This window comes from Rhinolophus hipposideros, assembly GCF_964194185.1.
Source record: "Rhinolophus hipposideros genome assembly, chromosome: 1".
Taxonomy (NCBI): Eukaryota; Metazoa; Chordata; class Mammalia; order Chiroptera; family Rhinolophidae; genus Rhinolophus; species Rhinolophus hipposideros.
Genome location: NC_138047.1, coordinates 12,679,294 through 12,823,472, shown reverse-complemented (window position 1 = coordinate 12,823,472; position 144,179 = coordinate 12,679,294). Strand labels below are relative to the sequence as shown.

The window sequence follows — 144,179 nt, the reverse complement described above, 5'->3', positions numbered from 1 at the left end:
ACAAGAGCACTTTCGAGGAGAGAATCCCAGGCCCTGCCAGAGCTCTTGGCCATCCAATTCCAGAGCCACCTCAGAGACAAAGGCTCACCCTGGTAGCCAGGAGGCAAGGGCATCACCGGCTTCTACTCCCACCACGTCCTGCAATGGCTCCCTCCTCCACGAATGCCTCCATTGCTAACACACACTGCACATTTTTCAGTCCCCACCTTTGGCTCTCTTTAAAGGCTTTATCTACTAAGATTTTATATTAAACAAATGAGATTGAGTCCCCTTTCTATTGACAAAGGGCAGTAGGGACCAATCTTGCACCTTTACCAGTCAACACACCTCTGCAGGGGGTAGGAACACAGATAATCCCAAACGTTGGTGAGGGCAGTCCTGCCATTCTTTCTGGCAAAGGCAGTAGTAGACAGATCAGACCAAAAATTATAGACATATTAGAGATCTAAGTGTCACGCAGGGTCTCTGGTCCTGCTCCCCACACAAGAACGCAGGATATGGTGAGGCCAAAAAGGAACACCCACGGAGTCATAGATAGGGGAGTCATACCACTATATTCTCGCTGGCAGCTGGGTTGGAGATAAAGGAAGCAGAAGACACGCAATCCGCCATCCGCTTCTCTGCCAACCAACCCACCTGCTGGTGTAGCCACGGCAGTTATGTCAGTGGCTAATGGCTAACTGGTAATCGCTGATGGCCAACAAGTTATAGCTAATAACCGAGCCAGCACCGTTCCATGTGAGGCCGAGAGCGTGGAAACCGCTCTCCTGGCTCTGTCCCCACACTATGCTTCTTTAGATTTACAAGCAAGGCAAAGGGTTGTCTCTGACCTGTCCTGTGTCCTTTCTGGGTGTCTCCCCCTTTCTGAGTTTGTTCTCTGCACTATGAGCACAGCGTGTGAGTCTGCGGCCTCAGTGCCTCTTTCCTCCACATCCCTGGTCTCCACTCAGCCAGGAAAGTGTCTTGCAGGCATGGTTCCTCCTCTTTCTGAAGCACAGGGCCATGTCCACCACCTGTACCTTGAAAAGTGCTTTTTGTCCTGACATCAGCTCCCGTAACCAAGACACGAGGGTGTATGTTACTCACAAGAAAGAGTTCACTCACCTGGAAATGGAATCAGGGAAGGAAACTTTCAGGAATAAATAGATCATTGTATGGTGATTATAATCAACATTCTTCATTTCCCCAAATGAACAGAGTCACACACCTTACATAACCCGGACAAAGAATGTCCTTTCACTGAGTGACCCCAGAGAGATCATGACCTCCTGCCTTTCTGCCCTTTCTGTCTAAAATTCCTCAAAAGAGGAGCTCCTGAGGCAAAACAGGCGTCCCGTCCTGCGGGATCTGGCTGCTACCTGCCCGTGGTCTTAACTCAGACCACCTGCCCATGGCTCCTTCTGCCCATCCGAAGCCACAAGTTGCTCCTTCTGCCTGGAATAGTCTCTCCAAAAAGCCTGGACCGGGACCTTTGCTATGAGCACCATCTCCATAGCACTTAGGGGAGTCTGAAGTATACGGTGGGATGAGGTGGCCAATAAAAATAAATACAGGAATTAATGTCTGTACATACACCCAGAGGGACCCATGGCAGGATCTGCTAAAAACCATGGACAGTACTCTTCTGTGCAGACACAGGCTGTTGGAGGGTGGATGTGGGGCTCATACTGTTCCTAATATGTCATCCAGAGCTAAAAAAATTGACTCCCTGAATTAGGACTACAGCATTTTAGGAACAACTGTTCACTTGCTGCCACCTGGTGGTCATTTCTGAAACTTCCTCTAGGAGACTTGCAAACCCAGCGCCTCACCAAATCTTTCAACTTCCGTATCTCCGTTTTGCTACAGCTGTAAAAATGTACAACCCACCAGCAGCATGCAGCCGTGGCCCTGGATGAAAGTGTGAGGAAAGTGGCATTTGTTCTCAGGTCAAGGCTTCCTTTTCAGAATTACTACCTCCCATCATTTATTTTTTTTTTCTTTTTAAATTGGGGAAGGGGTACAGGACTTTATTGGGGAACAACAGTGTGTACTTCCAGGCTTTTTCCAAGTCAAGTTGTTGTTCTTTCAATTTTAGTTGTGGAGGGTGTCGTTCAGCTTCAAGTTGTCCTTTCAGTCTTAGTTGTGGAGGGCGCAGCTCAGCTCCAGGTCCAGTTGCTAAGTTGCAAGGGGCGCAGCCCACCATCCCTTGTAGGAGTCGAACAGACAACCTTGTGGTTGAGAGGATGCGCTCCAACCGAGTCATCCGGGAGCTCAGCGGTAGCTCAGCTCAAGGTGCTGTGTTCAATCTTAGTTGCAGGGGGCGGAGCCCACCATCCCTTCCGGGAGTCGAGGAGTTGAATTGGCAACCTTGTGGTTGAGAGCCCGCGCTCCAACCAACTGAGCCATCGGGGAGGCAGCTCCCCTCAAGGTGCCATGTTCAATTTTAATTGCAGGGGGCGGAGCCCACCATCCCTTGCGGGACTTGAGGAGTTGAACCAGCAACCTTGTGGTTGAGAGCCCACTGGCCCATTTGAGAATCGAACCGGCAGCCTTCGGAGTTAGGAGCATAGAGCTCTAACTGCCTGAGCCACCGGGCCGGCCCCATCATTTCTATTTGGGGGGGAAGTGATGATACACTAAGGCACTAGAAAATTAATGTTTACTTCCAAGCAAGCACTTTAGAGCCCTAAGAAGAGAGCAACGCTTAATCAGCGGGTTGAGCATCCAGTGATAGAATTCCAAGTGTCAGAGGGCAGAACTGTATGGACTGAATGCTCGTGTCCACTTTCCATGTTAACACCCTTCTCCCAATGTGATGGTATTTGGAAGTGGGGCCTTTGGGAGATAAAGAAGATAAGAGGAGACCGTGACATTGAGGCCCTCATGCTAAGAGGAGACAGACACCTGAGAATGTGGTGCTTGCAAGCCCGGAAGAGAGTGCTCACCAGAACCTGATCTCAGACTTATAGCCCCGTAATGCAGGGTTTCAGCTCCCGCTCCCCACACAAGAATGCAGGATATGGTGAGGCCAAAAAGGAACAACAACGGAACCATGGATAGGGGAGTCATAGCACTATATTCTCAATGGCAGCTGGTTGAGACACAAAAGCAAACATCCACCAGTACCCCAACAAGGGATCTTCCTGCACCCCAGTCTCACTGGCTGCCGGGCAAGACACAGGAAGTAGGATCAACATGATCTTCAATCCACAATCTGCTTGCTAACCACACTTGCTAGCCATAAGTTGTGCTTGCTAACGTAGCCACAGCAGTTATATTAGTGGCCAATGGTTCACTGGTTACAGCTGATGGCCATCGATTACCTGAGCCAGCACCTTTCTATGTGAGGTCGAGAGCCTGGAAACTGCTCTCTGGGACTCCGTCCCTACAAGCCCCCAGAACTGTGAGAAATAAATGTCTGTTGTGCAAGCCCCCAGTGTGTGGTATTTATTATGGCAGTCCGAGCTGGTAAGAACTGAGGTGGAATCCCGTGGGTACTAAATCCCTATGGGTATGAATTCAAGTCCCTTTGAGGCAGCCCTCTCTCTGGTCACCATGAATTTCCCATTGTTCCATGTCTACTTGGCATTTCTGGAGAGCGTATAGCCATCCACAGCAGGGATGAAGGAGCTAGAAGCTGTAAACATGTAGGTAGACAGGAAGCCACGAGGGGCCCTGACTCAGCCAAGCTCACCAAAGCAACGGTTCAAGTGCCAAGCCACACGACCCCTGCTCTACACCTGTGCACTTCACTCAACGAGGAATTTATATGTATCCTGGTTACAGTTTCACCTGTTAGAGTCAACAGATCATTCCAGGTGCATTGAATTAAAATCCAAATCCTTTACTAGGGCCTGCAGGGCTCTGCCATGTGGCTCCTTTCAATACCTCCCAAGTGGCCTTCTCATACTCTGCAGAAACTTTTTGCCTGTGAGTGAATGCAAAGACATTACCTGTGTGCATCAATAACTCTCAGCTTGTGGGTAACCCTGAAATGTCCCCCAACGTCATATTAGAATGTGGGAGAGGTATATGGAATTTTCATCTGCAACAAAGGGCCGTGTGTTACCAAAAAAGGTGGAGAGATTCTGTTCTGGCATCTTTTTGAAGTGCTGCTATCAGTACTTCCATGTCCAGACTCAGCTGCCGGCACTGCGTGAGACACGGGGCCGTTCAGAATCTGAACTGTTCTCTGTTCTTCTCCATCGACTTCCCCGATGGAGGAGCTGATCCATCTCCTGGCGACTATTAGCTTTATCTCAGTGGTTCTCAACCAGAAGTGATTCTGCCCCCAACGTGTATTTAGTAATATCTGGAGACACTTTTGGCTCTCACAACTGGGAGGAGTGGGGGTGCTACTGATGCAGTGGGTAGGGTGCTGTTAAACACCCTACATTTCACAGGACAGTCCCTACAACAGAGAATGACCCAGCCCACGTGTCAGCAGTGCCCAGAGGCCCTGGGGTTGTATCACATTTCCTATGCAAAAGCCATTCCCTGTGACAGAGAATGGCCTCCAGGGCGAAGGAAGCAAAAGGTGCTCCTGGACCCCACACACCAGGAACCTCCTCGAGCTCTAGCTCCTCTGCTCCCTCTTTTTGCCACCACAAACTTTTGCCCTTTTCAAACTTTTGCCCTTTCATGTTTATTTTCACATAAGTTTCCCTGTTACAAATAAGGATTTGAAGGGAGAGAGAAGGCCACGTAAATTCCCTCGGATATCTATCGCAGGGTAAAAGTCCTGTCCTCTCACAGCCGCTCAGAATGGGAACAATGATGAGAACCTGTGGTCTCAAGCGTGACTACCCCTGAACATCAGCTGTGGAGCTCGGAAAAACTCACAGGCTGGGGAGCGGGCGGGCCATTTGTGTGCTGGAAAAGCTCACCAGGTCTCAGCCAGGTGAGCTGAGGTAACGAGGACAGCGCTACCTCAAAGGTTCACCATGTGGCACCGCACCTTCTCCCTGACTCTCAGCAGCTACGTGGGGACAAAGAGGGAGTTAACCGGAACCTCTGTGGCTCCCTCACCAACCCAGGGCATTACCTGACTTGTTCTTCTGAGTCTGCGGCTGGGGTCTCGGGGTTAACCTGAGAACATTCCTGTAGCAGCAGGGCACTGAGCAATGGGTGAGTGGCCTCCCGGTGGTGCTGGAGCTGCAGATAGGAGGGAGCCAGGAGGAGGGGAGGGAGGAAAGAAGCAGACATGCCTGGAGAAGCGGATAAGTCTGGTTAGAGAAGCCCTGGAGCCCCCGGAGAAGAGGCGGCTATGCGTGGGCCTGAGTCCCAGGTGCTGCCTCCATTCCAGGCGGCTTTCCAGTCCCGGGGCCAGCTCTGAGACACCACCACCTCTTTTTTCTGGGGGTGGCCAAGGGGTTCCTGCTTGTGAGTAGAACATGCTGTATCCCGACATGCTCTAAGGGGCCTCACATAGGGAGTCCTGCCAGACGGGTCCACAATGAAAAATCACACGTGTAAGCTCCTGGGTGTGATTTCCAGAGGCCCTGTTCCCTGAAAAGTGAGGGTGTCATCCTTTCCCACAGTGACTTGAGATCGTGAGATCTTTCAGCCCTCGAAAAATAAAGTACCCCCCAAATGTGGTCAGAAACCCAAAATAAAAAAACTGTACTCTGGGGACAGGGGCAGTTAGGAAAACCTCCCAGAGAGGCTGTCATCTGAGGCTTGATGGCTTATTTGAACCTGCCTGTCATTTGAACCTTAATGTGCAAGCAGGAAGTAATGAGGCAAAGAGGTTGTCGTGCGGGGTCTCAGCTCCCGCTCCCCACATAAGAACGCAGGACATGCTGAGGCCAAAAAGGAACACCCACGGAGGCATAGGTAGGGGAGCCAAACCACTATATTCTCACTGGCTGCTGGGCTGGAGACACAGGAAGCAGGAGCCACATGATCCGCAACGTACAGTCTGCTTCTCTACCAACCAACCAATCCCACTTGCTAACTGCAATCTGCTGCTAGCTCAGCCACGGCAGTTATATTAGTGGCCAATGGCTCACTGGTTATAGCTGACGGCCAACTAGCCACAGCTGTTGGCCATCTGATCACACTTGATGGCCATTTACTACCCGAGCCAGCACCTTTCTATGTGAGGCCGAGAGCCTGGAAACTGCACCCCTGGCTCTGTCCCCAGAGGTGGATAAAGCATCAAGCGCAAATGATGCTACGTGTGTGGCTACAAGGTACCAAGCAGCCCCCGCCTTGGGAGCTAACCTGGAGAGGACTGTGTGGGAGCACAGGGAGCGGCCTGTGGGCTGCAAGGGGAGATGGCTCCTGAACCCTGGGTTCAAGGGTTTTGTCTAAGGGGTTTGGACCACTTTAACCAGCCCCTCGTTATCCTGGCCCTCGGTCCTCAAGGAGGCCACAGCCACCTTAAATCACCTTGAGGATTTGAAAGTGTGACTTGCCTGAAGTGCCACCACATCTACTGTGTGCCTCGTTATGGGGCAATTGTATGAGGCCCCAGCAAAACTCAATCCCTTTCCTCAAAGAACTCAAAATCCAGCAGAAAGGAGGGACAGCAGAAAGGTGGTGTTGGTAGAGGTGCTGGGGCAGGTGGGAGCCCAGCACAGGATGGCCTGGTCCTCACCCACCCACAGGGGAAGAGGACAAATGACGTTTCACACAGAGAAGTGAGGCCAGGACAAACGGCATTTGGCTGGGCAAGTGGCTTAGGGAAGCAGCAGAGGCGACCGTAAAGCAGGTTGGAAAGCAAAATGAGAAGGGCTTTGCCCACTAAGAAGCAAAGATAGTAATTTTCTTTGTAGGCAAAAGGAATGTATTTATGGATTTTAGGCAGAAAGGTGACACGATTTGCGTCTTGAAAACCATTTTAGAAGGGGGTAGGGAATGGGGAAAGGGAGGTAGAGGCTCAGAGTTGAGAGGGCTCATGAGCAGGAGCTTCGCAGAAGCTGAAGGACAGATCACCGAGGCTGGCAACTCACTCCATCTGGTGCCTAATTGGATGTGTGGGACTGTGTTTCCACCTGGCCCAGAGTCTCACTTCTCCTGCCCCTTCATTCCCACTCTGCCTTCTGCAAAATTAAAATACCCTGCTTGCCCACGGATGACTTTCAGAAGAAGAAAATCTCTGAGTTCCATAGACATTGGCTGCCGCGTATGAAGCCAAGCACATTGTCTTCATTCTGTTGCCATAGCAATACCAGATGCTTCTGGCAAGACGGTGGCCCTGTGAAAAACTGATATTAAAAAACCAAAAATTGGTTTTTTAACTGGAGACCAAATTTTTAAAAATTAACTCAATTATTGTCTCTAGTTCAGTCACACCAAAGCCAGAGGGAGGACGGACCTCCCGGAGAACGTCTTGACACTCCCAGCTTTCTCAAGGAACCGCTATTGTGAGTTCAGCCACACCAGCTACCACCTCTGGGCTCTAACTGCCCCCTGTCAGTCAGGGCCAGAACTGTCTGGCCTTATTTGCTTCCAAAGAGAATGCCACCCCATTGTGCCCCCCCCACCCCCATGCGGTTGTTGTGGCAAGAAGAGCTCAGTTTCCATAGATCAAGAGGGGATGGCATGCAGCCCAGGTGACAAGCTGCATTCACAGGAGGTCAGCCCCAGGCCAACCTCAGGCTCAGGCTGCCCTCCCTCACTCGGAGATGGCCATTGAAGCATCAGGGAATGGAAGTGGCTTTCTGTCAGGCTATGTTCCTGCCACAAATTAGGAAAGACCAGGCCTTGCTTTGAGTGACCCCATCAGCTTATTTCTCCCCAAAGTTTTCCTCATATCCTTCCAGTGGGAACCAGGTCAGGAAAGTGGTGCCTGAGGGGAGATTGTCATTCCAGGGATAAGGTGAGGGGGACAGACACACAGGGTGATGTGATGAGGGTGAGTATTGTTCTGAATTCAGGAAGAGCAGCAGCAACGTCAGTGATGGCTACCAGAAGCTGAGAAGCACCAGACTCAAGAGACGTTGCGTTAAGAAAGAAGCAAGGCAACATCTGCAGAGCCAGAGCGTCATCAATGAGAAAGCTTCGAGGAAACAGAGAAACTGTCCTAGAATGTGGCGACTGAACAAGAGCTCTGGGCTCACTTCCAATCTTTGCAGAGCTGGTATATTCCGTTTTGATTTTAAGAAAAGAAATTGTGTGCACCAAACTATCGTGTGGATTTCAAATAGGAATTGAGCTTGGCAGTGTTGTTTAGTTTGAAAATTTCAAATAGGTATTTTATCTCCCTAGGCAATGATTTTTGTTAGCAGAAAGTAGAACAAATCAATTATTTTTCTGAAGGGAGTTTTATTTCTCAGAGCCGAATTTACTTTCCTATGAAAACTGAGACTGCTTATGAAAATGGCCTAGAGTTGGTAATTAAAATCATGTTGAAATTACATACGTAACAGAGATTAAAAGTGTCTAAACAATCAAAAGTTGTGTTCTGTGGTTCCTCTATATTTTCTTCTTGATACACTTCACCCAGTAAATTCTCACTTTAGAAAATCCTCATATGTAGAGAAAAACCTCTGATATACCACAATCAAAATTCTCATATGACTTGATTTTATTAGGATACATAACATTGACCTGTGTTTTCCTTTAGTTTTGTGCTCTTTTTATAAAGGGGCAGAAATCTCTATATTCTGTAAGTCCTAAAATTCTGTTACTAAAACGAAAACTGGAACCACTGGAGTCAGTCTGATGGTCTGACCTGGTGGGAAACCATTTGTCATTCTTGGCTCCATAATCGTGGATGGATGACTGAATCTCTCTGCCTCAGTTTCCTCATCTGCAAGAAAGGGATATAATACTTCTGTCTCATCTAGAACTAGGTTCAGCTGCATGTGGCAGAAAACCCAAAATAATAATGGCTTAAACCAGAGAGAAGTCTACCCCTCTCCCCTGTCCAGGCCCCGACGGGAGGGCCCACAGCTGTTGTGGCAATCTACTGTGTCACGTACACAGGCTCCACTGTGCAAGGCTCCCATTTCCAGGTGACCTCATGGCTCAGGAGGGCTTCTGGAGCTCCAGGCTCCATCAGGAAAAAGAGGAAAGCACATAAAAATCCATGTCCCTCCCTTTGAGGACAGCTGCTGGAAGTTGCATAAACGACTTCTAGACGGTGGGCAAGAACTTAGTCACATGGCCCCCCCTCGCTGGGAGATGTGCACTCTGTATGAGGAGATACTGGGCAATAAGCAGGACTCTGTGCCACAATCCATCTCACTGGGCAACTGGGAGAATTCAGTGTGTGGATTCATGGCAGACACTAAGAACAGGGCCTGCCTGGCACATCGTCTCTGCCCACTTCACGTGAGCTGTTATCACCACACAGGGAGTGGTGGGGAGAGGCAGTTTGGCAGTGAGGAAACATACTTCTCAAAAGAACTTCCTCTTCAACTGTCCTTTTCTATTTTTTCTTATCCCTGATAAGATCCTGGGATTGGGGCTGGGGAGAGGAGCCAAAGGTTTGTACCTTCTTCATTCAAGAACATCTAATTCACTGTAGCAGTGAGCGTGGTCCCTTGAGGCTTAAAGCAAAGACTGCAGTAGCCACGTGCAGTGGGCCCAGGCAGGTGCGGGACGCAGGCCTGTGGGGCCCGGGAGAGCCGGAAGCACACGCCGTCCCATGAAGGGTGGCCGTGATCCTACCACTGCTCTGCGGGAATGTGGGACTTGTGGGATAAGTGATGCCAGACCTTCGTTTAAAAAAAAAATCTGGATTTTTATGTGACAGCTCTTTCTGCACACCTTGAACACTCATCTTATGGCCACAGGCAAGTTGTCTAAGAGTCCTTGAGATGAACAAAATTAGGTAAGGGACAGGCTGGAAAACGCAACAAATGTGCTCCTGAAATGTTACAAGGCAAGGTTACGTAGGGAGGGACACAGAGGGCAGAGCTGACCAAGGGTGCCTGGCGTGGTCCTGCTTCTGCAGCCCCTTGTTAGCAGGATAAGGAGCCCAAGGAAGTTTGAATGCTTCATCTACAACTTTACGATTCAAGAGTTTAGTTTGGGCGGCCGGGTGGCTCAGTTGGTTAGAGCGCAGTGCTCACAACACCCAGGTCTCTGGTTTGAGTCCCACATGGGCCAGTGAGCTGCGCCCTCCACAACTAGACTGAAAACAATGTCTTGACTTGGAACTGAGCTGCGCTCCCCACAACTAGATTGAATGACTTGACATCCTGGAAAAACACACTGTTCCCCAATATCCCCCAATAATATTAATAAAAAAGAATGCAAACAAAAACATTTCTAAGCAAACATAAACCAAGTGACTTCATTAGCCAACCCACACTAAAAGACATTATTAGAGTTCTTCGGGAAGCAGGAAAAAGACCCCAGATAAGAGAATGAAGAGCAGTAGAAATACTGTGTTTCCCCGAAAATAAGACCTAGCCAAACCATCAGCAATTTGACTTGGAGCTGATGGGTCCTAGAAAAACACACTGTTCCCCAATATCCCCCAATAAAAAATTTTAAGATATTAAAAAAAAAAATCTGTTAGAAGTAAAAAATTGGAATGTTAAAAAAATCAACACAGGCTAAGGGAAATTTCAATAGGTTTCTTCAAGTCAGTCACTTTGGCCAAAATGAATAGAGATAATGAACAAGTTAAAAAACTTAAGCTCTCTGTCTGCTTAAAAAATGAAACGAGGGAGACTGACTTGTGTGTGTGTGAACAACATAGTCTGAAAAATGTAAATGCTTGTTGCCCAGGTTAACAGGTTTTGATTTCTTGGTGTCTGAGATTAACCACAGAAGAGTAAAATATTATAAAGTCACCTGGCTTCACAGGGGCCCTAGCTGGTTTTAATTATTGAGAGATTTTTATTCTATGATTCTTTTTTTTTTTTAATCATTTATACTCTATTTTTTTTTTATTAGTTTCAGGTGTACAAGACAAGGTAATACTTAGACGTTCATCATTTATATCCCTCACACTGTGAACCCCCCTCCCCCCATCCACTATCCCTCCAACCTCACACTGAACCATCACATTATATATATAAAATTATAGTTGGCATTCATTAATGTTTAGCTTCTGGTGTACAATGCCATGATCAGGTATCCACAGTATCCCTGAGGTGGTCTCCCAAATAGAACGCATGTCCATCGGATACCCAACAAAATCTTTACAACATTATTGAATACCTTCCCCAAATTAATTTTCAAAAAAACCCTGAGGCCATCTTGTGGTTACCAGCTGCTTCCAAATCCCTTCACCTTTCCCCTTATCCCCAACCCCCCCCCCCCACCCATCTAACAACTCTTGGTTTTTCCTTTGTGTCCCCAAAACTGTTTCTGATTAGTTCATTCACATAGTCTTTTCTTTAGATTCCATATATAAGTGAGATCATATGGTACTTGTCTTTCTCTTTCTGACTTATTTCACTCAACATAATGTTCTCTAGATCCATCCATGTTGCTGCAAATGATAAGATTTCTTTCTTCTTTATGGCTGCGTAATACTCCATTGTATAAATGTACCACAGCTTCTTAATCCAGTCATCTACCGATGGGCATTTCGGTTGTTTCCATATCTTGGCTATTGTGTAAACATTCTATGATTCTTAAAATAAGGGCTCCTCTAAGAAAACTCCCCAGAGGCTCCTGTGTGACTTTATGAGCTACCAGGAATCAAATATTGACTTTCAAAGCCAGAGACTGAGTGGGCAACATAATGCCTGATTCCTCCTCCCCGAACTCTTTGAAAAGCAACCTTTGTGCAGTCTCAAAAAGAAAACAAAGAATATCATTTTGGTATACTGAACTATGTACACCATGACAATTGTTTATGTTTTTGGCACAAAGATAATACAGATGAAATTTCAAATCTATTATTCTGATTTGTATGAAGAAAAACTGTAACATGAAAAAAACATCATAAGCAAGAGTCAGTAGAATACCGATGAAAGAATCAGACCTGATAAAATTGAAGCCATGGCAATTATAGGATCCAAAATACAATGACAGCAAACAAATGTAACAATACCTATGAGATACGGATTATTATCTCCTTCATGCTACATATGAAGAAACTGAGACACAGTTTGTAAATGGCAGAGCCTAAATTTGGCACCAGGCAGTTTGGTTCTAGAATTCATACCCAAATAAATGTTTAGTACCTTATAGAAATAAAAGAAGGCATAAACAAAAAAGATCTCAAAACACTCGCTGCACAGATGAGCCCACAGATTAGACACAGCTGAAAGTAAAATTATGGGCTAGAAAGTAGCCCCCAAACAACTGACCCAGATGCAGCACAGGGGGAAAGGGAGACAAAAAATATGAACAGAAGGTGAGGAACATGGAGGGAAGAGTGAGTTTATTCAACACAAATGTAATAGGCGCTCCTGATGGAGATAATAGAGCAAAAGCAGAGAGTGAACATTGAGAAGTGACTGAAAAATGATACAGAACTGATAAAAAATGCCAAGTCTCAGTTTTAGAAAACCAAAGAAATTCTAAGCAGGATAATAAAAAGAAATCCATGCCTAGACACATTGTAGCAAAGCTTCAAAACACCAAAGACCGAAAGACTACCCTCAGTTCGTCCCAGAGTGAAGATAACAGGTCATCTTCACAGACCTAGGCAGACTCCCGGTTCACAGCAGCACCGAAAGCCGAGAGAGGATGGATCAGTCATCTCCATGATGTTGAGGGAAAACGTTGCTGTCAACCTCTGTGTGTCCAGTAAAATAATCTTTCCAGAGTGAAGGGAAAATAATGACATTTAAAGATAAATAAATGCTAGGAATGTTTTTCTCCAACTGACTCACTAAAGGATTTCAGGTAGCATGATTCCAGAAGGTCAGCCCGGAGTGCAAGAAGGAACAGTGATATGAAAACAGTGAGTGAGCAAATCTAACATTGACATTGTCTAAAACTACAATAATAATGTCCACTTCATGGAGTAAAATAAGAATTCTGGAAAACAATGGTAGATAAGTTGGGAGAGGACAACTCGAATTAAAGTATGCTTAGATCTTTGTATGTCTTCAGAGGAAGGTACTGAAGCTACTGATTAACTTTAAATTATTTCATATGCATATCACAGTTTCCGGGGTATATAGTAAAAGGATGTAAATTAGAGGAAAATCAAAAGAGAAAAATATCCATTACTCCAAATTAAGGTAAGGATGAAAAAGAAAAATAAAACACGAAAAAGGCAACTCAAAAGATGACAGAACAGCAATCAATAAGCACTGTCAATGTAAAAAGACTAATCATGAAAGTTAAATGACATAGTTGTCAGACTAATGTATAAACAAGAAAAAGGAAAGGAAATGCAGCTATATGCTATTTATAAGAACAACCTTAATATGGAGAGAGATGTAGGTTAAATATAAAAAAATAGAAAAACATAGCAAGCAAATACAAACCAAAACTCATGTAGCTATATTAACATAAGACAAGAATACAAAGTAGGCTTTAAATAAAAGATGAAAAGAATCACAGAATATGATGAAAGTTTAAGCATTGTGTAATCATAAGTGTCTCATAAGGGAGAAGTAGGAGCTACAGAAATTCTAAACTTGTAAGACAGATTCAAAAATTCTCCAAAAGCAAAACAAGAACGATAAAACAACAAGAAAATGACAAATCCATCATCCCACTGGAAACCATCCTTAGTAACTGATAGACTCCCCCAAATCAGGAGGGTGTAGATTTGAAAATCTCAGTGGACAAAGAGTGGCGTGTACCTTGCAGCTGCAGAGTACTTACTTATCTTTTCCAAACACACATACACCATTCATCAAAGAACTAGGATCATAGAAACACATACATACTCTACCACAATGCAATTAAGTTTAGGAAAATTTACAAAAACCTAGAAAAAAACCTGTATCTTTGGGAAATTTAAAACATAGTTTTAAACAACCCAGGTGTCAAAAAGAAATTATAATGGAAATTTTAAAATACTTAGCAATGAAACTTGTTTGATATAGCTGTACCATTTAGGGAGAAATGTACACCCTTCAATGAAGACTGAAAATGAGTTAAGCTCCTTAGCCTAAGCATTCAACCTGAGAAATTTAAAAAAATAGAATCCCCGAATTGAAAGAAAAAAATCTAAAGATATTGTGTTGAATTACAAAATTCATGTGGTATCCCATAGGACCTAGAACAGCCTGGATAAGAAGAATCAGGAAGGGAAATTTTCCTACCAAGCTTTATAAAGCATCCGTCAGTCAGGGCCAACAGACTACGTGGGCCAACGGACTAGAATAGTGAGCTCCACAGACCCACACACAAACGGGAGTGTGAGATACGGGCGAGCGGGCCTTGCATATCAGCAGGGAAACAGGGCACCAGTCAATACGTGGTATTGGGGCCACGGGATTGAAAAATATAGGTCTTCACCTCACAGCATGCAGAAAACTTAAGGCCACATGGATCGTCACCCTTTACTTTCAAAAATGTACATTTTTGGACCAAAAATTATACAATGACCCTATGTATAACCATATGTTTCCTAAATCTAGGCTTTCAGTAAGATCCTTTATTCAACATGTTCCTGCCATGCTCCTTCCACTGTTATTTGGAATACATGGGTGGTAAACCAAACACAACCTTGGCTCTTGTAGGGTTTACAGTCTTGTAGATAATTAACATACGAGGTGTGACAATTAAGTTCACAAACTTGTTGCAACAATGCTGCTAACCTTTTTTGATTACCAGAGGGACTACTCATTACGAATTTGTACTAACTGGACAGTTAACCAAGTGTACCATTTGGAAGTGCTAAAAAGGCTACGTGAAAAAGATGAAAACAACCTAAACTTTTCGCCAATTCATGGCTCTTGCATCACGACAATGCACCAGCTCACACGGCACTGTCTGTGAGGGAGTTTTTAGCCAGTAAACAAATAACTGTATTGGAACACCCTCCCTATTCAGTTGATGTGGCTCCCAGTGACTTCTTTCTTTACCCGAAGATAAAGGAAATATTGAAAGGAAGATATTTTGATGACACTCAGGACATCAAGGGTAATACGATGACAGCTCTGATGTCCATTCCAGAAAGAGTTCCAGAATTGCTTTGAAGGGTGGACTAGGTGCTGGCGTCGGTGCATAGCTTCCCAAGGGGAGCACTTCAAAGGAGACCATAGTGATATTCAGCAGTGAGGTAGGCAGCACTTTTTCTAAGATGAGTTTGCGAACTTAATTATCTGACCTCGTATTTGGCACTTCCTAGATATCATGTACTTCTCAGCCGTAACATTAATCCATTCAGTCCTTGATACATGCTAGTTATTATTTGTAAGTAGCAGAGCTATGACTTGATTTCAGTCTGTCGGCCCTCGGAACCCCTGCTACTACTCTATCGCCCCTTCATCCCTAATGTCTTGGTGAAGAGTGTGCTGTGCAATGTTTCTCCTTAAATGAACAAGTGTAATGATGCTAAGACATCCATTGTGTGTGATGAATTAACTTCTTCCCATGACTTTATAATGGACATGCACATCCAACCTTGGGAGAATTGAGTAGAGCTACTCAAATCACTTTTCTGTGTTGTGCAATTCAGATGAGAAATCCTGGTGGAGAAAGGCTGCTCAGATGATCTTTAAGGGGCCAGAGTGCTGAAGAAAAGTACTACTCAGTTGAAACCCTATTCTCATGCTGCCCATTAAGTTATTGTAATACCTGTTGCCGTAGCAGTAATAGCGGTCAGAAATCAAGCTTCTTAAGCACGGAGCACATAAGACCTAGTCAAGTTCTTGGGCCCTGCCTCCTCATGCGTGGTGCATTTAAGGTTAATGTATACTAGAAACAAGCATGTCATTAGAATATAGTATTTTAAATACCTCTGGTCGCCCACAGCTGTGGTAGGTTGAATGGCCTCTGAAGATCCAGTCCTAATCCCTAAACGCTACAACCTGGGAATGTCAACTCAGTTCATTTCTGAAGAGCTAAAGTGGGTTAGAATTCTCTTCCTCATATGGAGATAAAGCCCACCTCCCTGCTAACTCTTGTCCACTCTTTCATGTTAAGCAATTTGAATGCTTAAAGTGGAAAATATAAGATTTGGGATACACGGTAAATATCTTCAAATATCTGTTGGGTAGTTTGGTAGAAAAAGTAGGTTGGTTTCACTAACCATTGATTTCAATATATAAATTTAAAAATCCATTATGAAATTATGAACATGATTATAAGATTACCCAAATCTCTGTATTTACATAGTACACTCAAGAACTGAGGCATCGTGGGCGGCCGGATGGTGCAGTTGGTTAGAGCGCGAGCTCTCAACAAGGTTGCTGTTTCAACTCCCACATGGGATGGTGGGCTGTGCCCGCTGCAACTAAAGAATGAAAATGGCAATTGGGCTTGGAGCTGAGCTGGCCCTCCACAACTAGATTGAAGGACAACTACTTGGAGCTGATGGGCCCTGGAGAAACACACTGTTCCCCCATATTCCCCAATAAAAAATAAAATAACTGAGGCATTGTAATTTTACCTACTGGGAAAATTTATCCACACACCCCCAAACCTTATGCTAACTAATCAATGTGAAATGCAGCACATAGCACTTGTGCACCCTGGTTTTTGGTTTAATTCTGCTGGATTTTCGTAACCATCATCTCTATTCTATTCTTAAAAAGGTTTCAGGGCATCTTGTTTTCTGTCTTTAAGAAAGCATCTTTAGAAACTTCACAATTTGACCATTAATGTATCTCTATCTCCATCTCCCCATATTTTCCGATTGGAAGGTTTGAGCTCGTTTTACAAAGTCTACATCCTCTCCTTGGCTGGAGAGAACTAAGCTTTCCCGTTTCCGTATGTCCTTTTACTTTTCTAAGTTACTGTTTTAGCTCTTGTTCTATCATTCATAGCAGGGATGCTGGGAGGCCCCGGCAGCGGTTTTCCCCCTGGGTGCAGCCCGACTCCCTGCTTCCGTTCTGAGCCACAGCTAGACAGCCTGTAGGACAAGCAGCTCCCATTGTTCCTTCTGGCATGACCCAGACTGCCAAGGCATTCCTGCTGGGCCTATCGTTTCTTCACCTTGCAACCAAGTGGCAAGTAGGGACATTTTGCTTGTTGTCTTACTCAAGAATTCCTGGATCTGCAGTTTCGTAGCCAAAACCTCAGCAGTAACTACCAGGGAGGAGAGGGAAGCTGTCATCCTACCACACATCACTCACAAAATAAATCCCAGATTCATAAACCCCTAAAAGTGAAAACCACCTGTTAAAGGTCTTAGAAAACAAATACAGCTTATACCTGTGGATATGGAAGTATTTAAGGGGGACTCAAAATGCACATATAAAAGCTGGTAACTGATTAAATTAAAAAACCCACACCCTTAAAACCTATACGATGAAATACTTTAAACAGTTTAAAGACCACCCAATGAAGGAAGGTATTTGAAATCCACACTATAGGCAAAAAATTAGTAGGGATCTCTGAGAGAAAGTCAACAGAAAACAAAATTCTTGACTAATAATGTTAAGAAATGAAAAACAGTGAGGTGCCATCTCATACTCATTAGTTTTGTTGTAAAAACAAAATTTAAAACCCCCAAAATATCTAGTGTTCAAGAGGATACAAAGAAATGAAAAAATTCATACACTGCTGATGGAGTCTAAATGGGTACAACTTCGGGAATTAATCTGACATAACCTAGTCAGATTGAAAATGTGTATGTGTGAGGAACTATATGCAAAGAAACCACTCCAATAACCATGACCATCCCCAAGAAAATGGAAAAAAGAGAAAAATGAGAAAATAAAATAAACATGAGAGACAAAAGTGAGAAAATATTGCTACATGTATCAATATAGATCCCAAAGAGAAACATGGAGTGAAAAAAAGCAAGTTCGATAGATAGTATACATATGTAAATAAAAAATATAACACTGTAATAATTATGGCTATACATATAATAAAAGTAAAATGTGGACTGGATGGATATACTGTGATGTCTATGGGGAGAGAGGGAAGGGAATAGGAGTAAAAAGGGTAACAAAGTGGAGTAGAAACTTAACCAGAAATATTTATTTTGTTAAATAACATCTGATGTAAATATGACAAAATGCTAATGTTTGCAAACCTTGGGTGATGTAAACAGTGTCATATTATTCCTGTTTTCAATTTTTACTACATTTTTTAAAAGAAAGAAATGTTACCACAGTAAGAGGGTTCTAACAGAAGAATTGGAATGGTGAGCTGAAATTACTTTAGGATCATCTGTTCTAACGCACTTGTTTTTACAGATGGGGAAACTGAGGCCCAGAGAAGTAAAGTCGCTTGCGCAAAGTCCCACAACGGGTTAGTGGCCAGATCATGGCTATAGCCTGGTCCTTTGAACACCTAGTGCAACATGCCAAGCAGATCTGAAGTGAGGCTTAAAGAATATGACCTTGTGAAAAAATCAAGAAGTAGCGACTTTAAACATCTCATGTAATATTTTCATCTGCCACCTTTCTCAGGAACAGGACCTGCATCTCAGCAAGCACTTCACAAGTGTGTCACTGAGTGAACCCAACACAAATGCTGGTTCCTTCTTTCAACAAGAAGCAGTATAAGCTACTTTTAAAATGCGACTAAACAAACCTTAAAATATTTTAATTGAGAAGTAGGAACAAAACTGAGACACAACTGCTGCGGGATAGGCTATTATATTTTTACTAAAGTGAGACCAGAAAAACAGACTCAAGCAGTTTGAATGACTGTAAATTGCTGAATTATGCCCGTGACAACAGATTACTTAAGCAGTGCTATGTGGCTATCTGGGTGCTTTTAGAAAACACATTGCTCCTACAATTTATTAGAAAACGAGTTGTTTTAATATTTACGTATATCAGTACATATTTCTCTTTTGTTAGAACAAACATTTTCCTGGAATCTCCAGTGACAAGTGTCAAAATTCCCCGTCTTAGACATTTTTAAATCTGTCTGACATTCTTGTAGGTGAAAAAGCCTATTTATAATGATCCGAATTTAGGGGACATTTCCAACATAAATGGAATAGCTCATAGCAAACGATCACTCCTACAGAGAATAATTAGAAAAGCTGGATAAAATACATACAATCAACCAATCAAGAAACAAACAAACTGGAGAGCCCTTAAGGCAGCTAAGACAAGGAGCCAAAATTACAGTCATGCATCAGGAGAGGGGGTCTACTAAGAAGCAGGCTTTTATCAGTTCTGGGCTGGGGAGTGGGACGTAAATAAATAAACAAGCACAGGGGTGCAGGATGCCAAGTCAGCTGAGACTTGTGGAAACAAATCCCTGAAAACTCTAGTAAGAAAACACAATAGTGTGTGGTTTTCCCTTTGAGGTATCTGCCAAATTCTTACATCATTCAGGGCAGAAGGCTAAGCTGAAAGCTGGTTGAAATACAGATTGGTGCTTCTGGTAGTCCCCAAGGACTGAGGCGACAGGCAATGGAGATCAGGACACGCCAAGGAGAGGCCTTAAAAAATACTGTAGACTGTCAGTTCCGATCTCTGGCAAGTCACGCCTTAGGAGAGGGGCGGAACCAGAGACAGACCTAGCCTGACAAAGACTGCGGTTCTGACTCAACCAGCTCTGACTTTGCCTGCAAATACAGAGTGACCCAGACAGACGTCTTCACAGTAGCAATAATACCTGCAGCTAACTTTTCAATAGTAACATGGAAACCAGAAGAAAACAGTGACATTTTCAATGAAAGAAAACCCTAGCTTTCTATAGGAAGTAAACATATTCTTCGAAAAAAGAATGCAGGGGCGGCCAGATGGCTCATTTGTTTAGAACATGAGCTCTTAGCAATAAGGTTGCTGGTTCGATTCCCACACGAGCCAGTGAATTGCGTCCTGCAAAACTAGATTAAAAACAACAGCTTGAGCTTGGAGCTGAGCCACCGATGGGCAACCGGTTGACTCAGTGGTTAGAGTACGGTGCTCATAACACCAAAGTCGCCGGTTCAAGTCCCACATGGGCCAGTGGGAGACAACGACTTGAGCTTGGAGATGAGCTGCCAGTGGGAGGCCGGTTGTTCAGTGGTTGGAGCGTGGTGCTCATAACACCAAGGTTACTGGTTCGAGTCCCACGTGGGCCAGTGAGCTGTGCCCTCCACAACTAGACTGAAAACAACAACCTGACTTGGAGCTGAGCTGTGCTCCCCACAACTAGATTGAAAAACAACAACTTGACATCCTGGAAAAACACACTGTTCCCCAATATCCCCCAATAATAATTAAAAAAAAAAAAAAAGAATGCAAAACAAAAACATTTCCAAGCAAACATAAACCAAGTGAATTCATTAGCCAACCCACACTGAAAGACATAATTAGAGTTCTTCAGGAAGCAGGAAAAAGACCCCAGATAAAAGAATGAAGAGCAGTAAAAATACCGTGTTTCCCCGAAAATAAGACCTACCCAAACCATCAGCTCTACTGAATCTTTTGGAGCAAAATTTAATGTAGGACCTGGTATTGTATTATATTATACCTGGTCTTATATAAGACCCACTCATGTTTTAATATAATAGTTTATTTTTAAAAATATATTTAATTTTTGCTCCAAAAGATGTATTAGAGCTGATGGTCTGGCTAGGTCTTATTTTTGGAAAACATGGTAGTAACTGTTGGTAAATGCAGGTGAATATTCAACTGTATAAAACAAAAACAATGCCTTACAAGGTGTATATATATATATATATATAAACAACGATAAACATGTTGAAAGTAGTAAATGTCCGAATTTAAATTAGAGTCAATTAGAGTCTATTAAGTGAAGGACATCACTAAAAGAATAAAATAAATAAATAGCATGCTCATAGGAAGGGAAAGTAGTATAACGAAAATAATTGATTAATCCAAGAGGTAAGAGGAAAAGGTATATAAATCTAGTGGGACAAATGAAAAAACAAACATTAAGAGATGGCAGAGGTGAATCCAAACATATCAGTAACACATTAAATGTAACTGGATTACATATTCCAATTAGAAGACAACGATTACCAGACTACATTTTTAAAAACCATATGCTGCTACAAGAGCTAAAACCTGAAAAATAGAAACACAAAAGCTTGAAAGTAGAAGGGTGAAAAGGATTTATTATGCTAACACTTACCAAAAGTAACTAACACAGCTACACTGATATCATATAAAACAAACTTAGCTAGTGATAACGAAAATCATTTCATAATGATAAAAGTGTCAATCCACCAAGAAGGTAAAACAATTCTAAGTTTATGTCCACCTAAGAAACTAACTTCAAAATACGTAAGAAAAATTGACAGAAATAACAGATCTATAAATCTACAATCATAACACAAGACTTTATCACTGCTCAGGAACCAGTTAAGAGCCAAGTAAGAAACCAGTAAGAACAAAGATCTGAAAAACATGATTAGGAAACCTGACCTAATCAATGTAATAAAGCACCCAATAATGACAAAATACAGGTTCTCTTATGCTGGTTTATGATGAACATCTCAATTAATTTCAAACAACTGAAATCTATCAAGTATGTTTAATGATCATGGGGAATTATGATAGAAATCAATTTTTTAACAAGATAACTAGAAAGCATCCAAATGTTTGGAAATTAAGCAACATACACCTAAATAACTCATAGGTTAAAGAAAAAAATCGCAGTGGAAATTAGAAAACAAGAAAGGCTGAAAATCAATGATCTAAGCAAATAGAAATGATCAAAGGAAATAGAAAATAATAAATATAAGAGCAGAAATGAATAAAATCTTGAGCCTTGAATCTAATTTTATTTTTATATGTAAGTATTTTTGATACTTTCAGTAATACACTGACTTTTCCAGGAACACATCTACCATGTAAACTAAGAAAAGAATGTACTTTATTTTGTACAGAATTTTACCACGAATCATACATCATTTAAAAAAATCACATCACCAACAAAACAATTTATGGTACATGAGGTAATTGCATTGTTAGTGACTATATATTGGTGCAAACATCTACTTCACATATTGAAATATTTATTCTATTATAATTTTCCTTTAATTTCTTTTCTATTATAAGAATTATATTCTATATTACATATTGAATATACAGCAAGTTACATATGTAGATATACAGATATATTATCTATGAATTTCATTTCAAAATAGAAAGAAATTACAAAGTAATTTTTATAGAAAGAGAATATGGGGTCTGACAGGGTTGACAACCAGTGGATTTGATGATTTTTTTAAGGCCCTCCGAGTCTCAACATTCTGAGATTTTAAGTACCCATTGTTTTAAACAATAGCTGTTGACATATTTTGTAAGTAGGCACTATGTTTGGAACAGTACCTTATTTAAATCTAATAACCCCTACAAATAGTTACTATTGTCAGTGTTTATGAGGGAATAAATTCAGAGAAGTTAAATAATTTGTCTAAGTTTACATATCTAGAATGTATCGAGTTGGTGTGATTTCCAAATTCAGGTTCTTTTCACTCAGCCATCTCCAAGAAAAGGTATAAACATACACTGCACATTAGCCTTGCCCCCAACTCTTGGTTTCAGTTATTGTAGCCAACTGAGGTCTGAAACTATTAAATAGAAAATTCCAAAAATAGACAATGCATAAGTTTTGCACTGCTCACCATTGTGAGTATGGGGATGAAATCTTGTGCCATTCTCTGTTCCACCGGGATGTGAATCATGCCTTTGTCCAGTGTCCCCACCCTATAGCCGCTCCCGCCCGTTGGTCACTTAGTAGCCCTTTCGGTTATCAGATCGACTATATCAGTATCACAGTGCTGGTGGTCAAGTCGCCCTTATTTGACTTAATAATGGCCCCAAAGCACAAGAGTAGTGATGCTGGATATTCAGATATACCACAGAGAAGCCGTAAAGTGCTTCCTTTAAGGAAACAGTAAACATTCTCGACCTAGTAAGGAACGAAAAAAATCATATGCTGATATTGCTAAGATCTGTTAAGAACGAATCTTCCATCCATGAACTTGTGAAGAAGGAAAAAGAAATTCACGCTAGTTTTGCTGTTGCACCTCAAACTGCAAAAGTGACGGCCACACTGTGATTAAATGCTTAGTTGAGATGGAAAAGGCATTAAATTTGTGGGTGGAAGACGTGCACAGAAAAGGTGTTCCGACTGATGGCAACGTGTTCAGCCAGAAGGCACTGAGACTATACGAAGACTTCAGCAAGGGACCCCCTGAAACAGAGACACCAAGCCGTTTACTGCATGGAAGAGATGGTTACAGATGCAGGAGTAGGTTTGTACCGAGATATAAAAATTACTGGAGAGGCTGCGTCTGCCGATGAAGGAGCTGCTGCCAATTTTGCGACAGTTGAGGAAGTTGATTAGGGTTTGTTCTCCACTGCAGGTCTTGGAACGTTTCCTCCTCGGAAAAGGGGAGACTACTGTATCCCTTTAGCTAGAAAAGTTAAATATTATCTGTGTACAGGAGTATGGGTAGGCCAATGTAAACATGTGCAAGAGATCCCCGTCAGCCAAAGCAAAAGAGAGGAGATAGAATATATAGAGTAGGTAAGTTTTGAAAGTCAGGACCAATTAAGGCAGTTATAAACGGATGACATTTAAAAATATATTAGAATAAGTTTGAAGCCATGCAAATTTCACCAAAACAATTTTTATTTCCAGTGTTTAATTGGGTATGCGCACAGGCATGACATGGGTTTGGATTCATTAAGTCCTCATGCAGAATTATATTCTTCTTGATAAAGAAGCCAGTTTCATCCAGGTCACTATCTATACACCTATGTTACAACATTTATATCAAATCTGGTATCTGAAGAAAAGATACACATGTAATAGGTTCATTTATTTAAGTTACGTATTTTACAGAAAGATTAAAAATTCAAGTCACACAAAACTCAAAAACTGTATTAAAAGTTTGAATATAAAACTCAGAGATCCACCTGGAATGACTAAAGAATGGAAATTCCATATCCACCTGTGTTAAAACTGGTAAATGTAATGAAATTTGTTACCAATAAAACACATTCATTTATTCAATGCAAGTTATCTAATTTTAACAATATGGCACCCTAAAAACCAAATGGATTTTTATGATGAGGCACTTTTGTTAGTGATGAAACCAAAAGAACACATTTGCTGTACACTAATGCCAGCTATTTTCTTCAGTAATCTTGGGTATACACTATGTAGTAAGTTGCAACAAATACCTTACTCATTTGTATACAACTATCCAATATATTTTTAAATATATATATATGTATATATATATATGTATATACATATATACACACACACACACACACACACACATATATATACATATATATATGTATATATATGTTCTTCTGGCTGTAGTAATGCACTGTAAAGCTATTTCACAGTGCAAAATGATGAAACCAGCCCAAATGAAGGCTGCATAATAACAATTCTGGTACAAGAAAATATTTACAGAGTTACCGGAACGTGTAACAGTAGCCTTTTATTTGCTATAGTGGACATACCTCCAGTTTAAAGACAGGGTTGAAGCTGTGCTTTACTGCCTGGGGATTCAGGCAGTTTATGAGGTTGCAGAACTCGCATTTTGGCTCATGTTCTGGAAGCTTTCTCCATTTATTTGGTCAGGTGACTGTGGTGGTTTGGAAAGAAGAGGCCTGTTACCTGAAGCCAAGGTACTGGGAGAACTGCCTGCATCCGACTGAAAAGACCCAGGTGTGTCCATCGTGGAAATTTCTAATGTGCTAGTACTCTGTGGTTGGGTGTCTCCCATTTCTCCTCGAAGGTCAGATGTACTGGTGCGGAAGCGTTCCCTTGCAAGCCAGTCTAAGATTGACAGGTCCTGGGCTGAGCATTTTGGCTTTAACCGGTTCACAGCTGAAAGTTCAGATTCTCTCTCCCCACTCTGCTCGTGCGCTTTCCAAAAATTCAAAACACTGATTTCAGTAGCATCTCTATGCCCTCCGAGTGTATGCCGACGTTTGATGTTTTTCCTTTTAGCAGTCTCAGCATTCGTTTTTTGATTTCCTACTCCAAACATGTCATCTGCCGGAGCTCTGGGTCTCAGTTTTAACCGATCTGCTATTTTCATTTTCCAAGTGGGTTCCTGTTTTTCTGCTTCACTTCTGGTTGGTGTTAGTAAACTCCCTGTTGATTTTCCTTTTTTCATAACATCAAACACTTTAGTTATTGAAGGTGTTTCTTTCTCATTCTTGGCATCTCCTAGACTTCCACTGTCTGACTTGAATCTGGCAGATTTTTTCCTGGATAGTGTATCACATTCAATCAGTTTATGTGAACTGAAGAGCTGTCTACGGCTATCTAAACTGGGGGTTAAACTTCCCTCAGTGCAACTTACTTCACTCCCTTCTGAATTTCTCCGGCTCGTCTTAGTAACTTCTTGTAGTTTTCCGCGGAAAAGCCTCTCTGAAGTCAAAGCGGTGGGAAACACAGGGAAATCACTCTCGCTGTCTGTTTCCACAGGCCGTCCCTCACTGATCAGTTCGCTTCTCTCATCATCAGCTTCGTCTCCCTTACTTTCTGCGACGGACTGCACCTCAGGGCTGAGTCGGCTGGAGTCGAGGCTGGTCACGTATGTAGCAGATGAGGTGGTTGAATAATCTGAGGTGATGGTGCTGACAGTGGCCAGAAACTCACCGTGTTTCGTTTCTGGACTAGTGCTTTTCTTAGTGGAAAACCTTGCCAGAGAAGCCTGTGAAGAAGTGCTGAGCAAAGTGCCGGAGTCCGACCCTGTCTCCTCCAAATGGGAGGGCTTCTGTGTCACCAGGGACCGGGGGCTCTCTCTCAGGATGGAGAAGCGGCCGCTCAGAGTTGGTGACTTGTTATGTTTTGAACTGTGTGGGGGTGAAGGCTCTTCAGATGGCATTCTCTCCTTTCGTAGCAATGTCTTTTCATCTTTTGCTGTACTACTGTCTTTCTTAGCATTGTTTTCTTTGGAAATGATGATCCTTTGTTTTCGGCTCAATGTCTCACTCTCTGTTTTGGATTCTTCTTTAGTATCACTGTGACATTGTTCTGCATTTTCTTTCTTAAAAAACACAGTGTCCAATTCGTCTTCTGAGCTGCTAGGTTGTGCTTTTTCTTTTGGCTTCTTCCTCTTGCGACTAGCGGCTGCAAAGATGGAGGACACAAGCAGTTCCCTGCTATACTGATCTTTTCCAGATCCCCAAGAACCCTGAGAAGCAATCAGAAATGAGACTTTGAATGTAAGATTATTGAGTACGTTTTCTGAAAAGGTTTTCCCCCAAATATTTCTTACTGAATTACATTTACTAAAGCTCTAGAAGCACCAACAGAATGTAGTTCTTTTTTTTTATATCTCCTTTTAAGATAAATTTTGATCTATCTATACATAAAGATAATTTAAGATAAATTTTACTTTTTGTTTAATTAGTCCCATTTCTTTCCTGGTGGTATGTATCGTCAAGTCATACAGCGGTTATGTATCTGCCAAGTCACAGCTCATATACATCTATCTTTGAAAGAAATATTTTGTGCTTCATGCCATCTAGCTCTCCTATTAACTTCCCCGTATGCGCTGACTTTCCCTCTTTCTGTAATGCTCAGACATTCTTCATTCTTCAGGATATGGAACACAGGTTAATATTCCAACATAGTTGGATATAGTATTCTGACACAGGTTACTAAAATCTTACGAGTGACTTCAATTTTCTAATTATAGGCACCATATGATACAGCTACTGTGCCCAATCAGCTCATTAAGGTCTGCCATTCAGCCAGGCTGAATTCAGGGACTTGCCTGAGGTAAATCAGGTTGGTAATGTCTTCGGTTATCGCAAGGGAACAACACAATCAGAAAACTCGAATAACATAGGGTCAGTTACAGATCTTTTCGTCCTTACCATAGGATCACGGTGCATTGCTATTGGGAAAGCTGTGGTGCAGGCTACTGGCTTTGTTGGCTATGCACAATAGGCTCTTTTTTTAAAAAAACATTTTTTTTTTATTAATTTCAGGTGCACAAAACAATGTAATAGTTAGACATTTTCATAATTACGTATGTAATGGTTAGTCACATTTAAACACATTCTGTACGGGTAAATGATTGTGACAGGGCTCTGAATTTAGAGACCTGACGCTTCTTCCTCTAGTGTTCCTTCCTCTGGGTTGCTGTGTTCGACACAGAGCAAGTGATTCACTTTTAAATATCTCAATTTCATTAAATGTGATGAAATTATATTATCATTACGACACCTTAGGGTTCTTTCTAAAATTCTATGATTCTGTGATCATATATGTGTTAGGGCAAATGACTGACTAATTATTTTACAACTGAGAAATTGTTACAAAGAGTTATACCATTTGGATATCCATTATATTACAGGCATGGGATAAACTCCACCATAATTAAGATGAAGAGATGGCTATAACAAACAACAGGTTTAGAAATATGCATCTAGGAAAAGAGAAGGAGGGAACTTCAAACAGATCAGAAATCGAAATCTAAAATCTTATCTTCTGGAAAAAAAAAAGATGGAAAACTGTTCTACAGAAATCTAACGAGACATGAAAACTAAATGCAAGGAGTGATCCTTGACTGCATCCTGTATAGAAAATAAAAACAAACAGAAAACATTATTGGGACAATTGGGGAAATTTGTATAAAAATTGTACATTAGAAATAATAATGTATTATACTCACATTCGCTACATATGCTAATTATACTGTGATTCTGTGATTCTATAGAATGCCCTTGTTCTTAGGAGACATGTGCTGAAGTATTTAGAGATAAAGTGTTACCATGTCTAAATGTAACTGTCAAATGACTCAGAAAAAAAAATCTGTATCAAGATTTACCAACTGAGGAATCTAGGGTAAAAGTTTTGGGTGCTATTATTCCAGTAACATTTTTGTAGGTTTAAAATTATTCAAAATAAACAGGGCAAAAAAAAAAGATAAAGGTAAAAATCACAGTATAAGTGATAGTGAATGATATTGTATGAGGACATAATATGATTAAAATATTTTGTAACATTTCTTCAAGAATTATAATTTAATCATATATCATCCCATTATGACATTTAAACACGACATGTATTCATGTCTCATTTCCAAATAGAACTTGTTTTAAGAAATGTATTAACGATTCTAGTTGCTACTGTCTCAACAGAACAAAGCTGGGACAAATTGAATTAATAAAAACCTTTCTAAGAACTGTAAGAACTTCCTAAAACCTATTCAACAAATTGTGTAATTTGATGGTGTTGTCAGTAGAACACAAATTACGCTAAAAATTCTTGATTATAAAAACAAAACTAGCATTTTTCTGAAATAATATGTATTTTCTATAAAAATATATAATAATAACAAGTCTGTTACTACTGAAATATTTACAGAAATAATGATGTGATGTTTGGGATTTGCCTCAAAATCGTCCCAGAAGGAAAGTGGGTGGAGTGCAGATGAAACAAGCTTGGCCATGTGTTAATTGTAGAGAATGGATAGAGGAGGCATGGGGGCTCATTATACTCTTCTCTCTACTTTTGTACATATTAGAAATTTTTCACATTAAAGAATGAGGAAAGGAAGCCTACTTTGCATTATGCTAAATTATGCGGAGAGAAACCCAACATTCCAATTCATAATCCAGTATTCTTCTCTCATATTCTATTTTAAGAATTAATGTTTCCCTTGAGAAGACTTTGGTCTTCCCTTAGTTCAGCCCAGTTGGACTTCAGGGACTTGCCTGAGGTAAATCAGGGTGGTAATGTCTTCGGTTATCTCAAGGGAACAACAAAATCAGAACATTCAAATAAGTTAAGGTCAGTGAAAGATCATTGTATATTGATGTAAAAGAAGTCATGTGCATACCAATCATAATAATTAGCCCAAAAGCAATATCCGTCCTAAAATATTTCAGAATTGTATGAAACAATTTACCTTAGATTTCGTTGAGTCGCTAGTAGCTGAATCTGTGAGAAGTTAAATAAAACATGGTCAGTATTAGTCAATCTTTACCTCTTTCAACAAATATTGCAAAACTTATGAAAAAGACAGGCACAGAACAAAATGGGAAAGCAAAACTCAAACAAAACAATAGAACACAGTGGATAGTCAGAGCTCACAAAGATGCAAGCTGCACCACAGAAAGCCACCGCCATGAAAGGATGCTGTGAATTGTAGGCAGAATCAGCTCAATGATAGGAATGGCAAAGGAGCCCTGTACTAAACAAAACAGAAATACTAATGTTTATTCAATTTTCTAAATATGAAATCTAGCAATAAAGAAGCTTGAAGACCCTTTTAAGAATTGTGCTATGTACCACATCCTGTATCTGAAACTGATACACAATGTAGGACTTTTAAGACTATTGGCTGCCTTAGCTACAAATTGAGACACTCAGTGTATTGATGTTGATTTTTGTCAGACTGTCAAACTTAAATTTTATAAGCATATACTGTATGTATACGGATGCGTTAGGATAACCCTGTTTCCAGGTCACCTTGGCTTTATATTAAACAATGCTGATCTTTGTGCTTTAGACCCCAGTTTCATATCTGTGCAGTCAGGGATCCTTTTGACTAGTTTGGTTAAACTGCCACCAGTTTTGTAATTCTCTATTAACAAAAGCTATTATGGAAATGGAGAAATGGAGACCATCATTTTACTGTCTGGCAAAAACTCAGATTATACAATTACAAAGAGGGTAGGAAGGGGCTAGCACTATTCCAGATAATCCCAATTTTGAAATTTTCTCTTTCAACTTGAGGGAAATTGATTTTCAAAATGGATGAGCTGAGCCCCGTGCCACGCCCCTTTTTAACACATGGCTAAATGCTTTATGACTTTAAGAACTCGTAGACCGTACCATGCTATTTCTCCTCACGGTCTGCTTCAGAAATAACAAGAAACAGCAGAAAAACTTTTAAGAAAGTAGTATTGATCTGTTTACAATAATCTTACGAGAAAATTTACACCACAGATCAACAACGTTTGCATTTACAAGAATCGGGGACTCCTGCAGACCAGGCAGCTACAGTGTGGGCAACAATCCTCCTTCTTCCTACAGTTCCAGCTGTCCATCAGGGACACCACAGAATCCACTAGCGACATTACCGTGTGATAGACTCCTCCCACTTCGCCTGTTCAACATCAGTATAGATTTGCCTGTGTCAGTTAGTGCTGAAAAAACCCTTTAGGACTAGAACAAGAACTAGAGACAAAGGGAGAACATTGTGTAAAACAACATGCTAGATCAGTGCAAAAGTTTGGCAGGAGAAAATTTTCATTCAAAGAGCCTACAAGAACTAAAACTTCACCGAACATCAGGGTGGCAAGAGGAAACAGAAGAAAACGTCAGAGATTGACTTTTACTGTGACATCTATAGTGACAAATAATATACTGTATTTATGAAAACGGTGCCCATTAGCAGTTCAACATAGTTTTAACTTGCCGCTTTTAAACAGAACATCTAGCTCAAGAAGAACTACTTATACAGTTTAGATCATACTTTCTGCCATCACAGCAACCACATATTCAGTAGCATATATCTGTTTTACCTTGTGATGACTATTACATGGAAACTGTGAATTTAAAAAAAAGAAAAAGAAAAAGAACAAAACAGTGGTTCGCATGCTCATTTCCCTCATATTTCCATTCTGACAAGCATTACAACTCCATGCACTGTCCAGGGCATTATAGTCACTGGAAGATAGTAAGATCAATCAGAAAAGGAAGATTACATTTTTTATTCGTAGAAAGGAAAAAAAGAAGAAAAGGAACAAAATCATAGCGAACTTTTACTTATGATTGATTTGCTTTTTCCTGTTATTACCAATTTAGCTCTTAGCCTATAGACCAGTACTGCCCAGGCAAGAGTTACCTGATACGTCTCCCGGGGACGCGCCTGTCCTTCCAATGTTGGTGAGTAAATGATCTATGTTTGGCACTGGCTGTGAGTCCACTGTGTGTTCCTCCTGCACTGTTGTCTATGGTTAACAAACAAAGATCTCTTCATCATCTCTTCAAAGATACCTTCTTTAAAATTCAAACAACACTTAATAAAAGACACATTACTGAGTGGAACACATGGGCTTAATTTTTTACCTTTACATGTAATTAACTACAAAACGACCATCATACTTGTATTTTCATTAGATCAGAAACCGAGGCGCTATAGACCTGCTCCCAGGGTGCAAAGCAGATAAGAGCATACAAAGCAGGAAGGTGATATTGTTGTAGCATCAGGATCTCACGTCCCAAATGAAAATAACAGAGTACAAATGCTGACGGACAATACTTACAAGAGGTTCTTCAGCACCTTCTTCTGTGAAAAACCAGTCATGCTAAAATTTGAAATAAAAAAGGTGAAAGGAGAAATTAAATAACCTCTTAAGCACAACAATATTTTGGAACAGAGCATTTTCTTAGGAAAAAATATGATAACCATATTCTGCCCTACCAAATATCAACCGCTCAAGAAAGTTTTCTTGATGAGGCGAAGCCTGGACTTACATGCTGGATAAGCGTCTCTACGATCTTGTACTGGTCTGGCATGTGCGTGACCATGTGAGTCATATTATCTTCAGATGTTCTTACAAGAGTTGGGCCAAACACTATTGCTAGGTTTCTTGGTTCCATCTGAAATAAAGGATGATATGGGAAAATATCAGAATTTTTCTTACGAATGTAGACTTAAATGTTCATTGTATGTTTGGCATTTTATTTCTGAAAGGTTCTTTTGATGAACCTTGTTCAAAGAATAATGTTTGATGTGTGTGAAAAAAATAATGCTTCCTGGTTAGGATTTCCATAAACTAATCTACACATAATGTCTTTTTCCTGCTTTAATGACAAGGTACAATGCTAAATTGGCATTCATTTTTTCCAAGTCTTTGATCGCTACATAAAAATTTCCAAATTTGCCCCAGTAGTATATGAAAATCCCTAATATGGAAAAACCTAATGTCTGGAAATATTCCTTTTGACCAATTATTACTTCAACTGAAACATCTGAAGCTCTTCGCTTATCCTGTGCCAATCTGAATGCCTCAGTGTTACATGCTTATATTCATAACCATGTTATCTGTATTCCTTGTTCAATAATACAATTATCAAAGGTGTGGATCTTTTGTTTTCCTTTTATATTTCTTATAGTGTCTGGTGTAATGTTTTGAACTTAAGATTTGATTAAAATGTTAAATAACTTTAACCAACCATGAAAATATACCAGGGGGTTAAAAATGACCACAGGACTCAAAAGGCCAAACAAGGGCGGCCAGATGGCTCAGTTAGTTAGAGCTCAAGCTCTTAACAACAGGGTTGCTGATTCTATTCCCACATGGGCCAGTGAGCTGCGCCCTCCACAACTAGATTGAAGACAACAAGCTTTAATTAGATAGAAGCCACTGAGGGCTGAGCTGCTGGAGGGGTAGCCGGATGGCTCAGTTGGTTACAGAGCAAGCTCTGAACAACAGGGTTGCCAGTTCAATTCCCGAATGGGATGGTGGGCTGTGCGCCCTGCAACTAAGATTGAAAACGGTGAATGGACTTAAAGCTGAGCTGCGCCCTCCACAACTAGATTGAAGGACAATGACTTGGAGCTGATGGGCATTGGAAAAACACACTGTTCCTCAACATTTAAAAAAAAAAAAAAAAAAGGTCATACTGAAAAAAAAAATACTATTCAGGGACCCACACTAGTGTTCTATTCTGTGAGAGGTATGACACACACACACACACCTTTCAGATATTGCGCAAAGTGGAAAACCCAAAGATCTCCAATTCTGAAGCAATTGTTACGCAACCAATATGTTAGCTACCATAATACATACATTATTAGGCTACACTGACCACAGAGAAATAAGGAGAAATCTGTGAATGAAGTCAGTATTTTCATAGAAAGTTCACTCAGTGGAAAAAAATATGACTGCAGGAAGGGTTTACTTAAACTGGGCATAAAAGACATGTTTCTCATTTTGCGTCTAGAAGGTGTAGTCGTCTCATTCTCTGTTCTGTTAAAAGTAGTTGGAAAAATAGAAGTCTAGCATCTCAAAGGTCTTATGTAAAATTTTAAAGAGATTATTGTCTCTGATTTCATTTAAGTTTTTAAACTAATGATAACATGATTATTTTATATATAGTAATATTTATTATGTGAGTATACAGTTTAACTGGCGCCTCTATAAAACTAGTTACATAAGAGTCCACAGTTTATTCATTAATTACTTAAAACAAATTCTGTATTCTTTAAAGGATGTTCCACGAAGTGTAGTCAAATAAGTTGGGGAATGAAATGCCTCAGCTCCTACCTAGTCAAGACTCATAGTGTTAAGTAATATATTAAAGATTCTAAAAAATTCTGCAATTAAGAAATCTGTTAAATCTTGTTAAATTCAGTGCTTTCTAAACTAATTAGATCATCAAACACTATTTTCCCAGTAACTCCTACTAACATCCAGCTAAACTAGTGAATATTTTGGGAAATGATGGAATAATTAGAAAATATTTCAGTTTTAATTATATTAAGAACGTTTTGGCTCCTACTGCATGAACTGAAAACAGTACATTCAACATTCAACTAATATACGTTTCTCTCTCTCTCTCTCTCTCTCTCTCTCTCTCTCTCTCTCTCTCCCTCCCTCCCTCCCTCCCTCCCTCCCTCTCTCCCTCCCTCTCTTCTCATCACTATTGAGGAAACTGAGCATCTGAAGGAAATTATAACACAGCTTATAATCTTTGTAATCTTCTCAATTGCCAGGTAACGGGTTGACACTGATCTCACAATCCAGCCTTACTACAACTGTGAGCAACAGTCTTCCAGAACATGCACAGCCACTAAACTGACCTAAATGAATACATTTTTCTCTACCTGAAGCAAACATCACCCTTGGAAAAAGAAATGACAGCAGTATTCCTGAGCTTGAAGTATTGTTTTTTTTTTTTTCTCCAGAAACCAAAATGATTCTAAGTATTTTTAAGAAGTAATGCCTGAGAGTCAATAAATCATTACTTGCAACCTCTAATGACATAATGGATTTCGACAACAATCACCGATCACTGACGAAAATCATGAAAAGTTAAGATTACAACGTGTGGACCTTCTTTGGATACTGCTTTAAACAAACTATAAAGACAAGGTCCACACATTATTCAGAAAAACCTGAACATGATCTGAGCATTAGAAAATATTAAGGAATAAAAATTTTGGTGTTTTTGATAAAAGTAATGTGATAGTATTAAAACAAACAAACAAAAAAGGTCTATCTGCTCAATAGAAAACAAGAAATTGTTACTTTTCACTGTATACTGTTTGGTACATTTTGACTGTTGTATTGTGCAAACGTTGTGTATTCAAAATGTTGATATACAGCTGAAAAATAAGTCAAATACCTGGCCTTTTCATTTTTCTTGCTGGATACATATGAAAGGAAATGTCTGTTTAAAATGGTGACAATTGATATTTTGGGATCCTTTACTTGCAAGACTGATCTTTAGAGGGACTGATCAGCAGACACGATGTCTGGTAGAGCTTTTGTTGAATTTTAACCCTATTTTTGGCTACTTGGCAGGAAGCAATCCACTGGAAGTACATCTCTCTGGTATTCACTTCACATACCTTATTTTTTTCTGAATTTTCTGCCACTGTCTTCAGATGAGCCGAAAGAAACTTCAGTGTTTCATAATGATGCTCGGGCAAATCATGAATCTGAAACATATTATTTTCATGATGGATTAAGATGCTGAATCTTAGGTGTATTTCCAACAATATAAAATAATACCTACTAGTCTTTTTAACGTTTTCAGACGATCTAAAGGATCTTCTTTACGATTGGCTTCAATAAAGTCGGCATATTTATCTGACAACAGTAAGAACAACAAAACAAATTCAGCTTAAATTGCTTAGATGAGTGGGAATCTAGTTTTCTTTTAAGGTTCAATTTCAAACCACAATAAAAAAAAAATGTAGTTAAGACCACAAATAGTCTTTGACATGTAAGTCTCTAAAATTCCTATGGTTTTTAATGATTCTCCAAGCATTATCACCAAATAAAATTCCCTAAAATGTGAGTTCTCTGAGGGTACCAAACTATATTTATACACTGTCCATTTTTCTCCTCCCCACCCCCAACATATAGTATGGTGTTATATGAGTCAAATATTTGGCTTGACTGAAAAACTGTTTTTCTACTTATTGTACCTTATTAGGTCTGAAGACTTCTGACTGAGAACAATAATAATGTATTTTTAACTTGACTGCAAAAGTGAATTAACTGGATAATATATATTTTACTGAGCCTAAACAATTTTTTATAAACTCTATATTTCATTAATATTTACCAGGAGTAAAAAAATCCAAATGACAAAAAATAGCACATAATTATGCCTTACATATAAATAAGAACTAAACAAAATCTCCTGTTTCCTTTGACAAAAATATTTTCTCCTGGTTCAATTTCATATTCTATGGTTTTTCCAACAACGTAATTTTAAACTGTTCTATCTAGTATCTTTTGTGGGAGTTAACTCACCATTTGTGAAGAGAGGTTCAGGGAGTTTTCTGAAGAAGGATTTTAGTAAACTGCTTATCACATTCAAATCTCGCCATTTCTAGGTGTGCAAAATAGAAATACAGTAGTTTCGTAGTCAATATCGCCAAGAAAAAAACAACACAGATCAGTTACCCAAATGGAAAGAAACGACTTACATCGTCTTGTATGTCAATGTCAGCCATCCCCTTGTTGAGCTCCTCTTGCATACTTGAGATGGCGGCATTATTTCCAGGAACTCTATAAATACCTGTATACTCAAGACCTCTTTCTTCAACTAATTTGCAACATATGTCAACTATTAGTGGAATATACTGCAAAACAAGAAATAAACATTTTATTTAATACAGCGCCAATGTTTATACTTAGTAGATGTACACCGTAGCTAAAAGGCCCTTTTCTCCAAAACGAAATATATAAATTGCTGTTATTTGATACAGAGAAAATAAAGAATATAGACAGTGCAGAACTGAGAACTGATAAAACCAGCAAGAGATATATGAGACAGTGGGGAGAGAAAAATAGGTCGAGACAGAAAGGGAAGGGTCCACAGGGAGATAACAGTCAGTCTGAAGAGGAAACAAGAGCAAGTAAGGAGAATGTGAGAACAGTTCAGTTAAATAAAGGGGAATAAAGTCAAAAAAAGAAGAGGGGGCAAAAATAACATCAATAAACTCATGATAGGAATCCTAACATAGTTGTTGTATACACACACACACACACACACACACACAAAAGCACATTTATTATATTTTCTTAATCAGGTCTTCGTTCTCATTCTCATTTAAAATGCTAAAAGCAGAAACACACATGATTTGAAAATAAATTCTTACTGACCATTTCAGATAAATACATAATGGCTGAATATTTATTCTATTTCAGGGTCAACAGATTAGAATAAAAAACATTATAGATAAAATTACTCAACACATCCTTACAGGTCAGAAATGCTTAGGGAAACTAAGGTCAAGAGGAAAACGCTCAATAAATTGACAGATACTCTCTGCTACCTGAAAAGCTGCGTAAGTAGGTCCTATTATGACTACAACTGAATTAACATCTAGGAAATCCGGCCGGCTGGTATCTCCTACCCGATTCGTATGAGCTGGTGGGCAATCATCCAGTCTGACCCCGAATGTCCCTGTAGCAGTAGGTTTTTTCTCAAATGTCTTTCTCATAATACTTGGAATGCCTTTTCTCCATGTGCCTTTGTCTTTGGGGGGACTGGTATCATCTTTTGATTGTTATTCAAAATGAAATGATGTAAGAAAGAAAATGGAAACAAGAGAGTTTAAATCATGACTTTAAAAATCCTTTATCAAACATTTTTATAAATCAGAGTGCTATACTATAAATAATGGATCCTATTATTTATCAAAAATATTGTATTACTTTCTCTTCCCAATATAACGCTCCTTTTAACCTTCCATATAATTTAGTGAGTATCAATTATGCTTCTTTACCCTTTTAAAATCTGTACCAGGATTTTCTCTAAAACAGTCAAGAAAATAGAATCAATGTGACAGCTTCATAGTGAGACTTTTGCAAAAAAGGAAACAATTTATCTCCAAATGACAGTACCTGGATCGTCTGCATTAATCCAATTTCTAGTGTCTTTAGTATAGGTATATGAGCTGTACTTTCCTTCACTTTGTGTCTTGGACCCCACCTTAAAAGAGAAGGCCCCATTGGCCTAGACCAGGCCCACGGTGGTCTTTGAGCTGGCTCACACTGGGCTGAGGTCAGCAAAAATGGTACAGAAAAATGTGAAAATACCTTTCAAATCCCAATTTCAAGTCATTTTATTTGTCCAATTTATCTGAGAACACCACATCAGTACCTTTACTGAGAAGCCTCCTTTCTGACTCTTCCTTCGGAGAGTGTGGACTTTGCGTCTTTGGCTCGGATTTAGCACCAAGCAAAGTCTGCCGGATGCTGAGACTCTGACGAGGTGTTTTTGGCAACTGTTCTGCTTTGCTGCTGAAAGAAATGAGTGTTTCTTAACAATTTGTATTTTACATCCAAATTAACTTATAGACATGATGGGATTCTCACCTCATCAGACTGTTATACTCTTTTATTCTTCGACTAATTAGATCCCTGTTAGTAACTCCAGTGTCCTAGAGAATAAATAGAAGGTTAAATCAGAAAGTCAATTCTAAGAAAAAAGTGGTATCCCTCCTTGTTTGGGCTCTCTATTGTCTTATTTTGCTTATTCAATACAGACACTATACTCTCAGTGGAGTTGTTCTAAACCTCTGTTCAACATCACCACCCACCATCACTACATGACAAATGTTCTAAGTGCCTCCCTCACTGCTGAGAGTTTTCTATTTATTTTCTGTACCACTACATCTAGAATAGTACCAGTGAACAGCAAGTGTTCAAACTTATTGACCTGTCATTTTTAATCAATGACTGGGAAGTAGAGAGCCAGTTTTTTTCTCTCACTAATACCAGAAAGAATGATCATTTCAAAATAATACCATTGGATAAAAGGTGAAAAAATATTGCCAGAATTTGTTAATAATTAACTTGTAGAAATAGAGAGTTAAGGGTCAATTAGTGTCGAAATTGACAGGTCATTAGAAGAGAAAAGCTCAAAATTGTTTTTTTTTTAACCTCAACAGGCTAACTTTTATAATATGCGATTTGGTAAACTCAGTGTTCACCATGGACTGATGATTTTTTTCTGTTGATTCCAATTGTACGTTGACATGTGTCTTCAACATTTTTTTTTCACTTGTCTCATTTTGATTATAATGAGCATTACAATTTACAAAAAAATACAGGCTTTAGAATCACAATCTTGAATTCAAATAAACTCTTCCCACTACCAGCAGAGAAATCATATGGTTAAGATATAGAATAAGATTGCCTGGTTTAATTCTAGTCCTGACGCTTATCAGCTATGTGATCTTAGGGAAATTACTTAACCTCTCTTAGTCACATAGTTTCCTCGTTAGTGAAATGGAGATGATGATAATAATAGGACACATTCATATGGTTGCTGAGATTAATTCATGTAAAATGCTTAAAAGCATGTCTGCCATATGTTACAGACTCAGTGAATTATTACTTTCTTATCTATAAAACAAGGGAAAAAATACCTGTGTCTTTACATTAGATGATAATGGCTGACATTAAGTAAATGTTTATTATCTACCAGGCAGTATGCTGCATTCTTCATATGTACTATCTCATTCAGTCCTTAAAACAGTCCTATGTTTCAAGGATGAAATCATCTGAAGGAATTTTAACAAGGACACTACAGCTGAACAGAATGCCTAGCACAGAGCAGGTGCTTCTTAAATAAGAGCTCCCAGGAACTGTTACTTAAAGCTGCAATCTACATTCAAGTTCTTATTCTCCCTGTTTCTTTGAGAAAATTCAGGTCTGATGCTCTCTTTATAACGGTAGTTGTAGAACAAAGATGGCATTGGTAAGATCTGGTGTTAATTTTTAACCACAAACAAGGTAGGGTGTAAACTACCAGAGGAAAAAAACAGACATTTTTCCTATGACATAAGTTTTCATAATTTGAATTGGATACAGTAAACTAAATTAGAGAAGATAATTAGCATAACCTTACAGCTAACATAGGTGTTCCTGCATACTGCAGGAAAACTAAGAAAAAAGAAAGTTATGCTTTTTTTGTCCTAACAATGGGCACAAAAAATGAAAACAATGTGTAAGAAAAACTGTGTTAATAACATGAGAAAAGGTACTCTCGAGTAAAAGCTAGACTTAATCATTGCTGAATTCTTGCCCTAAAATTTATAGTTACATATACTTAAAAAAAACCACCTTTACTTCTGAAATTCCTCCTGTAAAAATGTCTTGATGGTTGTGAATCAGAAACTCTCTAAGTCCCTAAACATTACTCCCTATTAAAAACAGGCTTATATGATCATGGCATTGTACATCAGAAGCTAAACATTAATGAATGCCAACTATAATTTTATATATATAATGTGATGGTTCAGTGTGAGGTCGGAGGGATAGTGGATGGGGGGAGGGGGGTTCACAGTATGAGGGATATAAATGATGAACGTCTAAGTATTACCTTGTTTTGTACACCTGAAACTAATAAATAAATTGATTAATTAAAAAAAAATAATAATAAAAATAAAAAATAAAAAATAAAAAATAAAAAAAAATAAAAATAAAAACAGGCTTATAATATGATTTCTCATAATGCCAGTTTTCTTAGAAACCACTTACCGTATTACAATAGGTTGTATTATATTCTTACCTGCATAATTCCATTAACAAAAATGATCATATCAGTATCTCTTTGCATTTACATAGTAATTTGTTTTGATAAGTATTTCACTATAACTTAAGCCATACAACAGTCCTCTCGTTGTGATAAGGAGTCACACCTGGAATTATTTAGTCATAAAGGAAATGACCTGGACTAGGAACCTAGTTCTCCCGACTTGTTATTCATTGCTTCCAAAAAGGTATGCAGAATACATCAATAATCTATTTTTCTAGTTCAGTAATGGTGATTTTTCAATAAATAAAAATAATATAAAATGGGTAAAGTTGAGCTTTCTTTTCAATCAACTACTTTTAAGTGAAAATAGCATACTATAATTTTTCAAAATGTGTTCAATCCTTTCGGTCTTCTGAAAGAAAAGAAGAAAATTGCTGTGAACCTGTCCGATTCTATCAACATCATTCTGAACACACACCTCCTCATTGAGGGTGCTACTCTCCTGGATGGTCTTGATCCATGCTAACATATCGTCTCTGTCTTCTGCCTGAAAGAGGCATTCACAGTCTGATGTGGTAAGTCGGAACACATTTTTCCTCTTGGTCTCACTGTACGAGATGTCTATTAAGCAAGCATTAACACTGATGGGTTGTTCTTCTTCAGATGGAGTCATCTGTTCTCGTTTATCTTTGTACAAGTAAAGAGAATGGCCCCGAAGTACCACATACATCTGCTTCCAAGGCCGAATGCTTCCGCCAACTCGCTAGAAAACAAGAAACAGTTCAGGAATACTTAATATTTGGCTAAGTCTTAGTGACAGAGTAAACACATTAATTAAGCAACACTGCTAATATGCATAAATGTATACGAAATGTAGCAGGTGTCTGATTTACATCACTGTATACTTATTAGGAGCGGAAACCAGGTTAGGCAATGTATTCATACCAAAATCAAGGGTAGTGAAATCTTTAATTTGGTTGGGAAAATAAAATAAACAAAGTAATTTAGATAAAACAAGTATAGCAAAATGTATTTTAACAATTGGTAAAGGAAAAGAAAGGAAAGAAAAAAGTTAGCCAGAAAAATATTTTGAGTGAAAGTCAGGCTTAACACAAGTCATAGATCATGCAAATGACAAACACTGCGTAAGGAAATCCCAAAACAATCTGTACGAGTAATGAATTAAGTTAACAAAACTGATTAACTTTACATGAAATCAAGCAACAATTGCCACATCCAAGACGAGTTTTCTTAAAAAATTTAAACTCTTTGACTGTATTAAATTTTACTTCTAAGTAAGCCACCTAAAATATTGTAGGAAATTTTATGGCAAAATTTTCATTGTATTGGTCTCCTTTAATGAAGCATATATTGATATTGTGACATTCATTTATAGAAATCAATACTTACAAAATAAAGGGAAACAAAGAAATGATAAATGCAACTTGAAAAAATAAACTGGAAAAAGTTAAATAAATTTTTTTTAATTATTAATATGGATAAGTGCCACTCCTTAAAAGATTACTCTGTGTTAATCTATGGCTAATAAGCTACTTAATAATAAAAGCAGTTTCTTCTTAAATACTTCCATTTCTCATTTACATTAACAAAATATAAGCCAATATATTCCATATGTAGTTGATGCACACAATGAAAAAAGTATAAAATTTAATCAGTGATTAGAATTTTTTTTAAAAATAACTTTATTCACGGAGAAAAAGGTATTTATCAGTGAGGTTTTCCACTCTTTATTCTGGATCTTTTGCCATTTTATGTATATAGACTTTATGCTTTATTTTTTAGGGCCTGCATTTCATTCGCTCCCAGTAGCGCAGAAAACATACTACCTTGCCCTTATCAGTGACAAGTGGTCGGAAATGGAGCCACCCCTCCTTGGCAGCATCACTGAAAACCTCTGAGGAAGAATCTTTTCTGGATCCAGAGTCTTCTGATGACTTTTGGCTGTCTGTGATCTACAAAAAAGGCCAAGAAAACACAGTAAAACATCAGCTTTTTCCTTTATAAATATTTGCATGTTGAAATTGCTTTGCTGAAAACAGTTTTTTATTTAATATTCCAATGAGGGGCTTTTTAAAAAAAATCCTAACTTTATCAATTACATTAGAAAAGTTTCTGGTCTTGTTAAAAAAATATGTGAACTAACCAACACCATTTTTCTTAAAAGTCATCTGAAGGAATTTTTAATCATTAAAAAAACAATAAAAATAGTATAATTTTCCTGCTCTCAAGAGATCGCATTTTAATGCAAAAAAGACAAAGAAGAACAAAAAATAAAAAACAAGGAAATGATAAGATTGTGATTAGTGTCATTTCAAGAATGAAAACAGTGAGATGCAATAATGAATGACTGAGCAGTAGCTATAAATTGGTGGTGTTGAGGCAAGATCTCTCTCAGGAAGGAACATTTAAGTTTAAAACTGGAGGAAAATTTTTAAAAAGAGCCAACCATGAAAGGCGAGGGGAAGAAAAGTTCAGGGAGCACATATAGCTAATGAATGTATATTCATCATCTGCATTTTAAATGTTAACTATTCAATTTGAGTAAGAGAAATAGCTAATTACCGATTGTTTAGGTCACGTAGGAAGTATAAAGGAAGACATTACATGATGAATCAGGGAGTGACATGATCTAATTCCTCAGGTCAAAGGTCACTCTGCTTGCTACATGGAAAATGGATTTTAAAGGAACAACCATGGAAAGAGGTGTTACTGACGGGATTCAGGTGGGGATGGATAACAGCTTGGACTAAGGTAACATAAGTGAATTCAGGGAGGAATGTAAAGATTCAGGAGGTAGAGGTGACAGAATTTAATATGGGGGAGGGTGATAAAGAAGAAACAAGGCTAATTCCTAGATTTATGGCTTGAACAACAGGGTGGATAGAAATGGACTTAGTGAGACGGAAAAAACTGAGGGATAAACAAGTTTGGAGGTGACTGAGACCTTTTTGGCACGTGAACCTTGATTGCTCACTAAAAATCCAAATGGAGATGACATATAGGCAGTAGTCTACTGAACTGAGGTTTGGAGAATAGGTCAAGGCCAGCAATGTAAACTACGGGAGGCCTCTGTGTAAGCATCAAAGAAATCAAGCTAGAGAGAAAACAGAGGTCAGAACCAGCTCTAGACATTCCATCATTTTAAATATTAGACAGAGAAACCAGCAGAAGAAAAGGTTTCAGGAAAGGAGTAGGAAATTGTGTTGGATACTACTGGAAGGACAAATAAGTTAAAAATCTAAGTAACCAGTAGTTTGGGAACCTGGATATCCCTGGTAACCCTGGCAGGAGCAGGGTCACTTTTGATATGTGTGGGTTAAGAAAGAGATGATGTGAGCAAGTGGAAACTGTGGACTTTTTCTGTTCAGGGAGTTTTGCTGTAAAAAGTGGAAAGTAAGAGTAACAATAGGGGAAATATGGATTCAGAGAAGGTCTTTAGAACATGCTTATACAGTAGAATGTTCTTATGTATGATGGTGAATGAGTGAGCCACTAGAAAGAGTGATTTTGCAGAAGAGAGGGGTCTTGAGAAAGTGAGAAATAACTGAACCCAAAGAAGAAATGTGGGTGTTGGTTTTTAGTAAGATACTGCTCCAAGTACAAAGATATTTAAGACAAGCGTAAAGAAGGCAAAAAGTGTGGGTATAATTGAAGGTATCTAATATTTTTGGAGAAGGTAAAATAAGGAAATTCCTGGCTAACAGTTTTTTTATTTTTCCAATGAGGTCTGAGGGAAGGGTAGATAGGAAAGGATAGAGTAGGCTGTAGGAGGGAGGGCAATTATTATAAATAATAATGTTGAGGATAGAAAACCAAACCTACAATAAAATATAGAAGGATTACTGACGGAGCAGTTCCATTTTTGGCCATAAACTGATAAAGTGGGAAAAACCAGCATAATGTGTGTACAGTAATATATACTTGATGAATATGTTTAGAAATTAGGAAAGAACACTTTATATATAACATTTTCGAAAATGTCTTCGAAACTTACAAAATAAAAGATTATGACATTTATAAAATGTCTCTAATGGATAAAAGAAATAATTCTCTATGAAGAGCTAAAGGAAACTAAAGTAAATAGAAACGTTTATCATTTGCTGATATTTTAAAAATACTGAATACCAACCTTGATTCCCTTCAGGCTAGATATGTGTTGAAAGGACCTGTTGAAAAAGGAGTACAGAAATATTTTCAGTGGTGCATAAAATACCTCAAAAGACTGAATATTACAACTAACTTTCATTAATGAGCTGACATTTCATCATTACATGTTAAATGTTCACCGTTCAATGCAAATGAGAAAAACAGCTAATTTTATAAGTACTTTCTTTAACTTTTGATACAATGATAGAAGCTTTCTTAGCTGATCTGGTACATTAAAACTGTTTCTGCATAATGTGTGAGATTTTTCTTATCCTTTTTTTTTTTTTTTTTAAGATCTAGGAAAAGCTATTCAACTCAGGCTAACCATTAGGCTTTCTATCATTAGGTAACCATAGTTGCAATGGAGGATTTCCACAGTGTTAATAATGATTGATAAGTAGGTGCCATCAACACTCAGATGCAGAGAGAACAGCATGGCTACACTCATTCAGCTGTAGACACTTGAAAGGGTAAATGCAGCAGAGGAGTCGAGGCTACTCATGGCCGACCACCCTACCCTCCAACCACTTTCTGGGTAGTTACAATAAGAACAACAGTTGGCACTGAAAAGACTTAGGGCTCCACAAGTCAGGTTCACATTAGTTATTCAAAATCGTTTAACTTTAGAGAACAAAGTTGTTTTTTGTTGTTTTTTTTTAAATACCCAATTCATTTAAGGAACTTGAGATTTTAATACGTGACTGAAGATGACACTGTCCTCTCCTTTCAGAAACGACCCCAAACAACAATGAAACCAGAAACAAACATATGAACTAAATCTCCAATAATATCAGGAGACATCTATAATTCTGAACTACAATATATGAAAAAAGGTGGATAAATGCAGTGAAGTAAAAAATGGATAAAGGAAGAGAGGACACCACTGGTGGCATCTCTACCAAAACTGCAGTGCACTGTTCTCTGAGAGATCAAACCGACCTTTCCTGGTTTGGAACAATGGCAAATAAGGTGTTTTTGCTGGTGACAGGAGCCTCATTTATCACCATGTATAGGAGAGGTGAAAACGAAAGAGAAAACATACTGTCCTGCCATCTTTGCAGTAAGCAATGTGTAGAGCGAAATAGACTCTGAAATATGGCAACTACTTATATCTTTCAGTGAGGGAGAAGTAAATGTTAAAAGAGCTCACAAATCCATTCCTGCCTGCCTCATTAGAAAAATTCCTACTAGCCTGGACCTCTGCCCAGGCCACACTCACACAAATTTCCCTCAAATAGCTGGTCTAGGAAGAACTAATTTGATTGGAACACAGGTAACCATCATATGGAAGCCTCAGAGAATCTATACAATACCCTAATAAAAAAGACACTGGTCTTTGACATATGGTTCAATATCATAAAGATGTCCACATTCTCTAAATTAAACATTATGTCAATGAAAATATCCACAGGAATTTAAGAACTAAAAAATTGATTTTAAAGTTCAAATAGTAAAACAAACAAAAATAGCCAGAATTTGGAACAAAGTAATGAGGTATACTATCCCAAACATATAGTAATAAAAACATTATAAAACCACCACAGGGCTGGCCCGGTGGCTCAGGGGGTTGGAGCTCCATGCTCCTAGCTCCGAGGGCTGCCGGTTCGATTCCCACATGGGCCAGAGGGCTCTCGACCACAAGGTTGCCAGTTCAGCACCTCGAGTCCCGTGAGGGATGGTGGGCAGCACCCCCTGTAACTAAAATTGAGCACAGCACCTTGGGCTGAGCTGCCACTGAGCTCCCGGATGGCTCAGTTGGTTAGAGCACATCCTCTCAACCACAAGGTTGCCAGTTTTGACTCCTGCGGGGGATGGTGGGCTGCGCCCCCTGCAACTAGCAACGGCAACTGGACCTGGAGCTGAGCTGCGCCCTCCACAACTAAGACTGAAAGGAGAACAACTTGAAGCTGAATGGCACCCCCCACAACTAAGATTGAAAGGACAACAACTTGACTTGGAAAGAAGTCCTGGAAGTACACACTGTTCCCCAATAAAGTCCTGTTTCCCTACCCCAATAAAATCTTAACACAAAAACAAACAAAAAACACACCATAATTAACAGAATCTGGTATACATGAATAAACAGATAAATAAATGGAACAGAATCTTAAAACAAAACTAAATACATATAATAATTTAGTATATAATAAAGATAAAATATCAGTTGGAAAGTATAATATTCAACAGATGCCTTTGTGACAACTGAGAGACACCAGAAAACATAAAGTTGGCTCTTTAGAATAAAATAAATCCTAGATGAAGCAAAGCTGTAAATATACAAAAAAGAAAAGAAAAGAAAAGAAAAGAAAAGAAAAGAAAAGAAAAGAAAAGAAAAGAAAAGAAAAGAAAAGAAAAAAGGAATAACATATAAACTTGAGAAGTAAACATGGGAGAATTTTGTTATAATTCTGGAGGAAAAACTTTTTCAAACTCAAAATCCAAAGACCATTTAAAAAATTCCTACATTTGACACAAAAATTAAATGTTTACAATTTTTGCATGGTTAAAAAAAATTAAGAAAACCAAATGAAAAATATCGGACTGTTATAAGACTTGCAACATTTATTTCAGAAAAGGCTAGTTTCCTTTATATAAAGAACCGCCAGAAGTCAATAAGAAAAACAAGTAGGAAAATGGGCAAGAATATGAAAAAGCAGTTCACAGAAAAAGAAATATAAATATCTCTTAAACATATATGAAGTGATGTTCAATTAATAAGAAAATTTTCAAATTAAAACTACAGTAAGGTACCATTAGATTTACAAAGTAATCAAAAGGTGAATAACATGCTGTGTTGGTGAGGGAACAGTAGAGACTTCTGAATACTATTGGGGGGGATATGATTTGGTATAATCTTTGTGGAGAGCAACTGACAATGGATATTAAAACACAACATACACATAACTCCTTGATGTAACAATCCTTTGCCCAACCATATTCACTCACTTACATGCCAAATGAACTATGTACAACTATAGTCACTGAAATATTGTTTGTGGTAGCATAAGATTTGACCAATCTAAATGTCTATTAATAGAATATAGAACACTAGTTAAATATATTACGGTGCAATTATTCAATGGAAAATTAAATAACCATGAAAAAGAATGAGACAAGAATATATGCATGTAATGATCTTCCAGATCAGAGTGTACAGCATCTATCATGAGTTTATAAAAATAATTAGAACACATACACATAAGCACATGTAAACTGTGTATGTGGTTATATACTTACAATAACTCTGGAAATAAACAACAGAAAACAGTAACATAGTTGTGTCTAAAAGTATAATAGAACTGGGTGGCTGGAGGCCTAGAGGGGGAGCGATTATTTCATTCATATATATATATAGATATAAATATAGCCCAAAAAATGTATACACATTTTAAGAAAGGAAAAAATTTTATTATTTTAATACTCAATATATACCAATAACAAGTCACGACTGACTTCTGCAATTACAAGAGATGCTCAAAGTAGTTACCATCAGCGTTCAGATACTTCTGATGACGGCAAACTACTGCTGAGCATATATAACATCTCTTAAAATGTGTATACATTTTTTTGGCACCGCCGGTGTGTGTGTGTGTGTGTGTGTGTGTGTGTGTGTGTGTGTGTGTACATATATATACATATATTTGTATTATGTTTTTCCGCATTACTCATTTTTAAGTATTACTTTAAAAATTCAATTAATATATTATCAAGTAACAATTTTGACTTTATTTGCATTTCGAATGTCACAAAGTTATAATATATAAAATATGTCATTAAACTCATTATATTCAAAGCCATACTGAACACCCACCAATAAATGTTTAAAATAACACACTTGAGACATACAATTTTGCATCTTCTCTGTAATCATCCAGGCCCTCATCATACGATTTTGATCTTTCTGTCTTTGAGGTGGGCTGGGCATCCAGGCTGGGGGGTCCAACCGATTCTGGAATTAAAATCCAACACTTAAACATTTGTGAGTAGTTTACAGATTCTTTTAATGGTGAAAAGATCATAGTGTTCTAAATGGAAAATGGAGAATGAGAGGTGATTTACACAACCACTCACTGAAACGTACCCTGGTCGTGGGAGAGCTGACGCCGAATTAAAGGAGCTGAAGTTGTGAGGCTGAGAGGGACGGTTGCTATGGAGGGTGCCTGAGAGGTAGAGGCTGAGATGACAGCAGAAGCTGGGATATGCGAAATATCATGATCAATGCTAGGGCTGGTTGGTTCATCTATTAGATAAAATAAAAATATTGAAATGTTGAATGACCTAATTGTTATTAATAATAACAACAGCAGAACAAATAATCAATCATCATTATTAAAAGAACCAGAAAAAGATTTTAACACTTAACCACTATAGTACTAATACATGACGTATTCAGCCTGTTAAAAATCTACTTACACAGTTATTACACTAGTAAGTCTAAGAATATGATATAAGAAACGAGATGAGTTGCCTTTTTCGCTTCTTCTACCAATACCTTCACTGATACTCAACATAGCAAAGTTTATCGGTATTCAGAATCTAAACCTACAAAACCAGAACAATCATACATCATCCTAAAATAATTATTTTCCAAATTTTAAATGTATTGCACATCATCATTTCAGGCAGCTAAGCAAGGTGATTGGTTGAGGCTCAACATTCAAAGTATCAATTCCTAAAACCTCACCTCTTTCCCTCACCCCCACACTCAAGTGTAACTTCAATTTTTGTACAAAAAAAAGAAAGTACAGTTTATAGCTGCCAGAAGAAGTTACACATTATCAAGGCCACTGCTGTGGATGGAATGTTTCTGCCCCCCGCAATCTTATATGTTAAAACCTAATCCCTAATGTGATGGTGTTTGTGATGGGAAAGGTGAGATCTTTGAGACATAATTAGGCTCCACACCCATGAATGGGATTAGTGCCCTTAAAGAGTGCACGGGAAACTCCCTTGTTCCCTCCACCATGTGAAGACACAAAGTCTACGAACCAGGAAGCAGGTCCTCCCCAGATACTGAGTCTGCTGGGGCATTGATCTTAAACTTCCAAACGCCCAGAACTGTGAGAAATAAGTTTCTATTGTTTAAGCCACCCAGTCTGTGGTATTTTTGTTACATAGTCTGATATCAGAGTTCTCGCTCTATAAGTATAAATTATATTTGTTTTCTAAATTGGTGAACAATAGCTCTGTTCAAAATTCTTACTCTTGTAAAAACATCAGTGGTTTAAATTCTAATATTTTAGGCCAAGAGAATGTAATTTAATAGGACACTAGAACCATAAACCTTAATATTAAATGCCCTGAGCCTTAGAAAGTCATAATGAAACCCTTTAAAGAATACAATATAATGATGAAATACAGGGTTTTGCTTCCTTGCTTTAAAAGGTCAAATATTTTAATTCTGACCAAATTCTAAGAATGCTCTATCATCTTAATGATCAGCATTTTAATCAAGAAAACTAATAATGGTACAAAACTATAACATTTCCATTTTATGGCTAAAATCAGTAAATTCTGACTACCTTAATGTTTTTACAATATTCTTTAAAAGCAGCTTTGTACAATTTAGCAATAGAAAACATTTTGAAAATTTCTGTATGAATCAATTTTACTAAGTCCATGACAATTTAATATCAGATGTCAATAAGAATGCAATCCTTCTTTTTCCAAAAGCAAGGAGGTGACTGATGTTTTTAAAATAATTAAGGATAAAAATTTAATTTTACTGCAGATTGTAGTATTCTTTAAAACTGCAATTACTATTTAAATTACCACAATCAACAAAGTTTTTTTTTTTTCAAATGATACGTTTGTATAAAGTAAGTTGGTCTATGGAAACTGTTAGTCCACAATTCTGATACGGATTCGTGAATATCGATATGCATGGAAAGATATTGTATTCTTTAGGGATTACCTCGCTTACGTAGTATTGTAATTGTTTAAAAGAGATTTCTGTAGTGAAAACATTCACTGGAGTGGTCAGCTGAGATCGATCGCATAAATCCATATAGGTGAAAAATGCAGAAAGGCATTTTGAAAACCCAGGATGATGCTCCTGTACAACAATGTTTCTCAAAACAGAGCAACCATCCCTCTAAGCATATGTGCTTATCACGTGTCAAAGAATGTCCACAAGGGGCTGTGAGAAAATCTTTCAAGAGAATCAATTTTATGCTTTGCAAAGTAATGTAAAACATTTTTATATTTATTTACACAAAATCAAATATCAAAGAATGAAATGCAAATGGTACATGGATCGAGCATTAAACAAAACTTCAAAAACAATTATTTTTATGACTCTGGACTTCCTGGAGGTATGCATTCAATCTCTTTTGACTCACTATGAGGTGTGATCACAAAATATGGTGAATGTTTAAATAAAAAAATTATTACAGTAAAAGACACACTGCCATTAATCACCCTCAAAATACTCCCCTCGTTTCGAATGCTCTTATCCCATTGTTCTTGCCACTTTCTGAAGCAGTTCTGCAAGTCCTCTTTTGTGTCTTTAGTTGCGCTGTTGTGGCTGCCATGATGTCCTGAATCATTTCGACTTTGGGGAAGAGCCAGAAGTCACATGGTGCCAGATCTGGTGAATAAGGTGAATGTGGACACACCATAATGCTTTTATTTGACAGAAATTGTCATATGTCAGAAGAGATGTGTGACACGGAGCATTATCATGATGGAGGATGATTTATGGCACACTTTACAACACACCTTCTCTCACCCATGGCTCACACCAGACTGACTGCACTGAACAAGCTGAAACTTGTCTCACACTGTTACTCAAGATTGACGCACCACTTCTCGTGTTGAAGATCCCTGCCTTTCCATTGGATGGCACTCGGCAGCAGCTTTCACTGTATTTTGTGATCACAATGGTAAGGCTCCATGTCACACATCACTTCTGGTATATGGCAATTTCTGTCAAATAAAAACATTATGGTGTGTCCTCATCAACCTTATTCACCTGTGCGTGCAACTTCTGGCTCTTTCCCAAAGTCAAAATGACCATGAAAGGTAAATGTTTTGAATCAATTCAGGACTTTGACGTAGCAACAACAGCACAATTAAAGACACTCACGAAAGAGGACTTCCAGAACTGCCTCCACAAGTGGCAAGAACGATGAGTAAGTGTGTGATAAGCAAGGGAAAGAATTTTGAGGGGGGTTAATGGCAATGTGTCTTTTACTATGATAATTTATTTTGAAATTAAACATTAACCGTATTTTTTATATCACACCTCATCATATATTTAATGAAATGCTGAAAATTCCTTTATCGATTGGTTATTTATATACTTAACAACAATCACTAGAGCAGACTAATACATATTTTTTGGACTTCAAGGTTACAGAATAGGATTTTTAATCAAAGAGCTGAAAAAGCTTTTCACAGTAAAAAGGCAAATAGTATTATGCAAAAGTATACTTTTCATATTATGTTCTAAAAATTAATACTAAAACTAATTTTTTTTCCATGTCTTTATTTTAAACAGCATTCAATTTTATAAAAGCTATGAAAGTGCTGTAAAAATCTAGGAAGCACTGCTGTTGTTCAACCTCAGGGCCTAGACATTTTTAAGAATGCTTATATCCATGCACAACATTCACATATAGAAACACAGCGAAATAAATCCTATGTTCCTATTTCAGTTTTTTTATTCTACCCTATTCCACTGGTGCTGTAAAATTGCCATATCACAGTAATTGTATGCTATATATTAAGATTCTAGGAGGCACACGGGAAATCAATGGACTATATAAACATTTCTATGCTGGGTGACTTTTAAAAGTCATGGCTCATAAAACAGAAGATATTCACTAGGAACTATGAAGGAAACTCTAATCAGTACCTAAAGTAGAATCTGATCAGAACTAATCAGTGAGCATTTTAATTTTTAATGAAGAAAATGGTTTATTTTAATCATTTTTCTAACTCTATGTGTATATAGAACTATACAGATTTTTATTTTATATTTAAGACAAAGCACTCTTTAATAATATAATTGACATTTTTTACTTATTCCTGTATTTATTAGTAAGAAATATTAATAGATATAACTAGCACATTTTTTATTACTCCAATATAATCTGAGTATATTATTCTTTAAAAAAATTTTTTTTTTAATAATTTTATTTATTTTTTTAAGGAGGTTGCAGCTCACAGTGGCCCATGTGGGAATCGAACCGGCAACCTTGGTGTTATTAGCACCATATTCTAACCAGCTGAGCTAACCGGCCACCCCTATCATTCTTATTAAGTAGGAAGAAAATATTATGCCATTATTCTGGTAAGATGTCACAGGCCTATGAAATATAGCCATAGGCTATTGGGCTTTTTATGTTTTTTTTTTTTAAATCATAAAGTAATCATTAGTCCTCAGTTACTTTCTATGAAATATTTAGATGATGTATAAAGTTCTACCTACAGTAAAGTTCTATTATTCTCTGAGCTTGGCTTTAAGGGAATAGATATGAATATAAGTATAGTTTAGGCTGAGATTCCCCACAATGTGTACAACTTGAATATATAATATTTATAAAAAATGTAAGTTATGTAGAACTTTTTTTTAAAGCTGATTCTGGTAGTATCACCTGACAGTCCAATAACTCAACAGCTTTAAAAAGTTCCTCGAGAAAAGAAAAACTCCTACTAAATATTACTCAAAGAGAAGAACATTATATTGTAAAATAATGGAGAACTTTTCAAGAACCTGTGGGGCAACAGAGTAAGCATACGGGCCTTGGCCTCAAAGAAAGGTCCCTACATCACACACCACCAGGGGGTACTCTTCACAATGCATTCTATATAAATGGTGCCCTCTGGAGTTTTGCTCTGTAATGTGGCTGAATCAGGGAAGCCCAGAGTTCGTGCCTCTACCGCTTATTAACTGTGTGACTTTAGTGAAGTTATTTACCGTGTTTCCCCAAAAATAAGACCTTAAAATTCTCATTTATTAAAAGAAGATAACACTAAGGACATATGTGATAATCCTGTTAGCAGATTACGTTGTAGAGCTGCATTGTAATATGATAACTTCTTTTTCCATTCATTTGCTATACATTTAATCATATCTCAAAATTATCATTAACCTATTGTTTCAACACATATTTCTGGAGCGCCTTCTATATTAAGAACACAGAAGTGAACAAAAGATCTAAAATCCTGGTCGTCTTGTAGCTTATGTTTCAGTTCTGCAGAGAAACGTGTAACAAACAAAAACCACAAAACATGTCAAGTGGAAACAAGTGATATGAAGATCAAGTAGCTTAAGGGGATAGACACTGTCAGGTTCTGTGTAAGTGTGGGGAGTAACTATTTTAGATAGGCAGAGACCCATGCTGTGAGAGAGTCTTGTGAATATCTGTGGCATGTGTTCCAGGGCCAGGAACAGGCAGTGCCAGGGCCCCGAGGCTGCACATGTTTGCCGCGTCCCAGGACTGCAAGGCTGGTGTGGCTGAAGCAGGGAAGGCAGGAGATGGGGGTCACAGAGGTGGAGTGGTGTTGGAAGGCAGACCACAGAGGGCCTTGCAGGCCACCAAAGGACTTGGGATTCTATTCTGGGTAACACAGAAAGTAAACAGAGGCTTCTGGGCAGAGGAGTGACAGGATCTGATGGACATTTTAAAATATCACACTGGCTGCTTAGTGGAGAATATACCTGGGGTGTGTGGGAACAGACTAAAGACTCGGTAAACCCGACAGATGTTCTAGATCAGCAAACACCCTTGTAACACAGGTAATTTTTCCAAATCCATGCCAGGAGCTATTCTAAGACAAAGTAATTTGACAATGAAGAGGTCCTTTCTTTCAGCCCAAGTTAAATTTACAAAGAAATAAGCTTTTGAAAGTAAAAAGCATTGTTTAAATAAAAGGTTGATTGCTAATTATCAAAATAGTTCCGCCTGGCTTTTGATTCAGTTACATCATCAACTAGGTACAATTTGGTTTGCTGAATCCTTTGGCCCCAGATGGTGGGAATTTGTCTCATTGAAATAAAAATAAAAAGTAGATACTGAATACATAAAGTCTTAAACAGAAAAAAAGGAAAAGGAGGTTAAAAGCTTATGGCTCTGGTTTTAGCACAACTTAGGAAATTCAGAAGAAATGGTTTAAAAATCACAGAGTAAAATTTCTGTGCCTGTTGAACTAGAAATAATACTTGGCAAAAAAGATGTATGAGATATTTGACATATCAGCCAATGACTGTACACGAGCTCACCTATGAATGGGATGGAAGCCAGGGAGTCCCCGGGTGGACTGGTACTGGAGGCCTTCCTTTCCTCAATCCTTTTTATATGGACCTCTCGGCGCGCGTCGTTGGGCAGCCAGCAGGTCGTGTCTGACCCAGTCTCGTGGTCATTTACTGCCAAGATGTAAGACTGATGCCTTAAAGGCTGTGGTGTCTGGCGACCAGACGGAGGTTTTTCTCTTAGGACGACAGTTTCTTTATTATCTAAAGCATCTGATGGCTGAATTTCAGCCTCTTGTAAATTTAATTCTTGATTCCTTTGAGTGACAGGTAAATCTACATCTGACATGCCAGAGTTCTCACTCATCGGAGGCACAGACTTAGCAGAAGCTCCCGGCAAACAGGGGGTTTTCCCAGTCTCCACTTGGTGATCGGGGGTACTTTCAGTTCTTAACCAGGTCTGCTGATTCAACAGACTGTTCTGATGCAAGTGATTTACTGGTCTTTGGTCTTTGATAGAAACAAATGAGTTCTGGCTAAATGGTGGTTTTGTGATATGCGTAGAAGGCGCTTTCAGAGAATTACTTCTGACTTTCACAAGAGGTGACCTGTCTTGTGAAATTCCTTGAGGCGGTGACATTCCACAGGTAGTTTGAAAATTTCTGTTTGGTGGCAGTGTTTTTAGGTCTGGTGGAATTTTTTTAAAGTGAGACACGGATCCCAGTCCTCTGCCACTCATTCGCCTAGTATCTGAATGAACACTCGGAGCCACAGTAAAATTTGAACCTCGAAAAGATTTATGGATTTCTTGCTGCCTAGGTCTTTCATGAATACCTCGTCTGTCATCCTGTTCAGTAAATCCACTCCACTTATAGGTCTGTTTTCGTTCTCCATTTGAATCCGGTATTTGACTTTCAGAAACGACGTTTCCTAAGGCTTCACCCTGTCCCTCGATATAATCCCATGAGCGAGTTCTGTGATTGCTAAAACTGACGGGCGGGGCTGTGAGCGCTCCTTGCGATGCACTGCGTGGACAATACTTCATTAGCACAGAGTCCTCCAGCCTCTCTTGGGACACACTGCGCTGTCGGATCTGAACAGACTGGGGCACGCGGTCATGCGAGGTGCTGCGTCGTCGTACCTGCAAAGTCGTGCGGTTGGGTACCACCTGGTTATAATCTGTTGTGCTCTGTGACGCTGCTCTTAAACTATCTAATCTTTCCTGAATCGTCCGACAACCCATGTGCAATCGTCTGTTATCAATGTACTCCTTGTAAGTTTTATAGTTTTTCCAGTCTATGTGCTGATGGGAATTTGGAGAATAATGATTAACAGATACGGGGGGAGAATCCACAGCTTGAGGTCTACTGCCTGAGATCCCTTCTGCATGTCCACTGTAATTGCCAGATTTGAGTAACATCCTGGAAGGTTCCAACGGTCTGGAGCCTGTAGGCTGATGAAGTAGATGGGCAGTGGGGACGGATGACGATGGTGACGTGGTTCTTGACACTGTTTTCAAAGAGGGCTGCTCATTTACGCCATACCTCACTTCTTCCGTTCTGTGTGAAGGAATGGTATGGTTGTTTCTATTAGTTAACAAATCTACAACCTTCTCAGAAGGTACAATGACAGTCCTCACACTCTCATTGCAAACACACACTGCTGTGTTGGACTTTGCAACATCTGTTGGTGATGGAGGCACTTGTATTTCCATTCTGTAGGCCCTGCCAGGTTGGGTCAGCACAGGCGCACTGGTTTGCTGTTTGCTCGATGATGAGTCTGGAGGAGACACTTCGAGGGGCTGTGCCATGGCTGAAGGGGTAGACGGCAGCCAGGGGTAGCAAATTGGTGGAGGTTCAGGGATGTTGCGGGCATTGCCACTGTAGGCTTCATTGCCTTTCAGGTAGGCATCCTGAGAGTACGCCTACGTAGAAATGAGAGAAAAGTGTCGTTACAATTCATGAAAAGAACAACAATGCCCATTCTGGCAATGCACTGTTATTTTACTGTGCCCTGCCTTGCTCCTGACTGACATTCACTAACGCATGCATGCAAGCAGCATAAGGGTGCTCAACACATTTAGAAAAGGGGCTAATCGCTCAGAAATCAAATAAACTGAATGTGCAACAAATAGAAATCACAATTGCCTTTTTCCACAAAGGATCTGAAACACACCAAAATTTTTCCCCAACAAATTAGATGTAGCCAGGTTGCTTCTAAAATTTTCCCCATTCAAATTTTACAATTTTTCAGCAGTCGACAGGTTAAATGGCTGCCTGATAAATCTCAGCAAAAGAAGATCTGATCTTTTGCCAAAATGAAAGAGAAAATATTTAAAATCGTAATCAAACATGTTTTTAAGCACTATTGCTATCATAAATTAGATATCTTGTCAATTAATGATTACTGAATCCCCCAAAATAATCTATGTTGATAAATTAGGTCTTTCAACAGCCAAGCTAAGTATTTAGATATTTAAATTCAGAGAGGAATAGGCATATTTAAGAAAGTAAGCACATATATTAAAGGCATAAAAATGTGAAAAAGGTAATTTATCTTTCTGTACATCATTTATATTTTTAAGCTAATGCAAAATTATATTGTACAAATTTATTTGGTCTCTTTTACTCATCATAAGGAGACATTTCTCTGTTACTAACAGGCATGCAGCTCAAATTATTTTTTATCAACTATTTGTGAAATTATCTAGCAGTATTTTTAAGAACTTAAGAAAAACTGAAATTCAACACAGTCTACAAAACAGAGCTAATGGATACAACTCAGGGCTGTTAAGCACCTGAGGCAGGTGTGGTATCATATTCCATATCCTCCCCTAATCCAAACAAGCTTAATTCAAGACTATCATCATATCCTGTCTTTGCATTAGACAGCTTGCAAGCTCAAGCACTGCCACAAACATAACATCACAGCAAAGTGTTAGGGAAAGAGAGAGGGTGAGATGCTTAAAACACATACAGATGCAGAAAATATGTTTTAACATCAGTTATGTACAGGATACAAAAAAACATAAAATTAAAAAATAAAGAAAACCATATATCACAAACACATTCTGCAAATTAGTAAGATTAACACTGTGGAGGGATTTCTCTAAGCAAACTCACAGTTTTAATCGACTGGCTTATTACAAATCTTTAACAAACATGACTTAAAAAGCAAGGAAATGGCTTCTGTTCATCTCTTACCAGAGCTGTGACATCCTTTGTAAATTGTAGCTAGCAGAAAATAGGAAAACATAGTAGAAGCTGCTTACTGATATAAAGACAGAATCATGTTGTCATATTGATGCTGGAAACAGCGGGCTAAAAATACATCTAATACTGATTTCTCTGGAAGGTACCAAGAGAGGTAAAGGGCAGTGAAGCACAAAGAATAACTTCAGTACCCTTCGCAGAATCTTTTTCTCAGGCTTTTATCTAGTTCTTATTTGATTTGTCTACCACTCTTGAAAGCAAAATACGTCTGGTGACATGCATTCCTAACAGATATTTTCTTCGCTATGCACTGCTGTCTGAGATCGTGCTACAAAGCTTCCCTTCCACAAGAGCAACAATGATGTCTCTCATTTCCCCTGAGCTTCTTCCCTCTCTGCTTCCAGATGACGAAACGAATGCTCTATTATGCATTTAAAATAGTACAACCTCCTCCTTCCCCTGTAAATCAGAGCATAACCACAAGCTGTTAGCTGACTGCAGCTGCCTTTACACTATGATTTGGGGGGGAAAGAATGACTTATTAAATAGGTTTCACTAAAAAAATTAAGATATTTCAACATTGTTACCTTTTGTCCTGCTTTATGAATATATGAAAATAACTACTGAACAGACAAAAATATTTCTTCCAGAGTAATTCTTTTTATAATGAATATTATCAAACATAGATTGCAGTGAAAAATTAAAGCCAAGTAGACAAAAGAAAACATGCAAGCCACAATATTTTTAATGCATGAATACAGTCAATCAAAATATATATTTTGGGTATGTGAATTGACATGGCAAACCTATCTTTTTACTGCTGATTATATTCACACCAATCCTTTTCCATGACATGAAAACCGTGTCTGGATGAGCGACCTCTCTGATACAGTATTTTCCACACCGTGTTTGTGCAATTTTATTAGGTATCACCTGAAATGGGGTGGAGGGGAGTGTGCTCTGTGGTCAATGATGCAGGGAAAGGTTGGTTGGGAAGTTTTTTGACTTCTCAAGACCTCTACTACATTAATGTACATTGTAAAACTAAAAAGGGAAATTACAAATTTGTTTGGCTATGGAACCCATTTTTTCCAGGGGTTTTAACATGATTAGAATTTCTGTTAGGAAAAGCTGTTCTAGAACTAATAATTTAAAGATACCTCCTTTATTCAAATTTGGGGAAGAAATTATCTTTCAATAATAGAACTATTCAACTATTAAATAGTTGAAAAAACACTTCACATACTTCAGACATCTCTAAGATTCCTATATAGCAACGCTAAACACTAAATAGTCTATACTCATGGGTCCCCACTTCTAGGTCAAGTTATGGCAAGGGGTCCTTAAGTACATCCACATGCACCATACATTAACAGAGAACAGAACAGATTTCTTACATATACAGAACTATTGTCTAATGTACGCAGATATAGTTGCAATGAATAAAATGTGAATTCATTCAAGAGCATTACTGAACTTCCTCACATATTCTCTTTTCATGAACACTAAAAATGCTTGTTCATCTATCTATCTATCTATCTATCTATCTATCTATCTAAAAGTTTCCCCATTCGCATCAAGTTTGGGAACCAATACCATTCAACTACTAGCTGTGGGGGAAATCAGCAGTGCCCTAAGGCCACTATAGCTTATTGTGTGTTCCAGGTAGGCCATGGACATACCTGGGGATAATTCTGGAACCTCTGTGGGTATTCTGAGAGGTATGGCACAGACACAAATTGGCTTCAGAAAAAATTTAGGGAAGTATATTACAATAGACAGTATGCATTTTAAGGAATTGTCTCTTCCCATGATGCCTGTACGTATTCCACTAGAAAACTACCAACCTACTAAGGAATGCTTTAGAATCCTTCAAGGAGGAGAGTATCCATCAGGGATTGGGCAAACACTGGGTAGATCATCTAGAACAGGGGTGTCCAAACTGCAGCCCGCGGGCCAACTGCAGCCCGCGATCCATTTTTTATTGGCCCGCAGCAAATTCCAAAAATATATTTAGTTTACTTAAATAAACCAGGTGAGGCAATACGTACTTCACCTCGAGTGAGTGGCCCGGCTGTTTGTGTATTTTACTGCATATGGTCCTTGGTGAAAAACGTTGAAAAAAGTTTGGACACCCCTGATCTAGAATGAATCACAATATTCAACACTTTGAATGTGAACATGGAACCCCTTCATGAGGTTTTATATTCTGGGAACAGAACTGAAAACTCTGTAATTTGCTCATTGCTGTGACCGTGGCATGCTTGCCCTGGAGTGCGTGGTCATAAAGTACCCAGTCTTACTGAGGCATTGTGGTCTGACATACCAGTGTTTTAATAAATAAAAATTTATCATTTAATATTTATTATTTAATATTAACAATCTGGATCTTGAATGTATGTATCATGGCTAACAGTAACTAAATAATCCTAAAATAATCTTTCATTTCAGTTTTAGCCGAGTTGTGTCAAAATCACTATTATCATGCCTATGACACTTATACTGTCTAGTAAATGGTAAAAACAAACAACAAAACAAAAAAACCCTGCAGAATACATAAGCTGGTAAGGTTAAAATTCCTGCCTACCATGTCACCTTAGCAGGCTGACTTGTTAATTGAACGCTATTACCTATGATATAAGCGAAAATAACTACATGTTTGTCTATACAGTAAAATACATGCCAACCATGCCACAGCGGGGCACGGGAAAAAGGGATGGTGTGATATTTTATAACTTTCCAAATTACTCAAAACTTTTCTAACAAGCATGTACTATTCTTATCATTATTTAAAAACATATTTTTAAAAAGAACAAACTGGCCAAATATGAAAAAATACCCTCAGAATTCCTACTCCTACTTTCCTTACATTTTAGGTGGGACCACCCTGATCCACACTTAACAAATGGATATATAATTTTCAATAGAATATTCTACTGATTATGAAACACATTAAGTGATCATTTTGAAAGTAATTCTAATACACCTAAAAGAAAAACTTGTGTTAAACTACATTTCTCAATTTATAGCTCATCTTCATGGAGTGACGTGTTACTAGAGCACTAGACTCAGAGATGTGTTAGAATAACAGCTCGTAACTAATCAGCAGAGTGGCTGTGCTAAGCCATGCTACCGTTATCTGCTCAGGGGAGTTACCCATGGCAGTAGATGACTGGTTTAGGTTAGAGGACAGGTTTTAGACTTTGGCCTGCCTGGGTTCAAATCTTAGTGCCATCACTTTCTTCCCCGTTAAACTAGAAAAGGTGTTTGCCTTGCTATGTTTAACCCAGACCAGCACCAAGTAGGCTCAGAATGCCGTGGGCATACAATAGATACACCCAAAAATCTCCACATCTATCAGAACTCACAACTTAAAATTTAATTTTGAGTCCATGAGGCATCCACTGAAAACAATGCCCAGACTGAGTTTTATCATCAGTCCATTCAAGAATGTATTTTCAAGCATCGCTTGTTTGGGTGATTTGATGAGGGGTGGCTACTTCATTCATATATAGACTTTTGAGAATAACAAAACAAAACCATTTTGTTGTTTTGAAAATGAAACAGGAAATGCTTTTTATTTTGCAATACCTTACAAATATGAACCTAAGATATTACAGTCTAAAATATCATTATAAAATACTGTCAAAGTGACTAAAATGAGTGTAATACACTCATATTGGTAGTTAGAAAATATATGTCGATTTAAAACATGAGGCTGCCAAGTACAGAAGTACTTTGACCAGCATTAATGAATTATTCTTAATTTTACTTCATGGTTTTCAATATTCTATGACTGTCATTTATAAATTATGGAATTTATTATTATATACCTGTCTTTATATGAGTCAAGTTTTAAACCAAATTAGATTTTGTATGCCACTCCTCAAAGGTGAGCTGAGCACCTCCAGAATAATTTGGTCCATACATCACTTCAGGAACAAAATTCCATGGATGCCCAATCCTGCTGGAGCCCAGACAAACTTATGTAGCTCTGATAGGTTTTCCCTTGGGGAAGTAACTGTTACAGTGGCTGTAAAAATGTCCACGTTTACTTTTTCTTTACAGTGAACATTCAGCCTCACAGGGACACATACATCTTTAAAAGGATATATTTTGGGTAACAGATTTAAAACCAACACAGTATTTCTGAAGTCTCCTTACAGAACATTTTAGTCCTAGACTCTATTAGAGAGAAGTATTTCTACATATGGTTTTTTAAATGCCAGGGTCTCTTTGTGTTTTATAACAGCTTTAAAAAAACAACAAATGACACTTGTAGATATTCCACCTAAAAATAATTATACAGAAAAGAAGTTGCCACATCCTAACATCCTTTAGGGAACAATGCAAAGTGTGCATTAATTATACATAACTCCTTTGATTTCCTAACGAATCATAGTACATCAAAATGTGAATGAAGGCTCGGTTTAAAAGTGAGGTTTTATTTTATCATTATGGGTATGAGCTTTTAATTTCCTATAATTAAAATAATTCAAATATCATGTTTAAAATGAATTTTCAGTTACAATATACTAGAACCCTTTACTGATGATGACCCTGGAAGTTCTGTGTGCACGAGTCCCTCTATGGAACCAATTTTCCCATGTTTGCAACACTTTGTGTTTTACCTTTACTTTAAATGGATTTGTCTGAAATACAATATAACAAGACAGACTTATTAACCTAATTTCCACTGATCACATCATTAGAAAATTATCCCTTCCACTGCTGCTGCCCTTCATCAACTACACAACAGGTTACGACGGGAATTCTGTGCTCACTTCCTTCCCTAGGCTTTTAGTACAATGCCAGCCATTCTGTGAAACGAGTAGTGTTCAAAACAGCATCCAACCAGTGCCTTCACTTTGACAAGGAAAGCGCCTACTGAAGATGAGAGAGAAGTTCTGTTTTGGAAGTGCACTATGTCTTTGAGTCATCAGATTGCAAGGAGGGTTCAAGGTAAAGCTTTCCCCACCACCTGTGGATCGTCTCCTAGTCCTTTGTACAAGTGGAGACTACAGGAAGCCTCCATTTCTCATCTGGTGACTTCCATAGCCTTTGATGGCTACGAGGTCTGATAATTAAGTTCGCGAACTTGTTGCAACGATGTTGCTAACCTTTTTTGATATCAGAGGGATTGTCCATTATGAATTTGAACCAACTGGACAAACAGTTAACCAAATTTACTATTTGGAAATGCTGAAAAGGCTGCGTGAAAAAGACGATCTGAAAAAGGACAACCAAGATGGTGCAGTAGGTAAATGCTGTGTTTACCTTCTCTCACAACCACACCAAATTACAACTAATCTACAAAACAACCATTATCGAGAACCGCCTAAAATCAAGCTGAACTGAAGCCTTTCAACTAAGGACTTGCAGAAGAAGCCACCTCCAGACCGGTAGGAGGGGCAGAGACGCGGAACAGGCTGGTCCCACACCAGTGTGTGACCATTAAACATTAGGAGGGCTATTTCGGCTGTGGGGTGTGCCCTCATCCCCTAGAGATCCCAGTCCCACCCCAGCCCAGGGTTCCAGTGCCGAGGAGAGAAGTTACTATCATTTCTGGTTGTGAAAACCAGAGGAGACTATAACTGAGTGAGACAGTGTGGCTGTACTCACAGGTGCTCCTCTTAAAGAAACTGCGCACGGACTTACCCACCAGTGGAATCACTCACTCTGAGCTCCAGCGCTGGGGCAGCAGCTCGAGAGGTGGCAGGGACAAATGATGGGGAGTTGGGTTGTCTGGCTTGGTTCCCGGGCTGGAGAGGCAGCTTTCTACTGAACAGGGGAACTGGCGGAAGCCATTGTTTCATTGTTGAGCCCTCCCACTTCCCAAAGCATGAACACAGGTGAGTCTCTGCCATTCATTCACCACGCCCTGGCAATTTGAGACCCAGCCCTGCCCAATTTTCAGGCACACCCAGGCCACTTCCAGTGGCTTTATTGTGCAGACAGCCTACCTTGGCTCAAGCTGCAGACTTTCCTAGGGTCTCTCAAAGGTTCGCGGCACCCAAACAAGCATATCTGGCTTGAGCATGTCCTGTACCTCTGGCTGAGCAGCCCTAAGCCAGCACTAGTGGCAGCTGGCCTTGGTTCGAGGCTTGGCTTCTCAAGGTGCATCCAAGCACAGCACGGAGGCAGACATCTGCAGATTTCTTTGTGGCTCCTGCCGGGTGGCTCTGGGCGGGGCACATGCTGTGTCTGAACTAGACCTACAGCAGATCCCCTCCAACTATAGCCACCTTCTAAACGAGCTAGAGCACACCTAGCTGCTTCCAAGTACAACACACCCAAGGAGCAGATTATCCTGCTGAAGCAGATCCTGCTCCATAGGGTCAGCACCTGAACCACAACTCTTCCACTGCAGTCAAGGCCAGTCCTCACAACCAGTGAGACCAAGGGTCAGTCCCTCCTATTGATGTGCAATTATCAACCAAGTCTCAACTACAAGAGGAGGGCACACACAACCCACACAAAGAACACACCTGGAGAGCATGGTTCAGGTGACCAGAAAGACTGTGCCACTGAACCCCACAGCATACCTACTACATAAGGCCACTCTACTAAAACTGGAAGACATACTAGCCCAACCTAATACATAGAAACAAACAGGGAGGCAGGCAAAATAGGGAGACAAAGAAACAGGTCCCAAATGAAAGAACAAATGAAAGAACAGAACAAAGCTGTAGAAAAATTTCTAAGTGAAAAAGATATAAGCAATCTATCAGACGAAGAGTTCCAAACACTGGTTATAAGAATGCTCAGTGATCTCAGGGAGAACTTCAACAGAGATCGGAGTATAAAATTGGAGATGGAAACCATGAAAAAGAAACAATCAGAAATAAAGGACACAATAACGGAAATGAAAAACATATTACAGGGAATCAACAGTAGACTAGATGAAGCAGAGAGTCCAACCAGCGAAGATAAGGTAGCAGAAAACACCCAACCAGAACAACAAAAATAAAAGAATCCAAAAAATTGAGGAGATTAAGGGGTCTCCAGGACAATATCAAGCGTACCAACATTCACATTATAGGGGTATCAGAAGAAGAAAGCAAGGAACTGAAAACCTTTTTGAAGAAATAATGACAGAAAATTTCCCTAACCTGGTGAAGGAAATAGACATACACACCCAGGAAGTGCAGCGAATCCCAAACAAGATAAACCCAAAGAGGCCAACACAAAGACATATCATAATTAACATGCCAAAAGATAAAGACAAAGAGAGAAATCTTAAAAGCAGCAAGAGAAAAGCAGTTAGTTACCTACAAGGGAGCCCCCAGAAGACTGGCAGCTGATTTCTCAACAGAAACTTTGCAGGTAAGAAGGGAGTGGCAGGAAATATTTCAAGTGATGAAAAGCAATGACATACAACCAAGATTAGTCTACCCAGCAAAGCTATCATTTAGAATTGAAGAACAGATAAGGACATCTTCCCAGACAAGAAAAAGATGAAGGCGTTCATCACCACCATACCAGTATTATAAGGAATCTTAGAGGGACTTCTTTAATATGGGAGGGAGGTTAAGAATGGGTGAAAGGGGAAGAGATTAAGAAGGACAAATTGGGTGTTACACAGTAGTCATAGGGAAGTAGGGTATAGCATGAGGAATATAGTCAATAATATTGTAATAACTAGACATGGTGCCAGATAGTTACTAGATCTATCAGAGTGATAGATGGGAATGGGGTTGGGGTCAGGGTGAAAAGGTGAAGGTATTAAGAAGTACAAATTGGTAGTTAATACAGTATGAAGAATATAATCAACAATGTTGTAAAGATCATGTAAGCTGCCAGATGGGCACTGGATTTATCAGGAGGATCACGTCATAGACCGTGTCCAATGCGCTAGACACCTGAAGCTAAAGTAGAATAATACTGAATGTCAACTACAACTAAATATATAGGTATATATTGTCACAGAATGTGGAGTACAACATAGGGAAGATAGTCAATGGTATTGTAACAGCTATGTAAGTTGTCAGAGGGGTAGTAGTTTGGAGGGTGGGTTACCACTTTATGAGGGGTTTAAATGTCTAACTATTATGTTGCTTTGTACGCCTGAAACTAATAAAAAATAAATTAAAAAAAAAAAAGTTGGAGGACCTGAACTTTTCACTAACAATTCATGGCTCTTGCATCACGGCAATGTACCAGCTCACACGAAACTGTCTGTGAGGGAGTTTTTAGCCAGTAAATAAATGACTGTATTGGAACAACCCCCCTACCCACCTGATCTGGCCCCCAATGACTTCTTTCTTTACCCGAAGAGAAAGGAAATATTGAAAGGAAGACATTTTGATGACATTCAGGACATGAAGGGTAATACAACCACAGCTTTCATGGTCATTCCAGAAAAAGAGTTCCAAAATTGCTTTGAAGGGTAGATTAGGCACTGGCATTGGTGCATAGCTTTCTAAGGGGAGTACTTCGAAGGTGACCATAGTGATATTCAGCAATGAGGTATGTTTTCTATGATAAGTTCGCAAACTTAATTGTCTGACCTCATATGTGTGCTACTCTCTCACTCTGCTGCATCACCAGGGTGGGAACTCTACCACTGGCTCTATGTGTCCAGGACAATTACATGCATAGCTGTGCCTTCCTTGCTGAGCACCCCCAAACCCAACAGAACTTAAGGTGGGCCATCCCAAAGAAAATCAACATTCCTTGAAAACACAAGGCTGAGCTCAATGGATTTCAGTTAATCATATTTTACATGTCAGTGAATAAGTTGGATCATTAAGATCAGCTTTAGTGACTTTTTTTTTTCCAATGTTGCAGAAGATTATTTGGAATATTGTTGAGCTAAGTTCAAATTAATGCCTTATAAATGAAAAACATTACCATTTCCATTCCCACCACAAAGATTCCATAAGTTCCCTATTTTTCTTGAATAAGAAAAAACCAACTATCCACTAAAAGAAATAAAATTAAAAAAAACAAAAACAAAAATAAACTTCAGTGGCCACTGCCATTTCCTCGGTGTAACTTTTAGCTTTCAGTGTGTAACTTAAACAGTTAAGCTCATGCTGTTTTATTCTACTAAACTGAATAGTTAATTGAGGAAAATTATTAGTTTCTTAAATGAAATTTATGTATTTTATCATTTTTTTTCTTTTAGCAATCTTTAAGCTTAATAAAGGAGGTAAGTATTCCATTCAATTTATTTTCTTTCTAAAAATGAGAAAAATATTTTAGACTAAATGCTAAAGTTTTCAACAATATAGTTTTATTTCTTCTCTAAGACCCTAATGTATTTTTCCCTTATGTTGTAGACTCCATTCATTGTGAGTATTACTAACAGAATGAACTGATACTGTTAACAAAACTGCTTGGTAAGTTAATTTACAAACAGTTATACCTATTGAAAAATTAAGAAATGACTTTCATAAAATTTCTCATATTTAGATTCTAATTCCTGGGGATACATGTTTGCACCCTGAAGTTTGGCTTTTGGTCAAATGACTTCCTAGAAAGTAACACTGGGGCAAACTCTAGGAATTTTATTCCAAATGACAATAAGAGTTCACTATGTAATCCATAAAACATTCTCATGTCACTTAATTGCAAAAAATTGACAATGGTCTGGTGTTGTTTTTTTTTTAAAACGTGGGGAATTCTAGACTCTGCTAAGTGAACCAGAGGGCTTGGGTTTTTTTTTTCCTCAGGACTTCTAAAAATTCAATCCACCTCCATCTTTAAAGGATTTTGATTAACACTCATGATTAACAAACAACTCATATTTGAATAAATAAAACTTACCACTTGGAGAATGTCTTCATCTTTTGGCATAACACTAAGTTCCAATGTTGTATCACTGAAATCGAACATAGATATACTATTTTAGGGGAGGTGTAAGTGTATAAGAAAGACATAAAGGAAAAACAGTTAACGCAGAAGTATTTAAGTTGCTTGAGAGTTTAATTTTTATTTTTTTAAGTCTTTACTTTTCAAATCCAAAACATTAAAATGAAAACAAGGCATATGGCGCAATTTATATATATGTATATATGTATATAAAAAATATATATATATATATATTTTAAGAAAGGAACTGTATTAAAACTGTAGTACTCAATATATACAAACTGATAACAAAAGATGAATACAAGTCACATTTGACTTCTGCAATTACAAGAGGTGCTCAAAGTGGTTACCATCAGCATCCAGACACTTCTGATTACGGTGAACTACTCCTTGAGCAAAGTTGACCAAAGTGTCCACTTGTATACATTTTTTTGGCACCCCTGGTGTGTGTGTGTGTGTGTGTGTGTGTGTGTGTGTGTGTGTGTGTGTGTGTGTACGAAAGAGGGCATGCTGCCATATGTTTGAGTTATTCATAATCAGTCAAGTCTTCTTTATAATTTAGAAACATAAGTTAATTTAGAAACAAAGTATATTACTTATATTAAATAGTTCTAAAACATAACTCAATCAGTATAAAATTAGTTATTATTTTACTTGAACAAAATACAACTTTTTACCACATACTCTCACTATTTATCAAGTTAAAAGTACATTAACATAAAAATAACCGAAGAACTCCCAAATTTAACATTTTGAGCAATATTAAACTTCCTAATTTTGAAATATGCCCTCTTGGCTTCATAGGTGAAGGAAATCAGAGTTCACCATCGCAAGTATTGATATGACTCCTTATTTTAAAAAGCTATACAGCATTTCAACTACTCTTATTTGCTTTCTTCTCTATGATTTAATTTTAGAGCCTTTACAGGAAGAGTTCACAGTCTCATTTTATTTTGGTACTGTAAATTTCCTGTTTGAAATGACAGAGAAGTTTCTCTAGGTTAAAAATGTTCAAAGGGGTAAGTTTTACTGAATCCTGTGATCCGGAATTACGTTTCGCTAAGGCAAGGATAGTGGGGCTGTCCCAACAAGTGTTTCAATATCTAACCTAACAATGTCAAATAGACTTTTCCCCCCCAATACAATCAAGAGATTAAGAATCAATCAAACAACAACAAAAAAAAGAAAAAAAATCTACTAGTTTACTGTTGTCTCTTTTTGATTGATTTGAACCCTATTTTGGGGCCTATAAATGCAGAAAGAATAGAAAACCAATAAGAACCACAGGTTCACATAAATTTAACTAGTAAAATATGTAAGTACGTGTATTTCAATATTTAGAGTTGGTAGAAAATACTGATGCTTAGAAAAATTCTGCAAGGATACATTTTTGTACATTAATACACTGCAGAATCTCAGTGGCTTTGTGCTGCCTTATCCATTTGCAGACAAAAGGAACACAATTTTTTAAAAGAAAATATCATGAAAATATATATATATATATATATATATATATATTTTTTTTTTAGTATTTCTCTATTTTTTAAACTGCTTTACTGGTTGAAAAATTAAGACTGTCAAAGTGTTCATTACTCTGAAAGACAAGCTGCACCAATAACAAAAATTTTAATATAGATTTTTAGGAAAACCAAAAGAAAAAAAGCTATGGTTACTTGGAAAATAATATTTTTAAAGAAGAGATGTTAACAAACATACTAAAAACATCCTTACATTACAGGGTAGAAAAACATATTGGTAGATTTACAATGATCTAAATTATTTTAAGGAAACGAAAATCTGGAAGGATCCCCTCACTGCCTCCACAGAGGCTTAAAATGTTTCACCAGTCCCTAAGTCCCGGATACTTTAAGATCAATTAGTGTCACTGTAAGGAACACCTAGAATCCAACAGAGAGGCTAGATTTAAGATTTGCTTTCTCTAAGAATGTCATTAAATATTAAAACAGCAAGAATCCTCTGAGATCAGTAAATCATGATCACATCACCTAATTGTAAAAATTACAATGCATGAGGGCATTAGTGTAAATAACAGATTATGGCATAAGCTGCTTTAGACATAGAGGAGCTTGATAAAAATCTTCAGAAAATAAAAAACTTCAATTACAGATAGGTGGCTATGGCTAATATAATACTATAGATAATCTAAAAGGTACTATATTTGAATTTGGAAAGAACCTCCTACAATATTGATGACCTGGAAATCGGACCACAGATTCATGCTTACTCTTGACAGAAATTCAATATGGTAACCTCTTTGGCTTTTAATTTATTTGTAATTTTTATAAATTTTCTAGGTGTGTGGTAGAGAGGAAGAGAGTAGCACTAAATTATCTTTGAGGTTCCATAGACAGTCACTCTATAAATATTTATTTACCGTTACAACTCAAAATTCCATCATTCCGTACAACGCAGGCAGACGAATGGATTAAAAGAGAATACCTTGCTGGCTTGGTTAAAACAAATGAATAAATTTGACCCAAGAATATTATTCATTAAACTTTTAAAAGATAACTTATCTTAGTAAGAGCTTTTAAAATCATGTATGCATTTGTTTATATATTTATCATAAGCAAATTAACATTTGATTGTCCATTCAAATAAAAGTGGGAAACGTACAGAAAAATCTAAAATGTGTGCCTCTGAAATGCTAAAGGATTTTAATCAAAAAATCTGATAAATGTGCCAAAGCAAAGCCACCAACCAAGCAAAGCCACCAACTCAGGAGTGTCTTCTTGGCAACTCTCAAATGCGTTATCCACTTTAAGACAAAATTCCACATCCCACATCACATCAATTCCCTCCAGGAATGCAATTTTGTATTAAATCTACTTGCCCCAATGACTTACAAAACCCATCTTTGGCCAAAATTAATCATATTTCAAGGATCTTACCTGTTCTGAATTAAAGCAATTACTTGGGAATAGGTCTTTCCAATAACACTTTCTCCATTGACTTTTATAATTCGGTCACCTTCAAAGAGGATTAAAAAAAAAAAAAAAAAAACGAAAATCATGAAGAATTCCTATAGAAAGTCACTTCTGAATGAATACTTTTGAAATAATGTCTTGAGTAAGGTACTTATTTTTAATGTACCCTTGCTCGTTATTTTTCAGTTTCTTTTATAAAAATGAATCTAGGAGGGAGATTAGAAGGTGATAGGCGATATATTCTAGGAAATGCAATTCTATATGTACATTGACATATACATTATACACATTAATAATGATACAGAAATTAGGGTTAAGCATGATGAAGTTTAACTATGATGAAAACGATAATTAAGGTACATAATAAATTAACAATACATCCTAATAAAACTTAGCAATGACACTCACTACTAACATTTGATAACATCTATAGCTGAAAAGAAAACATATTTCTAGCTAAAAAAGACAGCATTTTATTCAAAAGGAAATAATAGTTTTTCACTAATTCCCATTTTTAATTATTCCATGTTTAAAAACAAAAGAGTAACTATTTTAGAGTGTGCATTACTCTAAACGAAACTGCTACTTATTTTTATTAAAATCACAAAATAGTTTAGAATAAACACTGATCAGACTATATCCCCTGACATCTGCTGATGAGGGTGAGCTTGTACTGCATTGGGACTTAAGCTACTCTTTGTGGTGCAAATTAATTCACTTCTGGAAGATCAGGCACTCTCAGAAATTGGAGATCCAAGAAGATTACTTCAATTATGTCAATAAATATCTTCAGCATTTTGTTATTTTGTTATCTTTTGTCAAAATAAAATGTATGCAAAATATTCTTTAAAAAAGAGCCTCCAAGAATCCATTATCTGAGTGGTAACCAAAAGTGCCCAGAATTTATAGTAAATATTAAATGATTTCTGTTCAAACCCATCCATTTGGATATCAAGAAACATATAACCAATTAAGTCTCAAAAACAGTAATAGATGTGGAGAAAAAAGAATAAACATACACAAGGATAGGAAAAAATAAGAAGAATGAAGTAAGAAGGGAATTAAAAGGTATTATTTAAAGAAGAATATCAGCACCTGTGCATAATCCAGCTTCGAAAGCAGGTCCTCCTTCTTTAACCTGCTTGACAAATATGGTATCCATTGGTTCCAAGCGGTTTCTTTGTTTTCCTGTGGAAGAAAAAAAACCAAGGCACAATTTTACTTCTCTATATTTTATTAAAATACCAAAATGTAAAATGATATTTAATGGAGACCAGTTAAGCAAAGATTTTTAATGAAATGTTAAATTCATGTCTTGAATTTGGATGCTAACATCATAATTTAGCGATTTTCATTAATTCAAACATTTATTTTGCTTCTTCTATAATATAACAACCACAACCATCAGAATAGTTTCCATTTACTGGGTACATTCGGTATGTAAATTACTACACTAAGTACTATACATTGCTGAGAGCAATTTCCATGGCAAGTAAGTATCACAACCACCATTGCATAAAAAAAGGAAACTGGGGCTCAGAGAGATGAACTAAATCCTCCACGGTCAAATAGCTAGGTTACACAGATGGTCCTCACTCGAGCGCTTTTTAACCTGCTTTGCTAAGCTTTGAGTTATAAAGATGACTAAGACGCAGTCCTTCCTCTTCAGGGATTCTGGCAGGAGAGACATACAAAGAATGGCACCATAGTATAAAAAAACACTCAGACACAAATACAACACACAGTCCTGTTGACAAAGAGCACATGATGACCTCTGTAAATCAAATATTTCACATATTGTTGTCCATGGATCATCTGCTGTAACATCTAAGATGCTTAAATAAAAACCAGTATATCGGAGTCCGATCAGAAATCTGCTTTGTCCACAAGTTTCCCTATAGACACTAACATTTGAGAGCAGCTAACCGTTTCAGTAAAATAGAAAGATTCGCAGATGAAATGATTAAGCTAAGTGATAAGGGCTGTGGCGGGACAAAGAGGTAGACAGTGGTTCCCAAAGTGTGATCCCCGGACCAGCATTAGTATCACCAGGGAATGTGTTAGAAATGCAAATCTGTGGGCTCCACCCTAGCTCTACTGAAACTCTGAGGTGACTGTGATATGCACACTCCAGTTTGAGAACTGCAGCTCAGACCCTTAAAGAAGATTATAACTGAGAAAAGAAGGGCTATACATTAATGGAGTAATATAATAATATTTGGTAAATAGCAATGCTGAGCAGAAAATGATCGCGTGTCAAATATAAAGAATTCATCATTATTGCCATATAAAACTGCATCTTTTTCATGGTGTATCACTAAGGAGGCGAAAAAGAAGTTTCCTAGTAAAGGAGTATCTATCAGCAGCTCCCCTACATGTTTAGCTGTTTACTCTAAAAGAAGTCTTCCTGATTAGTGAATGGCTAACTCAACCACTAAAAAAGCAACAGGACATAGGGGAAATGGCTTGTGTTTTAGAAGCCAGAAACAGGGATTCAAATTCTTGCTTTACACTTGTTAGTCCAGTTGCAATTAAGTAAACTATCAAGAAGTTATTACTTCTCTTCTATAATAACAATAATTATTTCTACATCACTGAAGGGTTTCTACAAAGACTAAATGAGATAACATGTGAAAATACTCAGCATAGCGTGCAACTTGAGTAATTCTTAGTAAATGTGTATTTCCCCTCCTCTTTGCATATGTTTAAATGGGGATGTGTCATATTTTTGTTTTCAAGAATTAAAATTTGGAAAGGTCATAAAAACACTTGTAAAATACCTCTTATTTAATTTTAAATACTTTAACTCTATAGTAAATATATATTAGATATTTCCCCACAGCAACTTGATACAGCCTTCTCTCTACATTTAGATGAGATGTAAATCTTATGACTCCTTTTGTCACTTTTGATTAGCTGTGACAGCTATGACAGACAGCCACACTGCTTTCCCCAGGAGATTTAGGAGGAAAAAGAAACAAATTTGTTAAATCCCTACTACATAGAATAATGTCCTAATTCTTAAGAGACATTTACTAAAGTACTTAGGGACTAATTATAATAATATTTGCAACTTAATTTTCAAATGGTTTGGAAAAAAAATAGATACCCTCACACTCATACACACATATGGATAAAAAAAACCATAGCAACATGTTAATTGTTGAATAAATAAAAAAAAGCATACAGATATTTCCTGTACTTTGAAAATTATAATAAAAAGGTGGGGGAACTTTTCTACATATGCCAGGCTTTATTTCTCTTTATAGAAGTTATCACTCACTACCTAAAATTGCATATTCATTTGCTTACATGTTTTGTGCACGTCTCTCCCACTAAAACGAAGAGCAGGGATTTTTGTCGTGTTCCCTGAAATCCATAGCACCTAAAACAATGCCTGGCACAGAGCAGACATTCAGTAAGTAATTATTCAATGAATGAACAATTTATTATCTAGTTTAATTCTCACAACAAGCCTTCAAGATAGGCATTATGATCCTAATATTACCACTGTACTGAGGAAGAAACAGAGACTAATTTGCAAGGAGGCAGAGAAGGGATTTGAACCCAGGTCTAAATCCATGCTGCTTGAGAAGGAATTAACTACTTATTCATTTGTCACGCCTTATTAAATACAAACAGACAGTACACTTACAGTTACTTTGAAAGAATGCAACTACTTAATTCCAATCAAGTTGGTAATCAGTCTAGACCTTTCTATGGCCACCTCACCATTTACAACAGTTGGCATTTGGAAAACCATTTATTTTCCCTCAGTTTAGAGACTTGAGGGTTTAATAAGTTTTGTTGTATCAAGTCATGGCTTTCATGGAATGATTTATATGATAAAAGAGGAGAAACATTTTTCTTATTAATGTCTTCCAATCTACCGTGTCCCAAAGGTAATTATATCATACTTATATTTAAAAATACAAAATATAAATGGCCATTAATGAATTCTACAAAACAATAAAAAGTTGGCTGAGTAGCAATATAGTGACTTTTGAAAATTCTGATAGTAAATTTCACTTATACAGAATAGATGCGTCCAAAATAACTGGGTTTTAATTTCTATGAGGAAAATACTAATTTTGCAATGACTGCCTTTGCAAAAACATGACACTTCCCAATTGACAAATCTCTCAATACGCCATGCCTGAAAGCATGAGTAGACTAAAAGAAATATGGAATAGGCTAAAATAGAGGCCTGTCCTATAGCAAGCCCTATAACATCTGCCAGGAGTTGTACTTTTGATTCTTGTTGTTTCTGGGCTTTCCTTTCTGGACTTTACCCAAAATTCCGACTTTGCTATTACTACCTCGATATTATCCAATATCTAAAAATAGAAATTTTTAGAAATAGGAAAATTTCCCATAGGTACCCCTTAACCCCAGGCAGGATCACTAAGAAATATATTTCTCTTCAATTTCCATATTCCTTGACTCTAAGTCTTGAGTTAAACACTTGGCTCATTCCTTTTAAGTGTCTTCTTTTAAATATCTGCTACCTGTACTTCTGCTGGAACTAGAAATCAGTGGTATCAAATTGAAAATGTGTGTTATTCAGTCTCTTGTGTCTTCAGCTTTTGCAAGTCAGTTTCTAGATATGCAAAACTTATTACAGCCCGATGCTGAATCCTGGCAATTTACCAGGAAAAATGCTGACCTCTCTGATCATTTGGCAGAGCCAGATGGTTTCCCTGGCAATTCTTAGCAAAAGCCTCTTTCAATTATACATCTGCATTTTATAATTTTAATAATATTTTTGAGAATACATAGGACGTATTTCAAAGAACTGTTAAATACCTTCATTCATTGACCGTACCAAAAGAAAAGGAAACTGTTTCTTTTTAACACATACATGTAATTAAATCTGTCTACATTTGATAAAGGGAAGTAAAAATACAATGATCAAGATTACATGGACAAGAATGGCTAACTTGAACAAGTACAGAAAAGATTCCATTTTACTCTACTTAATATACAATTATTAAAGACTTAAAGAAGACATAAAAAGTATATATGAATTTATTTGAAGCTGAATATTACATTTTGAAGTCAGAAAACGTACATACTTTTACATTATGGTAAACATAATCAGTTGGGAGAAAAAATAACGAATAAAACAAAACAATATAACATAGGTAGTAACTGCCATTCAAATACTGGATGAATATCCAAGTGGACATGATGTTTATTCTCCATATCCAGTGTAATTCAGTAGTTAAGAGATTGGGTGCTATGACCACATTACATGATTTAAAATTCCAGCTCTACCATTTATTTTCCAAGTAGGATTTCCAGATTTTGCAATGTTTTGGTACATAGTTCTACTAAAAATTATTAGTTGTCTATCAGAAATTCAAATATAATCAGGCCTCCTGTATTTTATCTAGCAACCCTATCTCCAAGTGATTTTAGACAAATGATTTATTTATTCCTACCTAGCAAGGTTATTGGGACGATTAAAAGAGATAATCCATTAAAATGCTTACATAATACATAATAAAAATAGGAATTTAATAAATGCTCCTTATTACTATGCCAATCTGATGACAAACCTTCTGAAGGTTTACATACATATCAGGGAAGACCAAGGTCAAACTTAACTGTCATCTTATGGGGAAGTCGAGGAATCTGGACCAAAGGAAAAAAGAACACTAAAGAAAAGAAGGTAGAAAAGTAAGAGAGACTACTAAAAAATTTCCAGTAACTGACAGGAACCACACACCTATCTTCAAAGAAACGGGCATCTAAAACCAGAAGGCTACATCTCTAAGCCTGAGGATTTTATCAGTTAGAAGGATGATTTAAATTTCTGATGACCCTCTTTGGAGAATGCTAAAGTCAAAATCACTTGCAACATTTAAATTATTTCAAAATTTAAAATATTAAGTACATAAAGCATACAGATGAAAGCAAATAGGTTACTTGAAGAAGTAACAGAATTTGAGCTGTGCCAATTCTGAAAGGTATATTCTGAAAGGTATATTTTCCCCTATATTTTATGTTTGCCTGAAATATTTCGTAACTAGTTTTTATTGATGAATGTGCCAAAAATGTGCCAAAAAGGGCCCTGTACTGAAGATCCACAGAAACATAAATAAGCCTAGGTCAGGAAATCCTATGGTTCTGGGGACAAAAGAAATGTATTTCTTAACAGACTGAAAAAATATATACTTTATACGAAGAAACACTATCCCATATTTTTGCCAAAGCAAAGCAATAGAAAATAATGACTATCACTGAGATTAAGCTTTTTTCCCTCTTCTCTCTCAAGAGTTCTCAAACATGTTATTAAATTATTTTTTTAATGGAACCAAATTAATTCTACTCTTATAATGAGTTATTTTTTAAGTATTCTTTTTGTAAATATATATATATATATATTTTTTTTCTACACAAGAGAAGTCCAATGAAATTAAAGTAAGCTTCAATGTAAAAGTTATAAAAGCTTTGGAAAAAGTAAATTCTCCACAGAGGAAGAAAGCTGAAGAAGCACATCACATAATAGAATATTAAAGCTCCAGGCATTAATTGTTTTTTAAAAATCAATTAAATAGCTTATTGAAATTAGTATCTATTTTCAGACCAAAAATAATTGAAACCATAATGCAGACTGAAACAGATATCAAAGTTAAGTCTGAATGATGAGAAATTATCTTTACTTCTCTTCAATGATTAATAGATTGCCACAGGAAAATGAATTTATTGAGCAAAAGTTAGCAATTATGGATCCACTAAGGTAAAAAACAAGCAGAAGGAGTAATACACACCAAATTGAGGCTTCTGTTTACCTCTGGGGGAAGAGAATAGGGAAAAACGGTATAAGAGGATCTTAATTATACTTACAATCATTTATGTCACGGGAGGTGTGGGGGGGAAGATGCTGAAATGTTTAAAGGACAAAAAGAGATGGCAAATATTTGAAAGGTATATTTTCCCCTATATTTTATGTTTGCCTGAAATATTTCGTAACTAGTTTTTATTGATGAAAACAGGCTTCTAATTTTTAGTTTGGGGTTTGAGTTTGCTGATGACACACAAAATTATCTTAGGAGCCTAATGGAAACACATTGCCTAATATCAAAAATCCATGTATGATACATTCATCCCACATAGTAAATAATTAAGCAGAGTTCAATTCAAGAAGACAAATATGACAGATTATTAGGTACTTTTTTTCCCTTTGGAAAGGGCAGAAGCACTAAGTTAAAAATACACATATATGTGCCAGCTTATTAAATCTAGGTTTCCCCCAAATTTCTATTCAAGATGCTTTCACTTGTAGAGCGATGGCTAGTACTTTAAAATTATATCTCCCAAGTCTCCAGTCTTCAGGTACAATAATTATCACAAGCTTCGGACCCAAAATTCCAATAATCTCTGGACACTCATTAGATTGAGACCTGTGAGGTTTCAATCACATTATATCTGATTTTCAAGTAACATCAAATGGAAAAAAATAAAATATGAAAATCTGTTAAATAGAAAAAGCAGACCATGTTCTAACTTAATCACGATAAACTATCTTTCACCCCATACCCATCTACTTCTTTTTTTTTTTTACTTTTTATTGTGGAAAATGTCCTGCATGCACAAAAGCAGAGAAAACAGCAAAATAAGCCCTCATGAATGCAACTTAAATAATCATGAAAAATTTGTCACCTTGTTTAATTTACACTATTCTTTTGTGCCTAAAAAAATTTTTTTAAAGGTATTTTCTTTTTTCTTTTTCTTTAATTTATTTTAAGTGTGTTTTCCCAGGACCCATCAGCTCCAAGATCAAGTAGTTGTTTCAATTTAGTTGTGGAGGGCGCAGCTCACAGTGGCCCCTGTGGGGACCGAATTGGCAACCTTGTTAAGAGCCCTGCGCTCTAACCAACCAAGCTAACCGGCCGCCCCACCCCCCAAAAAAATTTTTTAAAGCAAATCCCAGATAGCATGTCTATTCATTTATAAATACTTTAAATACTTCAGTATGCATCATTAAAAAGTAATAACTTTACGTTTTCTGAAAGATAACAAAATCCTTCCATGATTCTCCAGAGTATGTAGTATTCAGCACAAGGCAGATAACATAAACTGACAACAAACCCAATCTTTCTAAATGCTGCCTTAAGGTTTAATGTTATTAAGAAAACATAGTGTGTCATGTCATAGAGACGACAGCACCAATAGCCATGCAATACGTTTAGAAAGGTTTCACGTGCCAAATCACATTGAAACCCTGAATTAAGTTCCCAGTGGACTGCTCAGCCTAGTCAATGAGTTCATACATGCGAGAGAACATAACCTGCGTGAAAATCTCCAGTAGAACAGTGCCTGGCATACAGTGGAATCTCAATAAGTACTTACTGCTGACTGGTTCAAATGACAGCCCTGGAAAATGCCAACAGTAAAATTGTCCCTAATCAACTCGGAGATTTGTTTCCGGAACAAAGCCATTGTTCTGCAACTGATCTGTACAATATCCTTCAAATAGGAAAACGGAAATGCTGCCACGTAATGGTAATTTGAGGGCAATACCACTAGGTGTCAGACATGAATCGAATTGTCTGGCAAGATCAACTACCTCTGCAAGAAAGCCTCTGGAAGGGTGTTATTCATTTAGCAAATATTTACTAAGTTCTGACCATGTGCCAGGTACCGATTATCCTAAAATGAACAAAACAGTCCCAGGGTCCTCCTTCAGGAGTACTTGCAGTTTTTCTCTCTCTAAAGTTCCAGGAATTTCACAAACTATGTATCATGCCTAGATTCATAGCCCTGCTATTCCTGTTGTGCTAGATTTTCATTTCTCTGCAAATCCATAAAACTGTTACAGTGCTCTAAGCACCATCTCTGATTTCACTTCACAATCCCTCCATCCCTTAACCCACTCACCTTGCTCCTAGACTCTACCAAGACCTTCCATTCCCTTTGGCCTTCTCTATTCTCAAAGACCATCCATCTCTTTCCAGAAAAATCACTCTCTTTCTAAGGTTACCCATGGATCAATATTTCAACAAAATTCACCCAACAACCTCAACTTCCTTTTCCCCTTGACCTTTCAAAGCATTCAAATTGCCAATCTGCAACTGTGGAGAATTCTAACCATATGCCACCTGCTCTTGTTGTTGGGCTGCTATTTCTGCTGAATAAAACTGCATAAGCCATTGATATACAGATTCTCAGACACTCCCCACTGAAGTCTCTTGCTTGTATTTTAATTCCCATTCCCTCAAGGTTGCTGTTACAAAAGTCTAACAACCTCCTTGAACTTGCTATGCCATTCTAACTTCCTCACACTATTTGAATAAACTTGTCTCTTCAGTATTCATACTTCACTCTATCTCAATTGCTGTAGCCTCAGGTTTTTTTTTTTTTTAAATTGCCCGTCCTTACTTTCTTTTGCCCTATCTCAGGTAAGGATTTAGTTACCAGCTGTCTTCAGGACCTCGCTCTCCTAACTGATCTCGTCTCATGTGTAAAGCCTCAGTCAATCTCTATTCTTCTCTCCAGATCCCAAAGACATACACGTTCCCACAACTTAAAGGACAAAACTTCTCTCTATCCTTCTACATAGCTATCATCTCTCTTTCTCTGTCCCTTCATTTTCATACTTCTCCCACGAATAGCCTGTACTCACTTATCCTCATTTCTTCCATTCTAATTCAGGGTTTCTCAGACACCAACAAAACGGCTCACTCACCCCACTCCATCCTCACTGAGGTTCACTGCTTTATGTTTCAACCCACTAATATTTGGTTTCCTCATCCCTTCTGTCCACTCTAACGAAACTGTTTTTTCTCAGTAACTTTACCAATTTGCTATTTATCAAGTCCGGTCCAACAGTATCTTTTCCGCCCCCATCATAATGAATTCTCTACGGCAAATGACAAGTCATCCACTTCCCCTTAAAATTATCACCTCAAAATTAGCAAGTCCCCAACTCCTCCTGGGTGTCCTCCTACTTTCCAAAACTTATTCTCAGATTTCCTTTCTGATTCTCCTTTCTCGAACCATCTCTTAGATATCATGTTCCCTAGAGTCCTATATTTATCCTATACATCTTCATGCTCTCTGTATATGGTTTCATGTATGCCTAGGACTTCATTATAACATACATAAATAATGATGACTTCCAGACCTATTTTCAACCCCCACCTCTCTCTAGGAGCTCCATATTTAAATTTTTCCACTAAGTACTAAATATTCTACAGGCATCGGAAATGCAACTTATCCCAAACTAAACTCATATCCCCAGAGGAAGGGGGTGGATATGTTTCCTCTCCAGTATCCCTCAATTAATGGCACGTCCAGCTACCCACTCATTCATGCCAGAAAAGCTAAGCATAATCCTCCGCAAGCCATCCTTAACTGGTGACATATGATCCATCCCCAAGTCCTACCTCCAAATCTGGGCAAACATAACTTTGAAACATTGCTGAAATCTGTTCTGGAATGCTGCTTTTCCTTCTTCCTCATAAAGTCCTATCCAATGTCAATAGCAGGCCCCTTCCCTGGTGGTTACGACGATTCCCTCTGTGCTAAGACCCTGCGACACCTGGACACACCTCTATCTTTGCACTTCTGTAAGTATTTTGCACTTTCATCTTCCACCACAGTGGGAGCTTGTTGAAGCCAGAGCCTGTATCATAGATATTTATTAAAGCACACATGCCAGGAACTGTTCTGGGTTTTAATTTAAAAAGTAATAAACAAAATAAAGTTCCTGCTCTACATTCCAACTGCAGCAGGAAAGTGTTCAACAGAAAGAAGGGGTATAAAAGACGGTGATAAATGCTACAGCGATTAATAAGCAGAGTGAGAAGGAAGGCAGAATGAAAGGCAGGGCTGTAACACTATTTTGATGAAATGGTCAGGGAAGTCCTCTCTAACAGATGACATTTGAACAACTATCTAAAGGAAATGAGGTCACAGGCCATATTGCTCCCTTCCCAGCAATCAGTTTAGTGAATGGCTCATGGTAGTGACTCAACAAATATTTGCTACGTGAATGAATAAATAACAGGAAATATACTTCTAGACTCAGTGTATTTTGCATTTGTATGCAAACATTTCTATTCTTGTTTTACACCAAAAACAAAAAGTTAAACTTCAAAAGAAGGGACCATAACTATTGCAATTAACTTTTTATTACCTGGAACTATGAATCACACATTTTGAATGTAGACAAGTTAGAGAGCAATGGGGGGCGAGGGAGGGGAAGGGGGGGTCATCCAGCTAGGAGGTTTCTGTGTCAAGGTCTTAAGTTAAGGAGCAGCTAAGAAAAGGTAACTAGTCTCTCTTCCTTCCCTATATCCCAACTGCTATATCCTGACCATTTCATCAAAATAGTATTACAACACCAACAAAAAATCACCTAATTACAGGGTCACCTAATTACAGGGTCACCTCTGGAACAACATTTCTTATAGAGCAGTTATTTCCAGAAGATGGTCGAACATTAATATTCCAACCACGTACTTTCCTTGACTTTTTCACTTTTACAGCCCTTTCTGTTCAGTATCTCTACTTAGCTCTCTGAAATCTTTGATTTTATATTTCTTAAAGGTTTTAGAATGCTTAAAGGTATTTTTTTAAATCACAGCCTATTTTCCTAACAAAGTAATTTCATGCAATGTGTCTTTTAAAGTCTTAAATCTAACTATAGAAACATCATTTCTGACAATGCCAACTTTAATCCAACCAAATTCCTTTCACTTTAGATTATTGTAAATATGGTTTCCTGGGACTTTTTAGGTGAAGAAAATGTTTTTGTTTCCCCTCTCATCTAACTTGACCACCTTACCAGTTTATTTTACTAAACGGATGCTCAAATTCCTACTGAAGTCCAGAATCACCATTTTTGTTATTGCTGTTCCAGATCACACACTTAGCAGCTCTATGAAATAAGACTTCTAAATTTATTTAAAAAGTGTCACTGACACCTTGTGTTAGAAGGTGCTGATGGGAGAAAAATGAAACAAAAGGAGGAAGGCAGCAGGGAATAGATTGTCCCTGATGCAGAGGTTCAGATACTAACACACTAACTTTTGCAGCTTTGGGAACAACAGTCATTTTGGAATAGGGCCAAGTTAAGGAGGCGGTACCTCCCTTCATTCAATACATTTACTCAACAAATATTTGAGCTCCTACTGTGTACCAAGTACTTACTAGGCACTGGAAATTCAATAATAAAAGACAGTTTCCAACCTTAATGAGTTCTGTTCTTAAAGTACCACATAAATACATATTTTCCATAAACATAATAAACAGTGAGTATGTAGGAAAATTTTACTTTGCACATTCTAATGACCAGTTTTGGATAAGACGTATAATCACTCCCTTACTTCTGTTTTTCCATATCAGATTGGTGTTGCTGCCACCACCTCCCAGAAATGGGTATTTTAGGAAGCAAAAAGTCTCTACTTGTTTACGTAGCATGAACAATCACTCAGATTAACTGTCTCTAAAATATGAGTAGGGATTTTCCAGTAGAGAATTAGGGAAAGGGTTTATCTGCATCTTTCATTCATTGTGAAACATCAAACAATCCACTCCATCTTATATAAAGTATCCTTTCAAACATGTGAAAACAACTATCACTTTCCCCCCAAGCATCTCTTTTACAAGCAAAAGTTTCAAGTTCTTTCAATCTTTTCCAAAAATACACATCATAATTTCAAAATTTACATAATATTCTTGCCATCACTGTCCTTTATATCTGAGGTTCCTCAGTGTTTTAACCATGTCCTACTTAATCAGAAGACCCTGGCGCTCATCTTTCCCATGTTTTCACACCTGTCTAATGGAAAAGAACAACATAAGTATATTGAAGTTAATGTGCTACTAGCAACATACAGAATCACTTATCATCTCTGCGTGCATATATGTGTGAGTATGTGTATATAAATGTATGTGTGTATGTATATAAGCTTATACATTCTTACATTAGGAAACACTGCCCATAATAGCAAACTACAAATAACTTGGCGATTTTTTTTAACTTGGTGATTTTACTATAACTATTGATATAACTATTGATAGATTATTTAAAGGTATTTTATTTTACTTATTTATTTTTAATTAAAGTTTATTGGGCTGACAGATTATTTAAAGGTATTTTAATAAGACAAATACATGAGCAGCAAATCATCCAATAAAGTATCAACGTACTGGGAAATTGAGCAAGTATAAAGGAATGCTTAATTTATGTTTGAAACATAGTGCATACACATATACTCCTAGCTACTAGAAAATTACACCCCAAAAGACTGTTAAGATCAATAACATAACATATGTCCAGGCTAGTGAACATGAGCTTCCATTTTAAGGGCTTCTCACCAAGCAGGTAGAAGAAAAGCCCAGTCCTGTCCAGTCAGGAATCTGTTAGGAGACTCTTCCCACACTGAAGAGTAAGGTAACTAGAAATATTGCTCCCAGCAATCCAGACACTATATTGGTACTATGCAAAGTGTGTGTGGGGGGGGTGGGGAATCAATCTCTGAGACATGGTTAGAAGCCACACTTTACATAAGATAGGTAGTCCAAATCAAGTGATAGCCTGGCCTCTGGATAAAAACAAATACCAATCCATCTGAAGAACAGCTTTTTCATCTTAGATCTCAAAGAATTTCCAGTAATAATTTGTGAAGGTCAACAAACACAAAATTGTCAAACATACACAGCAAAGAACCTACTCTGAGCTCACACAGAAAGCACAGAAAAGAGAAACAAACCCACAAAGACTCCTGATAATGAAATTACCAGATAGATTATAAAACAACTCTGATTACCATGTTTGAAGAAATTTGAAAAATAAGCCTAAAATTGTAAAGTGAGAGTTATAGGAAGTGATTGAGCATGTAGAACCCTAAAGAACTTCTAATAATCAAAATTTTAAAAAACAGTTAACAAGAAAACTATTGGAATATATTGAAGAAATTATCTAGAATGCAGCTAAAAATACAGAGAATTTAGGAGCCATGAGGGATAGAGTAAAAAAAAAAAAAATCTAAACTATGTTTAAATGAGACCCCAGAAGAATTAAAGAGAGCACTGAGATACAGAAGGTCACATAACACTGTTTCCTCGAATACAAGATCTAGCCGGACCATCAGCTCTAAGGAGGCTTTTGGAGCAAAAATTAATATACGACCTGGTATTATATTATAGTATATAAGACCCGGTCTTATATTAAAATAATTTTTAATTATTTTAGAGCTGATGGTCCGCCTAGGTCTTATTTTCGGGGAAACACGGTATGTGAGGAGACAGACACTGGATGAAAATTTTCTAGAACTGGTGACAGACATCCATCCACAGACACAAGAAGCTCAATGAATTCCAAACTAAAAAAATAAAAATAAATTCTCACCTATACTCATCATATGAAATGGCCAAACACCAAAGATATAAAGAAAATCTTAACAGATATTTTCCGAGTTTGCCTTCAAAGAACCAATAAATCAAAATATGACTTCTTACTAACAAGAAGCCAAAAGAGAGTGAAATGTTATCTTCAATCTGCTGAAAGAAAATGTCAACCTAGAATTCCTGTAGTAACAACAATATCTTTTAAAAATGAAGGCAAATCAAAGACCTTTCAGGAAAAAAACAAAACGGAAAGAACTACAACACAACGTAAAGGTGACATGTAGATAGGAGGGAGACAAGTAGAGTTAACATGTTCTGAGATCCTTACATTGTTTCAGAGGTGAATAAAATATTAATTAACATGACTTTAATAAACTTGTAGATTATAATTTCTAGAAAAACCATTAAAGGAATGGCAATACCTTATTTAATCTCAAAAAGAGAAAAAAGAACTATAGGAAATTCAAAATAAAATAAACAGAAATTTCAAAATAAATCAGGAGTATAAACAATAAATATATAATTAATATTAAATTTAAATAGACAAAAATTTCCAAATCTAACTATGGGATTACAGAAAATATATGTGAATACTGTATCTGACAGTGGCCTAGTATCCAGAATATTTAAAGAACAGTTACAACTAAAAAATAAAAAGACAAACAATTAAAAAAATGGGCAAGGGACTTAAATAGACGTGTCTGCAAAGAAAATACACAAATGACCAACAGCACATGAAAAGCTACTCAACATCCTTAGTTAGTAAGGAAATGGCAAGCAAAACCATGATGACATACCACTTCATACTCCCTAGGTTGGCTATAATACAGAAATGAAAAATAACAGGCACTGGTGAGAATGTGGAGAAACTGGAACCATCAAACATTACTCGTGGGAATGTAAAACTGTGCAGTTGCTGTGGAAAACAGTTTGACAACTCCTTAAAATGTTAAACATATAATTAGCATATAACGCAGCAATTCCACTCCCAAAGACTTGGAAACAGGGACTTGTATACACATGTTCATAGCAGCACTAATTACAACAGCCAAAAGGTGGAAAAACCCAAATGTCCATCAATGGATGAACGGATAAGCACTGTGGTACATACATGCAATGGAATATTATTCAGCCATAAAAAGAAATAAAAGTACTGATACATGGCACCCACAGACAAACCTCAAAAGCATTACACTAATTGGAAGAAACCATACAAAAAAGGTTACTATTGTATGAGTCCATTTATATGAAATATCCACAATAGGCAAGTCCGGAGGGACCAAACACAGATTGGTGGTCGCCAAGGACTCAGGGGAGGGGAGCATAGCAAATGACTGCTTACTGATACTGGTTTCCTTTGGGGGTGATGAGAATGTTATGGAACCAGACAGATGGTAGCTGCACAACATTTCACCTTATGTCCTTTAATTCTGTACTAAATACCACTGAACTCTTCCCTTTAAAACGGTGAATTTTATGTGAAGATTTCACCACTAAAAGAAATGTTTCTGAGATGGATCCATGATGCTCTGTGTATTATACTTCAGGGCTACACCACAATTTAGTTATCTATTCATATGCTGATGAATACTTAGGTCGAATCTAGTGTTTACTTATTATGAATAAAGCAGCTAGGAACATGCCTATACAAATATTTTTCCAGTAAATGTTTCATTTATCTTTGGTAAATACCTAGGAGTGCCCTTATCATTTCATAAAAATAAGTAAAAGATAATACCAAAACAAGTTATATCAGTCATAAGGTGCATAAGGCATCAAAAATATAACTGAATAAGGGCTGTGGGATGGCTCAGTTGTTTACAGCGAGAGCTCTGAACAGCAGGGTTGCCAGTTTGATTCTCACATGGGCCAGTGAGCTACTAGATTGAAGACAAGGTGCTGCAGCTGAGCTTCCGGAGGGGCAACCGGATGGCTCAGTTGGTTGGATGGCTCAGTTGGTTAGAGCGCAAACTCTCAACAAGATTGCCCATTCAATTCCCGCATGGGATGGTGGGCTGCGCCCCCTGCAAAGATTGAAAACGGCAACTGGACTTGGAGCTGAGCTGCGCCCTCCACAACTAGATTGAAGGACAACAGCTTGGAGCTGATGGGCCCTGGAGAAACACACTGTTCCCCAATATTCCCCAATTAAAAAATTATATATATATATATAAATAATATATATAACTTTATATATTATTATATGTAAATAATATATATAAATATATATATATAACTGAATCAAAGATGGAAATCAACTGCAAATATTAAAACAATGATGCTTTATCCTTAAGCTCTACAGACTTAAGCCAATAGAACATGTTGAATTACAAAGATAAAGAAGAAAATGAAAGAACAAGTATGAAATGCTAATACTACGTTAGCCAAAATTGTATCTGAAAATTGAACTGGGGAATCTTTTAATACGCCTTCCTTTCAAGAAAACAGAACCCTATTTCTCACTCATTTTCAAGAATGAATTGAAGAGTAAAGAACTTTCTGAGAAGCCGTGGTAGAAACGGAGAGGAAACTCTGGAACCAACTGCCTGAGCTTGTTGTCCAACACTGCCACTTGCTAGTTATGCAAATACTTCATGCCTCAGTTTTCTCATCTACAAAATAGAAGTGATAATAACAGCCACCTCAGAAAGTTGTTGTGAGGAAAGCTGTTGTTCATCAGTGAATCCATGAAACACCGTATAACAAACACTGCTCGGCACACTGTAAGCCAGCTGCCACTGCCACCCCCGTTATCATCATTACCGTAGTCGTCATCATCATCCTTACGTCTTAAAATATCTTCAAACAATTTCAGACACCTGTGGTTATCCTACTGAACAGTACTAAAAGCTAATAAAAATATGCAACTAATTAGAATATTTACCTAACTACCAGGGAAACTCAAACAGCTTACACTGTAAATACAGTTAAAAATGGATCCTGAGGGGTTTAATTAATTCAAAGACATCAGAAGAGATCCATGGAGCTCAGTTAGTAACGCTACACTTTAGAAATAATGAAACATGCTTCTGACACCTTATTACCACATCATAGACTTTAGACCTGCCAATAATAAGAATATCTTCCTACAACAAATTTTCGGGTCCTTATTTTAGTGTTATACTAACTTGAGGAAATAGGTTTTCAATCTGTTAATGAAAATTAACTGCATAAAGTACATCCAATTTTCTCAGCTTTACAGAATTTAACTTTTCATTATAATGAAGAATATTTGAGCTCTAAACATAGTGGTTAGTGTACACCTGCTATAAAATGATGAAATGGCCCAATTAGATTTCTCTCTCAGGAATTTGAAAGCATTGTAATGAGAGAGAAGGGAAAAAAAGAGACCATAAGGGTTGTACCTTGTACAGGTCAGCTCTTGAGAAAAATCATGTATAATCAAAATTAACTGTGAAAGTCACTTAAATCATACTATGAATACCAGAATCTGAGTCTCTGGAAGATCAAAAGCCAAGATTTTTTTGCTGTTGTTACTCTTTGCATTTAGTAGCTTTCTAGGTCTCAATTCTAATGTCTCTGGCTCTGTAGGTATCTTTATAGCTCTTGACTTTGAATTTGGAGATGCCCTGTTGGTTTTTAGAATTAACACATCTTTCCTGATGTGGCCTGAGGTTTCTATTTCTTGCCACTAAAAAAGCTTTGGTTATTAGAAATCTCTGGGGCAACCAGTTCGGGACCCGCCTCGTTCCAAGAGCTGCGACTCTTTACTCTTTACTTTTAATAGACTATCCTTTTTTACCAAAAAAGAAAAAAAAAGAAAGAAAACTCGAAAGTAGGCTACAGCACTGTCAAATTTTGCAATGACAAAATGCAAATTTTTACTACTGAAAAAATTTATAGAATTCTCAGTCACTTTTTTGTCTACTATTAACATGCTTGAATATAAATTTTAAAGCCAAAGTGGAAATTCAACAGTTATTTAAGCACCTAATAAAATGACATAACATTTTAGAACCCTGGAAATGTCCCTACAACTAAACTGAGAGAGAAGTTTTACTCATGGAAGAAGAAATAATAGTAATTAAAAACTTTATTCTTATTCTTATTTTGATTATGAATTATTTTCTCCAGATATTTAAGGGACACCAGGATGTCAACCATCTACCAATTATCCATAAGCAACTATTACCACCAAAAACTATTTTTCTACCTTAATGGGCTTCTTGTAAATGTTACTTGCATCCCAGTACAGAACACTAACCAACAAAAAAGCAAAATAAATTTTAGTATATGTGCTGCTGAAGCGAGCACAAGAAAAATAAATTTTAAAATGTAAAAGAGTATACACATATAGGATACAAGAAACATAATAGATGGAAAAGTTGGGTAAGAAGAATAATCAGAAAATTAAATGGCAAAGAGATTCCACTCTATTGCCAAAAGGAAAGAATACCAAAACAAAACCTTTCAACTGTTTCACAGAATTGTTGGCATTATAACAGGATCTCTTAGGAGTTTGAATAAAATTCTGGCAATTATTTTCTCCCCAGCGGCTCTAGGCTTTGACTCGGATCATTACACTGGAGGGTGGAATTCTATTTCATTAAGACAAAATTCACATAAAAGGATTTTGCAATCTCAATACATTCGAAAATAAGTTTTAAAAAGGAAGTAAGACTATAAATAAAAATCGTAACACTTAGCTGAATTAAAATAATATATGCAGTCTGTCTCTAAATAGGTTGCATTCTAAAGACTGACCTATAAAGAATTGTTCAGCAGTCAGATGTTTCTTCACACAGAATATGCTCTGGTGGCTGATCAGTTTACTTGGAATGGTATTACGAGCATTGTACTTAAGCTAACCAGGCCTCTGTGGACTAGCGTGCGACCCCCACTACCAGCTGGGCCGACAAGAGGAAAACCTGGTCCTGGAAGCAAAGGCAGGCAGAGTGCTAATAAGTCCTTAAACTCCTTGGTCTTTCCCAGTCCGCTGCTGGCCAGGTACTCAGAATGGAGGCACAAGTAATGGTTGCTCCTGTAAGACGTTCAGGGCCTCTAAACTTGGGATATCCCTGACTTTCATGTGACTTCTTTGTCCGTAGGTATTCACAAATACGGATCAAGTTTCCTTGTTTTTAACTTTCTTAAGGCAGAGAAATGTTAGAGTTAATTCCATAACATTCTAAATATGGCCTATATTTATCTACTAATTCTTGACCTTACATAAGTCAAACTATTTTTAAAAAGATATAACTGGAATGCTCCAATCAAAAGATAGGGTGGCTGAATGGATAACAAGACCCTTACATGTGCCTCCAACAAGGGACTCACTTCAGATCGAAAGGCACACAGAGACTGAAACTAAAGGGATTGGAAAAAGATATTTCATGAGAATGGAAAGGAACAAACAAACAAAAAGCGGAGGGAGCAATGCTTATACCTGATAAAACAGACTTTAAAACAAAGGCTATAAGAAGAAGGACCCAGTGATCCCACTTCTGGGTATTTATCTGAAGAAACCCAAAACGCTACTTCAAGGGGACATGAGCATCCGTATGTTCATTGCAGCAGTGTTTACAATGGCTAAGATGTGGGGCAGCCTGGGTGTCTGTCAATGAACAAATGGATAGAGGAGGTGGTTCATATATACAGTGGAATATTGCTCATCCATGGAAGGGAATGAGTTCTTGCCATCTGTGGCGGCATGGATGGACCTGGAAGGTACTGTGCTGAGTGGAGTGTCAGACAGAGAAACACAGATGCAATGTGATTTCACTTATCTGTGGAATCTAAAAAGCGAAATAAGCAAAACAGAAGTATACTCATAGATATAGAGAACATTTTGATAGTTGCCAGATGAGAGTGGGGTTGGGCGTGAGTGAGAAAGGGAAAGGGATTAAGAAATACAAATTGGTTGTTACAAAGTAGTTATGATGATGTAGGGTATAGCATAAGGAATATAGTCAATAATACTGTAATAACTATGTATGGTGTCGGATGGGTACTAGATTTATTGGGGTGATAGATCGGAGGGGTTGGGGAGCATGGTGGAAAAGGTGAAGGAATTAAGAAGTACAAATTAGTAGTTTCAAAATAGTCATGGGAATGTAAAGTAAAGCATAGGGAATATAGTCAGTAATATGGTAATAGCTATGTATAGTGCCAGGAGGATACTAGTCTAGTCAGGGGGATCACTCCTTCAATTATATAAATGTCTAACCATATGCTGTACACCTGAAATTAACATAAAATAATATTGTCAAAATAAAGTGTAAAAAAAGACATAACTATTTTTAAAACAAATTAAAGAAATGAAGGAGACTTAAAAATAAGTCAACAAAAGTTAAGATGGCAGAGTTTAAAAAAGATGGACTTTAGAGTCAGACACCTGATTTCAAGACACACACCTCTGTCACTTAGCTGTGTGATTTTGGGCAATATTTTACATCTTTTTCATCTCTTCTGCAAAAGGGGGATATTTTCTCACATCACACAGCATCTCAGTGAGGATAACAAAGAATAATAGCATATATTATGATGCCTGGTATAGATTAAGTCCTCAATCATATGATAATTTCTACCACTCTCTAATAAAATAAAAAACCAAGCAATTCTCCTCCCAAGTATATTATAAAACAATGTTTTTAGGTATTTTCATGCCTTTCATATTCTTCTTAAGAAAAAAATGTGTGGTTGTTCTGGACTTTATAAGTGTCTTACTTTGATGAACCTTGCTGCACAGCTTGAATTTGTATTTTTCTTATTTTAAAACCTTAATTTTGATGTATCTATTTTAATTCTTCTATTATTCTTTAAAATTTCTGTTAACCTAGTTTATAATTATTGTCTCCCATAGTCTATTAGGTTCCTAATGTTAACTTTTTATTACATTTCAATTATTTACATTCTTTGTTGACTTTTTCTTTTAGCTATTTTTCCTTCTAGTGGTTATTATATTGACTCCATATTTTCTTAAAATGTAACCTTTCCCTTACTTATGATTATTCCTTCATTAACAACATGAATGCCGGTAGAACAGCCAGATTAATTTAACCTCAAACTATAGCGGTAACTCCATTCAGATAGAAATTGAGTTGCAAGAGAAAATAATCATAAGAGATCACTGGATACGTGGTTTTGAATATCCATTCTTCTAAATAGTCTGAATACTGTCACTGTATCAAGCCAGACTCTCAAGAGCTATACAGGTGGACCACACTGTATTAGGGTCTATCACTGTAACCAAGGGTTTCTCAACAGCGGCACCATTCACATTTTGGGTTGAATAACTCTTTGTTGTGGGGTGCTGTCCTGTGCACTGTAGGATGCCCAGCGGCATCTCTGGCCTCTACCTGCTAATGCCAGTAGCACAGTACCCTGCCCCCAACTGTGACAACCAAATATGTCTACAGATGTTGCCAAGTGTCCCCTGGGGAGCAAAACTGTCCCCAGTTGAGAAGCTCTTTATACTGAATTGAACCATGGGGTTTTGAGATCAGTTTATATTAAGAGATTTGTTAAATAACAGCTATACGAAGAATGGTATTAAGGATATTATCTATTGTATTACTCTTTACTCTTTGTTTTCCACTTTGAGGGCAATTGGAGAAATTTGTTTCTGACTTTAGTGTAAACAGGATGTTGTTTTTTTATGAATAGTGTGAATCCTTAACTAATCATATTTTCATTATTTCTTCTGGCCACTGGAAAAGCTCAAAAGCAAATTTACAGCCTATCTTTGATAACAGTGTAGAATCTACAGCACCCATTTATGTGTACTAAATCTCCCGAATGTCAGTTTAATTCATTTTTCTTTGACCATGAACTTTTGAACCTTATTTTTCATCTTACCGTGATACATGTAATTCTGCCTGTGGAGACAATCTTTTTTTGAATGAGATTAGGTATAAATTAATAAATAAAATAGGTTTTAAACTGTAATATTCCCCGGTAGATCACAGGCTTCAGTCTCACTCTATCATGCCTCTCCAAATCTCCTTGGGTTAAACCTGGATCTTCTAGCTTTCCCTTACAAATGTTTTGAGTCTATTCTTTCCAGTCAAAGCATATAACTAAATCCATTCACTCAGTGAGCTATCTCAGATATATAATCATCTGTGTAAAGTTTTCTATGTCCTTCTACATTTATTAGAAGTATATTTCTACCCCTAGAGACCATCACACGACGGGGGTGAAATTCATCAGCACATCAATCTGTAGGATGGCAGGGACAGACAGGAGCCACATCCTCTTTTCTCTTGCTGATGCTAATTTTGAAGCTTTCCTTTTCCCCACTAATGCCTATTTATAATCCATGCCACGGAACATTTGGAATTCATCCTTAACTCTGGTGCATGACAGATGGTGACGCAGGAGTGCCCCATCTTGCACCACAGTGACAACTATGAAGGGTTCTACCTGGCCCTATGTTGTCAGATTACTTTTGATAGTGCTGAAAGGGACCCTGTCCACTCATTTTAACCCTTAAGATAACCATTCCAAGACCTCAAATGAGATATGGGTATTACAAAGGTTCATCAGCAAGTGAATGGATAAACAGTCGGTGGTATCTCATACAAGAGAAAACTACTCAGCGTAAAAGACAGTACTGTTAGTTCCTATACACACAAAATGGTGACTCTCAAAAACATTACACCAAGGAAAGGCCCACAGGAGGACATATTCCATTCCTAAGAAATTCTAGAAGAATCCTAACTAATCTATCATTTGTGATTGCCTTGGACCAGGGAAGGGCTGACAGGAGAAAGGCACCAGGGAACTTTATGGAATGACAGAGGTTCTTTTTGATGTCATATCTTGACTGGAATGGTGATTTCACGATTTATGCATTATCAAAATAATATACACTTAAAATAAGTGCAAATGTATTCTTGCTAAAAATGTATAACTTCAAACTAATGATGAGAAAACATCAGACAAACCCAAATTGAAGGACATTCTATACAATAACTGATGAGTACTCTTTAAAAGTATCAAGGGCATGAAACATAGGAAAGAAGAAGCATTGTCACAGACTAGGGGAGACTAAAGGGACATGAAAACTGAACGCAATGAGAAATCCTGGAACAGGAAAAGAACGCTAGTAGAAAAACTGGAAAAATCCAAATAAAGTCTGTAGTTTAGGTAATAGTATCATACCAAAGCTAATTTCTTAGTGTTGTTAATTGTACCGTGGTTATGTAAGTTTTCAACATTAGGGGAAGTTGAATGAAGGATATACAAAAACTCTCTGTACTGTTTTGGTAACTTTTTAAAAAGTCTAAAATTATCTAAAAATAAAAGTTTTTAAAATGGGTGCATTTTATTGTGTGTAAATTTTAACTCATTAAAATTCATGTAAAATTAAAACAAAAAAATGGGAGTCATTAAGAACTAACCTTATGATTCTCCTTTTAAGCAAATTAAATGTAATGTTTAAATCCAACAGTAAGACTAACTATAAGAACCAAAACTCTCTACTTTCCAATATTTGAGTCAATAAATTGAGTAGATAAAACATACAGCATTTCTTACCTAAAAGAACCACTAAATTTAAAAGACTACTAATTGAATAAAAATCTCAGAATTACTTTCCTCAGAATCATGTATCCCCCCCATAAACACTAATATATAATTAACAATAAAATCATCACCATCTTCAAATTATGATAGAGTGAATTCATAAAATTTTGAAATCTACAGTAAAAATATTTAATTTCTATGACTCTCATATCTAAGAACTGTTATATACAAGGTCAGACAATTAAGTTCATGAACTTGTTGCAGGATGTTGCTAACCTGTTTTGATATCAGAGGGATTATTCATGATGAATTTGTACCATCTGGACAGTTAACCAAGTTTACTATTTGCAAGTGCTAAAAAGGCTGCATGAAAAAGTTAAATGAAAACGACCTGACCTTTTCGCCAACAATTCATTGCTCTTACATCAGACAATGCACCAGCTCACACCGCACTGTCTGTGAGGGAGTTTTGAGCCAGTAAACAAATAACTGTATTGGAACACCCTCCCTACTCACCTGATCTGGCCCCCAATGACTTCTTTCTTTACCCAAAGATAAAGGAAATATTAGGAGAAAGACATTTTGATGACATTCAGGACATCAAGGGTAATACGACAACAGCTCTGATGGCCATTCCATAAAAAGAGTTCCAAAATTGCTTTGAAGGGTGGACTAGGTGCTGGCATCGGTGCATAGCTTCCCAAGGGGAGTACTTAGAAGGTGATCGTAGTGATATTCAACAATGAGGTATGTAGCACTTTTTCTAGGATGAGTTCACGAACTTAATTGTCAGGCCTTGTATTTGGGTTCTAAAAGCTATACCATCTCATTTAATATTAAAGAACAGAAAGACATAAATAGGAAAAGAATTCAGAGAAAAATTAAAACTTTTAGAGCCTACCTCCTTTGTTGCCATTTTCTTCATCCTACAAAATAAAAAAAACCGTATATCCATATATGAATACATATTTATAAACCATAGTGAAATCACAGCAAGGCTCAGTCCAATTCAAATTGCCCTCCCCAGAACATGCCAACAACAATCTCATTAACAGTGTCTCTTGCCAGGGGCTGAAACCTTCATAAACAGTGATGGGAAGTCTGTGAGCGAAGCCAATTTCAAGGGAGGACATAGGGAGTTCAGTTTTCAATACTGAGTGTGAGATGTCTGATAGAGATACCCAACTGGAGGCTATCAAAGTAGGCATCTGGAGAGACGAACCTAGAACTTGGGAGAGAGGGCCAGGCCAGTCATCACTTACTGTACTCTAACAAAATGTGCCTTTAGGGGTTGCTACAGGACCCAGAACTGTCTTTATATGAATTGACTAGCTCCAAATTGCTACCTATTTAACGTCTTGTATTCTATTTTGAGGTTTATCTATTTGGTTGCTTTTCACTGTTATCAGGCTATCCTGCTCCCGTGCTATCCACCTTTGGCTGGGAAATTAGAAAAGCAACTTTGAAAAGCATGTATAAAAATATATTTATTCAAATTATTTCTTGAGCCCCTATCATACAAAAGCTACAATGTACTAGAAAGAAAAAAAGACATTTAATGAAGAAGAGCTGATAATTTATTATATAACTTTTGACCTTTATTTTGGCTGTCTCATATATATAGTTTTTTGTTTGTTTTTTTCTGGGTATAAGCTCAGTTCTGATACTGGTAAGGTTGCCAGCTAAGTGACATAATAAATACCTTGTTGTATTAATTTCACATTTTCTAAAAGCTATGTAATATTATTATTTTTTTAAATCCTTCAAAGTGAATGGACAGAATTTCATAATTAAAAAGGAAAAGATTTCAATATACATTTGTCATGTAAAACTCACAAGACCGAGGCCTATGTGCAAAAACATCTGTGTTAAATAACAGCATTAACAGCTAAAGTTTACTGAGCAATTACTCAGTTAATTCCCGTAATAAGTGTTTTACATGTATTATGTCATTTAATCAACACAACAACCTGTGAGAAAGGTGTCTGTTAGGTGATTTATCCGAGGTCACAGAGCTGACAAGGGGCAGAGGTAGAACTCAAACCTAGGTTATTTTGACTCTTAATGACTAGGCTGTTAACAAAATTATATGGTGGTACTAACATTTCTAGAAATATTTTCCAATAATAAAAATACTGCATTTTTAACCTGTGTGTGGTAAAATTACCTTATGAAAATTGTACTATCTATATATTCATCATGCCCCAAAGCCTTTGTTCAAAACAAAACAAAAAGACAAATATAAATTCAGTCTTAATATATAATTAAAGGACTCTTAAATTATCAAATATTTTCATTTTCACATGTACCTCATACACAAGTAATACTATTTTAGATATTTTAAGATAAAGTAGATTATTAGGGAATCCGGTTCAGCAGTTTTATGGACATTTCAGGAAACCCAAACTGGTAAATTTTAATTCCAAAGGTAACAATTATTCATAATTCTTAAAAACTACTGAGCACTTGAAAAAGCTTATCCTTTAAAACATTTTACTGGAAAGATATAATAAAAAGAAGTGTGTGGTCTCCAGCAGCAATTTCACACTGTTTTAAAAGACCACCTTAGAGTTATAGAAATTTAGAATTAGAAAGGGTTTTCTAATCTTCTAGTTCAATTCCCTCTAATTAAAATGGAAATCTAGAAGCCAAGGGAAGTCAAGTGGCTTGGCCCAGATCTCACAACTCTTCAAAATATCATGATTTCCATCGCACTGTTGTATAAATAGTGAAGCCCTGGACATTCATGCTGGCAAGTGAAAATCTTAGTTCCATGACTTATTATGTGACTCAGATCAGTTCCCACATCTGTTATACAGGCTAATAATGAAGTGAGCTAATGCTCGTAAAGAACAGTGAAGAACACAGAGCTGCCATTATAATTATTCCACGCTTCCCTTTATCAGACCATGTTACTATATAATGAAGCATAATTAATGTAATTCATTCTGGTGAGAAGCTGTTTTGAGATCGACTTGCCATCATATGACATACCTGAAAGGTAAGTATCATTTTAATCCCAATAACTTTTTATAACCATCAGAATAGTTTAGCAGACTAATTCCTCTGCATTTTCTGCCCCCAAAAAACTTTCTTTCTAGATAGTAGAAAAACAACTCCTATTAGGATGAAATTTGGAACTAAAAGTCCCAGCAAAATAGATTTGAGTATGACCTTTCAGAGAAGATTAAAATTTTTGTTCTAGAAGGTAGAAAAACATCTAAAAGAATATAATAACAATGAAAATATAACACTTCTAAGATAGGAAGAAGGCAGGAGAGGAGGGTTAAGGGGAAAACAAGAAGGAGATAGAATAGCCTTGTGGGGTTTTTTTGAGTTACTTTAATTACTTCTCTTACCTTATATGAAAATTGAATTGCAGACTCTGGGGGATAAACAATAAAATGCCTTAATGTAAAACCAAAGCCTTGAGATGTTCTTTTCAACATAACTGTTTTGGGACCTGGCCAGGAGAATGTTTCATCTTCGGATGGTGATACAGTTTCACTTTGTTCTTTTCCATCTTTACTTTTTGATACCTAAAACAAAAAGATGTTTAAATGTTAACTACTAACACCATATATTAATATTTCCTCACTTAGAAAAAATTACACATAAAAAATGTAATACTTGAGTGCAGATATGATCTTAATGGAGGAAAAATACCATATTCTGATACATGAACTATATGAATTAGAACAAATCATGCAGATCATCAAAAACTCATATTTTTCTAGAAAGAAATGCTATGAAAAGGCAATCAGAAGAAGAAAAAACTCTTGGAAGTTAGAAATATACTGGCTAAAATTTTAAATGCAACAGAAGGAATGAAAAATAACACCAAGAAAATCTTATAGAGCACTAAAGACTAAGAAACAGAAACAATGAAAGAAGAGATGTGAATCTCTTATCAAGTAAGAACACTAAGATTGTTATCAGATAGTGCAACAGCAACAAAGGATATTAGAATAGATAACGCCTTCAAGTTCTAAACACAAATTCAATATCCACATCGATAATCCTTCCACTATCCTGGCCTTACACTTCTTTGATCTCTTTTCCTGCACTCTTGGCTTCTATCTGGTCATGACTGAAAACCATTTACAATCTCAAATCAAGGATTCCATTCTCCACCCCTTTCATTACCCCAGCCCTTACGATTCTTCGATCTGAGCTGACCCTACCACTTTTCCTTGTCCCTCACCACTCCATGTCCGTACTTCCATATCAAGCCCACCTCAATTCACTCCTTTACCCTTCTCTCACTTCCTCAAAGTCATCTGACAAAACCTAACCCTGGATAAACCAACATGGCCTACTCAGGGCCTGCACCTAGAGAGCCCAACACAGGTGGAAAAAAACAAAAACTAGGCTGACTGTTTTCACTCTAAGTTCACTTTCTGTAAGTGAACTTAGACAACTAACCTCAAGACAGCGTTTAGTGGTGTCTGTCAATGATAATTCTCTCCAGCCCATTCATCCCACGTGACTAATTTATCCTTTCTCCCCGAGCCTCACTTGTAGCTGATGACCCTGCTTTCTACTACATCGAAGAAACACAAGCAATATCTGAGAACACGTTTCCCCCCCTCCTTGCAGCTGTGCCCATGTTCTCTGGCCTTCCCTCTCGTTACAATGCCTGCACTGCCCATCCTTCTAAGGCCCCACCACTTCTGTGCGAGATTCCATTGCCTCTCACTGTTCAAAGATACAATTCCAGCAATTCTCCACTCTTTTGCGACATCTATTTTCTCTTAACGATATAATTCCTAACAGCATATACACATTTCATAAGTTCTTTAATCTGAAAACAACAAAAACCCCTTCTCTTGATCACATACTCCTCTCCAGCTACCACCTTGTTGTCAGCCTGTCTTCAGTACGAAATTTCCTGAAAGTTGTCTACAGTTTACAGTTGCTATCTGCAATTCTGTCCCTCCTATTTTTTCTTGAATCCCCTTAAATTGGGCTTCTGCCTTCATAACTCCTTGAAACTGCTTTTGGGAACATCACAAAGGGCCTCCACATGGCTAAATCGAACAGTCAAGTCTCAGTTTTCATCATACGTGATTTATAAGTTGGCACAGGGACCAGTCACTTCCTCCTTGAAAAGTTTTCTCCACTTGATTTCCCACACTGATTTTCCTTCTACCTCACAGGCTCCTTCTTCTCAGTCTCCTTTGCTACGTCTTCATCTACTAAACTTCTGAACTCGGGAGTATCTAGCGCTCAGCCTCTACTCTGTCTTTTGGTGATTTCTTCAATCTCATTCATTAAATACCATCTATATACAGATGTCTCACCAATTTTCACCTCTAGCCCAGACATCTCCCCAATCTAAGAAGTATCTCAAACTTAACATGTCTGCATTACTGCTAAGATTTTTGTATTAAATGACAACCCCAAGTCCATCCTAGTAATTTTGAAATGTAACCTTCATCAAATGGCAAAAAACAAGGCTTGGCCTCGTTACATTTTTAATTATATTCCACTAGTGAATCTATCCATTCCTCCACAAAGATTTGCTTCACATGAAGGTGTTAAAATTTTAAAATGCTCTTGAAAGCAATTTTTTCTTGATAAAAATATAGTGCAAGACAAAGGAAGTAAATTCAAGAGACTTCTAAACCCTAGATATTTTTATTATATAGTCAATATTTATTACTAGTTAGCTATTCATCAATTTCATTTTCTTTTCTTTCTAGGAAGACAGCTAGATAGTATCATTCATCCACCAGCCAAACCTGCAGTAGAGGAGGCTGTGGATGAGTTCTAATCAATGGAATGTGAATGAAAATAATATGTGTACACAAAAATCAACAGCATTTCTACATACTAACAATAAGTAACTGGAAATTGAAAAAACGTTTTAAATATATACCATTTAAAATGGTATATACCATTTTAAATATATATGCCATTTTAAATATATACCATTTAGTGATAAATCTGGCAAAAGATTTGCAAGACCTGTAAATGGCAAGTCCAAAATACTGCTGAGAGATTTAAAGAATATCTAGTAATAAATAAATGGAGAGACATACCATGTTCATGGTTCAGAAGTCTCAGTACTATTACAATCTCAACTTTCCCCAAATTGATCTGTAGATTCAATGAAAGTCCCACCAAAATCCTAGATTTTTGTGTAGCAATTGGCAAGCTCTTTTTAAACTTCACTTTAAAATGAAAAGGACCTAAATAGCGAAATAACTTTGAAAAAGAACAAAATTGGAATACTTACACTACAAGACTTTAAGACTTATTATGAAACTACAGTAATTAAGACCCTGAAACCATCTATAGAGACTCTACATTTGGAACTAATTTATCATAAATGCATTTCAGTTTATCTCCCATTCTAGGATTTGGAGATTTGAGGTGGGGGGTTGAGGGGGAGAGGTTAACACTAAATATCAACATGCATGACTCAAGCTAAGTCTCAAGTAATTGCAAAAGTGATCGTGATAGAACTTCTAGGATAAAGGTTATTAATCTAGGCTTAATTACCCAAACAGCTCTATGTAGTGACTGGACCCTCCTTTTGTGATCCAAATGAGAGGATCATTTTACACATACATGTGTGCAAGTTCTCCAGGTGTGCGCGCGCTCTCTCTCTCGCCCCCCCCTCACACCCCCCGCCCCCATTCATTCAGTAAATAAATATTTATGGAGCACCTACTATGTACTCAGCACAGTTCCACACAGTGGGGATAAAAACTAAATGAAATACACACAGTTTAGTGTTTCTTCTTAGAGCTAATTATAGATTTACATGCAATTGTAAAAAATAATACAGAAGACATCATGTAATCTTTATGCAGTTTGCCTCCACAATAACATCCTGGAGAACTATAATACAATAACTAGGATACTGACGTAGATACAACCCACCCAAGTTGCTGCATGTACCATTTCTTTTTTCATTGCTAAATAGTATTCCATGGTATAAATACACCACAGTTTGTTTAAAAGACATCTGAGTTGTTTCCAGTTTGGGACTCTTATGAATAAATGTGTTATAAACATTCACATACAGAATTTTATGTGAAAATAATTTCCATTTCTCTGGGATAAATGTCCAAGAGCGCAATTGCTGGGTTGTACTCGTATAGTAATTGCAAATTTAGTTTTGTAAGTAACTGCCAAGCTTTTTCCAGAAGATTTTTACAATTTTACATTCCTACCAGCAACGTACAGCTGATCCACGCAGTTTCTCCGTATCCTTGACGGTATTTGGCGCTGTCATTATTTTTTATTTCAGCCATTGTGACAGGTGTGTCGTGATACCTCATTGTGATAATAATTTGCATTTCCCTAAATGGCTAACGATGAACATCTTCTCATGTGCTTACTGGACATCTCATTATATAATTTTAAAGCAGAAAGAACCTTTAAGATTTCATTAAGGTAAGTGAACCCTTTCATGTTACACATGAGGAAAGTGAGACCCAGAGTAGTTAAGTGATTTATCCAAGATTACTGCTAGCTAGTATCAGGGAAGGAACTAATATCATGGTTTCCTGAATCTGAAACTAGAATAGTTGCATTTTTCATCATCTCCTCTATTCTGCAGTTTGCGTAGATCCTTTCCCCCAATCGTTCTTTGATCTATTTATAGTTTTAAAGTTTATTTTTCTGCGGGACGCTAATTTTAGCACTTTAAAAATTTTTACCTGTATTAAATTTACTTCTAATGTACTATTATTATGTTTTAGCCTCAGTACTCCCAAATATATTAAGCTCCTTTTCTTTATCTTTGAATCATATAGAAAACTCTTTTGAATCATGGTTTCGCACTTCAAGTTTCTAAATTGAGCCGGCTATGTCCTGTTCTACTGAGTTCTTTACAAAAATGGAGAAGAGGGGATGAAGAGCAAGCAATTTCTGTTCTGCTTCCTGCAAACTAAGACTTTTGAATGCAACATAGCTCAGCTCAGTTGTCTCCATTGTTCCATCCTCCTAAGAGCATCACACTGAATCCTCTCTTCCCTACAGGAAAGAAGGGAGGGTAATTCTTCTTTCAACATAGAAAGCGAAGATGAAAAGACATACACTTACGTGCCTTTTTCACTCCTTCTTCTAGTTACCCATAGAGCTTTAGATCTGCTGGATTGATACCAAAGGCACACAGGGAGAAATGCAGCTGTCCCAGACTTCTCTACTTGAGAAGACCCCTAAGACCCACCTCTCTACACACGTCTCATCTCCCCACCATGAGTACCAATTCATGTACCAACAGCATCAGAGTGCAAGAAGCCAAGAAGTGACTGGGACAATAGCAGTTAAATTCCTGTGACTAAGAACTGTCATTTGATCCCCCTACAAGACTTCATAACAAGGTCACTTGATTGAATAATGACTCAAGGTTGAAAGAAACCAAAATAAAGGATAAAAAATAGCTCCATCAAAACTAGATAAAACAACTAGACAAAGCAACCTAAAAGACGAGTAAGAGAATCTACAAGAGGAAAACATTAACCACATAACAAATAAAGGCAATAAAAACCTCACAGAAGAGAATGCACACTGGCATGAGGGAAACTTTGGGGATAAAATAAAGTTCTCAAAGTAGATTGTGATGAAAGCTCCACAACTGTATAAATTTACTACAAACCACTCCAATGCACACTCACAATGAGTTAGTTTTATGGTATGTAAATTATAGTTCAATGAAGATGTTTTTAAAAAAACTCACATAGGTAAAAAGTACAAAGTCTAAAGGTTAGCCAGAGGTGAAAGACACAGGCTGTCACTTAAGTAAACTTAAGAGTTAGAAAGAAAAAAAAAATGCCTGTATACATAATATATAACCCCTAAGATATCTTTTCTAATTATTATATTTGTACTTTAAGCAGGATGGGGATGGCTTCTAGTATATTCCAGAAATCATTCATGATGAAGCATAAGAAAGGATTATATCGTGTTCAGCCTGAAAGATTCAAAGTTTGATTCCATCATATACCTCCTGTATTTCCCTGAAAATAAGACCTAGCCAGACAATCAGCTCTAATATATCTTTTGGAGCAAAAATTAATATAAGACCCAGTCTTACTTTACTATAATATAAGACTGGGTCCTATATTAATTTTTGCTCCAAAAGATGCATTAGAGCTGATTGGCTAGGTCTTATTTTCAGGGAAACACGGTAAGATTATTAGTCCTACTCCTATGGATTCTTTGAAAATATTTTGTTACATAATATTTGTTATATACTATTAGTAGTGCCATTGCTTAAAATAAGGTTTCTGCCTTATTTCAGGGCCAGACCTTCTCATGGTGATACAACACCTTTTAAGATGTCCTTTCCTGAGAAAACACAACACAGAATTAGAATGTGTGATAGTTTTAACTATCAGCTGGCAGGATGTTTTTTCTTTTATGACCCAGGGAGACTGCGGCATGCAGAGTGGGAAGAGCAAGGGCTCTGGAGCCAGACTACCTGGGGCTCAGTCTTTGATACCAGCTGTGAACCCCAAGGGGGCAAGTCCCTCAACATATCTCTGCCTCACTTCGTCATCTTCACTGTGAGGAGGAGAATAATGGCACCTACTTCGTATGTTTCCTAGGAAGGTTAAATTAGTGCAAGTTTATCAAGTTTTTAAAACAGTACAGCGCACACAGTAAGCACTACGTAAAAATTAAATTAAAAAACACAGAGGTCACCGATATATAAAGACTTATTTCAAAAATGTATTATGATAACATTTTTTGGATCAGAAGAACAGTATATAAAATACAGTTTTGTATGAGGGGAAAAACCAAATCATGAGTATCCATAAAACTTTTTACTAGATTTTTAGGTACACTACTAGTCTCAATGAGAAATGGGCTCACAGTCCTTGAGTGATTTGTCAAAAACACAGCTAGTAAATGCCAGAGCTAGCCTACTCTTTCTGCTCTATGCCATAAGAAGAAACGGAGTAATAATATGGCTTTAAAACATTCAGATATTGCTTATCTTTAAACTACTTTCTCCATAGTCCTAATGCCACAGAGAATCATATAGCAAATTATTTCTCATATATTAGGGTTTTTTAATGGGACATTTCTCTGAAAAATATTTCAACACAACTGGAAATCTGATGTTTTTAATTAAGGGATTTTTTTGTTTATTTGTTTAAATTTCAGCTGAGCTAGAAGACTCTTGAAAAAAAGTTTTTTTATATACTGAGTATTCCTGGAAACTATTGACTTGCAGCTTCGCTTTCTGGAGTCTCTTTGTAAATATTTTTGGGTTGTTTTGTTTGTTTTGTTTGTTTGTTTGTTTTTGGCTCCTCAAGTTGATAACAATTGGAACCAATTTGATACTGAATACCTAGATGTATCTAGATATATTTTTCTGAGAATTAATTCTGGTTTTCAATGCTATTTTAATATTTAACATATGAAAGATGATGACCAAAGAAATTCTAACACTCTCAGACTTGAAGGTGAAAAATCTAGATGACTTCAGTCCAAAGTATTTCAAATTAACTGCAAAAATATGACTAATAAATTTTAGTTTATTATTTATTTGGACATTCATTTATAACATCTTTCATCTAAGTTGACTGTTGATATGGGTCTTTCTGCTGCTGATGTCTACTTTTTACGTATTTTCTGGTAAAGAAGCTCTATTACAAGATTATATAAGAGTTATTTTCAGAAGCTACTTATTTTCTGATATGAATAAAATCTTGTTTACTCTGAATCAGAGAACAGATTGTATTTTTAGGCTAAAAACAATTATCTCACTACCCTTTGGGCAGACAGGGATCTCCAAATTAAGAGTCAAGCTTACATTTCCATTTGTTCTAGTTAAAACTGAAAATTTGCTTATGCAGACACAAGCAATACTGAGCATGTATGCAGGCTAGAGAAGATATAAGTAGAGAACATCAGACCCACATCATGTGGTCATTCCGTTTTTGGTTTTTTTTTGAGCACTGTAATCATCTAGAATATCAGCGACTCACCTCATTAAACATATATACAAATAAATTTTCCAGATCTAAGTAAATTTTGGATTATCAATGACACTACATTGACAGTTGTTAATAGTTGACTCAATTTCATTAGCCTACACTATTGAGACTGTATAATTTCAGAGAATTTTATAGCTAGAAGGAAACTTGGAGATAGTATTCAACTTGGTCAATCACCATTTTATAGAATAAAATACTGAGTCTCTGAGAGGTTAAGTACCTTGACAAAAGGTACACAATTATTGGTCACCCAAACTATTCATCAGGGTAGACCACACGAGAGGTCAGGAGCAAATGGAAAAACAATTCATAACAGAGGCTGAAATTGTTTTACATACATGCAAAAATATGTCTCTATATATCAGCGAGGGTGAAGGTACCCCATACCAGACATGAATTATTCACTTACTCACTAGCACTCAATGAATGCAGACTACCACAGTATGGTATTTCCAGAGCCAGGGCATTCTGCTACATAGATAAGCTTTGTCCTCCAAGAAACTGCACCCAGTGAACGGGGAACATGGGGAACTTAAAGGGAGACACATGAAACATACTTAGAATTACTGAATCTTAGAGGAGATTCTTCTTTTTTTCCTTACCTTTGGTTGGAAAAAAGCTTAAAACAAAAATTCAATGTACATAATATCAAATATACAGAGCTGCTCCGTTTGGGGAGAGAGGCAGGGGAGTTTGTATAGGAAGCTATTCCATTCTGCTAGCTCCTCTGAAACTCTAGGGAGATTGTTAAGGAGCTTAACAATGAGAAATATAGTTCAACCAATTTATTTAACAAACACAGAAACTGAGGCCCAGAGAGGCTAGCCAATGGTCTCATAGCTAATTAGTTAGTTACACAGCATGGATTGGAACCTATGCTTTCAGTCTCCTGATCCTGGAACTTTTCCACTAACAGGTTGTCTCAGCAATTTGGGGACAAGAGCTAATGAGTAATGAACCATTCTTTTCCCTTTTATAATTTATATTTCTTAGATATACATGTTCATTAAACACAAGTTAGAAAATAAAGCTAAGCAAAAAGAAAGTAACTTATAATAATATACCTACTATTCCCCCTCTAGAGAAAACTGATGTCAATACTTTGGTATATATTCTTCTAGACTTTTTCATATGTAAACATGTACAAATACACACTTTAAAAAGTGCTCTTCTAACCTACTTATTTTTATTTACTATGTTATGAATGTCTTTCCATGTTAATATAATATATAGTGACACACTAAAGACTGCATCACATTTTGTCCTATGAATAAATCACATTTCATTTATTCACTCTTCCTTTTGTCATTTAGATTTAGGTACATACACTGCTCCTTAAGCTTTTTTATACTACTGGTATTATTATTATTATTACTACTACTACTACAACTACTACTACAACTACTACCACCACCTTGTAGGTCAATCTCTGTGAAAAATCATGAGTAGTTCATTAGGAGAAATTTCCCAAAATGGAGCTGCTGGTCAAATAGTTATTTTTTTTCCAGTTTTATATACAAAAATTCAAAGGACCACCTATAAAATGGGGACCAAGTCACAACCCACTGACAGCACATAAGATTGCTATATCCATACTCTAGCCAGCAATGGGAAGTTATTTTTCAATCTTTGCAAATATGCTAAGATGAAAAATGGTTCTTAATGTTTTCAGTTTTTGTTTCTTTATTAGTAGTCAGGTTAAACAACTTCGCATGTAACATCCAATTCTTAAAGACGTATAATATAAGTAACATAGAAAGGAATATACAGATAGTCTCCAGTTTAAGATTGAATTAAGAACATGTTGTCACTGGAATTCAGAACACAATTCTCAAACAAAATTATAAATGAGCGCTGACAGAAATATCTTGAAACACAGTAGCAGAAACCAAAGCAAATTTCTGGGAACTGGAAAGAAAACTTAAAATACAAGGAACTCAGAACTGACCAACTAGGAAAGCAGCCCCCAGATCTCAAAGAACAGACAACGAGCACCTCCCACCCCAGGAAGGAGGAGTCAAACCGTGTTACATTCAGATTAGTCCGAGCACCAAGCTGCAGCCTGACTCGAAAGTGGAGACACCACGAGAGCCAGTCCAGCTCCAGCAAAGACAAATGACATCAAGTGAGATAGAGACATCTGCAGTCCCTGGGGGGGGGACAGGGCTTGGACACGAAGCAACTCGGCTGCCATCCAACTTCTAATGTGGTAATGTACCCTCTGCTTATGCCCTTGCAAATGAATCACTGTCTCTAGGTTGAACTTAATTATGTTTCATTTATTTCAAAACCCCAGCTAAGTAAAAATTCCAATGCAGGAGGTTCTTATTTTATAATTTGTTCGTGAAAAATTATGATTAAATATCAAAAAGTATTTTATACACATTTTAGAAGCATTGTGGAGCTTACTATTTAAAGGAACCCTGGGATAAAACCTTTTGGAAAACAATAAATTATTTCAATTACTCCATAATTTATGCCTTATAATATAATTGCCTTTCAACATAATGTATTTCTGGAAACTACATTATAAAACAGATCATTTTAATAGGTATTTTACATAGAAAAAATACTTTAACTGGCTAAAAATTAGAAATGATTAAAAATATATCAAAAATATGTAACAATTAGAAACCTCTAAAACCATTGACAAGTGCACACTGTTACGATTTTTATAAGCATAAATACACCAGCTGCATATTATACAAGGAGAATCTAAAAGTATTATAAAGTATGAACAATACTCATAAAAAATGTAAATCCAACATGCCATAAATTTTACTAAAAATTTATAAGTTAAAAATAAGAAATATTAATCATTCCGATTAGCCTGAACAGCCGAAGGAAATTATATACAGAGGCTGCCAAAACAATGTACACACATTTTAAGAAAGGAAAAAACTATTAAAATTGTAATACTCAATATATACCAATAACAAAAGATGAACACAAGTCACGTTTGACTTCTGCAATGACAAGAGATGCTCAAAGTGGTTACCATCAGTGTCTAGACACTTCTGATTACAGCCAACGAATGCTTGAGCAACGCTGACCAAAGTGTCCACTTGTATACATTTTTTGGCACCCCCGGTAGTTAAAGGAGGGCTTTTACACTCCTTCAGCCTCTGGTGCTTTGGTTGTAGTACAGGTGCTTATGGTTATGCTGGATGCCACAGGGCATTTCTTTAAATACAGGATTTTGTTGATGATACTGATTTTGCTGTTGTAGAAGTAATTCAAATTCTGATTCAGTAATTATAATTTCCACAGGAAGAAACAAGTCTATCTTCTTATAAACTAGGCCCTTTTTTTTGAAAATCAATTTTTCTATGTCCATTTTAATTAAGCTAAAATGACCATTCCATTCACTCTCTGGATCTTCCATCTTTAAAAATCATTATATTCAAGCAGATACTGTCAATGCAGAAAATATTTCACAAGTAGTTCTTAAGAACTTCTGAAAAATGAAGACCTGGGATTCATACTAACTTGCTTTGGTTATTCAAAGAGACTACTGAAGGAAACCGAAAATTAGATGACATTATTCCTATTTTAGGAATTTTTAACACTGTACTCCAAGCAATTAAGTAATTCATCCAAGTTCTTACAGCTAGTGAATGATGGGCAAAAGATCTGAACAGATGCTTTACTAAGGAGGAAAAGCAAATGGCCAACAAGTGTAAGAAAAGATGTCCAGCCTCACAGGCATCAAGCAAATGCAAATTAAAACCATACTGTGACACTATGACACACACACCAAAATGGCTACAAACATTTTTTAATTGGAAATCAATTATTGGCAAGGATGCAGAGTAACAAGAATTTTCAAATCCTGCTGATGGGGTGTAAACTGGTACAACCACTTTGAGTAACTGCTTCGTAGTATCTGCTAAAATTTGGCCGTAAAATGTGCCAAATCTTGTGTCCAGTAACTCCACTCCTAGGTATATACTCAACAGAAATCCACACGTATAAAGCCATGTGCAAAATGTTCACAGCAGCATTATTTGTAATGGCCAAAAGTTAGAAACAAGTCAAACATCCATCAAGAGTAGAATGGATAAACAGTGGTAGAGTCATACAATGAACTCCCACAAATGAATCCTTAAAAATTTACAGCTAATGCAACAATGTGGATGAATTTCAAAGATGACACTAAGTGAAAAAGATCACACGCAAAAGAGTAAGTACAATGTGATGATATTTATGATACAATTCAAAACAGGCAGACCAATGCATGGTGATTATCTTTAAAGGAGAGAAACATGACTTCAGGGGGCATAATAGAGGCTACTAAGGAGCTGTTAATATTCTGTATCTTGATCAGAACAATCATCCATAGGTGTGTGCACTTTGTAAAATTCACCAAGCTACATGTTTATGATTTATGTACGTTATATATCGCTATATTTCTATTTTAAATATTTACATTTGTCATGTTTATTGAAACATGAATTTGATTACGGCATTATCATGCTAGAAACCCTGCAATAGGCTTCCCATCACAGTGGGAAGAAAATCCAAAACCTTTCTCTTACAGACCCTCCCTGACCTGATCCTGGGCAGGACACTGACCTAACTCCCTTTCTCCTCTCCTCCTGATCACAGGTTCCTCACACACAAACCTCCTGGCTGCCTCCAACCCAGCTCTTTCCCATGTTAGGGGCTTTACCTCTGTAATTCCCTCTACCCGGCGTGCCGATCTTTGTACGGCTTGCTTCCTTAATTCATTCGGTAATCTTCTTAAACATCATCTACTCAGAGGTGACTTCTAAGGGGCTTTTCCTGACCACCTAATCTAAAGTAGTCTCCCCTCACTCCATCCTTCTTTATTTTTCCTCACAGCACTTATCACAATCTGAAATGACATTATGTTTGCTTATTTATGTATTGTCTGAGCCCCCTACCCATTAAAATGTGGGGACCATAAGAGCAGGGACTTTGTTTTGGTCACGCCAAACAGCAGCACAAAGCAGGTACATAAAAAGTTGTATTGAATGCTTAGAAAATCAGTATTTTCTTTTCCTGTAAAGGACATTTTATAGTTGCAATTATGTATTTGTGTTTCTGTAATATCTGTCTCTCCCACCTGATAACCTCCAGGAGCATAATATACATGCTCACCACTTTACAGCCAATACACAGCACAGTAGCTAGGCAAACACCAGGTGCCGAATAAGTATTGGTGAAATCAAACGATGTACATCAACCCAATTGAAACTTCATTGTTTCCAAGCTTTCTACAAATATGCATTGTAATTCCCTAGTCAGGATCTAAACATCAGGATTACTGCCTGAATTAAGCTCCTTTCATCTCCAGGCCCTAAAAAGCACCATTTCCCCTCACCAGTCTGGGTAGCCCCAGAATCATCAATTTAACATGGTATTTTGACTGATCTCCATTATTTATGACAAGCTTAACAGAAATTCCTACTCTCTCCTATGCAGAAAGAGTTAACGTAACAGGCCAAAGACTACTATCCTTAGAAAGGCCTGCTGACAAGGTGGGTCCTTGGTTGGCATCTGGGACCTTGGATTTCTGGAGGGTTCTCACCATTCCCTAAGGGATCAGTGGTTCACGGTGCCTAAACTGTATGCAAACAATGTGGTTTATGCTGAACACCTGTTTTCCTTCTGGGACTCTGGAATTTTGATACATGCTGGAAAGAAGGTGTTTATGTGACCAGCCCCCTGTAAAAACCTTGTCTCGAATGAGCTTCGCTAGTAGGCAGCGTTACACATGTTGTCACAATTGGTTGCTGGAGGAATTAAGTGTATGTTCTGTGTCCACTGGGAGAGGACACGTTTCATAGGCAATACCTAGCACAACAGCCAGGCATGGTTTTGGTTCTGAGCTTTATCCCATATGCCTTTTTCCTTTGCTGATTCTTCGTATCCTTTTGCTGGAATGAACCACGGTTGTGAGTACTTGTGAATACTACTATATGCTGAATCCTGTACGTCCTCTCAGCAAATCACTGGGCCAGGGGGTCGTTTGGAAGAATCCTCAACACATCTCCCAATTCTGAAATGGATTATAATCAATCACCACTGTAGGAAAACAAAAGAAGAAAGAGAACAGTGATCCCCGCCTTCTGGTATTCATGCCGATGTGCAATCTCCTTGTGTGGGCTGGGCCTGGTGATTTGCTTCTCATGAATGGAATTTGGCAAATGTGATGGGATGTCACTTCCAAGACTATTACAAAAGACTGTGACGTCTGTCTTGTCCAGTCTTTCTCTGGCTTTTCTCCCTTGCTACTTCTTATGAAACAAACTACCCGCTGTGAGCTGTCCTCTGGAGAGGCCCAGGTGAGAATAACATAGGGTGGCCTCCAGCAAAGACCTGAGGCCTTCAGCCCAACAGCCCGTAAGGAGCAGAATCCCACAGGAAGCAGGTCCTCCCCCAGGCAAACCCTGAGATGACTGCAGCCCTGGGTGACCACAGAGTGTCAGGTTGTGTGAGTGACACTGAGCCAGAGGATCCAGTGAAGCCACACCTGGATTTCTCACTGACAGAATATTATTCACCCATTAAAAAGAATGGACTCTTGCCCTTGCCAACAACATAGATGGATGGACCTTGAGGGCATTATTTTAAATGAAATAAGTAAGATAGAGAAAGACAAATAGTGTATGATCTCACTTATATATGGAATCTAAAACAACAACAAAAAACCCAAGCTCATAGATACAGAAAACAGACTGGTGGTTGCCAGAGGTGGGGAGAGAGGGGAGAGAAGCAAAATAGGTGAAAGGAGTCAAAAGGTACAAACTTGCAGTGATAAAATAAGTAAGTTCTAGGAATGTAATCTACAGCATGGTGACTACAGTTAATAACACTGTACTGGACATTTCAAAGTTAAGATAGTAAATCTTGAAAGTTCTCTTGACAAGGAAAAAATTCTGTAACTATGGTGACAAATGTTAATTACACTTATTGTGGCGATCATTTTGTAACTTATACAAATATCTAATCATATTGTACACCTGAAACTAATATAATTTTGTATGTCAATTATATCAATTAAAAAACCTATTTCAACATTCAAGCCTGCTCACATAGGCTTACTGTTTAGAATCACAATGCTTATACAACACGGTTACCAACTCACAATACAGTCATACACATGTGTCTCGGCGATGCTAAAGGTTTCGGTATCAGAACAAAGGAAGAGCTAAGACAGTGACTCATCAACTAATCTACATTTCAAAACGCACCTAAAACTCACCAATAGTCATTGCAAAACCTAATTCTCCCTCTTTCTGTTTTCTTAGCCTGCTTGTCAACCTTTTATCTCTCTTTCAATACCGTGTATGTCATTCCAGACATTCCTATCCCTTTTTTTCCCCTTTGCCTACTCCTTTTTCGGCTTACTTCTTTCTACTACACCTTAAGTTGGCCATTAATTGGAAATATACACTTTTTTAAAAAATCATTTACTCTACATTCTTAATGCAGCTTTGGAATGACTAATTTTAAAAGCTGATGAATTGAATCCCGTACCATATCCTTCAGTCCACTACGGGCGGTAAAGACACAGACTCCATACACTGACTCCCTGGGTTGGCGACCTGCTCTGCAGTTTGTTAGCTATATGGTCCTGATCATAACCCCTTGTTTCATCTGTTTGTCCATAAAACAGGAATGTGAAAATAATATCATCTTGTTAAAAAAACTAAAGGTTAAATATGTGAAGTGTCTAACACACAGAAGGTATTCACTTAATGTTACCTATCTTTATCTCTCACAAAATATTGAGCTCAAGCTCCCTGTGACATTTTGCAACATTTTAACGGCTTGTTGTTATGTGTCTATCCCAGAGCGTAGGCGTGTGTTTTTGTTTTCCTCTTCCTAAAGCTGTAATTCTGAAGCTACAGGAGGTCTGACAATTAAGTTTGGGAACTTGTTGCAACAATGTTGCTAACCTTTTTTGATATCAGAGGGATTACTCATTAAAAATTTGTACCAACTGGACAAACAGTTAACCAAGTTGACTATTTGGAAGTGCTGAAAAGGCTGCGAGAAAAAGTTAGATGACCTGAACTTTTCGCCAACAATTCACGGCTCTTGCATCACAACAATGCACCAGCTCACACAGCACTGTCTGTGAGGGGGTTTTTAGCCAGTAAACAGATAACTGCATTGGAACACCCTCCCTACTCACCTGATCTGGCCCCCAATGACTTCTGTCTCCACCCGAAGATAAAGGAAATATTAAAAGGAAGACATTTTCAGGACATCAAGGGTAATACGATGACAGCTCTGATGGCCATTCCAGAAAAAGAGTTCCAAAATTGCTTTGAAGGGTGGACTAGCCCCTGGCATCAGTGCATAGCTTCCGAAGGGGAGCACTTCGAAGGTGACCATAGTGACATTCAGCAATGAGGTATGTAGCACTTTTTCTAGGATGAGTTCGCGAACTTTATTGTCAGACCTCATCGGTCAACAGCTCCCAAATATTACTGGTGAAATGAGGACGTGGCTCCTTGGATTTCCCCTAACAATGATTAAGAAGCCTCTGTCCTTTCATTCCCAGCCCCCGTTTCACCTGCTGACTCTACCTGTGGAAAACGAGCCACCTGTGCATTTTGGCCATGTTGGCTGTACCCTCGCACACACTCTTTGTTTCTGCTAATCCCAGGTGCACCCGGCCTACCAGCCAGTTTCTCCCACGCCACTTCTAGCACCTCCAGTGCAAGGCCAAGTATGGCAGTGAGCAGCAAGTCACTGAGAAGAGATGAAAGGACCCCTCAATGCTACAGGGACGATTTCCTGGGGGTCAAGCCAAGAAAAAAGTCAATTTACATTCATGCTTAGCAAGGCAAAACCCTCAGCGTTTTTAACCTGACGTCCTTTTTATGCTCAGGTACTCTGTATTAATGGGTCTCTTTATCCAGTGATTTAAAAAAGAAAGAAAGGAGCGTGTAACTATTTAGATTTTTTTATAAATGTCATTATTTAAATAACCTAAGAAGTGATAACACCATAGTACTGTGCCATTTGCCTTAATTTTTAAAGGAAGATACAATGTAAACATTTAAAGAAAAAGAGTTATATAATGCATCTCTAAAAATAAGAAACACCTTTAATGCTCTTTCCATCATTTAAGGCAGAGCTTTAATGTACATGAGAATCAGCTAAGGAACTTGTTAAAATGAAAATTCTGATGTCCTAAGTCTGGGGTGGGACGTAAAAGTACATTTTTTACAAGCTTCTGAGCCACGTAGATTCTGCTCATCTGTAGACCACACTTAGCATAGTAGGAATTTAAGATACTTTAAGTGTCAAAAGGCATATTCCCAATTTCCCAACTTATCAACTCAAAGCCTCCTTCTACCACTGTTAGAAGCAGGGGCAGGTTTTAACAGATCCAAGGAACAAAGTGAGCCCTAGGCTCACAACTGTTTCTTACCAATAAAGGAAAGAGAGCAGCTACAAGGGGGAAGCAATAAAACAGCTCTTTGCAGCCTCTTTCTTTCTTCCATTTGGCTTCCCCAGTGAAGAGAGGGAGAATTGTCACCTGAGTATGGTTATCTCCTGGTTTACAGTCTCAGGAATGCAATCTAGGATTCCTCTGGCTTTTCCTCCACAAAACAGACTTACACAGAATGACTATTTCTGTTAAATTATAAAGTTTCCAGTCATTTTTAAAAGGCGAAAGATTTATATGATCTGAAGAGAAACCAGAGTATCAAGTCATTTTTACATCTTCTTTCAAGGAAAAAAAAAAAGTAACTTCTTTAATGGTATGATTCTTTTTCCCTTCGTAACATTTTATACAAATTTGAACAGAACAATTCATTGAGAAGGGGACATGTGAAGCATTTCAGTAAGAGGGAACGGTAAGTGCAAAGGCCCTGGGACTGAAAAAGCAAGGGGTCCAGTGCCCTTAGAAAAGAAAGAGTAGGGAAAATGTATGTGGAAACAAGGTCATGGACATGATGAAGGAAGGGAAACAAATCACATAAGGGCCCTTGGCTTTTAAGCTCAGGGCAGGGACAATCTTTGCAGAGCACTGAGTAATATACTTCCATGTTTAACAGGGTCAGACTGGCTGCAGAGCTACGAAAGAAACTGTAGCCTGTATACAAATATATACAAAGGATAACGCCAGGACTGCCCATGCTGGCACTCGCAGTATTCCTTCTGAGCTTTCTATGTATATGGTTGTGGAATATCAATTGTCACTGCATATGAGGAAAATCAAGAACTGTATTATGGGATATATCATATCTATGAAAACTTAAGGCCCAACTTCTTGTATCTGACCACCATCACCAAACATTCAGCCCCTGGTTCTAAATACTGATTAGAACATTTGAAATTTATCATACATTAAGGTGGAAAAAAAAGAGGGGGGGAACAGTCCTCTCTTCCTAATGGTATTGTGGCAGTACAATATATAGTTATTACAATCAATAAACTTTAAAACTTTATTCATTTCTCACAAAGTCCAAGAACACTCTCTAAGATTCTCTTAATTAACATAAAAATGTATTTTGTAAAAGTTATGCTTTAAAAATATCACTCTGCCCCAATAATTTCACTTCTGAGATTGAATCCTATGAAAATAATCCTAATCAGGAAAACAATTTTAACCACAAAGATCTTCACCATATTTGATTTTTAACAGCAAAAGAACTAGAAGCAATTTAACTGTTCAACAGATAAATGATTATATATATTGATAATGTATATAAAATATGAAATATACTATGATACATGTTATATCTATATCCTATAGCTGGAATATTAAACAGCCATTAAACATAATGTCACAACATGGCAAAATGTGCATAATATGATTATACCTTGTATAATACACACACAGGGGAAAAACAATGTGCACAGGAAAAAACCTCAGAGTAGAAACATCAAAATATTAATAGGAACTGTATTTGAATGACCGAACTAGGTCAATCAATTTTAATTTATATTTTCCAATTTTTACAAGTAACCACGCATTTTATCTACAATTTAAAAAATTAAGTTAATGGAACCCCTTTATTCCCGTCTTTGTATTTCCAACATAAATCTCATATAACATCACCTCTATGTACACCATAAACTAGAATATATTAATAATAGCAAGCATGTATAAAGCACTTATGCCAAGCACTGGGTTAAATGCTGTAGCCAGGTTATTTCATCTAACCTTCACAACAACCCATGACGTAGGTATACTAGAGATGAGTGCGCCGAGGTGAGTGAGAAAAGTTGGGGTCACCACAGAGCCAGGGACAGAGCTGGCCATGAGCACTCTTAACCGCAACACCCTCCTGCCTCCCTACACTAGTACAGAAATATTTACTAATAATAAAACCTTGATGAGAATTCTCTAGCAGTATGCCGAAAAAGTGCCAACTATGGCACAATCCTATCTCTAGCATATCATTTCCTTGTCTCTCTCTTCCTTCTGCTTCCCTCACTCCTCATCCTGCCTTTTCACTTCCTGCTCTTGTTTCTCTCCCACACTTCTTCCCTACCTGTACCACAAACTTCCCAGGGGCATCCAACAGCAACTGTGGTGCTGCTTAGCATCAACAGTAATACTCGAACAAAACCAAGTGCTACCCCAAGTCTCTCTGTAAGTCAGAAGTTACACACTGGAAGCCTAGAGCCCCATCTGGCCACAGATGTGTTTGGCTTCGATCTCAGTACTCTGAAAAACTTGAATTAGTCACCGGCATTTAAAAAGTAGGATAAATTCACATAAAAATGCAAATTTTTAGTTTCTCCAGAAAACGAAATGACTTGACAACGGTCAGTCCAACGTGGCAACACTGTCCTGAGGCAGCATCTCCAGGGAGCCAGTCTCCACCAGCCTCTGTTGTCTAATACCTGACTCTCTTCAACTCTCGTCACTCTTTTATGGAACCTGCCTCGCCCGAAAGCACTGAGTTTGTGACCTCCACCAAATCCTTTAAGTGATGGCATAAAAACCACAGGAGATGGAAGTCACGTGCCATTTTTAATGAATGCTAAGTTCTGCAAGCTCTTCTTCTGAGACATGTCAGCAATGAAATGACTTATGACTAGATCTAAACCACAGGGAAAGCAGTAACGGCAATCCTGCCAGACCCCAGACCAACCTTCTCCAAAGGAACTTTCTACTGCTGGCTGACCGGATCAACCCTTCCCCAGATTCTGCTGCAACCCAATTATTCTTTTGGGATTCATCAGAATGAAGAAGTCTTCGCAAGGTCCAGGACCTCAACTTGAAAGTTTTCTGATGATGAGACTAGCTAACAAATTTAGTAATAGCTGCAAACTGTTTACTAAACACTAACATTTTTTTTTTTTGGAATTTCAGCTTTAGTAGACTCCTGATATTATGAATTTTACATGTAAGATAATTGCAGTATCTCTCTTCTTTTATTCTCTAAGTAGCCATTTGAAATCCATATTTTTATGGTAATGTAAATCCATTAGGGAGAGAACTAGAAAGTGCATTGAGGGATCAATCTTATGCTGGAAGAAATATAGATTAAATGACCTTCTCCATCTCTAATTTCTCTGATACATTAGTGTACTGTGCCCAACGTAAACTATGAAAATGTCTTTTCACCATTCCAAAATAGAGAAAATAGGACATAAAGAAAAGTACTGGAGACCCAAAAGTCCCATTTGGAAGTAAGTTCATCTTTCATAAACATCTGTTCTTGCCATGGTTATGGGAGAACTGAGAAATAAACGGTGGTGTGTGTGTGCGTATGGGGGGGAGGGGTTAATACATTTATCATTTATTGCTTTCAATATTTTAAATTTAGCTTTTCTTCTAAATTTCAAGCAGTAATACAGAACTTTTTTAAATAAGGAAGATGAATACCCACAAAGGGGTTAATAACCCTACAAGGTAAATAATTCATAGTTTTTAAAGATTCACTGATAACTGAAATAGAAAGCTCTCATGCAGGTTTCTATCTATTCTGTAACAGAAGCCATTATGCTGAATATGTACAATATTATTTATGACTTACAAAAGCAGTCTATACCTGATAACAGCCATGTTGATCAAGGCTGAAGGAAAAAATAGTTTTTACTTCTTAAGGAATAAAACTTAAAAGCAAATAACTATCATAAAAATATACATCCAGCAAATTTTCTCTCGCAAAATAACTTCTCTCAAAAGACTGTCTAGTAATCGAGTAAATTCAAAAGAGAACTTCCACTTAATCCTATAGTGAAGAAATCAAGAACCACATTTCATTCAACATGAAAAACGAGCTTTTGGAAAGGAACTCATTCCAAAATCTTGCCTACCTTCGTATAAACACAGTAAAAGAGTCCAAAAATATATAAATTTCCCTTATCTTACAATTTTATTGCTTGGATTTTTCTTAGTTTCCCCCATCCCCCACCACGTCAAGCTTTACAAATAAAGTCTCATCAGTGCAGCTTAACCGTTAACTTAATCCCTTCCGAGAAATTCAGATCATCAGAGCTGATATTTCATATTAAACACGTATTTCAATAAAAACAGTCTAAAAGATTACTTTTTCACTCTTACAGGAAGACACTTATTTCGTACCCAGCATTATCACCGATTTTTTTTTTTTTGCTCTGTACATTATAGCAGCTTTGAATTAAAAAGCAAAAACGTATACATATGTATCACACAAACCTGACCACTCCAGGCACAATACAGATTGCACAGTAAACCCCAGTTGTGGTTGATCATACAGTCTAACATCCTGAACTGGGCCATGACTCGGACAGCGCAGCCTGCGCGTCTTCTCTGACTCAGCTTTTGTCAGCACCGGGCGCCCTTACAGAGCTCTGCAGTGATGGATCCGCAAATAGGATCCTGCCCTCCCTTTCCTGTCTAAGCAGCAGCAGCTAACAGGCAGGCCTACGTCGTCTTCCTAAACACGGGCACGCTTATATTACTAGATCATGGACGGAAAGACTTTTCACAAAAGCCTTATCCTATATTTATTCTTATTTGGTTTTTAAAGACGATTGCTTTTTCCTTCTCTCTGGGTATCATAAGCTAGCGTGTACGCCTTCAGGGAAAACACCACTTGGGCAGGTGGTATACGAAACCAATCGTGCCAACCGTTCCCACAACAAACAGCTCCCAGACGTCTGTGACCCTTACGCTGCACTCAATCCAAAGGCCACTGACCTCTCTCAGTCCTTTCTCAGTCTCCTACATCTCACACTGCTGAAGGCTCCCTCAACATCTCTCCTCCTGGGGACCCTTTCACCACGCTCCTGGCTTCCTTCCTACTTCTCGAACCATCCCTCCTTTGCAAGAGGCAGGGTAGCAAAGTGAAAAAGCCCAGACCTTCATAAGACAGACTTCACTTCCTCAACCGCGAGCTACCAGATGTCTGACAGGGAGCTAAGGGCTTAACTTCTGAGCTTCCACTCGTTCATTTGTAAAATGGGAATAATAGCACCTGCTCTCATGGGGTTTTTAGTACAAAATAAAATAACATATGCAATAGGTTTAAAGCAGGGTCTCGCAGACACCTAAAAATGATTATTAATATTCTTCAGATGGGCTTCCCTTCCTGCATAAATTAGAATTCTACCTCTCGTTTCTTATGCCATCCCTGGATGATTTTCCAGACCCATGATTTTAATTAGGAATTACTTCCAAACCTTTCTTCGGCCTCACCCTTTCCCTCAAGCACCAAGGTGCATGTCTAGACTCTTGCCAAACACACACACCTATGTATCTTATACTACACGTCCAAAACTCACGTCTTTACCTTCCCTCTCACAACACGCACCAGTTCTGTAAACCCGCAAAGGACAGCACCACTCACCCCCTTGGTCACCCAACCAGAAATCAGAGCTTCTGAGACTCCCTCTGCCTTACCTCTCACATCCGGTTACCAAATCCTGTCACTTCAACTGAAATGTATACTGAAGCCGTCTCTTTTCTATCCCCACTGTCACTGCCTAACCTGACGGGGTCTTCCCATCAGCTTTCTCCTGGACCACCACAAGGGCCTCCATGTGGTCTCCCCAACATCCTCACTCCTTTCTGGAATCTACCGGAGAAGTCTGAAACCACAGGCTAACTGTATGACCACCCTGCCTAAATCCTTTCCTTGTTCCTTTCAGCCTGCTGCAGTTTCCCGAAGTATGTACCTACTTACTCTACAGGATACAGAATATGAATTAGTTAAGTGAAAAAAGTCTTCAATGGCAAAATAAGTCTGCAAACATCCAGGTTAAACAAAGATAACTAAAGTTACAAGTTTGCTCAGAGTCTAAATATGAAGGTGAGATTCAAAAGCCTCAAAATCTGAAAACTGAGCCTCCTGGAAAACTTGTTCTAACTAGTCCTTCTTGAAATCTTTAGCTGGTTTGTCTTCCTCTATCTGTCCCTTAACTGGTGGTATTCCCTGAGGTTCCCGGACCTTGGCCCTCTTCTCGCCTCACCTCCCTCAATGAGCTCATCTATTCCCAAAACAACAATTGTAGTAGATGTCAGCTTAATTGACTACTGCCTAAATGACTTGCCAGACAAACCAAAATTCTCAATTCCTGCTGTGTGAATGCTGGCTGATCCCATAGCAAGCTCAGCTCTTGTGTCTGGAAAGGTATTCCCTAGCCATATACGTCTGCTCCCACCAAGTGAGCCTCAGGATTAACACTGTCAGTTTATTTTTGCACAAATCTCATTATGTCAGGTTTATTTGTGTTGTTCTTATCTAACTTAGGTAATATGGAAACTGATGAACTATGAGTAAAAATGTAAATTGTTATTTCTGTGAAAACATGAATGCTTTGAAAAGACTCAATAAAGGCTGTTGCTCACTTCTATGTTTTTCCTTTCCATGGTCTTCTGGTCTTACACCTTTTTCTCCAGTGAGATATTAGAAGTTCTCTCTAGCTATAGCCATTAGGCATATTCAGAAACTGCCAAAACATTCTTCTTTTTACCTGGTTACATCCTACCTGATTTAGCTAAACAGTCTTCCCAGGAGGACTTTCCTTGATCCCTACACTAGGTGAGCTCTGCCTGCTGACTGTTTTCTGCTCCTCTAATGTCCCTCGCACTCTACTATAATCCAACCCACTTCTCATTATCCATATATATCCATAAACGCAGGGACCAGACCACATCTGTTGTATCCTAAGTGTCTGGCACTTCGAAGGTGCTCCACAAATGTTTGTTGAATGAGTTCATAAATGTGGAAGGTCAATTCTATTAATAAGTGAGATAGGAATCTTTGGCACGAAAAGCATCAAACTTGAATCATTTAAGATAGAGTAACTTTTATCTTGGGGACCAAGAGGTTATTATCACCAGTTGTGAGCAAACACAAACTGCTTCCTTCCTCGAATGAACCCACTAAGCTGTTAGGGCAGATGGAATTCTAGCAAAATCCCTAAATACCTACGCTGACACTATCTATTCTACCGCCACCTCCAGATTCTGAATAATTCTGGGAGAGGAGAGGGAAGGGTTTCAGGCATCTGATTTTCAAAACTTCCCACGTGATTCTGATAGACCTTCCTTACTATTATAGTTAAGACCCACTAAACAAAAGTTCATACCAAAAAAAATCAAAAAAACTTGAAACTAAAGACACAACTACAATCAAGTTTTTATAAATCATTGCTAAACAGTGTGTAATTTAATAATAATACTGGAACAATACTTATTTCCTACTTTAGCTTATTATACTATGGTTAAGATGTTTACATTAGGGAATTTTGGATGAAGGATATAAGGTATTTGTACTATTTTACAACATTTCTGTGAATCTAAAGTCATTTCAAAATAAAAAGTTAGTATGAAAAGGACTATAAACAATTACAACCCAGTAGCAATGAACATCCAGATGTGATCCTGAAGTATCATTCACCACTAAAAGAAAACACGGGTTCTTGGAGAAATGGCTGAGCCCAGTTCTTGGGCAGGTACATAAAAGATGAGTAAGAAAATCATACTGGACAGTAAGGAAGCTACCAAAGACCATTAGGCTCACGTCTAAAGAACCAGGGTGAAAACTTAAAAGCCTACCATTAGTCAAAAATGGGACAACTGGAGCTACATTAAGAATTGAAACATACAACAGATGTTTACATCTATCAGTTAATACTACTGAACAGATAAATACACACACACATAATATATAGGTCACTTTTTAAACTGATTCATTTCCATAAATAAAGGTAAAGAATTAAGCAAAAAAATAAAATAAAATAATCATAAAGTGTCACATGATTACTAGATTTATCCCTCAATATGCACAGTTTACATTTCCAAAACATTGGGTCGTACATATCTATAATCCCATATTGACATTTCTGAATTTCAAACAGGTCTGAAAGTCCAAACAGTTTTTTGGTAACTCGTTGATGGTAAAACCTGACCTGCCCAGAGCTGACATGAAGCTATTTTTAAGTCTCTGTTTATTCCCCAAAGTATAAATACTCATGCATTTTACAGCAGAAATTACTCTGATAGCTGGGTGCTGTCGCAGAACCTGCATCATCTTCCATTTCTAAAATCTGAAAACGTTTGAAATCTGAAAAACCCAAGAATTTTGGCTAATGGATTATAGATCTACACAAACAACATAGGAAACAAGGGTAACTCAGACAGCAGGAGTCCAAAAGAAAAGAAAGAATGGGGGAAGGAGCGCACAGGAAGCAAGACCGGCTCCCCTGGGAACAGGAACTTCTTTTCTATCTAGGGTCACTAAGGTCAGAGAATGCTTTACAAGCAGGTAAAATTTGAGTCAGACATTGAAAGAAGTATGGGATTTACGTAAATGACAAGACAGGCATTTCAGCCAAAATGGACATGAACAAACATGAAAACATTTCAGACTTCAAGCATTTTCAGGGGGAAATGGATCTGCCATTTGCCTTGAATAAATGCTTCCTGCTGGAGAGTGAGTCATCATATGGAAGAAGTATGTGTACTTGAAACCCTGTTACAGTTATTCGGCTTTACATGAACTGCAGGCTTTCATCAGAAAAACATTTAAAAACATGATCGACCTACCATTCTAGAGAAATAGTAAGCAGAAACTTAGGACACCTATAGAAAGTTATCTTCCAAACCTTAGCCTTAAAGACCAACTCTCAAGACAGCAAACTCAGCCTATGGCTTTTGCTCACGAATGGAATACACTGAAGCAATAGATTTCACAGTCATTCGCACACCACAAATTGACACTTGAAAGACATCAAGTTTCCTAGTTTGCCAAAAGATACAATACAGAGTTGATACAATTTTCAAGCTGTCAATTAATTTGCCATTGAAGTGTTTACCACATAGGTAATCGAACACAACTATTTCCATCTACGTGAAACCAGTAAATCTAACTCAAAGAAAAGATTTTCTCCCTGGAGTTTATTTTCTTCCTTCTGTTAAAGGTATTATGGTCAAGTTAATACTCTCTCTATTAAAATACTATCTTCCACTTCTGGCTGTGTAACCTTGGTTAATTAGCTCTCTGTACCTCAGTTTCCACATCTTTAAAATGGATATAATAATAGGACATACCTCAGGGGGTTGCTGTGAGGATGAAATGAGGATTAGTCAAATGGTTCAATGTTCTCTCTTAAAACATAAAAATTGATCTAAAATCTACTTTATCTCACTGTACATTTCCAGGAAACAGACATTATAGCCTACCACTTACAAGTAGTATATTAAGATTAAATAACTTAAGGCTAGTAAATATCAATAACATAAATAGCTAAAGAATAACAGGAATAAAGAATATGAAAAGGCTGTGACATTCAAAACTAGAGACAAACAGATACATATTGCATGCTAGAAATCAACGGAGGACTAAATCACTTTTTTTCTGATTTATATATTTTCAGGCAAAAAAGTACAAACTATACAGCTCTTCAATCACCATATCACCCTATGCAAAGGCAGAGAAAATCTTATATGGAAAGTGATTTGTAGATGAACAAGCGTTTACTTTTAACATGACTTTTCTTCCTTTACTTTGGCGGTTTTCGGTCTCAGTCATTCCCTCACACTCGGCCTTGGCCACACTACTCCCTGTGCCTGACACACGCTGCCACCTGATTCAGAGACTTCTACATGTCCTTTAAGATTCCACTCAAGGCTTGTTCCTCTCCTTATTATTAAGTGCACGGTTCTTTATATATTCTGGAAGCAAGCCCTTGGTCAGATATATGTTTTGCAAATATTTTTCTTCCCATCTATAGGGTGACTTTTCACTTTCTTAACTGTGTTTTACAAAGAGCAGACATTTTTAATTTTGATAAGTCCAAATTATTGTGTTGTTGTTGTGTTCTTTTCTGGCTAGAGCTTTTTGTGTCCTGTCTCAGAAATCTTGGTCCAGCCCAAAGCCATGCACATTTTGTTGTTGACTAGAAGTTTTAATGTCTTAGCTTTTGCATTTACTTCAGTGATCCATCTGTGGCTATCTTTTCTGTGAGATATATACTCGTATCTCTCAAGTCTCCATTCTCTTCTATTATTTTATATATCTGTCATTATATCAATTCTATACCGTCGTGATTTTTGTAGCTTTTGGGCAAAAATTATAAAATAACAGTATGGGTTCTCCAAACTCCAAACTTCATTCTTTTTCCAAATTGTTTTGGCTACTCTATGCCCTTTGCATTTCCATATAAATTTTAGAATCAGCTTATCTATTTCTAACAAAAAAAAATTCAAAACCCTGTTGGAATTTTCATTGGGATTGAATCGGATTTATACAGCAACGTGCAGCTAAGTCACATCTTAATAATATTGAGTCTTCCAATCCTCTAACATTGTATCTCTCCCAACTTATTTAGGTTGTCTTTAAAATATTAAAGCAATAATGCTATTAATTTTTATTTCATTTTCCAATTGTTTGTTGTTAGTATATAGAATATACTTCTATGTGTATAGGAACTTTGTATCCTTGTATCCTGCAACCTTGCCAAATCTACTTATTAGTTCTAGTAACTTCTTTTCTTGGTAGATTGCTTACAATTCTCTATGTGCACCATCATGTTGTCTGCAAAAAAAAAAAAAAAAAAAAGTTTTTTCTTCCTTCCCTTTTCCCTTCCTTCCATTTCTTTTTCTTGACTTATTTCACTAAGTAGGGCCTCCAGTTTGATGCTGAATAGATAGATGTGTTGCGAGCAGACATTCTTGCCCTGTTTCTGAGGCAAGTGTCCAATATTCCCAAGTACGACAGCTGTACATTTTTTCACAGATACCCTTTATCAAATTGGTAAGTTTCCTTATATTCCCAGTTTTTTAAGAGATTTTATAATGAATGTTAAATTTTGTCAATCACTTTTTCTGTATCTACTGAGATGATTGCATATGAATTTTCTCCTTTACTCTGTTAATATGTTAAATTGTTAATATGTTAAAATGATAAGCTAACCTCTCATTCCTGGGATAACTCCACCTTAATCATGGTATATTATCCTTTTCATATATTGCTAGATTTGATTTGCTAACATTTTGTTAAGGATTTTTTCATCTACAACCATAGGGTTATTGGTCTGAATTCCTTTTCTTATTAGGTTGGTACCAAAGTAACTGCGGTTTAAAAGGTTAAAAATAATTGCAAAAACCGCAATTACTTTAGCACCAATCTAACATAAGGTTTTCGTTTCGCTTATTATGCTGGCCTCATAAAAAGGAGATGGGAGGTGTTTCCTCCACCTCTATTTTTTGAGTTTATTTAGAATTGGTATGATTTCTTCCTTAAACATGTGACAAAATGTATCAACGCTGTCATCTGAATCTAGAGTTTTCTTTGTGGTCAAGTTTTTAATTCCAAATTCAATTTCTTTAACACATATGGCACTAGTCAGACTTTTTTTAAAATTTTCTCCTTGTGGCAGTGTTTAGTAATTTGTATCTCTGAAGGTATGATATTGTGATTGACAATAAACACCTATTTGGTCTTTGTTCCCATTTCTGGCACAGAGCTCCTAAAACCTCGGGAATTTCTTAAGTGATGAGAACAACAAAGGTGTCTTTTGTCATGTTAATAAGGTGACTTTTGGTCCACACCAAAGAATGGGGCTGGTGGCCAGGCAAAGGAACCCTTTGATTAGAGGACTGGAAGTTTTAGTACCAACCCCATGACCTCCACATAGCGGAGAGAGGCTGGAGGTTGAATCAGTGGCCCATGATTTCATCATTCGTGCCTATGTAATGAGGCCTGCATAAAAACCCAAAAGGGTGAGGTTCAGAGAGCTCCTGGATTGACGAAAACACAGAGATTTCGTGGGGAAGACTGGTGCCCCTGGAGAGGGCCTGGGAGCTCCGTGCTTTTCTGCAGACCTTGACTCAGGCATCTCTCCCACCTGGTTCCTGAGCTATATCCTTTTATAATAAATCAGTGATCTGGTAAGAGGTATGTTTCTCCTGAGTACTGTGAGCCATTTTAGCAAAGTGATCAAACCCAAGGAGCGGGTGCTGGAACTTCCGCTCGAGAGCCAGCAGATGAGAAGCACAGGTGACTGTCAGGACCTGTGGGCTGCAGCTGAAGTGGGGCTGGGCAGTCTTTTTTTTTTTTTTTTTCCCATGGGTATTCTTTTTTTTTTTTTTTAATTTATTTATTTATTTATTAGTTTCAGGTGTACAAAACAAGGTAATACTTAGACGTTCATCATTTATATCCCTCATACTGTGAACCCCCCTCCCCCCATCCACTATCCCTCCGACCTCACACTGAACCATCACATTATATATATAAAATTATAGTTGGCATTCATTAATGTTTAGCTTCTGGTGTACAATGCCATGATCAGGTATCCACAGTATCCCTGAGGTGGTCTCCCAAATAGGACGCATGTCCATCGGATATCCAACAAAATCTTTACAACATTATAGAATACCTTCCCCAAATTAATTTTCAAAAAAACCCTGAGGCCATCTTGTGGTTACCAGCTGCTTCCAAATCCCTTCAACTTTCCCCTTATCCCCAACCCCCTCCCACACACCCATCTAACCACTCTCGGTTTTTTCTCTGCGTCCCCAAAACTGTCTCTGATTAGTTCATTCACATAGTCTTTTCTTTAGATTCCATATATAAGTGAGATCATATGGTACTTGTCTTTCTCTTTCTGACTTATTTCACTTAACATAATGTTCTCTAGATCCATCCATGTTGCTGCAAATGATAAGATTTCTTTCTTCTTTATGGCTGCGTAATACTCCATTGTATAAACGTACCACAGCTTCTTAATGGGCTGGGCAGTCTTACAGGACGGCGGACAGGGCCCTGAACCCGTGGGACCTAGAGCTGCGATGTTCTGGCGCTCCGCAGGTAGTGTCAGAACTGAGCTGCGCTGCAGGACACCGAGCTGGTGCAGGAGAACGGCACGGTGCGGGAAACCCTCCACACTCACACACCTAGCTGGCCTGAGAATCCTTACACAGCGTTTTCCCATTTCACCTCAGGTGTCACATTCACGGGCGTCAAGTTGTGCACAATGTCCTCTTCAATGTCTGTAGGCTCTGCATGATGCCCTCCTTTTTTATTCTTGATATGGGCATTTTATCTTTTCCCTCTTAGTGAATCACACAAACTGATTTCTAAAGGATTTCAAAATCCTTTTCGGAGACGACCGTAAGATCCCTATCTGGTCTGTCAATCAAAGCCAACTAAACAAGACATACTTTTTTTTTCCTGTCGAAAATATGCCAAACATTTCACCCTAGTTTGAAAAAAATCAAGTACTGTGTTTCCCCGAAAATAAGACCTAGCCGGACCATCAGCTCTAATGCTAATGCGTCTTTTGGAGCAAAAATTAATATAAGATCTGGTATTATGTTATATATTATATTATACTATATGATATAAGACCCAGTCTTATATTAAAATAAAACCAAGTCTTATATTAATTTTTGCTCCAAAAGACACATTAGAACTGATGGTCCGGCTAGGTCTTATTTTTGGGGAAACATGGTAGTATTTACTTCCTATTCCACATGTTTTGGGGATATCCTTATGTTTCCTGAATACATAAGTGCTTTAAATATCTGCCTACCTTTTTCCTAGATATTCCACTTGATCCAAACACAATGTTCCAGTAACATGTTTGAAAGTAAAAGTTAGATACACAGATGATGGTGGTCAAATAAAAATACAGCCAAGAGTAGTAGCAGTAGCCCAGGATTAAACAGGGAAAAATGATCTTTCCAAGTTCTTCTCCTAAACTGACAGAACTTGCATTACCCCTTGTCTAGAGCAGATGCAGTTCTAGTGGCCGTGAACTGGGAGGTTCTGTCAATATCCTCAGCTAAGGACTCTTGTTTGGCTCACAGCACCCCAAGAAAGACCAGTGTGACCTAGTCTCTCTCACTGTCTCTCGAGTGTAACTGTAACTGTTCCTACTAGTATGATTTTTCATCAGCTGCGTATTTGGTTAAGGCATTATTGGTGCTGTTAGGCAGCAAAGACTTGTGAGTATCAGAAATTAAGGCAGCTAAAAAATATATATTAATAACCTGATTTATACAAAGAAGACATACAGATGGCCAATGGCATGAGAAAAAGTGCTCAACCTCGCTAAACATCAGGGAAATGCAAACCAAAGATACCACATCAACCTCTTAGAATGGCTACGGTAAAAAATCAAAAGATAACAAGTGCTAGTGAAGACGTGGAAAAAAGGGAAGCTTGGGCACACTAGTGGTGGGAATGTAAATTGGTACAGCCATTACATGGAGGTTCCTCAAAAATTAAAACTAAAACTATCATATGATCCAGCAATCCTACTTCTAGGTACTTATATAAAGGAATGGAAATCAGCACGTTGATGAGAATATTATTCAGCCTTAAAAAAGAAAGAAATCCTGCCATGTGCAACAACATGGATGGACCAGGAGGACATTGTACTAAGTGAAATAAGTCAAATACAGAAAGACAAAGTACTGTATGTTCTCACGTGTATGTGTAATTTAAAATAGTCAAGCTCATAGAAGCAGAGAGTATATTGCCAGGAGCTAAGAAGTGAAGGAATTGGAGAGGTGATGGTCAAAGAGCACTAAGCTTCAGGTATCTAAAGTCAGTAAGTTCTGGAGATTTACTACACAATAGTGCCTATAGCTAACCATATTGTATACTTAAAATTTGCTAAGGGGGTAGATCTTATGTTAAGTGTTCTTACCACAAAAAATAATAACGATACAACAAAGGGGGTGGGAGCAAACTTTGGAAAGTGACAGATGTTTATGGCCTCAATAGTGAGGTCTGTATCATGGGTACACACTTATGCCCAAACTCAGAGTTGTGTACATTAAATATGTACAGCTCTTTACGTGTCAATCACACCTCAATAAAGGGATTTATAAAGAAAAATAAATGGAGGTATCTAAAATATTCAGAAGTCTGAAATATTTGGGCAGCTAAAAACTATATCAAGAGTAGGTACCTTTCATGAAGCCACCCCTGGACCTCTGTTTAAACAAACGGCTTTATTTCAAAGTCAACTAAAAAAGCTAGCATTTTCTATTAACTCTTAGTGGCACTATATAACAGAGCCCAAACCAAACATCACTTCTTAGAAGAAGAGAAATACATCCCCATATATGGAATCACATTCAAGGACATCAGTTTTCTCAAAAGCTACTCTTAATCCTCCGGATTCAAACCATTCTCTTTTGAGATGCCTATCAACCTTAATTATACTTTCTTCATTTGTTCACCGGTCTCACTCTGTCAGATCCTCTTTGTTAGTGGCTTTGCTCCTTCTCCAACATCACTCTCACTGACGTCAAGAAATCCTGTGTCTATTGCAGAATTGGCAACTGGACTCTGCAATTAGTTTATATGGTATTTGCATTGTATTAACCAATGCATCTCATAATCAATCAGACTGAAAGACAAGGCTGATTCGATTGACAGACAGAATAGCTGCTGATGTTAACAGCATAAGGCTGTGCAGAGAATTCTTCCGTTAATGATTAGTTTATTATTTGTTAGAATGATTTCTAAAACCCTCCACAATGTATATTTAGGTAAAGAGTAACATATATTTTTCCTTCCACTGTAACTTTTCCTAGTCTTGATCGTTAATATGAACAACTAATTACAAGATACACAAAGTAAATTATTCTAAGTGACTTGTGTAAAGAAAATGACATTAAACAAATTACTTTTATAATACATCTAAAAAGCAACAATAGCTTCAATATAACCAAAGTCAGAGTTCTCTCATTTTAAAATGAACTTTTGATTGAAGTATAACATACCTACAAAAATACAACACCCTGTTGAATTTTAAAGTGCTCTTTTGACATAAAATTTATTTTATTTGAAAAGAACATGATTTTGGAAAACTAATGATACGCAGAAATATGTTTAATTACAAATAGAGGGAAATAATTTTACTTTTGAAATTTTCACTGGCTCATGGTCATTTACATTTTCTCTGCATATCTTTGCCTGTTTTCTTTACACTGATTTCAATTTAGTCAGAATAATTCCAAAATTGGGGCACTATAAGAATGTAGACTTTGATAGAAAGCTGTGAGTGTCATTTAGTCCTGTTCTCAAACTTGGAAGACCACCAGGAGACCTTTTTAAAGTTAAGGTTTTGGGGCTTCACTCCCAGGGATTATGTTCTGATTCATTAGTTTAATTATGGGGACAAGAATCTGTAGTTTTAAAAGTTGTCCAAGTGATTCTAAAGATCATCCAGACTTACCTAATTTACAGTCCTACCAAAGCAGGAATCCACTCTGTAATCCCCTCACTGATGGGCATCTTACCTCTGCAAAGAACACACTGGCCCAGCTATCCATCCACTGATCCTAGTTCTACCCTTCACAGCCATACAAAATTAACCTTTTCCACACTACAAGCCTTGAAAATATCTTTGTACAGTGTTGTATGAGTTTCTTCTTTCCTTCATTTACAAAACTGATAATATAAAAATATAGAGAGATATATGTCATTGATATATATTATCAATTTTGTAAAGACAGATGATAGATATAACTAGATAGATAGATGATAGATGATAGATAGATAGATAGATGATAGATTTCCATCCCTCTTATGGGTACAGAAGGGTGTCTATAACATAGAAAATGGAAAAAAAAAAAAAAGGTAAATGAAAACAGTTTCCTAAAAGCATTATAATAAAGATCTGATTTAAACTTGGTGCCACTTACACTGGGTAGGAAATATGTTTCCAGAAGCCAGAGGAGAAAGAAGGTCTCATTGATCAAGCTAAGTTCTTTTAAACACAGAACATTTATTTATTAGGAAAATAACAGGGATTAAAGATGTCTAGGTATCTCAAGGTTAAAAAAAATGATGCCTATTATCCCCCAAGATGATAGTAGCTAAGACATACCCAGAAGAAATGTAATCATTCTATCCACTGACATTTAAGGATACTCTCCACACTATACGGAGAAAGTCAAAATGTTTTTAATAATATAAGTCCTGTCAAGATGAGTGCAGTGAACAAAAGAGTAGAAGTCAACAGACTGTGTCTTCATTAGATTACAAGGAAAAAGAAGGTGTGGGATCACGAGCAGCCCTGCGCATGTATCATTACTCATAACTCTGCCAGATGTCTCTTCAGAACAGATAGTCAACAAGGGGAAAAGGCAATAAGTAACCAATTCTAAATCAAAAACATGCCCAATATCAAAAAGAAAACTCAACAGCAGCTAGTCTGACTAAGGAAAAGTAAATAAACTCTTCAACTGGCCGTTTTTTAAAATAGTAATAAATAATTTGTTCTGGTCTGTCTAAAAACTTTCCTCATGATAGATGAATACTCAAAAATATTAAATTTGTGTTTTAAATCTATTCTCTTATTCACAAATCTACACAGTGGAATTTCTTGCATATTAATAGATAACTAGAAAAAAGAGGACTTACAAAAAACACAATTTCCATCACATTCAGTTTCGCCAACCTATAGTAACAGTAGATCCATTTGTCTTTCAGATTATCTTAGAGGTACAAAAGGTCATCTTCCAGATTTTATTGTGAAATAAACTATTCGCATAATACCAGGTTTTTAAAAAGAATATGACAACTTAAACTAAAAAACTATTTTGGTGGAAGCGATCCAAAATTGGGCTTTTGAGCGAAGATGTCTTCCTACTTCTATTTATACAAAGCTCAGAATATATACACAGCTCATAATATTTTACCATGTTTAACTCCTTACGGTCAATTAAAATTAGATAAATACTGGGACAATCTTTAAGTTCTATAACCGTTCGTTTTACTGATCTAATCACAACGACTAGAAAGGAAAACAAGTGCCTACCATATGGTCTTTCTGTAACAGAAAATAGCTGCTTTCAATAACAGCATCTGTGCGTCTTTATCAACATTAGCAGCACCCATCCTTAAGGCAGCATATTGTTAAACATAATAAGACGACAGGTCCCTTCACAAAGCGAAGAACAAAAGAAACTGAATCGCACTTCTGTACCAGATTATTTGACCTGGTCATAACTAAAGAAATGAAGAAAGTGTCAGAGATTATGTAACCAAGGAACAAGGATTTTATTACATGTTTAAATTGGAAGAAATGAATGCTAAGGAATACCGACAATGTATAGAGAATTTTTCTTTAGACCTGTCTAGTCATTTTGTTAAAGGCCCTTATCTAATCATAGGTCCCACTCCGTACGTTCAAATCCAGACTTCTGCTGAAATGCCACTTAACCATACCCGCTGCTGGCACTGCTGTTCTTAATTCCAACAGGCTTTACCTTTAATCCTAACTTTCAGCACAAAGCTTCTGATATGCAATGGTATTCTGAAAGATTCAGGTGCATTTACAATGAAACGATAGTGAAAGAAAAATTAAATGGCAGTGTTATATTATATTGTACTCCAACTAACCCAGAATAAATCCCAGGCCTCCACTGAAGAAAACATATGCTTTTAAGAAAATGTTTAAGTATTGTTTTTAGTAGTGTGCATCCTTTTCAAAAGTGTTTAAGCATTATTTTAAGAAGCGTAGCTTTTCTAGAAACCAGATTTTCACTAGAATGGTAAAAAAAAGAAAAACTACCTATTTTTAAAAATCTGTAAATGGTGTCTTTTTATTGTAGTTTTGGAATTAAACAAAAAAAAAGAAAAATGCAAACATAATTTAATCATTAAAAATCTCATCATCCAGAATTAACAACCATTAATAGTTTGTCATAGTCAATATTATGATCATTTTTTAGCTTAGAATACAATGTTTATATTTATAAAATTAAAAAATGTAACATAGGACATTCATGTACCAGCCATTCTTTTTAAGAAAGAAAAAAAAAGAAACATTATCAATACAGATACTCTCCAGAGTTTCTCCACCAGTCCAATTCCCCACCCACTAGTCTGTTAATTACCATTATTTCACCTCTTAGTACAAAGTATTTCATACACTTGTACTACACTGCCTAGGTAACTGTTACTTGGTTACCAGCTTCCCAAAGGTAAAAAAGATACAAAGAAAAAAGGCACCAAAAACGTTAGCAGCAGTCCTAATGGAAACAGAGGATTAAGGAAGAACATACGTATTCTGCATACTCTATACATTTTTATATAATCTAAATTAAGTATTCATATATTCCATACTTAGATGCAAGCTCAATAACATTTTGGAATGTTTCTTAGTCTTCATTCATTCATTGGGGAAAAAAAATATCTGAGGGCCTACAACTTGTTAAGTACTCTTCTAAGCACAAGAAATACAATGTGAACAAAACTGCACTTAACACTTACATTCTAGATATATTATCTGCCCAAATAAATAAGCAAAATGAGAACAAACATGTCAGATGGAGATTATGTGACAGGGAGGGAAAAAAAACAAGGAAAGATGGCAGGTCTTGTCTTAGGAGCAGGGGAAAGGTGTTCGATGAACAGAATGGTCAGAAAAGGCTTCACTCAACAGGTGAACTCCAAGCAAAACCTGAAGCAGACAAGGAATGGGGCTGTGAAGACACCTGGGGGTGGGGGGCGGGGGTGTCCAAGGAGAGAGTACAGTAAGCAAGTGGGAAGGCTCTAGGCAATGCCAGGCGCGGTGTGTATGCACAAGGGCAAGAGTCCAGAGTGGCCAGTTCAGAAAGAGGAGGGTGAGAGTAACAGGAGGTGAGATCAGGGAGGGGGCAGGGGAGACTGCACAGGGCTTCCCAGGGCCCGGTCAGAACGCCGGCTTTCATCCACAGGGAAATGAGAAGCCATTAGAGGAATTTGAGCAAAGGAGTGACACGGTCTGTTTTATGAAAGGTCCACTCTGATTATGGGGTGGAGAACAGAGTCTAGGCTGGCAGGGACTGAAGCTGAGAGAGATTTGCATCAACCAGATTTGCATGTTATGCCTAAGAAAAAAAAGAGAGAGAGATCAAAGATCACTCCGAGATGCCTGGCCTGGAAGACGCCTGGCCTCACTGCTTAAGATGAGGACGACTGCGGAAGGAGCCAACTGGGAAGGTGAGCTGGGGGAGTGGATGTAGACAATCAGGAATTTGGTTTTGGATATGCCTACTTAACATCCAAGTGGAGTCCGAGTGGTCAGCTTGGTTGGATATTAGAATCAGAATTCAAGGGATAGGTCACGGTGGAGATATATACACACATACATGTGTATATATGTACACATATGAATCATCAGTTTGTACTTGATATTTAAGACCATGAACTGAGTACAGCAAGCGAAAAAGAGGGTCAAACTGAGCCCTGAGGTATATGAAGAGTTAGCAGGTCAGGAAGTTGAGAAAACTTCAGAGGCTGAGAGGAGGGGACAATGAGGTAGGAGGGTAATCAAAAGAGTATAGTGTACAGGAAACTAAGTGAACATTTAATAAAAATTAAGGTCTTTCCTGCATATCCATTCATTCATTCAACAAATATTTATTGAGTACCTACTATGTGCCACACACTGAAGAAACAAACACGGTCCCTGTTCCCAATCCAGGGAAATACAGACAAATAAACTTTTAAGTACTATTCCCAATAAGGTACGTGGTGTTTTGGAATAATGCACTAGAGAACCAACCAGGCTTGGAGGATCAGGAAAAGCTTTCCTGGGGAAGCAATGTTGAAGAAAAGACCAGAATGACGAGTGAAAATTAGCTGTGGAAGGGTGGAAGTGGAGGAGGGGAGACTGAAGGGAGGGTGGAGGAAGACCACATTTGTAAGGACCATTTATAAGGACCTGAAGTGAAGAGGCACTGTGATGCCCCGGGGAACTGAAAGAAGTTCAGTGTAGGATGCCCAGAAAGAGGAAACAGATGAGCAGGAGTTGGGCTGGCCAGACTATCACTGTCCTTTAAGACTTCTTTATTTCACAGGCAATGGGGGAACCAGAAATTTGTTTACGAGGGGGAAATGCAGCGATCAGCTTTCTACTGGAGGAGAGGAGCAGTCTGACCGCCATGGAAAGAGTGCAGGAAGGGGACAAGGCCAGGCGTCTGGAAAACTAGTCAGAAAGCCTAGCCAGGGGTTCGTCACTGAGAGGTAGCTGACCTGAACTCAGGTAGTGGCAGTGGGATTTGGAATGTAGACTCAATAGGACTTTGGACGGGAGGAAGGAGAGAGATGAGTCAGGGACGATAACCTAGTTTTTGACCAGGACAAATAAGGAGATAGTGGTGCTACTCACTGAAAAAAGGAAGACAGGAAGGAGGGAAGGTGGGTGGTAGGAAGAGAATCTGTAGAATTTGAAATGCCTGTGGGCTATCCAAAAAAACTGGTAAAGAGACAATCCCATAAAATCTGAGATAGAGTTATAAATTTGGAACCACAGGCATATAGATTAAAGCCATGGGGAAGTGTAAAATAAAACCCAGGGAGTGAGAAAAGAGAATAGAGGGATGGGAGGTCCTGGCTTTAGTTAAAACGAACATGAAAGGGGCAGCAGGGCAAGAAGAACCCTAAGGGGCAAAAAAAGAGTAAGAGGGAAAGATATAAAAGGAGAGAGAGAGCCTGAGAAAGAACAAGGGCTCTGGGATAAAAGCAAAATAGTGTGTATTCAAGAAAGAAGAGCAAAAGTATGCATCATCATGTGAATTCATACACAGAAGCATGCCTTATTTTATTATTTACACTGTTCCAAAATCAACCAATTAATATTTTCCATTAGCTATAACACATTCTAGTCATATAGAATAATCTTAGCCTAGGTGAAAAAGCAAAAGATAAAATAAGTTTATTACCATTAGTACATAAGTTTGTTTTAATAGTAGACGGTGAAAATGCTAAACACTTGGACGACACTATGGGCTACAGATAAAGTGAACTAAATGTTAGAAAGGGGAAAAATAATGTGGTCTACAAAGCTGAGGAACATTTTTTTCACCTTTGGCTAAAAAAAAAAAAAAATCAAAAGCAAGTTAAACCTCAAAGGATGAATACTACCTGGTAAGAAAGGAGGGAGAGAATGTCAGAGGATTCTATACAAAGTGATTTCGTGGGCAGTTACTAGGCTAGGTCTCAGAATATTTCTCAGATCAGACTGCACACACACACACACACACACACACACACACCCCAAAAAAGAACAGTTATCTGGCTCAGAATAAGTGAAACCAATGTTGAAAAATACGTCTTTCAATGTGCAAAGTATCTAATTTTGTGTGAACACAATGTGCCATCCTTACAGTATGCCAGGATCTATTCTACTGAATTGTCACAATTCTTTATTTGAAGAGGATTCTTACTGTTTTTTTAACTTTCCAATATTCTTGGGGGGTGGGGAGTACTTATATTTATTCACATATCAAAACAATTAGACTCTAATTCTTAGGATGAACAAGAAATTTCTGATTGTTTTTCAACAAAGCAATAGGCCTTATTCACGGAAGGTGGAGTTAGCTAATTAGATAAGGCATGAAACAGACTCTTAGTAACTCACTACATGGATTTCTTCTGTCCAACAGTTAAGTTTTTTGGTTGATTAACAGCATTAACATTAAGACATACATGCTTATCTCTTGGTGGGGTAAAAACACCAATTTGTTATTCAAACACACATTTAGAAACACAGTTATTGGGTTTTATATTTTTTAAAGAATGACAGTACTACTCTAGAATGTAATACTTCTAATAAATTAAGCACAAAAATTAAGTGCAGTGTTCAAGGACTTAAATGTCTATCAACTCAAAGTCGATACCATACCTAAAGTATTCCTGTGGCAACTCTCTTCTTATTACTAATAAATAGCCACAAGATTTAATGTACATCAGAAGCATCAATAACTAAACAGAGACGGTAATTACACAGGTCGCGCTCACGCCTCACCCTGAGACTTTGAAGTGTTTGCTGTCTGACAGCATAGAGCCTCTTTAGTTCTATTTCCAAGAAACAGAATCCAAAAAAACTACCTATTATTCACAAAAAAACAAACAATATCATAGTTTAATACAAACTCAAGTATGTATGCAAAGAGCAAAATACATACAATGCAGTGTTTTCTTGGTTTCCAAGCTAGAAATAATGTGACTATGCCAGCAATAAGGTCCAAATGAAAACAAATTTCACAGCCCTTTAAAAAATACATAACTGTCATTGTTAATAAAAGCCAAGTTTGCAACTGGAAACACTGCCTCATAAGCCAAGGACAAGATGTGTCTATTACAAATTCTTGGTTTCAGGACATCCCTTAAATGACCAAAAAATAAATAAAATTTTTTTTTCTCCCAAATAACATTAGTTCTTGCAAATACAATGCAAATGGAATGCTAATTAAAGTATTCACAAGACAATAACAAATAAGGCTTTAGGACCACAGTACATATTATTATGTAACTACAATACACATTAAGCAATCACCAAGTTGTAGGTAGGCCTTCCAAAAGGAGTGATTATGGTTTACCAAGATCAGAGGACTATGATGTTATACTTAATCACATTTTTTTACCTGCAAGCAGGTGTTTACAGGTGTCAAGAAGTAAAACACTGATTCTAACTGCAAACCTATAGTTCTGTCTAATAAATTGTACTGTACCTCCCTCCCTATTTTCTGCATAAACTTTCTAACCCAGTATGAAATATGCTGCATGATGTTAATTTTTTCTGCATGCTTTACAAACAAAAATTTAACTTCTGATTCATTTTTTATTAAAATACCAAAACTCACATGCTGAGAACTAGACCTGTTTCAATAACCATGAAGTTCAAATTTAACACAAGGCACAAAATGAACGAGACTGAAGGCTCATTTGGGGATGTTATTGCTCTCTAAAGTAACCTTCAATCTTTCAATAAAACTATAGACATCTCAAAAACACGGTTTATAAGGACAACACTCAGCACATTTAGCAAGCAAATTACAGAAACCACCAATAGCAAACTAAACACAATATAGTCATTATAGTCTCCCTAAATAAAAGGAGAAAAAAGATATAAAAGGCAACAGGGCATATGGGTGTCACGAATCAATGGATTTTCTATGATTTCTGTCCTGCCTGCTCAAAATATTTCAGGAAGCCTGGCATGAAAACTTCTGCGCCTTTCCAAAACGCTGGTCTGAACGCAATGCAAGCCACCTGACAGACCAGGGCAGTTCACCGGACTTCTGAGCAGTGAAAGGGCCTAAATAAAAGGCCAGTAAAGGCAGGAGATTTTTCAGGGAGTTGGAATTACAACTCTGTAAAGTAGTTTTCCAAGGCTGTGCCTAACCTCACCACAGGAAAAGACTTGTTTTTCTCCCCAAAGCAGAATCCACACCAACAACAGCTAGGACACCCAGTGTCAGACAGACGAAGGTCCAGGTGCAACAAGCATACCAGCTGCCACCATCTCGGAGAACAAACTTTGGATAGGCACATAAAAAATACACAAAGCCACCCCTTCACCAGCCTAACACCAAAAATACTAGAGGATGAGAACTGAAAGAAAACAGACCTTTGATATTCCCAGCCACCTGAAATGGAAGAATTCCCTGCTGTGAGGTGACCAAGATGGGGACATTTCAAAGTGAGGAAAACATTCTTGCAAAAGAATCACTGGCAATTCCTGGAAGCAAATATGAGCGAGGCTTCATCTTACCAGTGATGGGGCTAAAGTGCTCCCACCAACCAGCTCAAAGTCCCCAAAAGCCTCTTCTTAGGCCAAGCAGCAAGTGAACCCCCACTGAGAGGAACCCCCCCCCCACACACACACACACACACACAGGCCACAAGGGGCCAGGGATGTTGCCTCTGCGCTTACCTCACAGGCGGGGGACCCGCAAGCCGTGAGCGTGTCACCATCTCCCTCAGGCAGACCAGTCCGACGTGTAGCCATCATTTCATTTCAAATTACAAAGAAGGGACCAACCCTTTAGAGTCCACATTGGGGGGGAAATGCCGCCACACAGTAAAAAGGGAAGAATTCCACACCAGGCTCAGAGGAGGGGCAGGGCTGGTGAAACAAATACTGTGCCAGGGAAGGAATGTTTTTCTGAAGCTCCTGCAAAATGTCCTGATGATGTCTTCGGACTTCAACTGACTGCACCGTCTTCGTCCATTTCTCGAGACTTCAAAAACAAAGACAGATCTTCTTGGCAGCCCACTGCAGAAAGCAGTCCCCTTCCTCCTCGCCAGTCCAAAAGGAATCTGAGTAGGTAGTGAAGGCTCGAGCGTCAGCTCCCAAGGAGATCCCTCCTGGAACAGGGAAAAGTTAAAGGGCGTGAACTTTCTCCAGACGCTGACCTTAGCCTTGCCACATGTCTAGCCCAAGTGCGAGTTCCCTACACCTGGAAAGATGATTTGGTCCATGCTGATACACCACACGAATGAAAGATGAAATGAGCCTCCCATACAAAAGAAAGAGAAGAGAAGAGAGAAGGAAGAGAGAAGAGAAGAGAAAAGAAAACGAAAAGAATCTATAAATTGGGAGAAAAGGGAAGAAACATCAGACTGCACGGCGGTGGCGTCCAACACGCCTGGCTGTTTTACAGCCTTCAAGAAAAACCATTCCCTTTTCAAGTGCATTTAATTAATGTATTTTCTGGGCAGAATAGGAGTGTTTATGTCGCATCACCCAGATACGTACACTTAAGGGAAGTTTTCTTTCCACAAGACCAATGTGGGATAATACTTTTCAAAAACCTTCCTCGCTCCTTTCCCACCCAACCCCCAAATAAAAACAAAAAGCCAGCCTGGGACGCAGCCAGCGCCGGCTGGGTGGCTCCGGGAGCCCGCTGCTGGCCCCTGCGCCCGGCCGGTGTCCCCGAGGAGGTGGCTGTTTTCCTTGGCCCGCGGCGGGGCTGGGTGGGGACGGCGCGGGGCCGGGCGGGACGCGGGCGCAGCTCCCTCTCCGGGCATGATCCTGGAGCGACCTAAACGAAGCAGTAGCCTAAGCAACTTTTCTTTCGTTGCTGCTCCCCAAACTACCACTCGACACACTACCTTTTCTTTTCCCTGTGGCCACCTAGGGAAAAAAAAAATAGGAAAAAGCAAAACCACCACCCACCTACCACGACTTCCTCCGCCCCTTGCAGAGGCGGGTCAGTGATCTCGAGCTCCCAGGCGGCCTAAATCTGTACTTTGGAAAAGGTGTGGGGAGTCCGGGAGGACAGACAAAAAGCGAGGGGCTCACCCTTCCCGCCCGCGGGGCGCAGCGGCGAGCGGGAGCCGGGACGCGGGCCGGGCGCCGGGCCCCGCCGGGACGCGCTAGGCCGCAAGCTCGGTTAATATTCATGAGCGGCCGGGAGGCGCCCCTCCTCCACGGCCGCGGGCCGGACCCGCGCGCCCGCCGCCGGCCTTTGTGCCCTGCCCTCCTCCCGCCGGCCCGCCGCCGTCCGCACACGCGGGCGCGGCCCCTTCGCCCCCACCCGGCGCTCGCCGCGGGCTCCCTCCGGCCCCACGCCCGCGCCGGCTGGGGAGGTGGCGGGAAGGCAGGGAGCCCGCGACCCGCGCGGCTCTCCACCCGCCCGCGGGCGCGGCGCCCTGGCGGCTAAGGCGGAAAAGCGAGCGGACACGCACCGGAGGCAGCGAGCCAGGGGGTCCGGACGGGGCTGCCCAGCCCCGGGACAGCGCGCCCCGCACGCCCGAGCCGGACGACGATCCGGCGCTGCCCGCCCGCCGCCGCGCTCCGAGGCCGCCGCCCCCGGCCAGCCGCTCCCAGGCACCGCCGCGACCTGCCCCGGCCGGCCCCGGGCTCTCGGCCGCCGCGGGAGGGCGTGGGGCGGGGCGGCGGCCGCCGGACTCTCCCCTCGCCTCGCCGGGCCGGGCCGGGGCCGCGCTGCGGCGCCCACGATCGCCAAGTGACACAAGTGCCTCGTTCCGCAGCCGCGCCGAGCTGCTTCCCGGGGGCGGATTTCTCGCTTCTTCCTCCCTGGATCCACCTCCTCCCACTCCACCTCCTTCCCCTCCCCTCCCCAGGGGAGGCTCTGGGGCTGAATATTTTCTGTCTTGAATAATACGGTCCCGGGGACAGGCGCCGAAGAAGAGGGATTAGCGGGGTGGGGGGGGGGTCGCCACCCTCCTCCCAGGGTGTCTCAGGACCTACGGGCCCTCACCCCCCGCACCTCCCCCAAAACCCGGCACACACAAAACCTTCCCCGCCTTCTCCGATCTCCCGACCCGGGAGCGGGAGCGGCCGGGAACCGGGCTTTCCACTGGGAAGAGCCTCGGGGCTCGGCGTCGGGGACGGGGAGGGGACAATTATACGGCTAGATGTGTGGAATTGAGGGATCAAGAGCCCCAGGCTGCAGGGAACACGTCTTGGTGAATTTTTGCCCCTTTTTTGCTGCGGGAGGGAAAAAAGGCTGCGAGGCGAAGTGGGACTTCACGATAAGGGAGTGTCCTTTCATGCCCCGCAGCAAAACAGCTTCCCGAGTCGGGGGAAGGGGGTCGCCGCGAAGCGGTATTCATTCAATTCCCCCCCCCCCTTTTTAAATCTTCAGAGCAGCTGAACGAGTTCAGTGTTGCTGGCGGAATGGAGGCAAGGTAGCTTCGCTGCCCCACACTGCAGGTCAGCTGCCCGGGTGTCGGAGCACCCCGGCGGCCACTCGGCACGCAATTCCTCGGCCAGGCCGCAGACCCCGGGCGGCTCGCCCCGCCCCACCGCGCCTCCTAAACATCTCCCGCTGCAAATGACCCAATCGGGAGACGCGACGAGACAACACGAGCCAATCAGGGGCTGCTGATTCAGGCTTCCCTCCACCCTTTGCCCCGCCCCCAGTAGGAAATGCCACCGCCCCTCTGTCGCCCCTTCCCACCCCACCCCTTGAACCCCGGAGGTGGCTCACCAGCTCCTGTCCTCGCCGGGATGAAGTGGAGTAGCCCGCGGAGGCGGCGGCGTTTGTCACCTTGTCACCCTCATCCTCGCCCCTCCCATGCACACTCCTCCCTTTCCCAGTACTCCTGCTGGTGCTGTTGAGGGTCATTTCTATCATTATTCAGGCGGGGGACTGCCAGCTATTGTGTCTGATCAGCTGCCACCACCATCCTGAGGGAAAAAAGAGGAACAAAACCACGAAGCTATGGGGTCTGCTTACCTTTTCCTTCTTTCTTACCGGACTACCCCAGAGGATTTAGAGACACCTCTCCACTCCACCCCCACCCTCCCCACCCCTGCCTGCCGCCTCGAGTCCTATATTTTAACGAGAAAAACAAACAAACAAGCAACAAAAAACTCCCCCTGAATACTTAGATCTTCCTAAGAGTGGAAGGTGCCAAACATTTAGAATATACAACTAAATCCTCAGCCTCAACTACAGGAAAGATGTTAATTAGATCATTTTTATATGACCATGAAACTTGCATATTCTTGATAGCCCCCGACAAAACTAGTCAGCCAATAATAAAGAAAAAAAATAGAATAAACTAGAGGGAATGCCTGCCAGTCAGTTGGTAAATTACTGAACAGCCCACTGGGCTATAGTAGTGTACAATTCTGATGCTGTTAATTAACAACAAAAAAAAGAACAGAAATGCAGAATTCAAGTAGCGGACCTCTGGTGGCCTTTAGAATAGGAAAAAACAATTTTAAGCATAAAACAGCTCCTTACAAATGCAAATGAACATGCATGACGTAAACTGAGTACCTAACAGCTGAGGACATCTAGGGTTAAGATTTTTGTAAACGGAAATTATTATAAATGTTGCTTTTGAGAAGGGTTTTCAGTTTGGTAAGGGAGAGTAAATATAAATTGCATGTCTCCAGGAAAGGAGACATGAAAAAAAGGTAAAACATTTTAAGAATTGTGGGAAATTAACATAACCTACAAATACATTTCTATAAGAGGTAGATGGAAGGATCAAGATTACAGGCTAGCGATATCATTTACCATGTGACTTAGGGGAAATTAATACTATCTGCATGTATACTAGAGTTATCAAGTAATAATAGTGACTACCATCTATATAGCACTGCCTCTGTGCTCCTTATTCTTCGAGGAGTTCGCTCATAATGAGATAGGTGTGTGGCAGAGCCAGGATTCAAGCCCGGAGGGACAGCTGCACAGCACTATACTACCTCTAACATGGTTTTTAATAACAACGACAGCTAACACTTACTTAGCTTACTATATGCTAATTATTGTGCTTTGTGGGTACTAATTTAATCCTACCCCTGGAATCGGTATGAGTATGATATTCTGGTATTTGGGAATGTTTGTAAGAACCATTATGATAAGTCACTATCATATGTATCTTATATGAGTTAGGATAAGTATGATTATGATATTTCAAAATTTGGGAATGTTTTTAAATTGCTATCATATGTATCTAATGTGTATTAGGCTATTATATATAGAGAAAGACAGAAGCATAATACTAAGATTTGGGAAACCTAGGTTCTAGTTCTCTACTGGGACCTCAGAATATGACTACCTTGCTGGGCTGCTGAGAGCATCAAGTGAGATAATAGATGTAAAGGAGCTTTAAAAAAGGTAAACACATCATTCAAATTAAAGTATTATAAAGCAGGAATTTGTCCTGTTTCCCCAACAGGAACCCTACTCTTTATAACATTTTATTCATACTTAAGAGTTGGCCAAAGTGGAGGCATCTGGGAAGTGACAGCCATCAGCCGTTCTCCACTCCAAAGGCTAATGGTATACTTGGTGGAGAATGCCAACCCTTGGAGTTCTCTTCAGCTGCCCATCTTGGGCATTTCACTCATTAACACCTCCACCAGAGGGAGGGCAAGAGAAAGGAAAAAGAGCCAAACTTAAATCACGTGGCTACTTGTTAACCACTCCAGTGAGATTTGGTGAAACAGGTTTGGGGATCACTAAAACTGAAAAGAGATTTGAAATTAACTGTGGGTTTCACAATTGATATCTTGATAGTTTTCTTTATCCCAAATATCATAGATAAACAAGAGCTAACAGTAAATCTAGCTTTGTTTACTTTGAAAGGCTGATATTTTCCTCTTTCAAGCAGAGTTAATACGTAAATGTGTAGATTTCCTATAATCTAACAATTTAGAATTTCTCTTGAAATAGCCTCAAAAATTACTATAGCTATATTAAATAACAACTACAAGAAAATCTTGTACACTA

At 38.1% G+C, this 144,179-nt stretch overlaps 1 protein-coding gene across 8 annotated transcripts; it reads right to left on the bottom strand.

The window, feature by feature from the left end:
* Window positions 1-24,301: 24,301 nt before the first annotated feature.
* Window positions 24,302-141,957, bottom strand: ARHGAP21 (Rho GTPase activating protein 21; the record flags this gene model as incomplete). Of its 8 annotated transcripts, none has more annotated exons than XM_081059555.1 (26): window positions 24,302-26,068; window positions 28,796-28,827; window positions 30,740-30,845; window positions 31,161-31,202; window positions 31,372-31,497; window positions 34,475-34,564; window positions 34,642-34,715; window positions 35,388-35,466; window positions 35,564-35,719; window positions 36,497-36,639; window positions 37,246-37,385; window positions 37,461-37,525; window positions 40,106-40,390; window positions 41,475-41,600; window positions 43,778-43,814; window positions 47,641-47,743; window positions 47,876-48,034; window positions 54,023-55,916; window positions 57,196-57,225; window positions 66,976-67,030; window positions 69,933-70,011; window positions 71,064-71,156; window positions 94,723-94,747; window positions 97,181-97,360; window positions 138,896-139,329; window positions 141,921-141,957. In XM_081059555.1, the coding sequence occupies 25 exons, from the start codon at window positions 138,971-138,973 to the stop codon at window positions 24,437-24,439; spliced, it is 5,829 nt and encodes a 1,942-aa protein (XP_080915681.1). In that variant the 3' UTR covers window positions 24,302-24,436. The 8 variants fall into 8 exon arrangements, with proteins under 8 accessions (XP_080915681.1, XP_080915682.1, XP_080915685.1 ...); XM_081059556.1 differs by lacking the exon at window positions 141,921-141,957 and adding an exon at window positions 140,653-140,949 and having other exon boundaries at window positions 37,246-37,382; XM_081059559.1 differs by lacking the exons at window positions 57,196-57,225; window positions 141,921-141,957 and adding an exon at window positions 140,141-140,337.
* Between the last annotated feature and the right edge of the window lie 2,222 nt (window positions 141,958-144,179).